This window comes from Sceloporus occidentalis, unplaced genomic scaffold (genome assembly GCF_023333645.1).
Source record: "Sceloporus occidentalis isolate IW3139 unplaced genomic scaffold, rSceOcc1.0.p SCAF_4, whole genome shotgun sequence".
Taxonomy (NCBI): Eukaryota; Metazoa; Chordata; class Lepidosauria; order Squamata; family Phrynosomatidae; genus Sceloporus; species Sceloporus occidentalis.
This window is the reverse complement of record NW_028316984.1, coordinates 133,557,630-133,700,625: the sequence shown is the minus strand read 5'-3', so window position 1 is coordinate 133,700,625 and position 142,996 is coordinate 133,557,630. Positions and strand designations below refer to the sequence as shown.

Below are 142,996 nucleotides of genomic sequence, written 5' to 3'. Positions count from 1 at the left end.
AATGTAGCCTGCTTCGCAGTTTCCCTCAGCTGTCCTCATTCCTTTTGTGTGATGACAGCCAAAATCTGTAATAAAGAACATCAGAGAAGAGCAAGGCCATGACTGCATTTACTTGGCCCCATTTAATTCTGTGAGACTTACTTCCAGGGGTGACTTTACCAGTAGGCAGAGCAAGGCACCAAAGTGCTGAAAAAGTTTAGTCATTTAACTTAATATTATTGCCATTTTAATGCTAGACAGAAAGAATAGTGCCCGAAGAATTTCTGTCTCCTTGGTCATAATAACTTGACTGGCTTTGGGTACTTTTCATCTTGAGGCAGAAGGGTAGAATTTGCTCATGATCTGCTGTAGCAAAATGTCTATGTTTCTCCCTGCTTATTTTTGAGAAAATATATATAGGGTGAGGTTGCATATAAAATAAAAGGAGTTAAAAATCATTGAGTTTGAACTAGACAGTGTAGCACAATGAAATGATCAAACAGATTGTAATAGTTCAGACTATAGATAAGGGATGTGTTTGTTGAATACTCCCTCAGAGAAAGGATTTCTTCTTCGGTCAAGAGCCCTGCTTAAAAAGTGAAGTGGAAGCTGCAATAAGAGAAACTGGAAAGAATAAATTACCAGGAACAGACAATATACCAATTGAACTGCTACAATTCACACAGACAGAATCCATCCAAGCATTAACTAAAATATGGCAACAAATATGGAAAACAAAACAGTGTCCAGTAGATTGGAAACCATCAATCTACATCCCTATCCACAAACAAGACATAAAAGACTACAACAACTGTAGGACCATAGTGTTAATTTCCCATGCAAGCAAAAGTGTGATCAAAGTCATGCAGAATAGACTCTGGTCATAGATGGAGAGAGAAATCCCAGAGGTGCAAGTGGGGTTCAGAAAAGGAAGACGCATGAAGGATCATATTGCAAATATACCATGGATAATGGAATGAGCCAAAGAATCCCAAAAGAAAATCAGCATGTGCTTTATAGATTATAGCAAAACCTTTGGCTGTATCAAGAAATCAAAAGAAGAGTAGGAATGGGAAGGACAGCTATGAAAGAACTAGACAAAATCCTAAACAGTAAAGATATACAACTGACTACCAAAATAAGAATTGTTCAAGCCACTGTATTCCCCATCATTATGTAGGGATGTGAGAGCTGGGCAGTGTCGAAAACAGATGGGAAGAAAATTAACTTATTTGAGAAGTGATGCTGGAGAAAAGTGCTGAGGATAACATGGACAGGCAAAAAGACAATCAAGTCAGTTCTAGAACAAATCAAGCCCGAACTCTCCTTGGAAGCCAAGATGATTAAACTGAGGTTGTCATATTTTGGCCACATCATGGGAAGGCACAACTCAGTAGAAAAGACAGCTGGGAAAGGTAGAGGGTAGTAGAAGCAGAGGAAGACGTCATGCCAGAAGGCTAGATTGGGAAGTCATAGGTATGAACTTGCAGTACTGAGAATATGGGGTCATGGAGATGTTTTACTCACAGGGTCGCCATGAATTGAAGTCGACTTGAAGGCAGCTGATGACAACAGGCACCTTGCATTAGGAAGAAAGGTGGTAGCCCAACCCACTCCTTGAAAGATGTCCTTTCTCCCACTGCCAAATGTGAAGAATATTCAAAAATCCTATCCTCCTCCCTTTCACCTCTGTAGTTGAGGAGATGAGCAATGTGTAATAAATTCCAGTTTGTCCATGGTGCCAGCTTATCCTTCTCTGATTTGTGTTAGTCTGTTACTACTTACTTGTTGTGACACATTAATAAGAAAGTAGACTGTATGGAGAATCACTCAATTTCAGCTTCACCACACTCTAAATATTTGGAGGTATTTTTTCTTTTCCACTAATTGGGGGGGGGGGGGGGTAGCAGTTAAACCAATAGTTTATGCAAAGGTTTGATACTCCACTCAGCCATGAGGCTTATTGGGCAACCTTGATGTGTTCATTATTGCTCAGCTTAACCTACATCACAAAGTTGTTAGGAATATCAAAGTGTATGTATAGTAGAAGGGGGCACTTTAGGCACACCTAAGGCATTTTCCTGCCTAAAGCAAAGAACAAGATGGCACTTCTTCAGTTCTAAAGTGTCCAGTAGATTGGAAACCATCAATCTACCCATTCCACTGGCAGTTGACTCTCACCCTCAACACTGGAAATGGGACACCATTCTCTGTTGTAGCTGATAACAGCAGCCAGGGTTTTGAGGGCCCACACAGTTTGTTCATCTTGCACCGCCCAGCCTCTGCTCCTCACTCTGCTTAATGGTAGGGCTAGACTTGCTAGTACACTGCTGCGAGATCCTTGGAGGAAGGATAAGATCAGGCATCCACAAACTGCTGAAAAGAATCTGTAGGCTTAGCAAAAGTCATCAGGACAATACTGTTATATATCTGGCCAATGTAATGTAATGTTTGTTGTTGTTGTTGCTGTTGTTGTTGTGTGCCCTTAAGTCCTTTCCAACTTAGGGTGACCCTGTCATGGAATTTTCTTAGCAAGATTTGTTCAGAGGAAGTTTACCAATACCTCTTCCTCTGAGGCTGAGTTCATGTGACATGCCCAAGGTCACTCAGTGAGTTTCATGGCTGAGTGGGTAATCAAACCCTGGTCTCCAGAATCCTAGTCCAACACCCAAACCACTATACCACATTTGCTCTCAATGTAATGTAATGATAATATAATATAATATAATATAATATAATATAATATAATATACAATGCCACCATGCCACAATGCCTAAACACCCATATCCCACTGCAATTTAGTTTGTGATGGGAGAAAACACCCTGTATTCCTAGTCTCCTAAGGAGGCAGTCCCTGAAATGGTAACCACATTTGGTTGCTAAAGGTGAGTGCAGTAATAAAAACCATACCCCCTCTGGAGGTCAGATGTTCCAGTTTCCAAGGGGACACAGCTTCCTCTAACTCTGTTGCCGACTGATGTCACACAGTGATAGAGAGGGATCCCCTCTGCTTAAACTTTTCAGTGTGGTGTGAAGGATTCTTCTCATACCAGTTGTGGTTATTACATCTATGAGGACAAAGTGTATCTGGGAATAAGAGTCAGTTAATGCCTAGCTTCCTCGGTCACAGTGTCTTTATAAGATTTTATCAAGGGAAATTATTGAGTTTGTTGAGCACAACTTCCTCCTTATAAATCTCATCATGATGGTTTCTTCTGGCTCCATTATTCTCCATTCTGTCTCTCTGCTTGTCAACACATGCTTGTGCTAAGTTACAGCATGGAACTGCAAAGCTACAACCTTTATGTCCTGAGTTTCAGTGTTATAAATTGTAGGGGGTCTCTTGATAAAAGGAACCCTCTTCCCCCCACAACCACTGAACTGAATGAAAAACATGATGTCCCCATATATTCTTCTGCCTGAGGCAAAGAACAAAATGCTATCCATTCCATTCAATGCAGAAAAGCCAACTGAATTTCTTCAACATGGATGTTGGGAAAACCTCATTCATCACATCTGAAAGCAGCAAGCTAAGTTGGGTGGAAGGAGAGACCAGACTGTTTCTGTGTGTTCTTTTGCAGAAGAGAAGATTGAGGGGTGACATGATAGCCATCTTTAAATATCTGAAGGGATTCACATAGAAGAATAAGTAAAAAGAGTAAGCTTGTTTTCTGCTGCTACAGAGAACAGGACATGATCCAGTGGGTTCAAATTATAAGAAAATCTAAACATTATGAGGAATCTTGTTTGCTGTTGTTGTTTAACTATTTGATAATGGAATTTATTGCCTTGGAAGCATAGAATCATAGAGTTGGAAGAGACAACAATGGCCATCCACTGCAACCCCCTGCCATGCAGGAACTCACAATCAAAGCATACCCAATAGATGGCCATTCAGCCTCTGTTTAAAGACCGCCAAAGAAGGAGACTCCACCACTCTCCGAAGGAGTGTGTCTCACTATCAAGCATCTTTTACTGTCAGGAAGTTCCTCCTAATGTTGAGCTGGAGTCTCTTTTCCTGTAGTTTGCATCCATTGTTCCATGTCCTATTCTCTGGAGCAGCAGAAAACAAACCTGCTCCATCCTCAATATGAGATCCCTTCAAATATTTAAATAGGGCAATCATATCACCTCTTAACCATCTCTTCCCCAGGCTAAACACACCCAGCTCCCCAGATCTCTCCTCATAGGACATGGTTTCCAGACCCTTCACCTCCTTTGGACATGCTCCAGCTTGTCCACAAACCTTTTCAATTGTGGTGTCCAGAACTAAACACAGTATTCCAGGTGAGCCCTGACCAAAACAGAATACAGTGGCACTATTACTTCTCTTGATCTAGATACTATATGATGATTGTTGGAGCCTAGAATTGCATTGGCCTTTTTAGCTGCCGCATCACACCATTAACTCACTTTCAGCTTGTGGTCTACTAGGACTCCTAGATCCCTTTCACACGTAGTCTCGTTAAGCCAGGTGTCTCCCATCCTATATCTATGCATTTCATTTTTCCATCCTAAGTGCAGTATCTTACATTTCTCTGTGTTGAAGTTCATTTTGTTAGTTTTGGTCCAGCTTTCTAAACTATTAAGGTAATTTTTAATTTTGATCCTGTCCTCTGGGATATTAGCTACTCTGCAAATCTGACAACCCAGCCCCCTATTATTTCATCCAGCTCATTGATAAAGATGTTGAATACCACTGGACCTAGGACAGAACCCTGTGGCATCCCACTAGTCACTTCTCTCCAGGATGAAGAGGAGCCTTTGCTGAACACCCAGTGGGTTTGACTGGTGGACTCTCCTTTTTTGGAGATATTTAAAGAAAATTGGATAGACATCTTTGGTTGTGTACAATGAATGCTTGGTCTACATTGGGGTTTGGTTCCAGGATCCCTTCCAATTCATACCAAACCCTAGGATGCTCAAGTCCCTTTATATACTATGCTACAATGCCATAGTAAAATGATATCCCTTATCTAAAGTAGCAAAATCAAGGTTTGTCTTTGGAAATTTGTGTGTGTGTGAATATTTTTGAACTGTGGTTGGTTGAACCTGTGGATGCAGAATCTGTGGATATGGCTAACTGTATTCTTGTGTGGCAGAGGGTTAGATTCTTTTGCAGCCCCTTCCAACTCTATGGAGTTTATCACACATGATTCTATGAATTTCCATTACTTTGTTGCATCTCTCTCTTGAGACAACTGCTCATTCTGTTTAACTTGGTAGGACTGGTCTTGTTTGTGCTTACAGCTTACTGCAGAAGGGTGAAGAGTGAGAAGACAGAATTTCAGGTCCATCTAGTGAAACCAATTCTGTGTTCAGTTCCAAGAATTTCTGAGACAACTCAGTGAGGATCCCTGCACCTTTAATAACCATATGAAAGAGTGTTTTTTTCCTCAGACCAGAAGCATTCTGACATAGCAAGATGCACTAGCTGTGATCCTCTTTCTATACAAATTTTCTATAAAAGTTCAGTTCATTATTTCAGTACTTTATTGGCGAGAATTTGCATTTCTTTATACCAATCTGGAAGAGCCAGACATTTGGAAGGCCATATATTGCCCATCCCATACTCTACAGGGAAATACGAGGATTGACTATATCCAGAGCTTGGAAAGATGGGTTTAATCTGCACTGCAGAAATAATGCAGCTTGACACTGCTTTAACTGCCATGGTTCAATACTATGGAATTCTGGGATTTGTAATTTTGTGAGATATTTAGCCTTCTCTGTTAGAAAGCTCTGGTGTCACAGAGAGATCCAGGAGGACCAACAGGGACTCACTCTGCCTGTCCAACACTTAGGTCATCCACCAAGGTGACCAAGATTGTTTCTGTCCCATAACCAGGCCTGAACTCAGATTGGAATGGGTCCAGGTAATCTATTTCATCTACGAAAGCCTGGAGTTGTGTTGCCACCACTCAGTATAGGACTATAGGGTAGAAAAATGGATCCTGCCCCCTGAAGTGCCAGTCAGTCGCAACTGGAGGTGCTGTAGGGTGCATGGCAGAAAACATGTCACCTCCTGCGAACTCAGGGCAGCTCCAGCCTCTTCATTTCTTGGCAGGAGGTGCTATAGAAAGCTCCAGAGTTATCTGCTTACTGATGCATGGCATTATTTCATTAGTGCCTTTTATGCTGTGACATTTCCTCTGACACCTGTGAGACACCCCCAGGGCTAATTAGCAGCACACCCAACGGAGAACCTGGGGGTGTGATTTCCAGTCAGTTGGAGATGACATTTCCACCCTTGATGCTGTTGCTGAAGTCCCACAGGCACATATTGAACTCAAAGCAATGGCTCTTGGAAATGCTGCCAAGATCCCTAGGAGTAATGTGGCTGCTATCTTGTTTTGAGGGGCTGGAAATTGAGATTGTGGATAACTGATTCCTCCCCCTTTTGCAGCTTTCAGGTTGCAACTTTAGCTTCAGAAATATAGAGAGTTAGTAGAAAACCTGGTCAAAGTAACTAAATCCAGATGAACTGAAAGAAAAGTCAACATCCAGTGTTAGAGATTAGAACATGACAGGAGCCCTAATAGATCAGAACAAAGATGAATGAAATCCAGCATCTCCTTTCCCACGAGGCCAGTGTGATAATGGCTCCTGGGAAAGCTCCCAAACAAGAGCTGGGGCCCAGACTTTGCTCCTGTTGCTGCTCACTTGCACATGGTATTCTGTGCATTAGGCAAAGTGCAGCTAGCCTAGGCAACATATGCTGGGAGACTGCAGTAAAATGTCACACAAAAAGTTGTGTGTCTTATATGTCTCCATAAGAAAGAAAACAGCCTGGATGTTCTCATCTCCGGTGGAGGATGCTGGGTCTCATTCACTGTCAATGTTGAAGAGAGATTCAAATGCCAGTCCCATGGGCTTTTGTATACAGTTGTCCCTCCATATTCGCTAGGGGAACAAGACCCCCGTGAATATGGAAAACGGCAAATAACCGTTTTATATTATATATCCAGAGCTTGGAAAGTTGGGTTTAATCTGCACTGCAGAAATAATGCAGCTTGACACTGCTTTAACTGCCATGGTTCAATGTTATGGAATTCTGGGATTTGTAGTTTTTACCTGAGAGGTAAACACTGTTTTTACCTGAGAGGATACCTCTCTAGGACTGTCTAGGTCCTCCAGTGCAACTCTGTGGTCAATGTCCAACATACACTGACCACAGAATGGCACTGGAGTAGCTACAAATGGTCTTTCAGTGCAACTTTTAGTTAAAGTTGACCACAGAGTTGCACTGGAGGACCTAGACAGTCCTAGAGAGAACATATTAATGAAATCCATGAATAATCAAATCCACAAATATCAAAGCCGCAAATATGGAGGGATGACTGTGTATAAAAAGGAGGGGTTCCACTTTTCAGGCAGCAAAAATACCTTGGATCAGCTGTGACCCTGGGCAGGGACAGGGTCAGCATGTGGCATTTGGCAGCTGCCAGGCCCCAACACTCTGATATAGGCCAACACAGCAATCCTTAGGGGATTCCTGCTGGTGTTACAAGAGCTTCCTTTGATTTCAGCTTCCCAAAATGCCCCACAATGACTGTGAAAAACTGAAATGTCTGTTCCAAGCTGGCTAGTGGTACCGCTATCCACCATTGCCAGGCAAGCATGAGGCCTGCTGACATAGAAATGGGAAGGTACTTTGGGATGGACTCCCTTGTAGACTAACCCTGAGAATACCCTAAAGCCAAATGTTACAGTTTTACTGCTGAAACCAGGCAAATTTGACAATGTAAACTGTCTAGATAGGTGACCATGGAAGAATGGAATAAAAGCTGCCTGAGTTTCTCGGGTAGATGGGCAGTTGATAAGTATTATAAATAGAACTAAACAACATCAGCCTTGGTGTAGGTTAAGACAGAATTGACAAGATAGATTTCTCTTCTGCCCTGCCTTCAACACCACCATCCAGCTCCAGGCCAAACTGGGAGGCTGCCTGTGCCTTTTTCCACCAAGGCAACAGCTGAGGCGAAAGACTTGGACAGGGGGTGGGACTAAGGCTCTTTTGCCCTGCCTTCAACGCCACCATCCAGCTCTAAGCCAAACTTTGCTTTTTATTGTTAGTGTGATTTGCCATGTTATTTGATTCTTATTGTTATTTGCTATGTATTTTTTACATATTGTATTATTATAAGTTGTTATTTTATAATTTTTGCTGCTTTTGATTTTAGATTGTATGCTGTAGGCAGGTTTTATCTGTATCTTGGTTGATGACTATGTAAAGTGCTGTGTAAACTTATGGTGCTATATAAATAAAAATAATAATAATAATAGTAATAATAATAATAAATTCCCAGGAATACATAATAATGCTCAGGTCAGTATGAAAAAAAAAAACCCAGAAGTTTCTAGGTTCAGTAAAACTACTGTTTTGGAGCTCTCACAGAACCTTGAAAACAGGTATTTTGTCTAGTGAGTAAGAAATGAGCAAAATTACACTGGGGCCCTTTCAGGCAGCAAGGTTATAGCACTGTGATTGTACTTTAACTGTCCTGGTTCCATCGTACGTAATCCTTGGATTTCCAGCATTTGGGGATTGGGATTGGGATGGGGTAGGGGGTGGGGAATATTTAGAATTTTCATCCAGAGGGCTCCAGTGCCTCTGTTCAAACTACAAACTCGAGATTTCCATAGGATGCAGCCATGAAAGTTAAAGTAGGATCGTACTGTTACAACTGTGTAGCCTGAAAGGTTGTCTAAAGGAAGAGAAACCAGTTAGTTCAAAGATGTTACATGTAACTTACACTGCTGCCACACTGCAGAAATAATGCAGTTTGAAATCACTTTAATGTAGTTTGTTGTGGCACCATGGCTCTCTGACAGGGAAGGCTACCTATCTTATAAAACTACTAATCACAGCATTTCATAGCATTGAGTTATGGCAGTTAAAGTGGTGTCAAACTGCTCTGTTTCTGCAATGTGGAAACTATTAACCTGATAACTTGTTACTCTCAAGCTCAGCCATCTACTTATAGCAGCAAGCTGTTCTTTCTGGATCATTTCTCAGGGGCTGAATCCTGCCAGTTCAGTATTCTTTCTGTCACATGTGATAGTCTTCAGTTCAAAGTCAATTTCTCTTTTCTCCTCTCTGGCTCTGATCCTGGTGCATTTAATAAACATGGTTAAGCTGCTTGGCAACAACAGCCACACAGCACCATTTCAATGGGCATGTAGGCAACTGAGAAATTTCTCCAATAATATAACTACGCCACTTTTCAAAAGAGACAGTTTAAAAAAAAATAGAGGATTAGTCAAAAAGTATCTGAAAAGATGTAGTTTGGAGCATCAGCTCCTTCAAGTAGTTTGGAAGCTATTTAACAATGCTATCACAATGATTCATATTTATGTACTTTAAACAGACTGGCATTCTGTTCAGTAGTTATACAAGATGGGACTTATGATCTAGGAAGCAGCATTTGCAGCACACTCCTGGACATGGGATGCATTGAGTCAAGCAGTTGTGTTTGGACCCTGAGGAGGTTGTTCTCCAGCTGCATCTTCTCCATGTACCCCGTGGCTGCGAGAGCACTGCACACATCATTTCCCTGAGCCCAAATCTGCAGCACCTTGGAAACCCTTCAGTTGGGGTGCTACTAGGCTAAAAAGAGGTTTTCAGGGAAATGGCATTGTCAAATGAAGCTACAATGACAGAGCTTCATTTACATTTATTTACATCTGACAATACGGAATCTCAGCCATCGAAAAGATCCTGCTTTGTGGAAAAATGAAACTATTACTTGCAAACAGAAGGAGCTTGTAAAAGTTCACTTCTTGGAAGTTCATAGTGGCTGAGGAGTTTGAGGAATTAAAGAACAAAAAAGTAACTTCTCTAAGCTCTGGAAATGAAGGTGGAGGAATGTAGTCAACTCTTTTGTAACTAAAGAAGACAAATAGTGGAACCATTGACAGGAGTTAGAGAATAGCTTGTCACAATCTTATTGTGCTAGCAACACTGTGCAAGCGTAGGTGTGTGTGGGATAGGTGTTCAAAACCTTTAACTGTGGGTTTCACTGTCAATTACCCAGAGTTAAAGGCAGTCAGAGTGTTTATTTGAGGAATTCTAAAACAAAGTCACACTGAGCTGAAGCCCTGGATGAAAGCAACCGAACTAAGCCCATTTCAGATGTCAAGGAATTTCTTGACAGTCAGAGTGAACCTACTGCATAGATAGGTGGTGGGGTCTCCTTCTCTGGATGTCTTCAAAAAGAGGCTGGACAGCTACCTGCTGGGGAGGTTTTGCTGAAGATCCTGCACTGAGTAGGCAGTTGGACCATGAGGCCCCTTTCAACTCTATGCTTCTGTGATTCTGAGCCTTATCACATGACAAAACTGAGCTGACATGAAGTGAGAGAAAAGGTTTCTCCTTACTTTTTTGCAGTAATGTTGTAGTACTTCCATTCTCCTTTCAGAGGGAGACAGTCATAACGTAAGAGCATGCCTTTTGCCAAACAGATTTTTCTAGTGTGGCAAAAGACATGCTTTTATGACCATCTCCCTGAGGAAGAGAATGGACATGCTTCAGTGGCATGCAGAGAGGTAAGGAGAAAGCCACTTCTCTCTTGCTTTGTGTCAGCTTACTTTTGTCATGCAGTTAGGCTGTTTATGATTCTATAATTCCTCACAATCTACACTATCACCTGAGAGGGAATAAATAATCACCATCATGGTCATCATAACCAGGTTTCTGTTGCTATCCATTTCTTTTACTGTGGTTGCCTTCCAGTACCTTCACAGTATCTTGTCCTGGTTGCATAGCAAATGATACTGAGTTCTGCAGCTCCCTTTTCATCTGATGTCCATGAACTCTGATATCTGACATGCTCCTCATTGATCCAGGTGACAACTCATCCAGTATTGGATTTGTTTTTGGTTTCTGTAGCACATTTAACAAAAAACATTGAACAAAAATAATGACCACGGAAGATATCCATAAATTCAACCCAGACAACGAGGAAATAGAAATAGTAAAATAGTTCCTGTCTCTTGGATCAAACATTGATCAGAATGGGGACTGCAGACAAGAAATCACAAGAAGACTAAGGAGGGCAGCTTTGAAAGACTAAGGAGGGTAGCTTTTAAAGAACTAGAAAAGGTCCTCAAGAACAAAGACATACAACTAAGCACAAAAGTCAAAATCATACAAGCAATTGTGTTCCCCATTGCCATGTTATGGATGCAAGAGTTGGACAATTAAAAAAAATGGATAAAAAGAAAATAAATTAATCCAAGATGTGGTGCTGGAGAAGGGTGCTGAGGATGTCATGGACAACCAAAAAAGACAAACAAATGGGTCATAGAACAGATTAGGCCTGAGAGCTCCCTGGAAGCTAAAATAACTAAATTGAGACTGGCATACTTTGGCCATGTCATGAGAAGACATGGCTCATTAGAAAAGACTGTAATGGTAGGAAAGGTGGAAAGAAAGAGAAAGAGAGGAAGACCACACGCTAGATGGATGAACTCCATCAGGGAGGCCATGAGCATGAATCTGCAAGAACTGAGGACAGTGGTGAAGGACAAGGGAGTACTTGAGATTCTCATCCAAAGAATTGAGATCAACTCAAGGATAGTTAAACAACAAAGCACATTTAACAGGGTTTTGGCACTTTTCATCTGACCTCTCAGCAAAAGCCTGTCTGACTTGGGAGACCCATACCAGTAACACTGCTATCATCAGCACAGGCTCCTGTCTCATGGAAACATGCAATCCCACCATCACAGAAAGGTAGTCCCAATGGGTGTGCATTTACTTTACTTTTTCAGAAAATAAGCCTGGAAAGAGTGTCTAAAATATTGATGTACAAGTCTTATGGAACTTCAAGAGTCAAACTGACAAACTATTACAATATACTATGCAAGACATAACTAAGGCTGAGAAAAAGAAAGCCTGGATTATATATGTGGCAATCCTGGGAGACAGAAAAATTGAAGACAGAGAAAAGATTATGAAATATCAAGATATACAAAATGAGATTCAGCACCTCTGGGAATAGTGGTGGTGACAGGTGCACTCTGGGAACAATTCCAAACAGACTGAAAAACCTCCAAATGAAATCACCATAGATAAACTCACAACAGCACAATTACAAAAAGTGCCACTTCTTGGAACATGCCATATTGTCCAGTGATACCTCTCTGATTCCTAGATTCTTGGACAGAATCCAAATCACCGATGGTCCAAAACACCAGTCAGTAATATCTGGTAGACTGTGAAAGTGAGATAATAGTTATTATTATTGATGTTGTTGTTGTTAATAACATATAGCTTGCTTTTTATCCCCAAGACTTAAATCAGGAAGTTGAGCTGCATCCATTAGCCCCTCTCCTGATGTTTCCCCAGTAAGCAGCAAATTGCCATCAATATTGGAAGTAATATAAGCATCATGACCAGCAGCCACTGATGCCTAATTCGATTTTAAAGCCATTCAAGATAGTAGCCACCAGTGCATCTTGTTTAGCAAATCCCCCAGTGAAACTGTTTAGCAGATTTCCCAGTGTGCAAAGAAATATTTCCTTCGGTCTGGAATCTCCCATCAGGGAGTCAGGGGATGACTTCAAGTTATAGTGCTGTGAGCAAGGAGGAAAAAAAAGAATTCTTCCTATCCATTTTCTCCACATCATTCATAAAACTGTAAACACTTATATCATGCCCCCCCCCTTTTTTTTTACCCCTTTTCTAAGCTAAACAGCTCAAAATGTAACTTTTCTTCATAGGGATGTTGCTTCTTGATTTGTACCTTGACCATTATGGTTGCCCTTTTCTACACAGTTACCAAAAGTCTTTTTGAGGTGCAAAAAAAAAGAGTGGGGGAAGGGAGAAGGAATCTAGCAGTGCCTCTAAGACTGACTTATTTTAGCATGAGCTTTTGTGGATTTGCATCCTCTTCCTCAGATGCACAGATGGAGCAATAATATCAGTACTGAAGACACAGGTATAATAGCATGATTGTTGGGGTGGGTTGCATGTTTAATAGGGTACATGAAGATGTAAACTGTGACCTTGTTTGTAAGTCTTTTAACAGTTGCATAATATGATACAGAGCTGAATCCAGCTGGTCTGCTGGCACTGAGGTGTCAAAGCAATAAATGTGTGTTTGTGTGTGTAGGTGCCTTCAAGTTCCCTATTAACCCCATGGGTTTCAGAGGGTTGTCTTGGGCAAGGAATCCTCAGGGGTGGTTTTGCCAGTTCCTTCCTCTGAAACATAGCCTGCAGCATCTGATATTCATTGGTGATTTCCTATCCAAGTATCAGATGGGATCTGGTACCATGTTTACCCAACAGTTAATCCATTTGAATTAAGAAACCTCTTTGGGAAGAATTATTTTGTTATGTGTGCAGTTGTGATGACGACTGGTATTTTAATATATGCAGCACACTGAGAAACCATTATTATTGTCCATGGGCTAATGGGCTGGAATTTGTGAATATATCCCAATTCAGCTATTTTTCTTCCCAGTTTTTTGTTCCAGAATTGCTACTTAAGAACAGTGATTACTTGAAGTATGGGAAGATTAAAATGTTCTTTCACTAGTTTAGGGTATTGCCATTTCTAATTAAGAATTTGTGTTTATTTATCTCCTGTATAAAGAGATATACTGTCCTGTGTATCCAGTATAACTGACAGAGGTTGAGCATGTATCATATTGAAGGATGAGTATGTAAATGTACCTCTGATGTTGTGTGTGTTATGATCTGTAATGCTGATGTCAGGGTAAATTTGGAGACAGAGTTAGCACCTAATTTGTAGCAGGGCCTTGTCCCTGTATTCCCATTCATTTTATGTATCCTGTTGCAGACAAGTAGCTACTTAAGGTTGGGAAGCTTTCTGTAAGCCAATAAAGGCAAGCCACCCAAGGCAGTATTGTACTGTCTGGAACTGACTGTTGTTTGTTGATGATTTATAAAGTGATTCTAGCTGAAAGGTGTAGGTGACAACTAATGGTGTTCTGGTTTTTTTACCAGTCTTGGCCTGTAATTTATTTGCATTGTTAAACCTTATTGAATTGGTATTGTAGTTGGAAGAATGCCAGCTGCAATCCATGAGTTTTGAGTACCTGTTTTGTAGGTAGATGTAATTGTATTGGAGGGCGTGACACATAGCTATGGCATTGTGATCTGGGTGCAAGCTGGAGGTATGTTAAATATGTGTAGGGCTCAATGGGCTTTCAATATAGCATGGTGATTAGATGCCCATTCTATAATTGTACATTGGTGCCAAGACAGTGAACTTGTGTGCATTCTTCCAGGCTCAGTTTGATGGTGGGGTGGAAGCTATTGAATTTCTTGTAGAACTTCTTAAATTAGTCTTTTCTCTAAGTTCAAATAAAGAAAATGTTATCAGTGTATCTCATTGTAGTGGGTTGATTTCTGAATGAAAGAGCTGCAGAAACATTTGTGGGATACAGACCTCCCCTTTCCCTGACAGATTGGGGCCTCAGCTGCCACAGCAGCAGCCCTGAGGCCCCGATCCACTGCTTTTCCAGGCTGCGGGGAAGCAGCAAAAGGCCGCTTCCCCGTGGCCTGGAAAGGGGTGTCCTTGGGGCTTCAAGCCCCAAGGACACCCCAACAGCAGCGGGGAAAGGGAGAAAGGGGCTGCTTGGCCCCTTTCTCTTTGTGTCACTAGCTCGCCCGTTTAAAGGCTGCACTAGCAATATGCATGGTCAAAGGAGCTCCGAAATGGAGCTCCTTCTGGTGCCGCTGAAAGGGCGCCAAGACGTCACGTCCGTGCCGCCCCATTTGGAGGCAGCACAGCCGTGACATCGTAATGGCGGCGCCCATGTAGAAAGGGTGCTGCCATTACAACACCGCAGCAACGTACTAGGGTTGCGGGGTGTCTGGAAAGGACGCCCCGAGGCAACCCTAGTACATGTGCAGGCCGGCGTTTTGTGCCAGCTGTACAGCACCATTGTTCCAGGTCACCCATGAAGATGTCTACATGCGGTGGTGCCATGTGAGTGTCCAAAGCAGTACCAGTAATTGGAAGATATGCACTATTCCCAAATGCAAAGTCATTATAAGCGAGTCCAAACTGACAGAGTTTGGTAGCTAAGTGTGCTAGTGCTAGTGATGAACCAGTGTGGTATAATTGTTTAAGGGTTGGATTATGACTCTGGAGGCCAAGATTCGATTCCCTACTCAGCCATGGAAACCCACTGGGTGTCCTTGGATGAGTCACATGTTCTCAGCCTTAGAAGAAAGTAATGGCAAACCTCCTCTGCACAAATCTTGCCAAGAAAACTCCATGATAGGGTTACCATAAGTCAGAAAGGACTTGAAGGCACACAGCAACAACAGTAACAAGTCCTGTGTGGCTTGAATATTGTACCCCGTTAAAGCATCTGATAATGTAGATTGAAATCTACCAAAGTTTATGCTTAAATAAATCAATTAGTTTTAAAAGTGCTGCTAGTTGCTCCCCCCCCCCCACTTTCCTTTTTATTCTGAAACAGATCAGCCTGTCTGTTTACCTATGGAAAATGTGGGGAGGGGAAATGCCCACCACATTCAACGAGGGAATTCCATGAGATCCATACCATCGGGAAACATGGTGCTTGGAACGCAAACAGGAGGGTGGCTGGGTGACACCCCCTGGCCAGCCCCTCTTTCAATTGACCATCCTCTCCAAAATGAATTGGGTCAGACCCCAGCTATTGTTCCCACTACTATAACGCAAATCAGAGTCATTTTCTTGAAAAAGAAGTGCCAGAAAAGTAGTGTCAGGAAAAACTGTTTTTTGTAGTTTTGATCCAGTTTATCACACAAGGATTCAATCAATTTCAAGTGGGAATGACAGCCATATAGTCCAAATTCAGAACTGCTTTAAATAGTAGCAGGAATGAGACCTTTGAAAATTTTTGTCACGTTGTGCGCAGAACTGTACATAGCATCCCAAGTGTGATTGTACCACATAGATGTATAAAGGTATAGTAATAATGATAGTGTTGTTTTTAAATTGCTTTTCTAATGATCTCTTGTTTCTGCGTCTCTCTGTCTGAGTGTGTATAACAACATTACCTTTCTTTGTAATAAGGATCTATCTTTGAGCAAACTACTTCCCAAGAGGACTACGCCAAATTCAGTTGCAGTGGTACAAGGGGACTGTGAACATTGCTGTAATCTGCCTTGGGTCCTTGTTCTCATGACAAAAATGTTCTCAAGTAACTAGAGCAATTACTTTAAATAGAAGTCATCATTCTACTTTCACATCATGTCTGTGCAGCACAGAAATAATCACCAATTCGTTTTTCCTTTGACAAAGACATCATTGCTCAGTACAGATTGCCAGCCCACAGGTTTCTTGCAAGGTATGTGAGGGAAGAATGACGCATCCACATGGAGGCCATTTCTGCCAAGGGGTAAATGGTACAGAGCTCAGAGGGGAAATGTAAGCCTTGCCATACCAGAGCACAGTGGGGCTCCCACCCCTCCACTCCATTTGTTAACAGTATCTGGATGATGTCCTCCCAAATTTGTACCTGTTGTGATAGCATTCTTGCCAATTAGATAGACATTTGATAAAGAAGCTAATGAAGGCCAGTGTGGAATTATGGAACACCTTTTGGGGGACTCTGGAAAACTTACTGCTGTGTAAAGGAATGCTGAGTGGTGGGGTCCAAAAATGAAACTTTTCCAAGTTCCTCCAATTTAGTCTTATTCTCCTAGAGAAAAGATTACCTGTACCCTTTTCAGCCTGTAATAAATTGACTTGATTCAAAGAATAATCCCTATCAGCTCAGAACATTTTGCATTAACTGGGGATGCATCTGCAAAAAACACCTCCATGCAAGCCAGCAGCTGCACTGAATATAAATTTGCCACATTTTAGGACTGAAGACAGAAAGGGGAAAAAAAAGGATCCCTGCTTGATCAGACCTGTGTAGCCCAACATCCTGTTTTATTTTCAACAGCTGGCCAGCTGCATCCTATAAGCCTGAAGGCAAGAGCTTTTCTTTGCTGTTTTGTCTGTGGCATCTGTTAGTTGGAGATGTATTGCCTCTGTAAATAAAAGTTTAATTTAGTGATCCTGATTAATAGTAATTAATAGATTGTGGGGTCTCAGGCTTTCATGGCCACCATCCATAGTTTTTTGTGGGGTTTTTGGGCTATGTGGCCATATTCTAGAAGAGTTTCTTCCTGATGTTTTGCCAGCATCTGTGGCTGGCATCTTCAGAGAAAGATGCCAGCCACAGATGCTGACGAAATGTCAGGAAGAAACTCTTCTAGAACACAGCCACATAGCCCGAAAACCCCACAAAAACAATTAATAGATTGATCTTATATTACAAGTTTCTACACACCCATTCCACATTTCTGGTAGCTACAATCAGGAAAACTGAGACCACAGTTTGGAAATGTTCTTGTTTTGAACTCCCTCAGTGGTGATCCTGGCTGAGGGATTCTGGGAGTTGTCATCCAAAAAATGTAAAAGAATTTCCAGGATCTGGTTGATGGCATGACGACAGCCATGGTATAGGCATTATTAGCCATTCTAAAGGTTACAGTTGGCAGTAGAACAATTACTGTATTTATTATATTTTAAATCCACTATATTTGCAAGGAACTTAGAAAAACATGCATAGAATTTTAATTTTATCTTCAAAGTAAGTCAGCAATATTAGTTTAATATCAGCATCAATTAGTGTCCAAAAATTACCCAATGAATATCATTGCACCTAATACTCACTATGGCGGGCTACAGACGGGCAGGGGAAGACGTCTTGGAGGTGTATTCTGCTGAATACGGAGCCTCCAGACCGCCCGCCCCGGGGACGTGCTTCAGGTGTCGGGGCTTCCACACGGGGGGCAGTGAAGACGCCTCACCTGGGTCCGTTTCGGACCCGTAGCTTCTATACCGCCGCCTCGGAGGACGCCGCAAAGAAAGGGGCAGCTTCCGCATGGGCAGCCCAAACCGTGGCTTTTTTTTTTTCCTTTGCCGGCTGGCGGATGCGCAGCTGCGCAGCTGCAGCGCTAAGCAGCGGCGGCAGAAAGCCTATGGGCACATTTAAAGCGCCCAAGCCCCTTTAAAACTTTTTTCCCCGCTCTGCCCAAGAACAATGGTGGTCTCCTGCCAGCTGGTGATCAGCTGGTGTTGGCATCCTTGTCCGCTTGCACTTTGCCAGTGTCACCAGCATCATAGATGCCTCCTCTCCTTTGGTCCCCGCGCTCCTGCTGAATCTGCAATGCACAGCCACAGCTGTCGCCGCTGCCACCGCTGTCCCCCTGCCATCCCCCTTCACCTCCCTTGTACATATGTAAATATTTACAGTTTTAGGGGTTTTTTATTGTTAGGTGAAAATGGCACAGGAATGTGTGTAGGGGTGCACTTTAAAGTCCAAACTTTCCAAGCAGCGCATGCGTACATGTTGCTCTAGGGTTAGGGTTAGGGTTAGGGTTAGGGTTAGGGTTACGAGTCTTAAAATGCGCTGCAGCTGTGCTGCAGCTTCCACACCTGCATGGCAGCTGACGCTGCAATTAAAGCCTGACTGCAAACTGCGCATGTTCCAAGACCCCAACTCATTATGCGACGCAGCAGACACGGAGCTTTTAAATGGGCAACTTAAATTAGCGGCGTAGCAATTCTGGTGTACCGGTGCAGCAGCTCTCATGGCTTCTTCCACTTCTCGATATGTGTCAGCATTCAGGTAGGACTGCTCCAATTTTTGCAGAATGTTTGGCTGGGACCATATAGCTATAAGGTCAGCCGTCTCCGCATGAGACCAAGACGTCTCCCTGCCTTTTTTCGGGGTGCTGGTGGATGGCTGTGCCATCCTGCCTGGTGGCAAAGGGGAGCCGCTGCACAGCTGTGCCAGGAGCAGCCGAACTGTGCCCGTTCCCAGGTGAAAATGGCGCAGGAATGTGTGTAGGGGGTCACTTTAAATTCCAAACGTTCCCTTATCACTTTCTACAACCAAAACATCCGCCGGCAAAACTTACAACTTCCCGCGATTCTAGCAACGCATGCGCACAAGTGGCTCTAGGGTTAGGGTTACGAGCCTTAAAATGCGCCGCAGCTGTGCCGCAGCTTCCACAGCTGCATGGCAGCGGACGCTGCAATTAAAGCCCGACTGCAAACCACGCATGTCCCGGACCCCGACCCAATATGCGACGCAGCAGACACGGAGCTTTTAAACGGGCAACTTATATTTGCGGCGTAGCAATTCAGACGTACCGGTGCAGCAGCTTACATACGGAGCTGCGCACGTACGCCGCAAATCAAAAAGAAGCGGAAAAAAGCAGCACCTTTTTAATGCCGCTTCTTCCTGCTTGGGGTGTGCGGGGGGCGTGTTCATGACGGCATTCAGGTAAGGGCCGTCTGAAGGCTCTACCTTCATGACGTCATGAATACACCCCTTTTTGCCCGTCTGTATCCCGCCTATGTGATTTCATCTATCTAGAACATTCAGCTTAACATTTTGCTTCCACAATATTTCTGAAATTAATCAAAGTTGCACATCAAGACAACAGATGCAGATAATAGGAGGTTCTGCTGGATCTAGAGTGTCCTATGTCAGATAGGCTGAGATCCATGATATCAAAGAAAGAACCTTTTTGTGTTGCTAATGGAATTTAAATTTAATTTCCTGGTCTTTAAAATGCTTTGTCTTTAAGCAGTGGTATCATTAGGAGGTGCAGGGGCTGTGGGATGCACCAGGTGACACTCTAAGGGGGGATGACACCACTGCTCCTCAAACACCTGCATTTTGGTAGAAACTGGCTGTGGATTTCACCTGTATCTCTTTAAAATGCTGTAAGAGATGGTGTGAGTGGGGAGAGGCTCAGTGAGAGGAGAAAGGAGAGGCCCCAGATTCTTAAAAATATTTTTCCTTTAAAAATATCCAATTTCACCAAATTTTCACTTCAACCACATGAAACTTTGTATATGTAAACACATTTATTCTCTGTGTATGATGTAATTTAAAAGTATAATTTCAATTTTGGTAGTTGTTTATGTCAGAACTATTACTATTACATTCAGTGATACATGGGAATTATGATTTATGAATCACATTAGTACAAAAGCATTACTAAGGATTCTGTATGGTGTGGTAAGGGAGGAGGTCAACGGGCAGGTGACACCCTGAGTTACTGCACCAATTGACACCAACCCTAGTGACGCCACTGTCTCCCAGTACCACATGACCAGAACAATGAGTAGCCTGCCTACATAGATATACCTCCATTACCATTTTAACTCAGAACACCACCAACTGATGACATCTTGACAAAATGCAGGCCTAAGACTAACATCATCAATTTTTTTCTCTCATGTGATTTTTAACACCTTTCCTGATGAAGAAGCCAGTGAAGCTTCAAAAGTTTGTGACATGTATTTTGTGCAAGTATATTTTTAAAACTGTTGCACAGAGGGCCTGCCATTCTTTGCACAGAATAAGGGGGGGGGGGGAGCTTATTTTGTCCTCATTGCAAATGGGAGATAAGCCCTTTTCCCAGCCCAGCTGCAGAAAGGAGACTCTCTTAGCATAGTGACAGAAAAAAGGAGTTGCCCACAATAACCCATTTTTCAATTCTGGTGCTAATGTTGGAGAAAGGTATAGCGTCCCAGCCAGGGGGCTGATCCTGTGAAAGTTGGGGGTCAGATGATGAACCTCTATGGTCCTTATCAGGTCTGTAGTTAGGAAGTTCCCAAGTCTCAAAAAAGAATTGAGTAGCTGTAATCTGTACGAGGGAAAATTTGTTGAAAGGCAGCCCATCCTACTAGGATGTAAACATGTAAAAACCTGCATCCTGTAATTTTCTGCAAGTAAACCCACTGACATGCATCTTCAACTCTCTTGTCATTAAAATTTTTTCTTTTGATGCTATGAACCCTGCTGATGCAGGAGATAAAATTGGAGACAGCCATTTCAAAACTGAATACCCATTCCATGTATCATAATTTTATTTAACTGAGCTGGAAATGCAGGAAACAAAAATTTCAAGGCTCAACTATAATGCTACTTGTATAAGGAATCTACGGATTTACTTGAGGTGTAACAATTTTGATCACATTTTATGGTGGGAAATGCTATGGTAATTTCCCAAGACTATGATATTTTTAGATAAGTGGGTGGGTGTAATGTTGGAAGAGTATTTGAATATTTTGAAGTAGGATCAGCAAGTCCTTACTTGTAGCTAGGTATTTTCAGTTTAACATTCCTATAACTGTCTGGGAATTTTATCTTCATAGAAGGGCTTTTCAGAGTTCACACAATTGTTAGCACCGTTATATGTTAGCTCTATAGAGTTCTTGCACACCCTTAATTCCTTGAATTTTATTTTATTGTATTAAATATAATTAATGTACCATTAAGGTATAAAGCTTCTGCTTCAGGGCTGACACTAATGCAATGACAGACTTGTGAGAGAACCTACTGCTATAACAACACAAATAAAGCTGGTAGAGAAGCACTCTTTTTTTTTTTTTTTTTTTTTGCTTGAAGGTCTCTCTCTGTTCATGATAGGAGAGAGCAGTTATTCAGTGGATGATGGCAGGCCTGCATTTAACCAAACAATTGCTAAATTAATAGCTCATCAATATAAATATAATGAAATATCCAAACAACAGAGATGATGCTGCATCTTTTTTTTTAATTTTGCTGCTTGAAAGCAATTGCAGAGCTAGTAACAGGAGGAAAACAGTGATATATTAAAAACAGAACAAAGCAAACACCGGCTGGTAGACTAAGAGGAAACAGGAGCCTGCAAAGAGAGGAAGTTCACAGAGGCCAAGCCCGCAATAATTCTTAATAAAATACAATACAGAAAATAGGATCTGAGAGTCTCCAAAATACAATATCTTAAGGGATTGGCAATAATACAAAATAAGGTTCATTATGTACAAACAATTTCTGCTTTTGGTCTCTGTACAATGGTATGACTTGGAGGCACGCATGGACTATGTCCAGTAAAATTTCTGAATAGACAAAAAGATTGTGCACTAACTGACCAGTGGTTCTTTGTGCTAGCTTTGGGCTGGGAAAAGTGGAGTGTAGGGAGCTGCAGTGATGTATGTTGGCCCTGGTAAACCTGATTGAAGAATGGCTCTGAAGGGTCACTCAACTCCTATAAGAACTTAAAAGATTATGCGAATGTACTGGACAAGCTGACTGGGGAATTGTAGGAGTCACAGTACCAAAGAACAACTTTCCAAGCTCTGATCTCTGCGTATCTAAAAATGGAAATTTAGCTGAAGGCTGCTGATCTTTACATCTGTCCCAAATGGCACCAGGAAAAGAATACAAGAATGGAGTTGTCCAGCAAACATGTGTACATCTCTACAATCTCTACTGAAATGTCTGCATAAGAAACATTTGTGGATGTGGTTAGGGCTGACCTGTCTCCATAAGGTGATATGGAGACCTATCCACTTGTAATTTGATATTATAAGAAGGGCACTACAATAGCAAAGGAGAACTTAATTAAATCTGAATATCTGAACAAAACAGAATCAAAAGGCTCCTTGGAAGAAGGGTAAAGGAACTGAAAAGGTGATGTACTATAGTGATTCCTAATCCCATATGTGAGCTCCTCCATGACATTTATGTAAAAGTTTCAGGCACTGAACTGTGCATGATGTGTTCATCTTAGAAAAGATATGCATTTTTTCCACATTGATACATTCTTGTGAAAAACAAATGGAACTCAAATCATAACCTAAAAAGAAAAGACTCAGGATTTGGGCAAGAGGATGTGACACACTACTTTTGTAGCATATTACACACTCTTAGAAGCAAATACCATTAACACCAATGAGATTGATTTTCATTAAAGTGTGAAGCCACAATGATAATACATGGACTGATGTTATGAATTTTGATTTGTGAACTTTGTTTGATGGGGCAAGTTAAAACTTCCTTTGCAGACTATTCTGAATCTTATCTGGACATTTAATCATTATATTTTCCTTATCTTTCTGCCTTCATTTTCTTACAGCTTCTTGTTTTTTAATGTAACTTTGTTATACAAAAATTGAGACAATACAGAACACTATCTGACAAGGTAGAAATGACTTTTCCCCCTTGACACTGAGACAGATGTGACTGTAGAAAGTTTACACAGTACATCATAGGAATTGTATGGTTAGAAGTGGAGCACTTCTGGTGATGCTTTACAGAAAGAGGAAGGGATATGGCCATATTGATCAAGAGCTGGGGAGAAAACCAGAAGCCTGAGGCTATGTCTATGTTGCCAGGTACTATCTATGTGCATAACTGTGAATTTCAACAGAAAGAACAGCTTTGGCACTGGGGAACAAAGGAGAGAGTAGACAAGAGCCTGAACTCAAGGCCAATTAGAAGATGGAGCATCCTCTCCCACTTACAGTGCAATTCTATGCATATTCACACAGAAGTAAATCCCATTTGTCTAAATTTTTAGAAAGAATGTTTATGATTACAGCCCCAATCCCCCTACAGTGTAATCCCTCCTGTGCAGGTGGACTCAAGAGAAAGTCCCTCTGAGTTCAATGAGACTTACTCCCAGGTAAGTGTGCAGAGGATTGCTGCCTTTAATCATGCAGCTGGGAAAGGATCCTGCAATCAGACAGAAGAGGCCCTGAGGGCTGGCAGCTGCTACAAATATTCAGCTGCATCACTGGAGTTCCTCTCTCTGTAGAAAAATAAAAGAAAAGAACACAAACGTACAAGTCAATCATTTTGTTTCATGCAGTCTTCTCCCCACATCAAATTCAAATCTCTGATGGCTGCTCTCCCCACTATTTTTGGTTTGCTGTTCCAGGATGGTTGCTCAAATTTCTTTGAGGGTCCTTTTACTCCGAACTACAGGGGAAAATGGTTTTTGCTGTCATAGTTTCCACCAAGAATTGGGAGAGCTAGGGTGTCTTATAGTTTGGCCTGCAGCTCAGTGATAGAGCATGTGTTTTGGATGCAAAAGTCCCAAGTTCAGCCTCTTGCATTTTTAGTCAAAAGGGACATAAGGAGATAATGAGAGAAAAGTCTTCTGTTTGAGATGGTGGAGAATTGCTGCTTTAGCAGACAAGACTGTAGTAGAGGGACAAATAATATATCCTAGTATAAGACAAATTCTTAGCAATCCTCAGCAAAGAAGTTGCATGATCCTCTCAAAAGTATAATTGTCCAAGCTCAGTGGGAGAGTGTGGTCAATCCCAGCTGTTTAGGTCACAGTGCCTACATATTCCCTCTGTCCGATAAATCAACATATTCTTAACAATAAGAGGGCACATTACAACTATAAGCGTCAGGGGCACTAACTAGATTCGGGAGCAAATCAGATACTTTACACTTAGCATCCCAATATGAAAACAAAACAATCAGCTAGAAAAGACCTATTGAATCTGTGGGATATATATAAATGTTGACTTACTGAGCAATTGATTCAAGTGCCTAATCTAGTTTGGAATAGCAGTTGGATTTAAGATTAATCAATTTATTATGGCACAGGTTTGCATTTATGCCATATTCAATCTATTAGTGACCAAGGTATCATTAGGTTGTTGTTTTTGCTACAACAGCCTAATATGGCCTCAGGAAAGTGGGGAGGACGGGGGGACAGTGGTCACCAGCTTCCATGTCAATAGGCTACCCTGGATTTTAGCCCCCACAAAAAAAAAAAAAACTGAATGGGAGAAGAAACAATGTGACCAGTGGCTTACATGCCAGTAAAATGTTACAGGTTTTAAACTGAACTTCAAAGGACATATCCAAGCGGCCAAGCTCCATCCTCAAAATAGGTCCAGCACCTTGAACAGTTCATTTAAAGCTAATGCTAACATGAAGTTGAAGGCTTTCATGGCTATGTGGCCATGTTCTAGAACATGGCCACACATAGCCTGAAAAACCCACAAAAAAACTAAAGCTAATACTCAGAGCAGATTCACCAACCATCAACACTGAAGCCACTATATGCATGTCATTGGTGGGGGGAATTAGCTGAACTGCTTTTGTGTCTTTAACAGTAGCTTGATTGAAAGAAATCAGCAGTGAAGGCTTTGAATCCAGGGAAATAAACATTCTCAGCAGCTGGTGTGTATTAGATTAGTTAAAAACTCAGAAATGGGGGTACAGTGTTAAAAAAAAACTTGATGACCCTATTGAGAATCTGTACTGAGATGGAATATTTGGTAAATATTGGGAAGTGAGCCTGCTTACCTCTTACGGATCTGGTCCTTCAGATGAGAGAGAGTGGAGCTGGTCTCGTTCTGCTTTGGCCCCTCCTGGTAAGATTTATGCAGATATTTGGCTGTTTCATGGGCCACAACCAAGGGGCTGTGGCCAAGCACTGGAGATTGGTGCTCTTCCTCCTCATTTTTTTCAGCTTCCCACTTTTCAGGATGCTCCACAGAGATAAAGGAGCTGTAGCCCTCTTCTAAGGAGCCCCTATGCTCATCATAGAACAGAAGGCTTCGGGACTGAACTGCAAAAAGGACAGGTCTATTAGGTGCTAAGAATAAGATTTTGTAATGGCAATGGGTTGTTCTAGCTGCCTACCATTTATTTAATATTCTACTCATCAGATACATTTGTACACTTCCTTTCCTCCAATGAATTCAAGGCAGCATTTACGGCTCTCTTTTTCTCCACTTTGTTTTTGCAACAACTCTATGAGATAGTTCAACCTGAAAGAGAGTGACTGGCTCAGGGTCAACCAGGGACATTCATGGATCACTGAGGATGAGAAGCTGAATCTCCCCAAGTCCTAATCCAGCCCTCTAAACATTATACCATTTTGCCAAGTGCTAGAACACATGAACATATGCACCCACAGTATACTCAAACATCCTGTCCATCTGCTATAATTATATTGCAAGGTTCTAAGTTAGCCTCCCCCACAACGCCATGCCTTTTAAGAGCTCCATAGCAAACAGCAATTCATTGAACATAACACTTCCCTGCTGCATCTCTACCTCAGCAAAAGCTATACATATTCAATTTCTGCCTGTCATGCAATTATTAGAGCTAGGATAGAAAAAAAAGTGGCAACTAAAATATATATAATACTCTGGAACTACTTCAATGAATTCATAGGGTAGGTTAAGAGAACAACCCTAAACAAAAGCAGTACCCTCTCCTTTGCAGACTTCCTGAAGCATCCAGATCTGTTTCTGGACAAAGTGCATTGGAAAATGTTCTTGATCTTTCCCAGGAGTATAATGCATTTTCATACGTGATGTTAGAAGTGTGTTTTGGTTTTCCTTTCCCATAGGATTTTTTTTTTTGGCACTACTCCTCTGTCACAACACTCTGACAGTGAACTGACATTTTTCTGAAGCTCACTTTGATGATTTATCTTACAGACACCTCCTGCTTATTTGTTCACCTCTCCTCAGAGTGGAAGAAATGGGGATGGAGCACAGAGCTGAGAAAAGGAAGAAGGGATCTTTGGGAAGACAAATAGGCCTGGCTGGCATGAAAATAATAAACAATAGCCAACAGCTCTGGAGGGAAATGAAAGAGCAATGCACCACTGTAATGGAATGAAGAATTTTTATAAATATAATAAAATGAATGGAAGTTGGTCCAAAGCTTGGAAACATTTTTTGGACTACAACTCCCAGAACCTCTCAATCAGGATAGCCAAAAAAGTAATTTTTCCAAGCTCTGGACTTCTTGTAGCTCTAGCTCTTCCAGAGGGTAATAAGAACAACATCAGCCTCAAATTTTACTCACTTTTACTGCTTGTGTAAATGTCTGGCACTGGAGCTGTTTTTACTGTCTGTGACTTTGCAGAGAATTCTGGGAGACAAGGCACCAGGGAGCCCAGCACTAGGACAAAGCACAAAACTAGTACCTGTGAATGAGACATGGGAGAAATAGCCAATGTAGACAGTTAAGAGAAATGTTCTGTACACCTGCATTCATACAGGGCATCCAAAGAAGAAAGTGTATGGGGTGGGCATTTCAAATTATCACCATACTTTTGTGTGGTGGAGGAGGGCAGAGGCAGCATGATTCAGTTACTGAATACAGATTTACTTGAGTATTTACTGATATGTGTGTCATCATTACATGAGAATTTTGATGTTACAGTTGCAGTCAAGCCAAATTCTCTGTCATCTAGGTTTTAGTGCTAACAGTATGCATGGCATTACAATACTTCTTTATGGTGTTTTATCCTGCCAGTCTTCCAAGGAGCACATAGCAACATAACTCATTCCAGCTATTCTGTGTGGTAGGTTAGGCTAGAGATCATGGCTGGCTCAAGGTCATCCAATGAACTTTTTGGCTTTGTGAGACTTGAACCTGGAACTCCCATGTCTTAGGACTCTTTCATACACTAGAACTATGGTACTATGATTCCACTTTACCATTGCAACATCCTACAGAAGCCTGTGATCTGCAGTTTAGGGAGAAGCATTTAGTCTCAGCTAGAGTTTTTTTCTAGTACCTCACCAAGTTCCAAACCCCTGGATTCCATAGGATGCAGCCATTACATCCCATTTGTACTACTGTAGCAACTGCTACAATCCTATTGTGTGAAAGGGTCCCTAGTCTTGATATTCTAAACATGATATCCTCAGAAACAGTATTTAGACACCACTAAAATTTAGGAGGTTTATTTCTTATTTATATATAGTTGGTACCATTTTCCCTAGCTGGGTTCCTCTGTTTAACAGCTGTATGGTGGACAAAAGGACAAGTGATAGTGAAAACATTCTTTCCTACATTTCTGTCTGTGGCAAAAAAGTTAATGTTAAGAACATCTACCAGAAAAGAAAAAAGGCTCCCTAGGTTCACAATTTAGTTCATTAATTAAAACCACTTCATTCACAATAACATAATAGTAAAAAGGTTCTATATAGAGTATGATGTTCAGCAGCAAAAAAACATGGCATTCTTCATCAAATAATATACAGTCACTGTGAGGGGGGAAGTTGTTGGAAAAAAGGGAATGTTTATATCTCCTTGCTGCTTAGGCAAAGCAGTGTATCAGGAGGTTTAATGAGGGCAGAAAAAGTTAATAATAGGAGTGGGAGTGGGGAGGAGATGCAGCATTGAAGAACCATTTGCATATTTCCTTCCAGCTTTTAACTATTAAAATGCCAATTGCTTTCAGAAGTGGGGTAAATAAATGCCCATCTGCCCGTCCTCTGACAAAATGCATGCCATACGAATAATTTGATGTCCACATGTTCAATAATGTGCGTCCTTCCATATACTACAATAAATGAAATGTGATAGCTCTTTTGTTGGATTTTGAAGACTTTTTTGTTGTCCCGCCCCAAAAAAGGATTGCTATTTGTTAGGAGATCAACAGTAGCATAAACTCCTGACATTTATATACCTGGAGTCAAAAGTCAAATTAACGTAAAATAAAAGACTACCTGGCCTCTTTCTAAAAAAAAACCCCAAAAAAACTACAGATAGAGGTGAATCAGGAAAATGGTACTGCCTGTAACCAGTGTGTGTGTGTGTGTGTGTGTCAAACACTTTTTCTGTGTCAGTTCACAGTATGTCTAGCCCTGCTTAGTGGGAGGTTAGAATTATATATTAATGGATAGCAAGAACAACCCAAGTTACATTAGTGGGGATTAAAAGGCAATAAGAATACAAATCCTCTTGATAGTAGGGATGGAAAATGTTATTCTCTCTCTCTCTCTCTCTGAGTGCAGAGAAGGTGCAGAGTAGGAGGGACATTACTCTAAACAAAGCCATTCAAAGTAATTCAGCCCTACTATTTTTGCACTGTAGGAAACAACACTACAGTTGTGGTGTGGGGGTTTCAGTGTGGGTAGGCAGGGCCAAAGCAAAATCAAACAATTTTTGTCTGTTTTGGGATCCAAAACCAGCACAGAGATTTAATAAATAATAATAATAATAATAATAATAATAATAATAATAATATCCTGCCTCTTTCGTTTTGGGGATCAAGGCAGGTAACAACAAAGTTTGTAAAATACACAACAATAAAAACAACAAACCCCACAAGAACCCGGCCCAACCCTCCCACCCAAGTATAATATTAAACAATAAAACATCTTTAAAATATACATAACGATACATCAAAATTAATAAACAATCCACAAATGAGAAAAATAATAAGAGGTTCTGGACATTATCAATCGGGGAAGGCCTGCCAGAAGAGAAAGGTTTTTGTCGCCTTTTTGAAAGCCTCGAGTGAGGATAATTGGCGAATCTCTTTCGCCAGGTCATTCCAAGTTTTTGGAGCGGTGGCAGAGAAGGACCTCTGAGAGGTCACTGCCAATCTGGTCTTTCTAGGTTGTAAGAGTTTTTTCCTGGAGGATCGGAATGTACGGGAAGGATTGTATGGGAAGAGGAGTTCCTTCAAGTAGACTGGATCCAGGCCACGTAGGGCTTTATAGATGATAACCAACACCTTGTACTGTGCCCGGAAGCTAATAGGCTGGGGAGTCTGAGGTCTATAGAGAATATCCACTTCTGCAATGACCAAAAAGAAAAGAAAAAGAAAAGACTTGCACAGACTTAAATTTGACTTATGCCTGTCTAAGTCACAGGATGCCAGCCAGAATTTGCAGTGAGGACCACCTTTGCTGGTTATAAATATATATATACTACAGTTCTAACATGTCCTAGGAAGGTAATGAGATGTGTGTACACAAAGAAATACAGCTCAGTTCTATGAAAATAAGGAATGGATAACATGCAGACTTTACCATCAGGCAGGTCCCTGTCTGTGTGGAAGCCATTTTGTATGGCCTTGAAACCTTCCCTGTTACCAAAGTTTGTAGCTTCTGTAACTGTTGGAGGAGAGTCCTAGGAAAGAACAATTTCTTTTTTAACATTACAAGAACATACTTTTTTAAAACTAAGGAAATTACAAAATTCTGTAACCACAACAAAAAAATATAAATAAAACCAAGGAAATTATATGAAACCAGACCCAGACCAAAAACATTACAAATTCAGAAAACAATATTATGTCCCCCAGTACAGGAATACTAAATGCAACTTAAGTTATGAAGTATAAATGTTAATTAAACATTATTTTTGAAGATGCAAGAGCTCAGTAAAATCATATATAAACAAAACATGAAAGAGGATGCTTCCCTAGCACTAGTACCAGTTTTGTATAGACCATTTAAATTTAATATGGAAGGTATCCTGGGAACTGTCCTGCCATGATGACAGGATTCATGTATTGTGAGCAACAAATAAATGCAAATTATTGTAATTGTTAGTGCTAGTTTAATATTTTGAGGCTTTATTGCTGGATATTCCCATACTGAGTGCTCTCTTTAAAAATAAATGGTGACTACCATTGTAGGATGTGATATAATTGCTCCTCCTCACATTGAACCATAAATTTAAAGCAGGACTGAAATATGTAGAATTGGAAGTGGTTTTACAATGGTTGCTTTGAGGCATGCAAACAGTATTACCAGGAAGGATGGGAACATGAAGGAGAAGTATCTAGTATCAACCAAAAATATGAAGAAATTACACATTTTGTGAAGAGGTACACACACAAATCCACATGCTGTCCAGCAGATGGCAGGCATCAACCATTCTCACAGCTACTCAGTATGTTACTGAAAAACATTCAACTGCTAGAAAAATAAAAACAGAGAATATGCTTGACACTTCCTGCATCTCTAGGGAGCATCCTCTAACCAAAAAGGTAGAAGGAGGCCCTGCTGTTAGGCAATCAGAGGCAATGAGTGTGACAAAGAACCTTTGAATGAGGGCAGAGAGTGCACCAAAGGCCCTGAAAAGCTCAAGTGCAAGGTCAAGTGTGCTGATAAGATTAAATACGAGGACAGGTTCTGGATAAAAGGGTCATTGATTATACTTTTCCCTATATGACTGAAGCCTCACACATTAAAGAAATCTCTGCATCCAATTGGAAGAGCTTGAGAAGGGAGCATCTCAGGCTGTGACTGTGAAGGCACAAGAAGAGGAATTGAATAGTACTGAATGCTTCTTAGGAGGTTAATGCTTCATTCCTGTAGAAAGGAAACAGGTTCTTTGGGCTGAGGGGGCTACCAGATGGGACCATGCTGTTTTCTATCATGGCTACATGAAATGGATATTTGTCTTCTCTCGAAGCATAAAAGGGAACAAATCCTTTGGGAAGAGAGACTGTTGCCTGGGAATGTGGGGGTCCCATGGACTTTGCAGGTGACTGCCCAGCTTATGGCAAGAACTCCCCCTCACTTAGCTAATTCCAGAGAGGCAGCTAAAGGCACAGGAGGGTGGAGGAAGAAGAGGAACAGACACATGCCTGTTCCTACTCTTCCCCTGCCCTCCTGCCTCTCCATGTGCCCTCAGAAATGGCTTTGATGTGTGCCATAGGCTGAATCACCACCATGGTCTTAGGTTGCTCATGCCTTTAGGAGGCACTCTTATTTCTTCAAAAAACTTGGGGAAAGGACCTGTAGAGAGTAGGATTTCACTCATTGTTCCTTTCTCCATGCAAGGATCTCATAGGGTCCAAATAACTTCAAATTCAACTGGTTATATTCAGTCTTTACATATAGTGCTTCCAGTGATGCTATCACAGAGCAAACCCTTGGCCAGGAATAAGAGCCTTTCTCTACACAATGCAGGGAGGAGGGCAAACCCAACAGGGGTGAGTCATCCCATGTGAAATAAGAGAAGTAAAACATCACCACCTCAAGAGTTCCTTTCCCTAAAACTATTAAACCTAGAGTCTCAAATTGCTTAATATGCCAATAAACTCTTCCAAGAGTTCAGCTTCTGCCTGTGATATTTCTGGTGTCATGTATATGGTTAATCAGGATCACCATGGCTTCCTCCATTCAATGTCTCTCCTTTCTTCTCTTCTTTGCCTTCAACTCCAGACCTGACACTGATGATCAGCCTCACACTAGAAGACATTCCTAGGTAGATTTCAGCTGAGCTGGCAGACAGGTAGGGCCAAGGCCAAGGGGAATACTGAGAACATGAAGAAACTATCAAGTAGAGATGTGGAGGCACGTTCAGTAGCAAAGTTTGAATAACAGAGTTGAGAATGGAATCCACTAAAGTGGGAGGGACAGAGAGAAGAAGACTGTCTGCTTCTCCCAAGCTTTGTTGAAAAGTTTCATCCTGAATGTGTCAACACAAACATTCTTCACTTACTAACAATATGCAGCTGACTTGCTGTTGATATTGAAGAACAAGGAGGGTGGGGGGAACGAAGAATTGAAAAAAGGCCAAAATCTGCCAAGAAGAAAGTTTATCTTCCCCTTCTCTGTTTGTTCACAACATTCCCCTGACATCTCTGCTTGGCAGCACCTTTCAGCCAACCCGCAAATTTAATTCCACTCACCTATTGGCATTTTCTAACGTCTCTACTTTTTTCCACAATTCATTATTCTCAGATGTGTATGATTCAACCCTGCAAAAATAAAAATGAACCCTTGTTACAAAAAATATCCTCCAAACTGAGGACACCGTTCCCCAGAATCTACTTCGTAAGGACTAGACATGAGAATTAATGGGCACATATTTGTTCAGGAAATAGCAGCTGGGAAGAAATTCAAACAGCTTGCGGGAGGTGGGGGAGTAAATCTTTCTCCTTCTCCATCATCATTTGAAAAATGGATTATCTGATGCTTCTGTCTGAATTTCAAAGGCAACCTGTAAGTGCAGCTTTCATCAATCTGGTGCCCATCATGGGTATTGTACTACAGTTTCTAGCCATCTATGCTGATTGAGGGTTATGGGTATCCTAGTCCAGAGCATATAGAGAACACCTCAGGATAGAGAAGGCTGCTGTCTTGGTTATGTTGTCATGCACACGCAAGCTCTCACACATGTGCACACACCAGTCTTTTCCCTAAAATGCATTTAATGTTTTTTTTTAAAAAAAAAAATATGTCCCATCTTTCTCTCAATATGGGACCTAATGTTGCTCCCAATGAGTTAAACTAAAAAACATTTAAAACAATAATTATAATACAAAAAGTTAAGCAAACAACTATATTAAAAACATCAATCTAAAACAATTTGAAAAGGCCTTAAATCGATAAAAAAAATTCAATACATCTCAATTAAAAGACCTTCTGTGTCACACAGTTAACATTCAGACACCTAAGTATACAGAAAGATCTTCAACTGTCAGTGGGAAGAGAGCAGATTGCTATTTAACACTACAATTTACTAAGAAACCCTGGCGCAGAAGCCTGAAATCTGAAGGGAAAAAAACTCAAATGTAACTGAATGAGGAATAGTCCTGGATTATTGTCCCATTTAAGCCCAAGACAGTTCTGGTCCCCAGGACATAATACAGGCCCAAGAAATTGTGCTGCAAAAATGAAAATACTTCTATCAGACCACTCGCATTGCCTACTCATGCTGGTCTTTTGAGCTGGCCCCTTAAAGAGACAAATCTTGTTTGTCCCTTTGTCTTCATTGGCACCCATTCATGCCAATGTGTGCCTCTTAGAGACACAAACAGAAGTGTGCACTTCATGCACTGCCCCCCTGATCTCCACTGGGGGAGGCATTAGATGTGTTTGAAGGGGATGGCTGAAACTACAGGTTTGGAAGGTGACAAGTACCTTTGTCTCAATAGAGGGAGTTTTATAGTACCTACCCTTGCTCCACAATCTTTTAAGGATTAAAGTTACAGGAGCCCTGTCTCATATCTCACTTGTCAACTCTGTTTGCTATAGACCTCTGAAATATGCTAGGCGAAACTAAGAAGATTGTCACTGGCCCCAAACCATCTAGCTTGAAGAAGTCTGACGCACCCTTTCCCAAAGTAAGATGAATGAGACAGTAGAGAACCCACAAAGAATAGCATATTTGATAGAAAACTCAATGCCACTGACATCTCACCCTTTAGCAAATTCTATTGACGGAAACAGGGTTTAAGGAATTTGTATGCTGTAACATCTCTGGCTTCTCTTCCATCTTTATTCAGCAATTTATAGTGGTTGGGAAACCACACTGTAAACTCAGGGATTTTAAAAGTGGCCTACAGAGAATAACATTTCTCCTCTCATATTCGTGTTTCATTTACATAACAGGAATATGGTTTGATTTTAAGTTATATTATAAAACACATAACATTTCACAAATTTATTTATTCAATTTGGATTCCACTCTCTGGGAAACTGGTCGACTTCACAAAGCATGAGTAATGAAGAACCTTGTACAGTGTTAACAGACAGTGGCACTAACAATTATTATTATTATTATTATTATTAACCTTTATCCAGCCTTCCCAAACCCACTTTCTTTCTGATAAATTGGATAACAACTGCCATCACTAATAACCCATAAGGGCTGAGGTCACTGTGGATGATAGGAATTGTGTTTCAAAACATCTCCAGGGCATCAGCTTGAAGAAGCCTGACATAAGCTTTCACAGACTAGAGTCCACTTCATCAGAGCCATGAAGTGTTATTCAGAGCTGTGGGTGTGTATTATCTATTATCTGTCAATAAATATATTTAATACATTGATTTTTAAAAAAATAATTTTTAATTTTCTATAAGTACAAATCAAAGTCCAACTCATATACAAACTTTCATTCTTACTTCCCTTGCCCCCCCACTCCCACTCCTCCCTTAAACAGTCATTCTGCATTCTCTCTTGACTTCCTAATAATACAATACAGTGGTTATTTCTTTTTCTTTTTTTTAATCTTATACCAGTTTGAGCAGTTTCTTTTAGTTCATTCCCATAACCTTCAGTTTGGAAGGGTTTCACTTCTGTCCTCTTTTAACCAGCATTATCCCTCCCTTGTTTGTTCTAAATTCATTGTTATATTCCTATTGATGATTTCTGTACCTCGCATAGTTTCATTATTTCCCCCCATTTTTTTCATATTGTTGACTTGTTTTTCCATTAATATACATTGTTAGCCACTGCAAGACCCATTTTGGAGAGAAAGACAGAATATAAATTTAAGAAATAAATAAATAGGATATTAGGGTAACAAGTGAACCCTAAAGAAAGAGAGATTTGTGTGGGATGTCACATAAAAGAATGTGTGCTTTTCGAAAAGGTTTGCCATCTTGCAGATCCAGTAATATTCAGGATTCAGTCAAGTGCATGAGAAATCAGTGCCCTTGCTAGTTTAAAATTAAAGAGACTGCTCAGAAAGCAGAACCAACTTACTTTTTCTCCAGACACTCCACATATTCTTTCTTCTTTCTCCGACTCTCTTGAGCAGAAATCTGAAGAATGATGGTGGAAATATTAGTGAAGATCAAACTAAACCTGATGCAGAAATTTGTGACCCATATGTGTTTTTATTAATTTGAAAACAGTTGCAGCAGTTTGGATCAGAAACATTGCCCTTCAAGAAGTCAACTGTGCCCACCCCGATGAAGTTATTTGTGTTGCTGGGGGATATTGGCAGGTAGCTGTATGGTTTTCCTGGGTTCAAATATCAGTTTCAGAGGGAGGGAAAGCCATGGAAGGAAAGAGTTAAAGGCTCCTCTCATAGCCCATTAGCCCCAATCTAACATGGATTCCTTGCTGCTCTTTTAAATTAAATAAGTAGAGATCATTGGAGTTCCTGTTCTTGGATTTGTTTATATTACACCAAGTTTGTCCTTAAGATAGGCCTTTTGACACATCTACGGTGACAATATGAAAAAGAGGATAGTGTTTCTGTATCCATTAAAGTTGTGGAGAAGAAGAAATTTCTATAGGTGTTCTCTTTTTAACATGGTCACACCTAGTCATGAACATTCTCTCACAGTCCTTTTGTTGAGACAGAAAGTGCATGGTAGTTAAGATCTGCTTTTTGTACTTCACTCGTGCATCACCCACATGAGAAGATGCTAATAACAGCAGCAGGAATGTTTTTATACCACACTCTGCTACTTCTATATCCAAAATGTCTTACTACAGCCTGCATGTATATACCTAAACTGTGGATCAATTAAGTTCATGTCTAAGTAAAAAACTACTACCCTGTTATGTTCATCAGCCAGACCACAATTCGAAGGGACACATACACAAGGTTCTACACTCAAGAGACTCAGTTCAAAAAAGAAAGATCTCTGCTTGAAGCATAGAAAGTTATCTCTAGTCAGGTCAAACAAAACTAACCCAGATGGAATAGTGGTAACAGAGGATAAGTATATTTATGCCAGATGGAGATCTTGGCTGGGAAACCATTTCTGAGTCACAGTTAGTTTGAGGCCCTAGTGCATAATGTGGCTTTGTAATACAGGAACTCACATTTTTTACTGATGCACAATTAGTATTAATATTGATTTGCTAAGAACTGGTTGCTCATTCCCTTAGCTGGGAAAAAAATCCTCCTCAATAGTTATCTGATGATACCAACCATTCTTGTTGTCTGTTATGAATAACTATTTGTAAGAGAGTAAGTGATACACTGAAACATGTCTTGGTGAAGTGATTCATTTATATCTACTGTACCTTTAATGATAATGTAATTTTATCTGGTTTTGTAAATTCTGCAGTTGGACAGCCCAAATGTTGTTATGAAAAAATAGAAATGATGATAAATGCCCCTGATTCATTTCAAGAACATATTACAGGAACAGATACAATAGTTGCATATTGTATATTGTTGCACTGATGGGGACTGAAGTGATTGTGAGAAAAGGATGAATGAAGTATAGTGCAAAGGATATGCATGCATGAGACCGGATGGAAAAAGAGATTTAGGTCTCCTCCAGACAGGGCAAATGTTGATGGAGGTTGAGGTATTTGTAGTGATAGTTTTTGGCAGGAAAGGGGTGTATGTTAAATAACCAGACACTATTTCTGTTGCCCCTGTTGGCTCTCTTCTATGTCCTGCTTGAGGTGCAGTAACAAAAACAAAAAGCAAAAAACAAAAACAAACAAACAACCCCCACCACCACCAGAGATGCTAATTTACAGCACTGTCTGAGGTAAAACCTCCCAACAATAGCTAGCAGTAGCAGAGTACAGAAACACCAATTCAGTTTCAGTATTGGCAATGCACTGACCACACTTGAGTAACTCACAGACACTTGATATCTTTCAAGCCTTTGGATGTTCATTATCTCATTGCAATATATACAGATATGTACAAACACTCCTGAGAACTTAAACTTATTCCATTTCCAATCCAACTCCAACCCACTCTCTTCATCAACCCACACATGCACTTTTTTCTTCTTCAAAAAAATCACCTTTTGTTCCAGATCTTCCCAAAAGATCCAGAGCCCTCTGGAGTGACTCCAGGCAACAAATGTTTAGATTTTTTTAAAAAATTAATTTTTTTACAATGCATCCCATTGTCCTGCCTGTTGCCGTAAATCACTCAATCTGAGGTCAGAACAATGTGCCGTATGTGGTTGATGCTGGACACCTTGTTTTCGGCCTCAGAGAGAGCAACTTGCACTGGCAGGGGTGAGTAGCAGAGCAGGACATGTTGTAACCAGCTGCCTGGCTCTGGAGTGCCCAGGTAACTGCAAGATTTTGAGGCAGCCCTTAAGGCAAGAATACCCTGAGCTGCTCCTGGAGTATTCTGGCCCATGCAAACACAGCCAAGTTCTCACAGCATCCAATGAGAGCCTTTTTTGAATTTCTTATGGGAAAGAGATAAAAATATAATACTGGTAGGTTTCAAGAACTAATAGTTTTTTTGGTTTCAAAATATAAGTAGAAATAAATATTATCTTGTGATTTGCTAGAAGGAAGAATTATTTAATTTGTCATGTAATGCCAATGAGAAGAAATTGGGAAATAATTTTTAATTATCTTTATATGTATATATGTGCAATAAGTTTATAAAATGTTTCTATGCTTTCTTTCTTATCTGTGTATGCATGGATTTTTTTATCAATGTAATAAAGATTATGGTGGAAACATCCAGAATAAATCCAACAGGTATGGCAATGAACAAAGACACTGAAGAGGTGTGAATGATGAGTAACCTAGTTGCCTATGATGTCATACAGCTTTTTCCATACTTCTCTTCCCACTGCCCACCGCCACTGCCTTTTACAGGGGTTTTTAAAAAACTAAACCAGAGGCTGCAAGTGAACACAGAACAAGTACCAAATGGCATTTCCCTGCATCAAATAAGCAACTGTTTTGTAAAGCTGTTACTTCTTTGCACCTGTGTGGAGGATCCCTGAAATACTATGTATAGGAAACAAGTGGGTACCACCAAACATAGGGCTGGCAGGAGCTGCACAACACTTGGAGACCATGATCTTGGGGAAGGCTGTTTTGTACACTGGGATTACATACCTTGTTCTTGATCTTCCGCCGAACTCTTTTCAGTGCTTTCTCCTCTGCTTTGCTGAGAGGAAGCTTGGTTGGGATGGGATAGCCCTCAGCAACTAGAGTACGTTTCTCCTCCTCAGTTAGCAGCAGAGGTCCTGAAGTCCCTTGTAACTTCTGGAAGTGAGAAGAAAGCAGAACCACCTTTTCAGAATATAGATCAACAAATACTTCACTATGGGGGGAAATGAAAACCCTTACCAAAATTTTAACCAAAACACTGGGGGAAAGGGAGTGAGTAAACAGGAGAAATGGAAGGCAATTTCAAGTGACAAATTAGACCAGTGCCTTCACTCTGAGATTAACTGCACCTTCAAACCACAGTTATCTCAGCATTACAGTACAGCTTGAAATCTCAAAGTGTTATATGCTTGGGGGAAGAAAAGTACTTCTCAGCTACAGGCCTGCTGGAGCATTGTGAACTAGAGGACAGAGCATTTTTGTTTGTCTCCTGGGATGTTGTAGCTCTCCATTCGCACAGATAAGACTCCTGTGACACCTTAAAGATTTAACAGGTTTACTGCAGCAGAAGCTTTAATGTATCAGAGGTCTGCTTCATCAGACCTCAGTTAGTGGGAAGAGGAAGAGAGAAATGTAAACAATGAATGCAGAAGATACTATCTGGGATATTTCTAGCTGAATTAACTATTCAGAATTGCAGTAATTGGCCAAAATGTAATCTTCCTAGGTTGCTATGCTACAAAAACAGCTGAAGTGAGAGAGAGAAGCCATAGTTCTCAAGAGCTGAAACTTGATTTTTGGGATAACATGTAGTTGCTGAAATAGAATTTAGGACTTTTAAGATGCCACATGACACTGATAATGCAGCTACCTCTAGTTACTATATTAAGCATGCTCTCTGCTAAAAAACAGATTACATGCCCACAGTCTAGGCAAGGGAACAATGACTGTTGAGTTGAAATGAAAGGAGAAATCCAAAATGGAATTGCTGAGTCTGCAACTCCCTCTTGGGGACTGTTTCACCCCATGCATATATTCACATTTTACTAAGTTTAAACAGATAGCTAGAGAAAATGTTTACTTATTATTATTTATTGGATGTGTGTACATATTTTAACCCTGATATATGTGTGTATGTATATGTGTCTGTGTGAAAAAGTGTGTATTCTTTTTTCAATCACCCAAAGCAGCTAGTATCAATCTCTCAAAATATTTCCTGTCTTTTTATGAATTTTAAATTATTCTGATACTATGGATTAATTGCATTTTGAGAGAGAGAGAGATCATATGTATAACCACAGAGAGAGAGAGAGAGAGACAGGTAAATCTTTTTAATGTGATTTAATTGGAATTGGTTTTAATATTTTGTAAGCCATTTTTAGTTCCAGTATTGAGGAAAAGGTGGGATGTAAATAAATAAAACAAGAGCAGCAGAAGCAGCAAGAACAATGGTTAGCAACCTAAGATAAATGCATGGAAAGAACTTAGTAGAAGAAAAGTTTCTCATCTTAGACAGGGCACAGGTGGCTGGAACTGCCAAAGAGGAGTTAACTGACCCATATTAGATGCATCACCTGCCTTCTCTTGGGTGACTTCAACCCCTCTTGCAAGAGCACCTTGTGCTACATTTCACATTGTTCAGGCAGCCCAGCCCCCCTCCCCCAAAAAAACCTTTGGCAGGGGCATAAGTATCCCCGACAGATGGCCATCCAGCCTCCGTTTGAAGACCTCCAAGGAGAGAGACTCCACTACACTCCTAGGAAGTGTGTTCCACTGTCGAACAGCCCTTACTGTCAGGAAATTCCTCCTAATGTTGAGGTGGAATCTCTTTTCTTGCAGCTTGCATCCATTGCTCCGGGTCCTAGTCTCTGGAGCAGCAGAAAACAAGCTTGCTCCCTCCTCAATATGACATCCCTTCAAATATTTAAACAGGGCTATCATATCACCTCTTAACCTTCTGTTCTCCAGGCTAATCATACCCAGCTCCCTAAGGCGTTCCTCATAGGGCATGGTTTCCAGACCTTTCACCATTTTAGTCACCCTCCTTTGGACACACTCCAGTTTCTCAATGTCCTTTTTGAATTGTGGCGCCCAGAACTGGACACAATATTTCAGGTGGGGCCTGACCAGAGCAGAATATAGTGGCACTATTACTTCCCTTGATCTAGACACTATACTTTTTTTGATGCAGCCTAAAATCGCATTGGCCTTGTTAGCTGCCGCATCGCACTGTTGACTCATGTTCAACTTGTGGTCTACTTGGACTCCTAGATCCTTTTCACATGTTGTCTCCTTAAGCCAGGTGTCCCCCATCCTATATGTGTGCATTTCATTTTTTCACCCTAAGTGCAGTACCTTACATTTCTCCCTGTTGAAGTTCATTCTGTTAGCTGTGGCCCAGCTTTCTAGTCTATTCAGGTCATTTTCAATTTTGATCCTGTCCTCTGGAGTATTAGCTATTCCTCCTAATTTGGTGTCATCTGCAAATTTGATAAGTATTCCCCCAATTTTTTCCTCCAAGTCATTGATAAAGATGTTGAACAGTACTGGGCCCAGGACAGAGCCCTGTGGGACTCCACTGGTCACTTCTCTCCAGGATGAAAAGGAGCCATTGTTGAGCACCCTTTGGGTTCGGCCGGTCAAACAGTTACAAATCCACTTAACAGTTGCCTTGTCTAGCCCACATTTTACAAGCTTGTTTGCAAGAGTGTCATGGGGAACTTTGTCAAAGGCCTTACTGAAATCAAGATATACTATATCCACAGCATTTCCTTCATCTACCAAGCTGGTAATTTTATCAAAGAAAGAGATTAGATTTGTCTGGCATGACTTGTTTCTCTGAAACCCATGTTGACTTTTTGTGATTATGGCATTGCCTTCTCGATATTCACAGATTCTCTGTTTAATGATCTGCTCTAGAATCTTTCCTGGTATTGATGTTAGACTAATTGGACGATAATTGTTGGGATCCTCTTTTTTCCCCTTTTTGAAGATGGGGACAACGTTTGCCCTCCTCCAGTCTGCTGGGACTTTTCCTGTTCTCCAGGAGTTTTCAAAGATTATTGCCAATGGCTCCGATATTACATTTGCCAGTTCTTTTAATTCCCTTGGATGTAACTCATCTGGTCCTGGAGACTTAAATTCATTTAGATTAACAAGGTGTTCCTCTACTATCTCTTTACTTATTCTGTGCTGAAATTCCCCTATTCTGTCCTCTGCTCCTTTATCCTCACCCTTTGCCTTTTCTGAGAAGACTGAGGCAAAGAAAGTGTTGAGCAATTCTGCCTTTTCTCTGTCTTCTGTTAGCATTTTGGCATCTTCTCCACGCAGTGGTCCTACCGTTTCCTTCTTCTTCCTTTTGCTGCAGACATATCCAAAAAAGCCCTTTTTGTTGTTCTTAACTTCTCTAGCAAGCCTGAGTTCATTCTGTGCTTTAGCTTTTCTGACCTTATCTCTACACTTTGCTAGCTATTTCTTTGAATTCCTCTTTGGTGATTTCCCCATTTTTCCATTTCTTATACATGTTCCTTTTAAAATTTAGCTGAGCTGAAAGTTCCTTTGTCATCCATCCTGGGTTCTTGCGACACCTCCCATTTTTCTTTCTCACTGGAACTGTTTTAATTTGTGCCTTCAGTATCTCCCTTTTGAGAAACTCCCATCCATCTTGAACTCCCTTCTCTTTTAGTATTCCTGACCATGGGATCGCCCCCAGTATTTCTCTAAGTTTACTGAAATCCGCTCTCCTGAAGTCTAGAATGCGTGTCTGACTATGCCTGGCTTCTCCTTTCCACTGTATAACAAACTCCAGGAGAACATGGTCACTTCCACCTAAGGCTCCCACCACTTGCACTTCATTAACCAAGTCATCCTTGTTGGTTAGGATCAGATCTAAAATAGCTGATCCCCTTGTTGCCTCTTCCACCTTTTGGACCATGAAATTGTCTCCAAGGCAAGTGAGGAATTTACTAGACCTTGAGGATCTGGCTGAGTTTGACTTCCAACAAATATCAGGGTAGTTGAAGTCACCCATCACTACTACATCTCTCCTTTCTGAGTGTGTGGTCATCTGTTCTAGAAAGGCATCATCCAATTCCTCCGTCTGACTTGGGGGTCTGTAGTAGACTCCCACCATAACATCCTTGTTGTTTCCCTGCCCTTTAATTTTTAATCCACCTGGCTTCCAGGATTGATGTCCTGGATCTCTTCACTGGTGTAAATGTCCCTGACATACAGGGCTATTCCCCCTCCTTTCCTGTTTGGCCTGTTTTTCTTGAAAAGGTTATACCCCCCTATTTCCACATTCCAATCATGAGACTCATCCCACCAGGTTTCAGTGATGCCTATTATATCATATTTGCTTTGTTGTACTAGGAGTTGAAGTTCATCGTGCTTATTTCCCATGCTCTGTGCATTAGTGTAGAGGCATCTAAGACCATGTGTTCCCTTTACTTGCTGCCTGTGCAAGTTCTGTTGCCTCCCACTGTTCCCACTCTGGGAACAGGAAATATTCCGTCCAGTCCTTCATCTTAGTGTCCAAGCCAATTGATTTTTTAAAAAGATAAGTTAAAAGGATAGAAAGTATTAGAGCAAATTGGTAATAAAAATGAGGAAAACTAGGTATCAAGAAGTACAGTTGTCAAAAGAAAGACCTGCTGGAATAAGGTTTTTATAAGGCATCAAAATGCTGCCACCCCAAAAAGAAAATGCCACCAAAGGGGGAAAGATGGAACCCATGGGGCAGGGAGTTCCAAAGTTTAGGCACCACAATCAGAGGGAGCCCTATTATTATAAATGCCCATTAGCAATTACTCCAAAAGTGGCATTCTGTACAGAAAGATTTCCCTTGGGTAATTTAAGTTGATGTTAATGTACATGAAACATCATGGAGGCAAGGATGTCCCATTATCTGGTGTCCGAGCTATAAGATTCTTTAAAGTTAATAACCAGTAGTCTAACTGAGCTATGAACCAGAAACTGTTCAAGCCAGTATAACAGTGGAGTCACACAATTCATAATTCAGCCTCCAGTCAGAACATTAGCCTTTACATTTCATACTTGCTGAGTTTTGAGAATGTTTTTTCATAGGCTGGAAAGTATCTTGCAGCAATTCAATCTCAGCTTAGCTCGTCTGAAGGTAACTCTGTCCTGGTCCACTCTCTCTTCAGAAACAGGCATGGTTGTTATTTGTCATTGTTAACTCAACTCATGGCAACACAGCAAATGAGATACCTCCAAGAGCCCCTGTCCTCTACTTTGCTTAAGTCTTCCTCAGCACTCTTCTCCAGCACCACATCTCAGATGAGTTCCTTTTTATCTGCTTTTTTCACTGTCCAGTTCTCATATCCATATATAGTGATGTGGAATACCATGATTTGGATTATTCTAGCTTTAGTGCTCAATTGTAATCTCTGCTCTTTAATATCATGTCTAACTCTTCCATCATTGTCCTTCCCATTCCTAGTCTTCTTCTTATCTCTTGACTATACTAGCCAAATAAGGCCAAAAATGATAAGAATTTTAACTTTTAAGAACTGGTGCCTTGTTTTTTCTCATCTCCCTCTTCATCTCTTTCTTTGTATCTGTCACATCTGTAAGCATGAGGGTAGGGACTTTCTACTGGTACTTTAAAGCTACTCTGGACCTTACCACACAGGGCACAGAAGTAGGGTCAGTTCGCATTGGTCGATGCGTATTTGCGTTATAACGCATCATTCATTCACACGCGCGCTCTCTGAATACGCTTTGATGATTCGTATTCGCGTCATATCGCATTGTTCTTCCACACCTGGGCGGCCTTCCGAATCAAGGTTTTGCAAATCGGCCAATGCGTATTCAGGCAAAGCGAGGCAAGTGCAGATTGGATTACCACACCAGCCCAATACAATGTGTATTGGCCGATGCACATCGGCAGCCTTGCGCATGCTCTGTGGAGCTCTGAACGGGGCGCAACATTTTTAACTTCTGGGGTGAAGAATGAGGTCACTGTTTAGCGCGTAATATCGCGAGAATTGCTGCCTTTAGCCACTTACGAAAGGGGTATGCACCATCTGTATGTGTGTGTGTGTGTGTGTGTATGCACACACATAAATACATACATATTTATATATATACATACATACTTATATATATACACATAGTGGTACAGCCAAAAGTGAGATGCCTTTTTTATGTGTACACACATATTTGTCTGTATGAGTGTTTATACACATACACACACACACACACACAGAGATATACACACATATACACATAGTGGTACAGCCAAAAGTGTGATGCCTTTTTTATGTGTACACACACATTTGTCTGTATGAGTGTTAATATATATATATATATATATATATACACACACATACACAAACACACACACATATACATATATATATATACAAAAACACACTGTGCCACAGCCAAAAGTATGATGCCGTATTTATATGTGTACACACACATCTGTCTGCTTGAGTGTTTGTATATATATGTATATGTGTGTGTGTGTATACACACACACACACACACATAGATATACACACATATACACATAGTGATTCTGCCAAAAGTGTGAAGCCGTATTTATATGTGTACACACACAGCTGTGTGTGTGTGTGTGTATGTGTGTACATACATATACATACATATACATATGTATATATAAATATAAAAAAAATACACACACACACACACACACACACACACAAACAAACTGTGGAGGAGCCAAAAGTGTAATGCTGCATGTATATGCTTACACACACATTTGTGTGTGTGTGTGTGTGTGTGTGTGTGTGTGTGTGTGTGTATATATACACATACATACATATACATATATACACACATATACATATACACACACACACACACAAACTGTGGAGCAGCCGAAAGTGTAATGCTGCATGCATATGCTTACACACACATCTTTGTGTGTGTGTGTGTGTATATATATATATATACATATATATACATATATACACACATATACATATACATTTCCCCCCCCCCCCCCGACACAAAAGGTTTCCGCTTTATCTCAGTCAGTGGAAAAATCGCTCCCCAGCCCCAGCCGTTGTCCTGAAAGGGGAAAGGGCCAACGGAAGGAGATGGGGGAAATTCCAGTGCAGCATCATGGGAAATTTGTAACCCGGTGGTCTTCAGGAGAACCAGCGGATTGGATGTACACACCAACCAAAGCAGCAGAGGTTTCGCACTGGCCATCAATACGGATCCCGTGAATCCACTATTTTTGCGGACTCACAAAACAGAGGAGCCGGCTGCCTTCAGTTCGGAACCCAGCTGTGAATACGCATTGGCCAAAGCGTATTCACGTTATATCGCATTGGTCAATACGTATTCTGAGCTCACAGGTGTGGAACACCAATGTGATATAACGTGAATACGCATCGACCAATGCGAACTGACCCTACTTCTGTGCCCTGTGTGGAAAGGTCCTCTGAGAGCCTTTCTTGGCTAAAGATTGGTGTTAAAATGCTCTAAACATTGAACAAATAAAAGCACTGATGAGTACAGCTGCTACCTGGGAATTCAGGGGCAAATCCAAGTCCATTCTCCCTAATTGCAGTTCACTATTTCAAGAAGCAGGCAACCCCACCCAGAATAGTCTGAATTACTATTGCAGCATCAGTAGCCGATTGACTACTTCTAAAAAACCTTCAAGTTTTTAGCCCATTTCCTGTCCATTACTGATTGCATTCTGAATCTACACAGCCTTTTTGGATTGAGATGAAAGGCAGACACAGAGCGAAGTGTCAGGAACATACTGAGATTGGCATCTAGTGACTTCTGTCTGTGTCTGTGGGTTAATTAATTTGCTTCAGATTTAAAAGGAACTGAATAAGGTATGGGACCCTATTCCTCTCTCCCACCAGCCTTCTATCTTTCCCACCATTCTCAGAAGTACATTTGGTAGGAATATAGGATGCTGTATTGTTTATATTTACTGTTTTTGTTTTAGTCATGTCTGAATGGTTTTGAATTCTACTGTTAGTTTACTTCTATTTTTAACTTTTGTATGGTGCATTTTCTTTAGCTGTATCTGCTTTAACTTTTGTAAAACACCTTAAGTCCCAGACTAGGGAAAAAGTGGGATATTACCAAAACAATATCCCCCAAAATAGGTTCTGTACCTTGGATGGCTAATTTAAAATTCAGACTAAAACCTGGAATGGATTCACTGCCCCGTTGACATGGAAGCCACCAATCTCCACTGTACATTGGTGACATCAAGCACCCAGACAAACTTTGCTTTTAAACCATAAAAGAAACAAGGTTGTTAGAACTTTGTACATCTCAGAATGGCACCCTGCATATCAGGCCTCCCTAACCCAGTGCTTTCCAGATGTGTTAGATTGCAGCTTTGCATCATCTCTTGTCAGGCCACTGACAAGGATGGGGGATTTCAATTTAACACACCTGGAGAAATTCAGGATGGAGAAGGCTGCTGTATACAAACCTGCTGCCAATTATTTAAGTACAGTACAATCTCCATGTCTGTAGGGAATACATGGACTTAGCATGGAAAAATAAAACTGCAGAACATGCAAACCCTATTGAAATGAATGACTTCCAGAGGAAGTCTTCCAGTGTGACACTATGGTCAGCTTTTGCTAGAGGCATACCATGGGAGCATGATGGAGAACCTAGAAAATACCTAGAGAGAACATTTTTTGTCCATGGGTAAATGAAACCATGAGTACTGGTTCCGTGTATACAGGGTTCATACTATATCATCCTTTTTTGAAGTGCTGCAAGCCATGGGTTATATATCGGTACAGGGAGTTCCAAACTGTAAACAATACAAACCAATTTAATCTTTTCACTGTATTCAGAATGTGCCTACAAAGAGCCACATGGAACCTCCATGCTATGGGCAAGGAAGTGCTTTCTTTTTTTCTTACATTACTGTCTTCTGTTTGCTTACATGTGGTGCTGTGAGGAGAGGAGAAGAAGAGATTGCTGTGGAAGAGCGAGCAGTAGGGCGGGTTGGGCTGGAGGGCGGCAAGGACCTTGGGCTCTGAGATCCATCACTGTCACTGCCATGGCTGCTGGGAGGAGTAGGAGGCATCTGCACCAGATCATCTACTGGGGAGATACAGGGAAGAGATTAATAGTAGCAACATTCATGCTCACAAAGAAAGTCTACTGAATGAGAAAATAGTGTGTGGTAGTTGGGGTGAACATACCCAGATGAAATTTAAACATGGAAGATGGGAGATGGGTTGGTAATCAACTCAGTCACATAGCAGCAACATACTTTACATCAGACATTGGCAACAGACTGCCTCCAGGTTGCATATGCTCCCCATTCATGTTTAATCACATTGCTTCAAGCTTCCAGGAAGCAGAAATCTCATTTAAAGTGAAGTGTGCAACCTTGTTTTGTGAAAAGTATGTGGTTTGGTATTTTGTGTTTGTTTTTAAATGTAAGGGAATTTCCAATACTTTTGGTTTTAAAAGGGTAGTGGTGGGAACTCTTCCCAAAATGTGGGCAGGTCCCAAGTCCATCAAAATTGTCCTCTGCTTTATATTTGCAAAAATCAGGAAGGGTTACATGAGGATACCCGCACTGAAAATTACATTTTGCCTTCTAGACCCCAAAAGCAATCAGTTTGAATTAGTAGTGCTCTTTTGAAAAATGGAAATGGTTTGAGCTAACATTCCATAGCTGAGTGGCACACACATATAGAATGGCAGAGTACATCCTTTGTGATCACTATGTTTCAGGTTCAGTTTTGGTATTACCAGCTTAATTTAAAAAAACAAAACAAAAAAACCTAGACCTTGGAGAACTGCTGCCAGTAAAAGCAGATGTTCCACATAGATGGGCTAAGCTAATGATATGACTCAGTATAAGGCAGTTCCTTGAAGTGGAGTAACATAGGCATTTTGTTTGGTGTAAATAAAATGATGGGCACAATTGGAACTGGGAAACAATTGTTCCAGATATGCTGGCACCATAAAGAAGAGAACCTGTTGTGTTCTGACTCAGAACTTTCTCAGGCGGGATACAGACGGGCAAAAAGGGGTGTATTCATGACGTCATGAAGGTAGAGCCTTCAGACGGGCCTTACCTGAATGCCGCCATGAACACGCCCCCCGCACGCCCCAAGCGGGAAGAAGCGGCATTAAAAAGGTGCTGCTTTTCTCCGCTTCTTTTCCGTTTGATGCGCAGCTGCGCAGCTCCGTCTGTAAGATGCTGCACTGGTACGCCAGAATTGCTATGCTGCTAATTTAAGTTGCCCATTTAAAAGCTCCGTGTCTGCTGCGTCGCATAATGAGTCGGGGTCCTGGAACATGTGCAGTGTGCAGTCAGGCTTTAATTGCAGCGTCAGCTGCCATGCAGGTGTGGCAGCTGCAGCACAGCTGCAGCGCATTTTAAGACTCGTAACCCTAACCCTAACCCTAACCCTAACCCTAGAGCAACATGTACGCATGTGCTGCTTGGAAAGTTTGGAATTTAAAGTGAACCCCTACACACATTCCTGTGCCATTTTCACCTAACAATAAAAACTGCTAAAACTGTAAATATTTACATATATACAAGGTAGGTGATGGGGGATGGCAGGGGGACAGCGGTGGCAGCGGCGACAGCTGTGGCTGTGCATTGCAGATTCAGCAGGAGTGCGGGGACCAAAGGAGAGGAGGCATCCATGATGCTGGTGACACTGGCAAAGTGCAAGTGGACAAGAATGCCAACACCAGCTGATCACCAGCTGGCAGGAGACCACCATTGTTCTTGGGCAGAGTGGGGGAAAAAGTTTTAAAGGGGCTTGGGCACTTTAAATGTGCCCATAGGCTTTCTGCCGCCGCTGCTTAGCGCTGCAGCTGCGCAGCTGCGCATCCGCCAGCCGGCAAAGGAAAAAAAAAAGCCCCGTTTTTGGCCGCCCGTGCAGAAGCTGCCTCTCTCTTTGCAGCGTCCTCCGAGGCGGCGGTTTGGAAACTGCGGGTCAGAAACGGCCCCAGGTGAGGCGTCTTCACTGCCCCCCATGTGGAAGCCCCATCTCCTGAGCCACACCCCCGGGGCGGGCGGTCTGGAGGCTCCGTATTCAGCAGAATACACCTCCAAGACGTCTTCCCCTGCCCATCTGTATCCCGCCTCAGAACCTCTGAGAAAACATGCTGTTTGGTTCATTTGCTTGATTCATCTGGAACTATTGACTACAAGCTATTAAACACAGTTGTCCTCCAGTGCCTATCAGGACATTTGAAGTCCACTATTCATGCTAATTCTTGTTTCCATGCATTTCAGACACATTTCCATGAATTTCAGACTCATTTTTTGGTATAGTGGCCTGTAATGGATTCTGGCCACTATGTTCTTTTTACAATTACATTTTTTTTAACAAACACCTTTTAAAAATAAAGCCTTTATTTTATCAAATGCCTCTGAAGGCATCCTGATTCTTGATATATAATCCTTTCCCTCTGTTCTTTTTGAACAAGCTACATAAAAGTAAATGCTCCATTCCAGAGCTATTTTGCACTACACAGTTAGAACACTGTGATTCCACTTTAACTGCCATGGCAACTTCTTCTGGAATCCTAGTATTTTAAGTTTAGGGAAGGACATTTAGAAATTTCATCCAAAGGCTCCTCTACATTATCTCCAAAATATAAATGCCATTTTTGTGACATGGGGAGGGCAGGAAAGAGGAGGAACCTTCCCAGCCTTCGAGGGCCTTCAGCTGCCTCCAGAGAGGCAGCTGAAGGCCTGGGAGAGTGTGGGGGGAGGAGGAGGAACAGGTATGCACCTGTTCCTCTTCTTGCCCCTGAACCCCCAGCTGGCTCTGGAGAAGCAGCTGAAGGCCCAGGAGGACATGGGGAAGTCCCTCCATGGAAGACCCATCCCATCCTCACCGGGAGTCCTGTTCCTGACACAGGGTAACTAACACCCAGTGCCAGAAGGCCTTTTAGTTTGGGCACTCAGTCCTTAAAAAGTTCACGATCACTGGCCATGCCAGTTAAACTGAAATTATAGTTGTATAATTGTGTATTGTGAAAGGTCTCTAGTCATGACAGTTATTCTTCCAGTCCTTTTGGAATCTCCTTTCTTATAGCATCTGCCAGAACCTGGATTTACTTAAGTGCCAGCTCTTCAGTTTAATTTCCCCATTTTCTGAACTGTTGACGGAACATGATAGGCTTGCTAATGGCTACATTACAATGAAAGCCTGTTTTGATGAGATAAATAAAGAGATGAGCATTTAAGACAGCCTAATATTTTACATAAAATATTGTTTGTCCACTTCCAAATGAGTAGCCTGTACCTAAGGGAGATGTAACATTTTTAAAGTAAATAAATAAATGTGCTCACTTGTACCTGACAAAACTCACTGTTGTGTGCTATTACTGCTAAGCTATGTTTTTGATGTCATTATTCTTCTGGAGCATATCTGAAATCCTTTACATAAAATATTTTATATTATATATAAATTTTATATTATATATAAAAATGGCACCATATACTAATATTCTTCCAATGAACTGCTTCAAAACAACTACCCCCCCAAAATCCCAAAATAAATAATAATAATAATAATAATAATAATAATAATAAATAAATAAATAAATGGTGCTGGCAATGACCAGACTTTTACAGATGTCACCAAGAGCTCTTCCATCTTCAGGATTTAAGCACACTGCTATGGAGCTTTCCAGGGTATCATAAAAAGGATGGGTGGTGCAAGGACCTTTTGGGAGCAGGGATCTCAAAATCTAATAACCTCCTGCCAAATTTGTCTACTTAAATATGCCTTCCAGCTTGCAGACAGGCAAATGCATACATGCACACACAAAATCCAAGGTGAGTGTAAGAGCCAGCTCTGTGTGAAGTGGGCAGATCGACCTCAGCCTCCTCCCCTAACTTGCCTCTTAAAAATGATATTGTAGCTGTATTAGCAGTGTGGCTCTTTCTGAGAGTGGGGGACCTGCACTCCCTTTTCCCAATGCAGCAGTACTAGTGTTGACATTAACTTTAAGGTAATTTCAAAGTTCACATTAACTGTAAATAGTATTTGCTATTATTATTGCCAGACGACAGTTGGTTTTAACATTTTCCAGATTAAGCTTCTACCAGCCAGTAAGAATAGGAACTCTGAGCCCTGTGCCTTCTCAGCAATAAGTCCAATTTTATTCATGGTGGTTACCACAACATAAATACAGTATGCCTGTGAGTGTGGTTCTGTATTTGAGTTCATAAGCTGGGTAATATCCTGGGAATAACTCTCTGCAATGTGTTAAAAAAATTCAGTATTTCTCTGAGATCCCTCTTCACTATCATGACTTAACATAAGGAAGAAACATATCACTGCTCTTTACACATCCAAAAACCCCTATGATGTACAACGTTTTCATAAAGTTTGCCTCCCAAGATGCAGTGCAGCAGAGTGTGTGAAATCTTCCCCCTTTCAAGACTCGCCTTGCTCAAATATTCTCCTTCTCAACTTTGTGAAATTTGGCAGGCTTTATTTTCAGTTTTCAGAAGAAACAATCATGTCTGAATTTCATTCGTTTTTAAAATGAAATATTTTGGTGCCCTGTTATAAACAGCACTCAGCCTTGAAAATACCAACACAACTACTTCATTTTAAAATTTAGATACGTTGAGGCTAACAAGTAACAGATATGTATGTAAACGCTATGTATAAAAGCACTTAGCTTGGTCTGCATGTTAACTTTCTTCATCTGCATGCATGCACATATTGCAGAAAAGAAATGAGTGATTTAACCCTATATAGCCTCTTCTTTACAATGTCCTTCATACATCAGTAACCAGTAGGTATGAAGCTACTGGTTTGGATGCTTGTTCAAATAGAATTCTTCTACAATGCATTAATAATGACAGATGTGATACAGAGGGGAAGCTAGTTGAATCTATTTTCTTACCTGTTGGCACATTTAGAAACTGGGTGACCTCTCTTGGTTCAGCTTTGATTACAGGTTGGGGTGTCATCTCTACGGGAGCCTGTGAATGAATACAGATACAGAATACTGTAGTTCGATTTTTCAAATGCAATTCTTGTATGACTTTGGACTCTCCTCCCCTGTTATTTGGACCATGCAGAGTAGGCTTACATCCTTCACAAGCTACTAAAGCACAGTGATGCATTTGCTTCTTGTTATGTTTGGGTCACAGTATATATACATACAGGTTCATACAAAGATAGTATGGTTCTTGTTTTATTCTGTCACATTTCCAGGCCCCACATAGATCTACACTTCTTTTTTACTAGTGAAATTATGTGCCATCAATAGACACAAATAACAGTGGGTTTATTTTTCTTTCCCATGCATGTCATCATTTTTTTAAAAAAGTTCAGTGTTGAGCCTCTAGCCCCATACATGGCTAGAAGCATTAGAAAAATTAATCTAAAAAGAGAGTGAAGGGAAAGCTAGCAGCATTTTAGGGCATTCCTAAAAAAAAAAAATACTCCTGTACTACTTGATATCACATGCCAATTTACACAAATAAAAAGAGGAAACTACCAAATAAGGCCTGGGAAGGAGCTATTCCGTGACTAGTACTTGGGGGAAGAGGGGGAAATTCCTCACCTCCAGCCAGAAATATTGATGCACTTCTGACCAGCACCACACCAACAGCCACATGCCTGGTAGCCTCACCCAATGCCAAATGTTGGTGGGAGAGGATTTTTGTTTAAAGCTGGTTGGAAGCATTCAGGATGCTTATGACCAGCATTATGGAACAGATAGAAGAGGAATGATGGAAGACTGAAGGTTGGAGGCATGGTGTTGGTGGTACAGGACCAAGGGAAGGTGGGTATGGCTAAGGAGGATTGACTCATGATAGATGAGAAGAGACCATGGATCTGGAATCTGGCCCATCCCTGCACCACGTTCACCATACCTTCACTAGGTGATGGAATAGGTAGTACTTGGATATAATGTGGACTACAGCACTACATCACAACCTAAAATTGATGTTGAGGTAGACAGCTTTTGGCCTTCCAGATGTGTTAGCTTTAAACTCTCAGAGGCCTAATGGGCAGGGGATTGTGGGAGTTGAAGTCCAAAATATCTGAAGATCCATTTGGATCCTCTACTCCTGCTCTGTACAGACTGATCTCTTTTAGTAGTCCAGTGGGCCTAATAGCTTCCAAGAGGAATAGATAGGAAAGCCAACCCAACACACCAAAAGAGAGACAAAGGCTGGACACATTTGTGGGATGTGTCTCCATCTCATGCTAATCTCAAATCTTTCAATTATGCTCTGGATTTATCATGGCTGAAGAAGCTCCTGTCAAATGACACCAGCAGAAAGGCTTTGCATTTTGGAGAAACAAGGAAGAAGGATCAGCTAAATGGGGAAAAAATAATTTTCTGAAGCAGAATAACTAGTGAAATTATACGATGTTTAGTAGGTAGTATGCAGTTTGTGCATCCTTTTGGAATGGGGGTAAACCTGTAATTATTAAGTTCACTCCCCTGTAGAATGGAAGTTTACAATTCATAATCCAAAGGGCACTTACTCTCCCCAGTGTGACTGATTTAATGGGGGACAGCACTAAACTTAAAAACAAAAGGGTCAATGAAGCTCATGGGAGGCGTTCCAACATGTTTAGGAGTTGTGCTGTACAAATTTGATTTTGAACAATACTTTGCCATTTACTTTGACCATACAAATTCTGTTTATTATTTGAATTAGCATCAATCAGTAAGATGATCCAGGTGGCATGCAAATTTTAAGCACAGGTTTGCAGAATTGATGTTTTGGACTCAGTTCTCAATCAGAGACATTCTTTAAATGTTTGTTAGGGTTTTTTTCCCCTTGAAGATGTCTCAGATAAGGCTGATTTGGTTTTACCTTTCATCTTCCACTTGGAATGGCTTTTTCACTTAGTGCCAAGACTTACCCCCCACCCCAGGCCCCACCCTGGCCTGAATTTGGCTTTTACGAATTTTAATTTAAATAAACTGCTATCCTCCATTTTTTAGTCTTGCCTCTGGCCTCACTAGACTTCCTAGATCTCAGAGTCTGGACCTACTTCTCTAGTCCTCGGGACAAAGGGGACAAATCGCAGGCCAAGAGGATAAATCTGAAGTGTGTGTTTTGTATGTGTGTGTTTGTGTTGCTCATTTGTTACGACTTGGTCTATTTTATTAGAATGGCATACTCTGCGCAACTGAGGTTGATATTCAATATATCATGATTAATGATGTCATAGGAGGCTACTGTTGTAATGTAATGATGCACCCTGTTCTCTTGATCCAATTCCTACTCATCTTTTAATTTCCATAGCTCCCTCTTTTCTGCCCTCGCTTCTCCATATCTTCAGTCTCTCTCTCTCTCCAGGCTCCTTCCCGTCGGACTTCAAACATGCTCTCATTTCCCCAATTCTGAAAAAACCCGATTTCTCTTCTTCCCTTTCTTTCTAAAGTTTTGGAACGGGTTGTTTATTCTCGCTGTCTTGAGTTTCTTGAAGCCAACTCCATCCTCGATCCCTTTCAGTCTGGTTTCCGCCCAAGGCATCCTACAAAGACAGCTCTCATTAAGATCTCGAATGACCTTTTACAGGACAAAGCTAATGGCCTTTACTCTGTTCTCATCCTTCTGGATTTGTCTGCAGCCTTTGACACCGTTGATCACTGTCTCCTAGTTGACATACTCTCTGACCTTGGGTTCTCAGACTCCGTTCTCGACTGGTTTAGATCTTATTTGTCAGATCTTTTGCAGTGGTTGCTTCATCTCCTATTCCCTTATCAGTTGGAGTTCCCCAGGGCTCTGTTCTGGGTCCTCTTCTGTTTTCTCTCTACACACTGTCCATAGGTAAACTCATTAGCTCTTTTGGTTTTTCCTACCATCTGTATGCCGATGACACCCAGTTGTATCTTTCCACCCCCGACCTTTCTCCAAGGCTTGAACAGCAAGTTTCGTCTTGTCTCACAGCTGTCTCGCAGTGGATGCGCCATTGGCGTTTGAAGCTCAACATGTCCAAGACGGAGCTTCTTGTCTTTCCTCCTAAGTCCACCCTTCAACACTCCTTTTCTGTCTCTGTGGACAACATTTCTATTCAACCAGTTCAGCAAGCCCGCAGTCTTGGTTTTATCTTTGATTCTTCTCTGTCGTGTATCCCTCAGATCCAGACCACAGCCAAGGCTTGTAGATTCTTTTTATACAATATTGCCAAAATCCGACCTTATCTCTCCGCCTCCACTGCCAAGATCCTGGTCCATGCCCTAGTGGTCTCATGACTTGATTACTGTCCTCCTGGCTGGGCTTCCTCTTTCTCACTTCCGTCCTTTAATTTCTGTCCAGCATTCAGCTGCACGCATTATCACATCTGCCCACCGCTGTGACCATATCTCTCCTGTGTTGGCATCCCTTCACTGGCTCCCCCTCCCTTTCCGCATTCAGTATAAGCTCCTGATGTCGACATTTAAAGCCCTCCATGGGCTGGCCCCTCCTTACTTATCAGACCTTCTTTCTCCTCACCTTCCCACTAGGGCCCTCCGTTCTGGTAGTCAAGGTCTGCTGTCCCAGCCCATCCTCTGCCCCATCTCGGATTCACCCCTTTTCACTTGCTGCCCCTCACTCCTGGAACCTTCTTCCCCCGCAAACAAGAGCCATCACTTCTTTAACCAGCTTCAAAACGGAGTTGAAGACCATCCTGTTCAGAGAAGCGTTCCCAGACATTGCATAATTGTCACTTGCTATTTGATGTTCTTTTGTTGTCTGTTTTATTGAATCATTGCTATGTATTGCTATATATTGTATATGTATTATCCTACTGGAGAGGCTCCTTCCCCACCACCACTCCCTTTGTGTTGTGTCTTTTTAGATTGTAAGCCTGAGGTCAGGGAACTGTCCAATTAAAAAGATTGTATGTACAGTGCTGTGTAAATTTACAGCGCTTTATAAATAAAGGTTAATAATAATAATAATAATAATAATAATAATAATCCTTGTAAAATCAGCAGCCGCTTCAGGACATCACAGGAGTTCATCTCTAACCCTCAAGTTTTGGTCTTGAAATCTCAGGGCCTTGGATAGCTCTGACGTTGCAATCTTAGGCCCACCCACCACTGGAATGTGGTTTTGAGAACTTTTCTGAAATTAATTCTGGACCTTGGGTTGAAAGAGGTTTCCTAGCCTTGATTTTGACTGAAGGATGTGAAAAAACCATAGGTAGTACCAAAATCTGAACTTTCGATGTTTTGGCGTAGACTCACCTCTTCAGGGACTGGCAACCTTTGCATTGGATTGAGGTTCAGCATAGGAACCACATTAGCTGAAGTCTGGGTCTCAGCGAATTCTGGTGCCATGTTCTGCTCTTGCTTCACCATGATGGAACAAAGCTTGTGCTGGAGGGACCACATACCATTTTCCAGCTCTAAGAAAAGAACCACATCAAAATCGAGTTACACTCAGCTATACAGAAGAGATGTAATGCAAGATGTGCCACCGCCCACTCTACTAAATGCTTTCTAATATAGAAGAAAAGCTACAGTAATGGGAATCTTAATAATTTTTTATTTATTAAGTTCTGTATTCCATTCAACTTCAAAACAACTCATTATCTTTCTCCTAAAGAATAGAACCATGGTTAACATTTAATTCCTCACACAAATAAAACAAACATCTTTGAACTGGGTATGTCCTTTCATGGCAGAAATGGCGTTCCCCATATAATTTCTCTCTTCTAGTTTTCTAAGGAAGGAAGTTCCAAGGTAATGTCGTCTTGCTTTGAGAAGCAACCAAGCTCAATGAAAATTAAAAGAGACTGGTATTTGATGGATTGAGGAAGTCTGTCAATGAAGGTGAACTGGCATATATAGTTAATGTGCCAATCTTACTCAGAAATGACTTTCTGTAAAATTAGTGAAGATTCTCAAGGTTAAAGGCTAGAACATACATCAAGGATAGGCAACTAAATGGGGACCACGGGACCATTTTCTTTCCTTGGGGGAGTCACACTTCCCTCAGCAAGCCCAAATACCTCCATTTTCTCCTACAGTTTCTCTCAGAATGGTGACAGAAGTGACATTGTGTCACCTCCTGTTGTCATTTGCAGAGGAGCTGCAGAGGAAAATCAAAGTATTTGGGGTTAGTATAGGGTTCTGGGGTGCATGTGGTGGTAGGGTATTTTCTGCGTTTTAATATATTTAGGTGATTTTCTATGAGACTTTGGGACAAATATTGCCCCAAAAGTACATCATTAAAAATGAGGGCAGGAAGTTTGAGGTCTTCGGAGTTCAGAGACCACAAAAGTTTGTTCCAAGGGCCACAAAGAGGAATAGAATCATAAAGTTGAAATGGGTCTTGTGGGCCATCCAGTCTAACTCCCGTGGGCCACACTGTGCCCACACCTGACTCCCTTGGAGTGTGGTGGAGCCTCCTTCTTTGGATGTTTTTTAACAGATGCTGGATGACCGTCCATTGAGGGTGCTTTGATTGTGAATTCCTGCATGGCAGGGGGGTGGACTGGATGGCCCTTGGGATCTCTTCCAACTCTATAGAGATTATCAGACAGGGAGCATTTCATACACGTCATGCTTATCCTGTCATTATCGTGTCATTGAAGTGGAATTGTATCAGTGCAAATTCACATTAATACAAAATGACAGGACAGTTGCCAGTTCACTGACAGGACACTGACAAGTGTGATGTCATATGAAAATCTTTTCATGATCATGTGATAAGGATGGGACAAGGGCATCCTTTCCCCCCATCTGATAATCTCCTATGATTCTATGTATTATGGCCTAGGTTTTTATAGGCACTTGATGAATTATGGACTTCCCTTAGGGCTGGTCCTATATTTTGTGCTATCTGAGACAAACAACAAACTGGAGCCTTTTCCCATGCAGAAGGCCTTTTTCCATATCTTACTTCAGGACTGGTGATGGTTAAGTGTGTTGCTTTGTCCACTGTATATAACTCCGAGGGAAAAATTGTTAAGAAGGTTAGTGGAAATGAATATCTCTTTAATTGGGTTAACAGTGGAATTTCTATTAGAAGATTGAAACCAATATATAACCAGGCTAATGGCCAATTTTCTAATGGAAGCAACAAGACTAGGGCTCAAATTCGAACAACGACCCTGAGGTTTCTGTAAATTTTATTGTAAATTTTTATTGTAAATTTTATTGTAATTTATTGTAAACATATGTTTTTTCTATGCCTAATAAAGGTTGACTGACTGACTGGTTAAGTGTCCTCCAAGATAGCTAAACCAGCAGGATGGTTGGGGGGCCCAGGACAAAGTGTCTAGCATGTGAAACTGTCTTCCAACAGAGGAGAGGAGTATTAAAAAGGAATACTCCCCACCAGCTTCTGTCTGAGGTTGCCTCATTCTAATGACAGGGAAGCCCCAAGTTGCCCTCCAGTCTTATTTCTCAAATTAATGTCTGCTTTTAACAGTTTATGGGATTTTTGTTCTCATCTGTCTTACACGAGTTAATATGACTTTCCTGGAATTGGGAAGATAAATGTTTTTCTTTGTGGTGGCTACAGACTGATTCTCTCTCTCACACATACACATCCTCAACACCAATGCTTGGCAGGTGGAATATCTGGTACATGTGAAAACACTGCTGATTCCCCTATAAGTTCACTATCAGCTATATCATTTTAGAGTCAGATGTCTGGCTTCTACTTGAAAACAACAGAATACTGATGAAATGAATACCAAAATGTTTGAAAAGTGAACTCCTCATGCTATTTCCATGTTCATCTTTAATGAAAATTTCATGTTTAAAAAGTGAACTTGTACTATTTTCCTTTTTATCTCTGTCCAAGTTATGTCAAAGCAGGAGCTTTGAGCATAGACTTGACAAGTTCCTTCCTCACCAGCTGCTCTCTTTCCAACAGATGCTGGATTCCCCAACAGATGTTACTTGCTAGGACAGACAGGTAACAGAGGGTGCTGCTATTTCCAGGCAGCAGCGAACCACACCATTGCATACAAGCTGAAGGGAAACTTTTCATGGCTAATCATGAGCATGAGAAAGAACCAAAATATAACCTGAGGAATTCCTTCTAGGACCCTACATCTATATGCTAACATAGGAGAGAGTATGGGAGTCAAGCAGACTGCCACTTCAGACCGAAATTTAGGATTTCAGAACTGAATTTTCTTTTGGTTGGACTGAACAGCCTTTGTGGTCTCTTCCAACTCTATGAGACTTATCACACTAGCTGAATCCCACTCAGAAATGGGATTTTAAAAGTAGAAAAACCCCACAAATGTGGGAAGATTTTCAGATGCATTTCTTCAAAATAGCAACCATCCATGTCTTGAAAATATAATTTAATTTTAATTTTGCCACTTTATGTAAGGAACACAATTCTGCTACACCATTTAATGGGACTTTAGCATCCACAGATTTTGGTATCCACAGGGGTCCTAGAACCAAACCGCAGCAGATACCATGGGTCCACTATAAAAGTTCCCTACAAATAGGAAACTAGTAGGCCAAAGAAAGAGGTTCTGTCCCAGAGCATCAATTGTGCTAATTTTCTGTTTGTAGGGAGTCTGTAAAGCATCCAAAATATAGTCAGCCCACCTTAAGACCAAAGTGGTACATAGCATTCTGCCACCTTGGCCCTCCACATGTGTTGATAAGGCCTCAGTGTTCCTATCTGGGTAGTAGAATCAATGTTCTTCTAGTTCTACCCATTAATCAAGTTATTTGATTAACTTGCAGAAACTCATCTTTCCATATACTTATTATTATTATTATTATTATTATTATTATACTTTATTTATATAGCTCTGTAGATTTACACAGTGCTGTACATACAAACAATAAAATTGATAAATATGAAACCTGCCAATGGCGTACATTCTATAAAATACATATAAAACAATACTTCACCTTTACACTTAGAAAGATGCTCATGGTCTTCATGGATAGCATTACATTACTACCATGTGCTTCTTCAGAATTATTTTTTATTTATTTAATTCATATCTCATCATTCAACTAGCACAGGATCTAAGGAAGCGTATAATGAGAAGTATGTGGACACTGCCAAACATTTTAAAGGACATCTTCCAATATCTCTTTTCCAGAGGAAAACTAGCAACAAATGACAGTTATTTATCACTGAGTAAAGGTTGTATCTGGTAATGGGGAAGAAGTGGAGAGATCAAAACCAGGATGCAATTGTGGTCTATAACCTACATATTAATTACAAACTACTTCTCTGTGTATAATTGTTTTTTTTATATCAAGCTTAGAAGTACAATTTTACAGATAATGTTACAGAGGCTGAGTGGGATAATGAGGTTGTAACAAAGTTACAAAGTAGTTCTCAAAAAGAACTAATATAATCAATGCAGAGAAATAGAATAACAAAAAAGAAAGAAGAGACCTAGAATCATAGAGTTGGAAGAGACCACAAGGGTCATCCAGTCCAATCCCCTGTCATGCAGGAACTCCCAATCAACACATCCCTGACAGAGGGCCATCCAGTCTCTGCTTAAAAACCTCCAAAGGAGACTCCAGCACTCTCTGGGGGAGTATATTCCACTGTCAAAAAGCTCTTACTGTCTCTTCCATAAGATTCAGGAACTAAAAGAGAAGTTCAAACAAAGGACCAGGATGCTTTATGACAATAAAAAGAACATACTACAAGATCAAGAAGGAATAAAAAGATGTCAGGTGCAATATGCAGAAGAGTTATATTAAAAATATGAAAAAATTGAATGACACGTGGAATGAAGGATCATATGAAGTTGAACCTCAAATTCTAGAAAGCAAGGTGGAAGCTGCTATAAGAGAAATTGGGAAGAATAAATCGCCAGGAAGAGATGATATTCCAATTGAACTGCTACAATTTACACAGACAGAATGAAATCTAGTGTTAAATAATATATCCCAACAAATATGGAAAACACAATGATGGCCAACAGACTGGAAATGATCAATATACATCCTCATCCACAAAAAGGGAGATACAAAAGACTGCAGCAACTATAAGATCATAGCATTAATTTCTCATGCAAGTAAAATGATGCTCTAAATTCTGCATCATAGACTCCAATCATATATGGAAGGAGAAATCTCTGAGGTCAAGTGGAATTTGATAGGGACCACATTGCAAACATATAATGACTAATGGAGTCCACCAAGGAATTCCAGAAAAAAATCAGTATTATAGACTATAGTGATGCCTTTGATTGCATAGATCATTAAAAGCTATGGATGGTTCTTGAAGATAGTCCTGATGAGAAATCTGTACTTAGGATAAGAGGCTACAGTTAGAACATAATATGGAAAAACAATGGCGGGATATAGACCGCCGCAAAGCGGCGGTCTCCCGCCAGCGCCATTTGCTCCGCGAGGGAGCCGCAGCAGCCAAACCGCGCGGCTCCCGCATGGAGCAAAAAAGAAGCTCCATTTCGGAGCTTCTTTTTGCGGCGCCTTTATGACGTCGCGAGGTGCCGCTGGTGCATTCGCGACGTCATAGGCGCCGTGACACGTCTGGACGCTATGCGTCCAGTACGTAAACATGGCGGCCCCCATGTGGAAGGGGCGCCGCCATGTTGTACGTATTCTATACGTACTAGGGTTAGGGGGGTGCGGAAGCACCGCCCCTTCCTAACCCTAGTACGTATAGAAGACGTACTATATGGCGGTTTGTATCCCGCCAATGGTTCTCAATTAATAACTTGTACAGCATGGTCTAGTGGTTTGAGTGTTGGACTACAACTTTGGACACCAGGTTCAATTCCCAGCTCTGCCATGAAACCCACTGGGGGACCTTTGGCAAGTCACAATCTAAAGATCTTTTTCCTTTTCCAAATTAAAAGAAAGTAATGCTCAGCACAAATAATGCAATGAGGTAACTGTTCCCATCAATGCAATGAGGGCTGCTTTTTAAACACTGTAACAAGTAATAGAACAAATTACTTTTGAAAAGCAACCATCCAAGCTCTGGTTCTTTTGTAGCCATAATGGCACTATTGACTAATAATAATAATAATAATAATAATAATAATAATAATAATAATAACAACTTTATTTCTAGCCCGCCTTTCCAAAGATCAAGGCGGGTTACAGCACTTAGACCATCCAACAGTACAATCCAGAAAATACAATAAAAACATCAATCAATATTAACATCAGTTAAAACATACTACAATAGAAATAACTGTCCAAGCTAGCACAATAGTGCAACAGTGAGGGGAGAGAAGGGGTTATCTCGGGGGTATTAGAGGTATGCATGCTGGAAAAGGTGTGTTTTGAGCCCCTTTTTAAATTGGTCCAGAGAGGCGGCCGAGCAGAGCTCGCCGGGAAGCAAGTTCCAGAGCTTGGGGACCGAGGTGGGAAAGGCCCTCTATGTGGTGGTAGAATATCTTGCTTCTGGAACTCTTAGCAATTGCTTCCCGGCCGATCTGAGTGTGCGGGGCAGATTGTATGGAGAAAGGCAGTCCTCCAAGTACCCTGGGCCCAAGCCATTTAGGGCTTTATAGGTAATAACCAACACCTTGTATTGCGCCCAGAAGCAAATGGGCAGCCAATGGAGGTCTTTAAGGATAGCTGTTATATGACTGGCCCTGGAAGATCCAGTGACCAGTCTTGCTGCCATATTCTGAACCAGCTGAAGCTTCCGAGTATGGTACAAGGGTTGCCCCATGTAGAGCGCATTACAGAAATCCAATTGAGAGGTTACCAGTGCATGTACCACCATTTCAAGGTCCCCCCGGCCCAGGTAGGGTCACAGCTGGCGTATCAGCCAAAGCTGATAACAGGTGCTCCTGACCGTCGCATCCACCTGAGATGTAAGGTGGAGCGACGAGTCCAGGAGCACCCCCAGATTGCGAACTGAGTCCTTCACAGGAAGTGTCATCCCGTTCAGGACAGGTGGACAAATATCCATCCCCGGGCCCGGGGAACCTATCACGAGCACTTGAGCCAGTAGGGTACAATGGTTTGAGTGCTGGATTAGGACTCTGGGGGCCCAAGGTTTGAATGAACTCAGCCATGGAAACCCCTTGGGTAATTTTGGGCAAGTCATACTCTCTCAGCCTAAGACAAAGACAATGGCAAACCCTCTGAATAGGTCTTGCCAAGCAACCTTAGGATAGTGTCATCATAATAACAACAAAATCATTGGCATATTGGGTAACAACCAATAGGACAGTGGGAAGTACAATAAATCGTTTGGGGAAATACATAAGTGTGCATGGGAGTGCTCCTTCAAAACAGTCTAATTAAGAATGAGAATGCTTTCTTTCTTTCTTTCTTTCTTTCTTTCTGTAGGGCAAGATATTAAAAATATATGAAGGAAATGAAAATGAGATCAAATATTCTAGCAGATGGAATGGCTGGCTGGCTAGCTGTAATCCTGAAAAGGAGCCCTCCATGCTGAAGGATTTCGTTGAAGAACCTACTTATAAATAATTGTGTTATAGGTGCAACTGTCATCATACAAGTGTCTTTAAATAATCCTCAGCCACCCAGGGAAGGTGTTTCTTGGTAATGCAATCCCAGGATGCTCCTGTTTTCTGCCTCTATATATCAAGACACAAAAAGCTTGTGACATTCAGTGTTAGAGGAGTAAGCTAATTTATGGGCAGCTTACATAAATTAGAACACTGCCAAGAACATGCAGAATCTAGAGCACATATAATGCCAGAGGGTTGAAAGTCATCTTTCTCTTTTTCACTTGCACTAATAAGCTTGGCATGCACTATTATCTGTCATGGGCTGAGCCCCCAAATAATATGATTAAAAGCTGATGATAATTTTAAGAGACAATAGACCCAGTCTATTTTATAAAACCATTGGTGGCGCAGTGGTTAAATGCCTGTACTGCAGCCATTCACTCAAAACCACAAGGTTGCGAGTTCAAGACCAGCAAAAGGGCCCAAGCTCAACTCAGGCTTGCATCCTTCCGAGGTCGCTAAAAGGAGTACCCAGACTGTTGGGGGCAAATTAGCTTACTTGCTAATTAGCTTACTTGCTGTTCACCGCTATGATCTTTGGAATAGCGGTATATAAATAAAACAAATTATTATTATTATTATTATTATTATTATGATGATGTAGTGATACAACAATCCCCCCAGACACACATTTTGTTTGAGGATTGAAAATCAACCTAGGCATATTCTATTCCCCTAACCACTTATGAGATGAGGGAGTGAATGTGAACTAAGCCCAAAGAGTGGAAATTTTGTTTTTTGGCCTACAACTGCCAGACTGCCCCCCATCCTGACAGCATGGCCAGTAGCCACATTAGATGAAGCATTCTGTGAATTATAATCCAAAAAAGTAATTGAGTCTGTCATGAAGTTCAGTTTCTATCAGCCAGGTCCCAAGAGGATTCAGCTTGGAGAAAAAATGACTATGGCGAGGGACTACGTGAACCATGGGGAAGACTGAGAACCCCCTCATTTGGACAATGCCCTCTTTACCCTGTAAAGTGGATTCTTCTTCATCTCTGCTTTATGCATGAGTAGAAAAGGCTTTTTTTTTTAAAGGATCTGTTGTCATTGTGCCTCATTTGGGTCCCACAGCTTTGTTTTTGAGAGGGCTACAGGGGCTCAACACCACTGGGAAGTAATCTTTCACTTGGAGAGCCAGCATGCCATGATGGTTAAGAGTATTGGACTTGGCCTGGGGAAATATTAGTGTTACTCCTCACTAATCCATGAAAGTGACTGGGTGGCTCTCAGTCACTAACCTACCCCATTGTGAGAATAAAGAAAATGTGGGAGAGAAAGAATTTATTTATTATTTAGAGTATTTATACCCTGCTCTTCAGCCAAAAGGCTCCCAGTGGCCTTCAAATTGTTAATTTGACATTTCCTTGTCCTCAGGTTTACATCCGAAAAAGATAGGAAACAAGAGAGTTTGTGTGTGGAGTAGTGGCTTGAACATTGCACTAGGATTCTGGAGACCAGGGTTTGATTCCGGCTTGGCCATGAAATCCACTGGGTGACCATGGGCAAATCAATGCTCTCAGCCTCAGGGGAAAGCAATGGGAAACGTTCTTTGAACAAATCTTGCAAAGAAAACCTTATATAGTGTTGCCTTAAAAGTTGCCACACACCCCACACACATACACACACACAGAGAGAGGGGGGGATGAAAAACAAATGGGTCCTTGACCAGATCAAGCCTGAACCTTTTCTAGAACCCAAGATAATGAAACTGAGGCTGTCATACTTTGGCCACATTATAAGAAGGCATGACACATTAGAAAAAACAATAATACTAGAAAAGGTAGAAAGTATAGAATGGAAGGAAGACTATACACCAGATGGCTAGACTCAATCAGAAAGGATTTAAGCATAGCAATGGAGGATAGGGCATCTTGGAGATGTCTCATCCACAGGGTTGCCATGAGTTGGGGTTGAGAGGGCTTTTCCTCATTTGCTGGAGTCAAGGCACAATGGTGCTGTGCCTGTCTGCTGTTCTCTCCCTCAACCATCTCCCCCAACTTCTAAGTTCCTCAGAAGAAAAGAGGGACATAAGTGTAATAAACTAATTATCTAAATTTCTCAGTGCATGAAGTCTGGTTATGGCTCATCACCAGAGACCAGGCTTGCCAGTTGGCTCTGTTCCTGTCATCAGCTGCTTCACATGCCAATTTTTTTTTTCTAATGACTGAAAAAAATCTACCCATTAGTGTTATTCTTGGAAGATTATGTACTCACTTTCTCCAGTCCTGTAATGCACATCTGTCACCAATATGGATCCTCTAATTACAAACCATCAGGGGCATTTTTGTGTGTGTTGACACCCAAGTTGTGAGCAAAGAAGTAACAGGGCTCCCACACAGATGGATCACTTCACCAGCTCATTGACCATTTGCTTGGAATGCCACAGGCACAAGAACAGAAGAAGAGCCACATTGGAGCAGATCTAAAACATACCTGTTCTGTTCACTGTGGCTGTTCAAGCAGGTCATTGAGTAAGAAGGAAGTCCAAGTGCCTCCTTCATCTCACACTCCTTAGCAACTAGCAACTGATACAGACAGGCCTGCTGTGCCTAGTAGATTACTTAATGTAATACCTTGACCAGTGGCCACTGATTGAACCATTCCCAAGAATTTATCTAAATTCCCTTTAAAGTCTTCCTAGTTGGCAGCTAGAACTACATCTTGTGAAAGTGTGATGTATCAGGTCTGCAGGGAATTTGTATTTGAGAGAAGGGTCCCAGTGTGTGGTATAGCATACCTGCCACCATGTCACACATGAAACCATTTCACATGTGACCAAGCAACACCAGAATGGATCAAGATGGCAGAATGTATTAATAAGGAAAAACACACAAGCTAGGAGATGCTGCAGTGGTTTGCTTTTGCCTGAGTGTACAGGACAGGACAAGATTCCATCCCTTCCTCTCCTCTCTTCCCACTGAGTTAACTGAATGCAAACTACTTTTACACTTTAAACTCAGTGTGCAGTAAGTGAAGTAAGATGAAGAGGACATAAGTAGAAAGTAGAAAGAGAATGGAACTGGGACATTTTCCTATCCCAGAGGATTTCCCATTGCTGATATTTACAAAATAAAACCAATAATCCACAGCACAGACAAGTTAGTTGCATTAATTCAATCAATGTCATGTCTAGTTGGGCTCTCAATCCATAAATCTCTGTGTTCAAAAAAGGATCCTTTTGGTATCTGAAATAGAGTCTTTGTCAAGTGGGAGTATATATATTTAGAAATATAAAATAATCTGAATGGAATCACAGCACCCTACACATGCAGAAATCCAACATTTTAAAAAGCTAAAGCCTAATCTAGGAAATACCCTGTAGGTGTTAGCACACTGCTAATAAAATAAACACATTAGCATGCAGTTTGCTGCTACTGCTACTGACAAATTATGCTCCAGACACGCAAAAGTTAGACCATGATTCTGTGTCAGGAGATCTCATTAAAACAAAAGAACCTCCTGCTGTCTCCCCCAGTCTAGATGTAAATAGCTCACCAAGGTTTTGTATATTAGCTTGCATGACATGTAAAAGCACCCTCAAGTTTCCTTTGTCTGGACAAAGTGAGGGGCTAAAGACCTGTCATACATAAATGCATATAATTGAGCTCTTTATTTTTATATGAGAAAAGATTTGTCATTTGGGATAGAGATTTATACCATAGAAGCAATAAGGAAAGGGGAGACCCTTAATCCTCTTAACCACCCACCCACCCACCCACCCACCTTTATTTATTTATTTCAAGGATTTATATCCCATCTTTCTCCCACAATGGGGTTCTGTGAAAAGGCAGACATTTGGGAAGCAGTGGTATCAACTCCCCTTAGAGTGTGATCTGGTGCGACCCAACTCCCTGCAGCCCTCTAGTGATGCCCTTGGGCCCATTCATACTACACTTTAACCCAGTTCAGGATTTGATTCTTCCACATGAAGTTCATATTGGGCCCGATTCTGTCATAATCTGATTTGAGGCACACACGAGGAAATGCCCCTTAGTGCTGAGTATCCAGAATCGGGGTAAAATCTGTCTTTTTTCCAAAAAAAACCCGAGTTATGCTGAATATGAACTTTTGTCCCCGATCATGATCGGGGCAAGTTCAGGGAGGGATTTAGGTCAGAGGCGGGCAAAGGGCAGAGCATTCCCTCCCCTTCATCGGAGAAGGAGGAGGAGGAGAAGGAAGGAGCCGGAGGAAGGATGCAAAAAAAAGGGAATCTGACAGGAGGCAAAAAGGGGGTGACTGACGAGGTCAATTCAGGGCAGGTCAGGGAGCCAGAGCAAGCCAAGCCTCTGCTCTACAGCAGGGACCTTTTCCCTTTGGTTTTTTTTTTTTTTTAATTATTTTTCTCTGTCTATGTGCATATTTTTTGCAATGGGTAGATTTATATTTAGATCTGGCTTCCTCACTGAAAGGCGCCCTTTGCAAAAAGAGTATTTTGCAAAATGCGAATGAATGCTACAATTCGAATGTTAATGTTTCTCTTTCCAATTAGGCAAATTGGCAAATTGATACAGCTTTTGCTACTATCTCAAGGATTTCAGGGGTAGCCTAGGGAAAGCAAAAAAATAAAATAAAATGCACCCTTTTCTGGCATTCTGAGGTGAATTAATTTTATTGTTGTTGTTGTTGTTGTTGTTATTGTTGTTGTTATTATTATTATTATTATTATTATTATTATTATTATTACCTGTGTATGAGGCATTCTGGGGTGGCAAGGGAGTGGGATACAGGATACAGAGATGGCACTAGCTTGCATTTTGGGGTTGAAAATGGGGCCAAGGGCAGATCATAACCTGCACTGACCCAAATGCCCACAACACACGCACACACACACACCAGAGATTTTTAATTTGACAGAATCTGTGCATTCTGGTGTCTGGCTCTAAAAAAAAGGAGCGGGGAAGCACACTTTCGATGCCCCAATGAGTGCTGCAAATATCACCTCCTGGAACTTAAGAGCCATTATTTTTATTATTATTTTTATTATTATTATTAGTGTTATAGGCAGATGCTACAGTCAGAATGCCTGTGCTGCATTTCCCTTTTATTTCCAATTGATTCCATGGGTCTACTTTAGTTGGAACTGACAGGTCACTCTCTCTCAGCCTCAGTGGAAGGCAATGGCAAACCTCCTCTGAAGAGAATGTAAGCAGGAGGAAAAGGGTCAGTTCAGTTCAGGTCAGAGGCAGGGCATGAATGGAGCTCGCATCAGGCACCTTCTCCCCCCCCCCCCCCTTTTTAATTTTTTTAAAAATTATTTTTGACAAAAAATGTGCATGATTTTTTGCTTGAGGTAGATATATAGATAGATAGAACGTGGCTAGCTGCTTGTTCCCTTTCCCTTTAATTTCCTGGCTTCTAGCAAAGGGGAAATGTTTTTTGCAAAAAAAACCTTTTTTTCCTTTGCTAATGAATGCAACAATGCAAATGTTACAATATGTTTCTCTTTCCAATTTGGCAAATTGATACACAGAATGCTTTTGCTACTGTCTCTAAAGAATTCAGGGATAGCCTAGGGAAAGCAACAACAAAAAAGCATTCTTTTCTGGCATTCCGAGGTGAGGAATTAATTTATTATTATTATTATTATTATTATTATTATTATTATTATCATCATTGCATGTGTATGAGGCATTCTGGGGTGGCAAGGGGGGGATACAGGATACAGAGATGGCACTAGCTTGCATTTTGGGGTTGAAAATGGGACCAAGGGCAGATCATAACCTGCACTGACCCAAATGCCCACAACACACACACACACACACACCAGAGGTTTTTAAATATGACAAGTGGTGCCAGGTCCGTTAAAAAAAAGGAGGGGTGGAAAGCATACTTCTGATGCCCAATGAATGCTGCAAACGTCACCTATGACCATAGTGGAACTAAATTTGATTGACAGCCAGGCACCTTCACCTTAAACCCGACTTCTCCCAAGAGGACATTCGGGTTAAAATGCCCCTGATTGGTAGTCAGCACTTGCTTCTGGAGGGATTCGGGGAGGGAGAAACCGAAGCTTCCCAGTTCCCTCCAGCGCAAAAGTGCCAGTGAGAATAGGGCCCTTGTATGTTGGATTTATAAGACTGTAATCATATATACCAGTAACAATTTCAATTCTTCAACTGTTAGTACATATATATATATAAGATGGCACCACCAACATATACAGATGTACATATCAGTAGGATTTTGGAGAGGAGAGGCTTCATGGTTTGCAGACATTTTTCCCCCTTTGGAAATATCTTTGGCAAGGACCAAAACAAACCCAGGAGAACTGAGGTTGTCCAGGGACCATAGAATACTGACTGACTGCAGAATGGAATGAAGCATAGTGGAAGAAGCCAAATTACAACCAGTCATGAAGAGCAGCAGTTCACCCTGCAACATTTTGTTGCAGATCCTACTTGTTATATTCGAATATGCAACTCATGTATTGTTTGTGTGAGGAGGTTGTCTTTGGAGAGCACCTTGTCTTCAGCCAGAGCATGGAAAACTTGCATACTTGGACTGTTCCACTCCAAATCCCCTAAGCAACATATCCTAGGATATGCTACTGGAGGATTGTGGGAATGATAATCAAAAAATATATTTTTCTGAGCTACCTTTGCTCACAGCTGCTGTCGTAGTGTAGTCTGGTAAAAAATACCACGTGACAAACTCCAGTTAAAATAATTCTAAGCTACAGTGGACCCTTTATAGCTATGCAGATTCAATTCTGCTCCCCCACCCTGCCACAAAAAATGTGGATGATTGCACCCCATATTATTAAATGGCAGCAATGTGAACATGGACATGCTGAAGCATGTGCATTCATGTCATTGCTATTTCATAATATGGGGTGTGATGATCTGTTGGCAGTGGAAATTGTGGGTCTGGAACCTGTGGTTCTTGAGGGCCCACTATATTTTAACCAGTTTTACCTTGTCTTTTCAGCTTGCTAAATATGTTGTTAGCCTTTAAAAATGCATTTTATTTGTATGCTATTGAAAATAGTCACATAGTTTTATAGCACACTGCCCTGAGATCTTTAGATAAAGGTAGGATATAAATATGTAAACAAGCAAATAAAAGTGCTTTCTTTCAAGTAGTCCTACAAGGAAATGTCAGAAACCTATGAAAGCAATTTGCCTCCTTGCCTTCACATTTCTGTATATGCAGCCTGGACAATCAAAGACCACATCAGGGAAAACTTATTGTTTGCTTTTGCTAAAAGGAAGTTCCTTTTTTTTTTTTTTTGGGGTTTCTTGTATATACTGAATCTCTGCCATTCCCTTTTCAGGCTGACTGTTGTCTTTCAACCACTGGGACACCCACATGGTCCCACAAATTACAGGATCCATTGCTGGGATTGCTCTAAAAATATCTTGTCATCATTAATTATCCCAAAATGAATTGTTTTAAAAATAGGCTTTGAAATGACTGTTCCTCTCCGTCTCCTGTGGAGAAGGCCACTGGTAAGAAAGAAAGACACTTAGTCTTCCACAAGCCCCAGTGTGTACTAGCAGCAGGCAGCAGCTTTCACTCTGTCCACACCCAAGCCCAAAGTGCCAGGGAAGGCTCAGAGTTCTAGGCATCCACACCCAATAACCTCAGAATCCCTCTTGACTGCCTCTATGGATTGCCAGAAGAGGGAGGGAAGAGGGTAAGTTGACACCTTTTACTAGGCCTCCTTCTTGGAGTGGAAATGTGTGAGTTCTGCAGGATTTTTCCAGCCAGGTAACAGAAGGCTAAGCTTTAATGCATGGAGAGCAGCTTTGATTACTGGAGCAGACTTGTTTTCCAAAAAGCAAGACCTGAACCAATGCATCGGAATTGGAGAGAAGCAGCGCTTTATGATAAATGCTAGGAGAAACAGTAGAACAATAAGAGCTGTTTGGCAATAGAACAGTCCGCCTTGGCAGGTGGCCTGCTTGTCTCTTTGTTAGGTATTTATGGAGAGGCTGAAAGGCAATCTGTCAGGGATGCTTTTGTTGCATCTTGAACTACTGATCTTGCATAGAATTGGGGCAGGATTGAATGACTTCCAAGATCCCTTCCATTTACATTTTTATGATTCTACTGCTACCTGAAGCAGGAACCTGAGCTCAGGAACTGTGTAAATACTTTAATCCAGTGATATTTTTTTTTATTAACAAATTTTACAACACAACATATCAATCTTTTAACATACACAACTACTACTAACTATACTTACATCTTATTCTTCCTATTTGTTTTTTTACCCCTTATTTCCTTCTCCATTACGAATGCTATACTTATTCAATAGATATTCAAATATTTCAAACTCTGGCCTTCCAGATGTTTTGGACTTCAGCTCCCAGAATCCCAGACCATTGGCCAATATGGTTGAGGCTTCTGGGAGCTGAAGTCCAAGATATCTGGAGGACCAGAGTTTGGAAATCACTGTTATAATCCCACACAAGCACAAAGTATGGTCTACATTTGTTCCAAAGGTTTTTGACTTAAACTTATTTTTTTCTCTTTTTTTCCCAATTAAAGCAAGTTATACAATTTTAATTGCAAAGATGTGCTTCAGTAGAAGCCAGAAAGGTTTCCAAATGCTGAAAGCAGGGTTGCAGCTCCCTGCATCACTCCTGATCTCTTTCCAGGATAAGTAGAGGAAGAATGAATTGCGCAAAGAAAAAGAAAATTATGCAAATACGCTGCATTGGCATGATATATAAAGAAGCACAGAATTCCACTTTTCTTTGTATAGAATATGGGAGAGGGAGGAGTGTCACACAGAGAACAAACATTTAGTTCCAAGACCAACATGCCATCTACAATGTTCCTAAGGCCTGAATGGAGCAAACCTTTTCTGTAGAAAACAAGCTTCTTTCCAATTTTGAAGGGAACTTCATTGAGCATGCAGTGAGACTTCTGTATAGGCTAGGCAAACTCTGCCAACCTGTATCAGACTGGCTCAGAAATATGCCAAGCTGTTCCCCAAAATGCCAGAAATAGTTCACCCTATTTCCTAAACCAGCCATTATTAGAATGTGTGTGTGTGACCCTTGCGCCCCCCCCCCGCCTCCCATTATAATACCCCATGAAAAAAATGGAGATCCCTTTAGCCTTTCCTCCTACAATGATAACACACTGCAAGACTGGGAAGGTAAGAGAAGGAAGAATCCTCATTCTCACCTTTCATATCTTCTCCATAGACAGAGCACTCCTTACCTTAGCTGCTGTTTGCTGGCAATGGGATTTAAAGGAAAGGGCAGTGCTGGGAAAAGTTACTCTTTTGAACAATACTTGTTCAGGAGTTCATTTAATTTGTGTAAGATGAAGGTCAGAATCTGCCAGGCAGTCATTGACCATGTACTCTGAACATCTGAACACCTGCTGCTTAATCCAAGACCAGTCCAGAGCATTATGCCCTGGACTGGCTTTGGACCTACCATGATGACAACCACACACACTGGGCCAACTCTGGTGTGATATCACATTGTTGTGTACACAGGCCTGCCAGGCTGACCCCACATCAGCCCTACTGGCCCATCCCCTGTATTATGAGCCGTTACTGCAGCTTCCTTGTGAGCAGAAGCTGTGTGTAATGCCTGGCACATAACCACTTCTAATGTTAGCATGCCCTGCATACCCCATGCTGTTTTTCTGGGCTCCTCTACTTCATATCTCATATCTGGAGACAGAATATTTTTGACAGATTGACCTGAATACACTAGAAAGCTGGGTCAAAGCCAACAAAATGAAACTCAACAGGGAGCAATGTAAGGTACTGCACTTAGGGAAGAAAAATGAAATGCACAGATATAGGATGGGGGACATTGGCTGAATGAAACTACTGTATATACTCATGTATAAGTCTAGAAATTTAGGTCAAAAATTGACCAAAAAAAAAACTGACTTGACTTATCCATGGGTCAATGTAAACACTGTATCTTAACTCTTATTTAAAAGAAGGAACCATCTCCTGATGAAAAGCAAGAGTATAATGTGTGAAGCACTGACCCCCTCTACTCTCTCATCTATCCAGTCTTAAGAGTAAGCACATAGAGTTCATTTTATAAGTTCTTTGACATTGTTTTGCTTTCCTTCATCCTTTAGATCCTTTGCTATGTGCCTCTAAGTTTTACCTTCAACTTATCCACGGGTCATAGCAAAATGCATAATTTTGGCCCCAAAACTTGCCCTCGACTTATACATGAAATCAACTTATAGTCGAGTATATACATGTGAATGGGATCTAGGAGTCCAAGTAGACCACAAGTTGAACATGAGTCAACAGTGCGATGTGGCAGCTGAAAAGGCCAATGCCATTTTAGGCTGCATCAATAAAAGTATAGTGTCTAGATCAAGGGAAGTAATAGTGCCACTATATTCTGCTCTGGTCAGGCCCCACCTGGAATATTGTGTCCAGTTCTGGTCACCACAATTCAAAAAGCATGTTGAGAAACTGGAGCATGTACAAAGGAAAGTGACTGAAATGGTGAAGGGTCTGGAAACCATGTCCTATGAGGAATGACTTAGGGAGCTGGGGATGTTTATCCTGGGGAAGAGAAGGTTAAGAGGTGATATGATAGCCTTGTTTAAATATTTTAATGGATGTCATATTGAGGAGGGAGCAAGCTTGGACCCAGAACAATGGATGCAAGCTGCAGGAAAAGAGATTCCACCTCAACATTAGGATGAACTTCCTGACAGTAAGGGCTGTTCGACAGTAGAACACACTCCCTCGGAGAGTGGTGGAGTCTCCCTCCTTGTATGTCTTTAAGTAGATGCTGGATGGCTATCTGTTGGAGATGCTTTGATTGTGATTTCCTGCATGGCAGGGGGTTAGACTGGATGGCCCTTGTGGTCTCTTCCAACGCTATGATTCTATGATATCACTTATCAGTGAACTAGCACTCCCTAAGCAGTTTACCCCAAATAAGCTGGGTACTCATTTTACCAACCTAGGAATGGATGGAAGGCTGAGTGGACCTTGGAGCCCTCTTGGATCAAACGTACAACTTTGTGGTTGTAGTACTGCATTTAACCACTGTTCCCCCAGGGCTCTTTATCCACCACGGCTTCTAGGAACACTTCAAGGAGAAAAGGACTGTGTCCTGAGGCATATGTGCATCCTGGTAATGGGATAATCAAAATTTAGATGGGTGTAACAATTGCTCCTTCCTTTCCCCAAATCATCTGCATTTCCTCTTGTATCTTGAGACAAAGGATCTCCTCACACCCAAAGCAGTCTCCCTGCCTACCCCCTGATGTGTACCCAATAAAACTTCGCTGTCCTTTCATCCTGGAGATATCCAGATTCAATCACTGTTTTTGTCACACTAACGTTAAAGCCATCAACCAGTCTGGAATTCCATTGTTGATTCCTGGGAAAGGATATCTATCTGACATGATAGCCCATTGCTTGGGGCTAGATTTTAGGCATATGTATGGTTTCAAAACCTAACTTCTGCATGCACAGCCAGCATACACCTCTGAGCTCTGTGTATGCTCTTTATCACCTTCAAACCTCCTAGTCTGAGCCACTCCAGCTTCCCGTGGTCTATTGGACAAGTAATTATACCTGCAAACCCCTCAAATCTCACTATTTATCTTTGTTAGCTCTAAGTGCTGTGTCTGTGTGAATTGTTATTGCGTGTGTGATTGAATTCTGCATATTTTCTAAATAAAATCCTCTTAATTCACCCTGAAAATCTGGCATTTTCCCCAGTTATTACTGGTATAAACAGGTATAAACAGGTGCAAACGGTCCTAAGATTACCCAGCCTCATGCAAAGCTAATTTCTCCAACATTTAAAGTAAGCCCAATAATTGGTGGAGACCTCCCAGTCCCACCACCACCACCACCTGCTGAGGATGAAAATGGGCACCCCAACATGTGATCAACAAGGAATCTGAGCACATGTTTCTGCCCTCGCGCTGCTCAGCGCAGGGATAGGAGAGGGTGCAATAGCAACAGCAATAGCAAGTACATTTCTATACCACTTATCAGTGCAGTTAAGCACTCCCTAAGCAGTTTACAAAGTATAAGCTAATTGCCCCCAACAATCTGTGTACTAATTTTAGTAACCTTGGCAGGATGCAAGCCTGAGTCGAGCTTGAGCCCTTTTGCTGGTATTGAACTCACAACCTTATGGTTTGTGAGTGAGTGGCTGCAGTACAGGCATTTAACCACTGAGCCACCAGGGCTCCTAGGGAGCTCTTGGCATGTGATCCCAATCCAGCTGTCCAGATTCCAACAGAATCCGAGGTCACTCTGGGATTTCCAGGAAGCACTGGGGTTTCCCCTAACTTTGCTCATTTCAGAGTAAAGTTATGTTAAGGGGTAAAATACCACCAAATCCTCCCTAGAAGTAGCCATACATTATCAGGACTGCCAGCTCCACGGAGTGAGCATGGCATTTTTCACAGTGTAGCCAAGCCCTGCATTTAACTGTAGCCTAGTCTCTTTGGTGTTTCCTCAAGGATAACTAAAATTGCTTATGTTTTAGACTAGATATTCTAATAATGGTCCCCCCCCCAAAAAAAATTGCTGGGCACCATTATTTTCCCCCAGAATGTGATTGGTCACTTTTTAAAAAAATCCAGACAAAGGCAAACTGTAAAAGGCCCCATTGTCTGACAAAAACTACAGTTATTGGGCCCTAGGTCTCGGAGAAAAGTGGAACATAAATAAAATAAAATAACATATTTTCCTCCTGCATTAGCCTCCATTTTTGTTCATATCCATGTCAGACACAGCAAATAAAGATCTGTCCAAGGCTAGGCTGGATAGAGATGCAGACAGAATGAACTGGAAACAAACCAATATGTTTTTTTTTAAAGCTTACTTATTCACTTTGGCTCAGAAGACAGCAAGCTTTAAAATATGGACAAATCTCTAACAACATTGAGTGAATAACATGAATGAGAGGTCAGTTCACTGGACAAGATACAGGTTGGAAATTGCCAGTTTCTCACATTAAATGACTATGAGACAATAAATGTTTTCTCCTCTGAAAACAGTGGGTGAATGACACTGCTGTGAGTCATTAAGCCAAAACCCCTGTTTAGTCTGCCACTGTAGTAGACTGATAGTGAAATGGAGGTCAATGTTAAGTCTAATCTGTTTTATACCATATATCAAAGCTTTGTTTTTATTAGAAATGGTACTTGTTATTGATGCTCTGAACAAAAGAAAACACTAAAGAAGACAAACCAGAATTATTTTTATTTAGCTAAAATTTCCTCCATAATTTTATGCATTTTGTTGTTGTTGTCGTATGACTTCAAGTTCTTCCCAACATATGGCAACCCTAAAGTGATCCTCTAAGGCAAGAGAGTGTGACTCACCCATGATTATACAGTGGGCTTCTATGGCTGAATGGAGATTTGAACCCTGGTGTCCGAGAGTCCTAGTCCAACACTTGAATCACTACATCACATGGGCTCCTATAGATGATTACTTACATATAAACCATAGTGTGTTCAGTTAGGGAAGGGATAAGAATAATGTAGCCCTCCAATTGTTCCTGGACTATGAGTCCCAGGTAACCCAACGAGCACAGCCAGTGGTGAGGAATGTTAGGAACTGCAGTTCAACAATACCTGGAGGGCCACGTGATTATCACCTCTGAAACAGAGCTTACACTCCTAGGTAACATCCTGTTAGTGACATATAGCAGCAAAAGGTCAATGTACACCTGCATCTATATTTTTTTTGTTAGTGCAGAGTCTCTTCCACCCTTCAGAGTGATGCAATCTCCACTAAGATTCACCAGTTTGCTGTGACAGCCTCTCCACTCCAAAGTGACTGGTAGGGCAGTCAGAAATCCATCTGGTTAGCCCTCCATATCCAGATGCAAAATGATTACATCATCTGCTCAGATCTAGAGAGGTCCCCAGCAGTGGCATAACCAGGAAGGTGCAGGAGGTGCAGAAGGGATCAGGTGACACCCCAGAAGGGGTGCCATCCAGTGAAACAGTACACCCAGAGGCAAGCAAGAAAAGCACTTTCCCAGTTGCCCAGCAGCTGCACAGAACGCTAAATGGTCCCTCTAGAGTCCACAGTGCCACCTGCCCCAATAGTGGTGGCACAGCTGTACCCACACTAGACCCTGAAGCCCTGAGACTGTATTACTGCCTGTGAAATTTTCATTCTATGCTCTGCAATACAGATTTTTCACCTATGTGTGTTTAGGACTGCAGCCATATATACTATATTCCCCTACCAATGGGTGCAATACAAGGTGTTGGTCATTAACTTTAAAGCCCTACATGGCTTGGGTGTGAGTTACTTGCAGGAACGCCTCTCCCTACATAATCCACCTCGCACTCTCAGAACAACTGGGAAGAATCTATTAGAACATCAAGCAACCAAATTTGTAATGTCATCCCAAAGAGCTTTCACTGTGGCTGCTCCGAAATTATGGAATAGTCTTCCAGAAGATATCCGTCTTATTGCCTCCTTGGATGCCTTCAAGAGGGCACTTACGATGGATCTCTTCCAGCAAGCTTACCCCCCTGACCTCGTGTACGAAATACTGTTCTACTTTCTGATCACTGTATAATTGTATTGTATTGCTGTATGACGATGAGCTAGTTTTAAAGTAATTATTTTTATTGTATTTTATTGATGTGTTTTTTAATGTATTTTATAGGTTGTAATCCCACCTCGATCCATTCGGGAGAGGCAGAAAAATATTATTATTATTATTATTATTATTATTATTATTATTATTATTATTTTCCCTTTCTTGGGCTGTTCTTTACCTTGTTATAGAGCTTATAGAATATTACTGAAAAACATATTGTTTATAGGAAGAAATTGGGCTTGATGGTAACAACACCACAAAAGAGGCATGGTAGAAAATTCAGGTTATGAGCACATTTTCAGTTCAGTTTTATTTTTTATTTCATATCTACAAGGGAAAACACCAGCACCATTATTATGAGATGGATGCAACCAATTCAGACTAGATCAAATTAATTGCCAAGGGCCAAATCTAACTCTAGTCCCCCAAGGACATGTGTGACTCCTTTCCCCTAGTTAGAGAACATCTGTTTTCAAAGGGAATGTCCTTTGTGTGTCTAACTTGGAATTTTCTTGATTCTGAGAGTTTTCATTAAAAAAACCCCACAACTTTTTCAAGTATTTAGTACATGCCCATACTGAACTTATCAGTGTCACTTCTGCTCTTTTCTTAACAGCTGTATGGGGCTTTGTGACATAAAGGCATATGGATTTTTTAAACCCAGCAAGGATGATCCTCACACTCACCACTAGCATTCTCTTCTGTCTTGACAGGCATGAGGGGACTCTGTGGAGCAGAATCTCCACTCAGGGAGTAGCTGTGCTCTGCCTGGATGCCAGGAGTAGGGGGGTCCAGATCCATGTCCAGTAGAGGGTTCTTTTCAGCCAGTATGGGGTCATCAAAGAAGCTGTTGAATAGTTCATTTGAAAAGTCCTCCATATTCTCTGAGAAGTGGTCGAAGCTCTCTGAGAAATGCTGAAAAAGGGACAAGTGAAAAAAAGTTGGCATCACCTCTATGAAAGACTAGAATGAACTAAGAAAGGGAAAATACTTCAAAGAGATTTTCTCTACACAAAGATAATTTTATAGCACCTTATAGTAGGAACAAAGGGACATCTAGTCAAAGCCCCTACTATGCAAGAATCTTCAACTGAAGCACTCCTGAAATATGACCATCCAAACAAGATTTTCAAAGAAGGGTAGTTCACCACCCTCCAAAGCAGTCTCTTCTACTATTGAACAGTTCTTACAGTAACGTTCTTTCCATTGTTTAGGTAGAATCTTTCTAATGTTAGCTAGACTTGTACTGTAATTTGAATCAGCTGGTTTGTGTTCTAGTTTCTAGAGTAGCAGAAAACTAATTTGCTCCATCTCTTACATGGCATCCTTTCAGATATGTAACTTGGCTATTATATTACATCTCAGTCTTCTCTTCTCAAAGTAATCATATCCAGCCCCCTAAGTTGTTCTTCATAAGGCTTGGTTTCCAGATATTTAATCATTTTGGTCACTCTTCTCTGGACACATTCCAGCTTGTCAACATCCTTCTTGAGTTGTTGCATTCAGAAATGGACAAAATATTCCAGCTGAGGTCAGACCAAAGTATAATAGAACAGCACTGCTGCTTCCCTTGAGCTGGACACTATGCTCCTGTTGATGCAACATAGACTTGCACTGGCTTTTTTGGCTGCCACATCTCCATGTAAAGCATTCACATACCTCCTCTTCGTCCTCCTTTACCTGTTTCTTCAGTCTAATTCTTATTGTTAGTCTCAACTAGAGTAGACCTATTGAATCAATGGAATAACTACTTATCAAATGCCCATTGATTCAATAGGTTTATTCTGACTGCAAATAGCAACCTGATTTAGGCCTTTGTGGGTTAGTTTGGTTGGTTTAGTGGCCCTCCAGATGTTCTTGGATTCTTACTTCCATCATCCACAGCTATCATGGCCAAGAGAAAAGGAACTATAGGATCTGTACAGGAGCTTTTAGAGAGCTACCACTTTCTCAACCTGATAAATCCAAAGTGGGAATTCTGCAGCCCTCCAGATGTTGTTTAAGTGTTCCAGAAACTCCAGTCAATGGTGAGGAATGCTAGGAGGTGCAGTTCAACATCACAAGTAGCACACAGGTCCAACCACTGCAATAGATGATTGAGCAACTCTCTGGTCTGCTGACAATCCTTGCTGTTGACAAAGAAGATGTAGCATCTTCAATGTCAGACTCATGCCAGATGCAGCTCCTGGACAGTGATGTTGCTGAGTTTGGTGTCACCCAGTGAAGGAGGGTGCCTCCCTCCCTGCTGGCCAGCTAGCTGCACACACGTTCAGACTGCTGCTGGGGGGGGGGGGTGCTGCAGCCTCCAGAGTGCTCATTCAGGGTCCAGCATGACTGCTGTCTGAACAACCACACCAGACCCTGAAGGCTTGCCCCCACATTACCCCAGAAAGGCCTTCAGAGTCTGGCACAGCTTCTTGGAGAGCAGCCAAGCCAAACCCTGAAGGTAGGGTTGCCATACCTCCGGACCTCGAAACCGGGAAAAATGTAGGACAAAAGTTTCAAATGTAGGACACACAAAAATGTGTCCTACGTTTGAAAATTTTGTCCTACATTTTCCCTCACCGCTTGGGCTCCGCCCCCCGCTGCGATCGCAGCGAGGCCCGGGGCCCAGGCGGGGAGGGAAAGCCTCCCTGAGTGAAGGATTCCCTCCCCGCCTGGGCCCCGGGCCTCGCCGCGATCGCGGCGGGGAGCGGAGGCCAAGCGGCGAGGCAAAGCCTCCCTCAGCTTGCCACATCCTGCCCGGGGGCAGGGGCAAACCAGGGCGGGACCGTGCAGACCCGCCCCAAATCGGGAAAGTCCCACCCCCAGGCGGGATATGGCAAGCCTACCTGAAGGCACCCGCCCCCAGCAGCTGCTACTGAGGAAGGCAGTGCTGAAGCCTCCGGAGGGTATGTTTCGGGTCCAATGTGGCTGCTGGGTGATCGGGAAAGGGAGGCTATGGCCCTTCTGGCTTGCCCAGTAGCCATGACAGTCTCTTCAGGTGTACTACCCCACTGGGTGACACCTCCCCTTGGGGTGTCACCTGCTGTGATCCACACTTCTTACAACCCCCTACTTTCTCCTATCAGAGGTGACTCTTAAGGGCCAAATGAACCAGATAGGTCTGAATCATATCCTCCAACATTTCACAGATGAAAACCAGAACAGTTTTGGTCAAGCAGAGTCACAGTATGTCAAGATGGCAAATATTATTAATGAGGAAGAATATATTTATTTATATATTTAATTAATTAATTAATTTGTATGCCAGCTTTCTCCCAGAAAGGGACCCAAGGCGGTTCATAAGATATGCTTCCCAGAAAGGCCGTCAGAGTCTGGTGTGGCTTCTCAGAGAACAGCTGTGCTAGACCCTGAAGGCACCTCTCATATAAGTGAGGAAAGGCTATATCAGTTTGCTTTTTATTGAGCCTTCTGGGAAGTTCAAGACCAGCAAAAGGGCCCAAGCTCAACTCAGGCTTGCATTCTTCCGAGGTCGCTAAAATGAGTACCCAGACTGTTGGGGGCAAATTAGCTTACTTGCTAATTAGCTTACTTGCTGTTCACCGCTATAATCTTTGGAATAGCGGTATATAAATAAAAAAAACAAAGGCAGGATTCTACTCCCTCCTCTCTTCTTCCCCCTGCTGATTTAGGTGAGTACAAACTACCTTTGCACTTTGAACTCAGTTTGCAGCAACTGAAGTGAGCTGAGAACAAAGGGGAAAGTGGGAAGAGAAGAAAGAAACCAAGACATTTTAAAACCAACTGAGTAAGTGTAATAACAGAGGTTTAATTAACTGAGACTGTCCCTACAAAATCAGGACGGTTGGAAGATATGATGAAGAGTGTTTGGCAGGATGTATGTTACCTATATGTCTAAACATCACCGGTGGAAAGTGAACAGCTGGAATAAAGTATTAACTTTTTCCTGGAAGCATGATTCTCCTTTAGAGAAAGCATGCACGTTGTTTTTGAAGACAACAACACTTCTTTAAAAAAGATCGCAGAATGCTTTTTTTAAAATGGTATTTTATGTTTTGGGAGGGAAAGGCATTATAAGGCATGGTGTATGTGCTGTATGGAAAGTGTGGTGTGGATTGGCCCTTAGATGTGCTAAAGTTGTCTAGGATGAGATCGTAACTTGAGGAACAATAAATGGCATCATGCCTAAAACCAACCAACATTCACAATACAATGTTGGTTTTAAGTTACACTGAACTCTTCTTCAAGCTCAGGAAAGCCACAATTTTTAAATTGTTTTTACATTTGCTGGCTTTGCAGTTTGACACATAAATAAATGAAGGAATTTGGAAAAGGCAAAAAGATAGGTTGTAAGAAAGCTTTCACCTGCAAAAGGATGCAGTTCTAATAAAGCCTGAAGGCCTGGCATAAGCCTAATAGAATTTAGTTCTAATGAAACATATATAGGATCAGAGATCACACTTCACATGGCAAAAAGCTGTCAAGACGGATCTCTTCTGGCAGGCCTTTCCTGAATAAAAGTGCCCGGCCACAGAATGACTGCCCCCCACATCATGTATTAGCCCACTGCTCTGTCCTCGTTGTATTTTTTATTGTGTTTTTAATAGATATTTTAATTGTAACATGTTTAATCCTGTTTTAAGGGGGGGGGAGGAATTTGGAACATAATTTTGTAAATGTGGATTTTAATGTGTTGTGAGCCGCTTTGATTGTCCCATCACAGAAAAGCGGGATACAAATAAAAGTTTTATTTATTTATTTATTTATTTATTTATTATTAACCTGTTGGCACAGAAACAGGAGTAACAGTGCAAAAAATAGCAATTCTTTTTAGTGTTAATGTTTTTAAAAATGTGGTTGTTTTGCAATTCTTTGCACAGCATTAATTTATTGTTGAAAAGTAGCATGGTGAGAAGGTGTGTGTGTGTGTGTGTGTGTGTGTGCTGGTGAATTAACAAACAGAACTCCCAAAGTATTGTAGCTCACTTTTAATTTGAGCAACTGAGGAAGGCAGAAGCCAAACATATTGCTAACAGATAAAGTTCTGTTTGTTAAATAATCCAATAAACAAATATTTTAAGTGATTAATTGCATCCTTCTGGCATCCAGAATAAACTTGTCAGAAGTGCTGTTTGTTTGCTTTTAAATCACTTTTATATAAGAAAGGATTTATTGTAGAGTGTCAGCTGCTTACTTTAAAAATTCCATTCCACTTGACATGGCTTGCTTTTCCCCCATCCAGATTGGGAAGGGGAAACAATCACTTTCTTCAGGTGGGGTGACAAGATACCTTGAAGTGGCCCTGCCAATAGCATAACTGAGAGAGGAGCTGACCTGGATACCCCGGATACTACCAAGTGTAAGTTCCTGTTCAAATAGAAAGGTATGTTTGTTTTGCTCTGCCTGCTACAGTCCAGAACAATATCATTGTGTAAATAGAAGCCAGCAGGCAATGAGAAGGCTACAGAAGGTGAAGAATCAGTCCCAGCTTTGTTCTAAAAAGAACTGAGAGTACTGGAGCAAAGTGCAGGATGATTTGATATAAATGGCTTCTCTCAAGGACTCAATTTTAATTATATCAATCACAGGCCTACCTATAATGGAGTTTTCTGAGGATGTGAGTGGGTGACTTGTCCAAAGTCACCCAATGGGTTTCCATAGCTGAGTGAGGATTCAAACCCTGGTCTTCAGAGTCATAGCCCAATGTTCAAACCATTGTGTCATACTAATGCTGCTACTTAAAAGAATAAACGTTGGCCATCTAGCAGCACGTGGAGCTTGTTTCTTTTCTATTTTCTGTTGAATGTAAGATATGAAACACTGAGAATCAGTAGACTACGTGCCTGATGGGGTTTCTTCCAGTACTGTCATCTTCTATAATGATTTTTCAGTGCTATGATGGCTATAATTTTTCTTCTGTGGACCTTTCTGATTCTTTCCTGGACATGACATAATGCCTTCACTCTCCTAAAACTGCTTCTTCAACCATGTCAGTCCCTTTTATCTTTGGACATATACTCATTTCAAGATAAATACCAACAACCAAATAATATCTTACAATAATGTTCCCCCATATTAAAATACATTCTGTATTTAAGGTAGTTATATTCTGAGATTACAGATGATTATGGTTATTACCAAAGACTGCACGAGGAACACATACCCTTAAAGAAGAAAGCACTCCTAGAATATTCTAGGGTTAGAATTTAAGTGCAAGCAGGACAAGATGTAAAAGGGGTGAATCATAGTTCATACATTCAGGGAGTGAATCAAGGGATGAAGAGTGCTGAAAGACAGATTTTCCTTTCTTGTTACCTCTGACGAATAGACCTTGCAGTTCTACACAAAAACACAGTGACCTGTCAGTGACACAAAGAAATCTGCAAGAGTGTGAGTCCAAAGCAGCCTTCCCCAGTCTGGTGCTTTTCAGACCTGTTTGACAAAAAACTACCAACATGGCCAAAGTAATTAAATTAGAGCTCTATGTTATGCAGTTTCACAGTTTTGACTGGCAGAAAATTAAGACAGACAAAAGAAAATGCATATTTTTTTACAGATGTTAAGTATGTCCTATTAATATCCCACTTTAAAGCAGCTAATAATAACCAAATAAATACAAACATAATTAAAACTTTAAAACACATAAAGTAAAAAGAAACAAATCATTTCTATAACTCAGTAAAGATGCTGGAGACTGAAAAGAAAAGTCACTGCTTGTTGTTAGATAGCAGAGGAAGAGACACTGCTTAGCCTCATTTGGCAAACAGCTCCAGAGTTTGGGAGAAAGCCTTTGGTGACTATTAGGCACAAACAAGAGGATGATGATGATGATGATGATGATGATGATGATGATGATGATGATGATGATGATGATGATATGAAAAAGTCATAGTGCTCACAGTCAGTATAGCACCAGTTACTTGGCTGTGAAAAGCTTTCTTGAGAGCTTCCTGGAGGCATCTGTCACTCCCTCCCTGAACCCAAAGAAGATGTAGACCTTTGGCCTAATCCAGCAGGGTTCTTCTTATGTTCTTTTGGGCTGCATCCGCACTGCAGAAATAATCCAGTTTGCCACCATTTTAACTGCCATGGCTCCATGCTATGGAATCCTGGGGATTGTAGTTTTGTGAAATATTTAGTCTTCTCTGTCAGAAACCTCTGGTGCCACAACAAACTAGAGTTTCCAGAATTCCATAGCGTAGAGCTATGGCAGTTAAAATGATGTCAAACTGGATTATTTATGCAATGCAGATGCAGCCATAGTCATGGCCCCATATCATTCAGTCTTTTAAAAATATAGCCAACCAGAAAACATAATTTCAAATTAAATGAACTCTTTGCTAGCTGATAGCATTTAATGGTATTTAATCAAAACATACCATTCAGTTTGAAAATGATATAAGCTGAAAGATTCTGAGCTTTTAAGTTAAATGATATGGGGTAGGTTCAGATTCTTTCAATATCTTTTTAAATATGAGCATGACAGATGTGTTTGATTAATAAATGCTATGTTCTTGGGATTCCACTATAGTTACTTTTCAGCTGCATTAAAAAAAAGTCATGCTGGTCCATGAGAGGTGAGAAAAGCCAAAATCCACAAGTGAGCAATACATCTATTACATCCAACCAAAACAAAGGTACTGTCCAGCCATGGATTTTACTTCTCAGACAAGTTTCGTAAGACTAAATTCACAGAGATTCCTCTTCTTATGTAACCTACAACTAGGTTCCTGGTTTCATAAAATAAAGATTGATGATGTTTAGGGGGTGCTATAGAATATTAAGTAAATGTTGACAGGAGCCCAGTATTTCAGAATGGAGAACTTTGTGGGCTAATTAAAAGGTGTTAAGAGTTTCACTAGTTCATTTATGAACTGTGGTAAACTTCTGATGGATCTTTATGAATGTCTTAGTGATAATGTTTTCCCTCCTAAGCCCACCCTTCACTACTCCTTTTCTATTTCTGTCAATAACATCTCTATCCAGCCGGTCCAGGAAGCCCACAGTCTTGGTTTCATCTTTGACTCCTCTTTGTCATTTATCCATCAGATCCAGACTACAGCCAAAGTCTGCAGATTTTTTCTCTATAATATCGCCAAAATCCGTCCATATCTCTCAGCTTCTACCGCAAAGACACTGGTCCATGCCCTAGTGGTCTCATGACTAGACTACTGTAACCTCCTCTCGGCAGGGCTTCCCCTCTCTCATCTCCACCCATTAATTTCTGTTCAGCAATCAGCTGCACGCATTATTTCACTCGCTCGCCGTTATGATCATGTCTCCCCTCTGTTGTCCTCCCTTCACTGGCTCCCTTTTCCTTTCCGCATCAGGTACAAACTTTTGCTACTCACCTTTAAAGCCCTGCATGGGCTGGCCCCTCTTTATTTAACCGATCTTCTCTCTCCCTACATCCCTACTTGCACTCTCTGCTCTGGTAGCCAAAGTCTCCTCTTTCAACCCAGGATCTCCTCTGCCCCATCCCGGATCCGTCCCTTCTCTCTAGCTGCCCCTCATTCCTGGAACCTTCTTCCTCTGCATGCACGGCTCATCACTTCCCTAACCAGCTTTAAAGCTGAGCTGAAAACCATATTGTTTAGGGAAGCGTTCTCAGGGAATTTGTGATTGTCATCTGGCTGTCTGACAATATTTGATGTGATGTGATTTGTTTGATATTTGATGTTTTTAATTTGTTTTTTTTTTCTATATGGTAATTTTATCTATTCCTCTTTTAATTGTTATTATTTTAGAATGTACGCCTTGGGCAGGCTTTTATATTCTCTTTAATTTTACTGACTTTGGACAGCGCTGTGTATAATTACAGCACTTTAGAAATAAAGTTTAATAATAATAATAATAATAATAATAATAATAATAATAATGTGTGTGTGGGGGCCTTTTAGGTTGCCTGCTGACTTATGGCAGCCCCATGAATTTCATACGGCTTTCTTAGACAATGAATACTCAGAGGTGGTTTTGCCAGTTCCTTCCTTTAAAATAGAGAGGTTAATGAAAAGAAACAAGGGCCCATTCCAGACGGGCATTAAGTATGCGTTCCGCGTGTACTAGGGTTAGGAAGGGGCGTCACTTCCTGATGCCCCTAAACCTAATATGCGTGGAGCGCATAGAAAATGGTGGCGCCCTATACACACGGGCACTGCCATGACTATGTCACGACCGCGCCACCTCCAAGCAAGGTGGCGCATAAGTGACGTAGTGGGGCCGTGCAAGGGTGCCTGGGGCGCCCTGTCTGCGGCCCCGGAAGGAGCTCCATTTCGGAGCTCCTTCTACGATTTGCATCACTGGTGCAGCCTCTACATGGCTGCACCAGCGACGCAAATGAGAAAGGGTCCGAGCGGCCCCTTTCTCCGCGTCCCTGCCACCGCCGGGTGTCCTTGGGGCATGAAGCCCCAAGGACACCCCTTTCCAGGCCGTGGGGAAGCGGCCTTTTGCCGCTTCCCCGCAGCCTGGAAAGCGGCAGATCGGGACCTCAGAGGCTGCCGCTGTGGCAGCTGAGGCCCCAATCCGGCGGGGAAAGGGCCAGTTACAGGCCACCCCAAACGGGCGGTCTGTAACGCACCATTAACACCTAAGATACCCAGACAACACCATACTACTAGTGAAAAACAACAAAAACCTGGAACAAGAAAGTCAAAGAAAAAAGTGCTAAGGTAGGCTTAATGCTGAATATTAAGAAAACAAAAACAATGACCATGGAAGAACTCCATGAATTCATCCTAGATAATGGTAAAATAGAAATAGTCAAAGGATTCCCATATCTTGGATCAAACAATGATCAGAATGGAGACTGCAGTCAAGAAAGCAGAAGAAGAAGAGTTTATCGCACAGGCCCCTGGAATGGGTCTTGTGCATTACAAAAGGGGCCAGGATGGGGCCGGAACGAGTGGGGGACACATTTTACCGAACACAAAAGTCCCCATTCCGTTCCGTTCCCTTCCCTTCCATTTCCCAGCCGTCCCACAGGAGGCGATTGTTGAGAACTGTTCAGTAACCGTTCTCATTCCCGATCCCTTTTGTTCCGTTCCCAATCCATCCCAGTGCGATAAATTCCTAGGACTGGGAACAGCAGTGATGAAAGAACTAGACAAGATCATATAGTGCAAAGACATAACACTGAATACTAAAGTTAGGATAATCTAAGCCACTGTATTTCCCATTACTATGTACAGATGTGATAGCTGGACAGTAAAGAAAGTAGATAAGAAAAAAATCAGTTTATTTGAGATATGATCATAGAATCATAGAATAACAGAGCTGGAAGAGACCGTGTGGATGGTCAAAAAGACAAACAAATAGCTCCTAGAACAGATAACGCCTAAACTCTCCTTGGAAGCCAAGATGTCTAAATTGAAGTTGTACTTTGGACACACCATGAAAAGAAAAGGCTCATTAGAAAAGGCAATAATGCTAGGAAAAGTGGAAGGTGCCAGCAGGGACTTAGCCGGGGGGGGGGGGGGGTCTGTGGGGTCTGGACCCCCCCTTCTGTTAGATACAATGAATGGTGTGCGCCGCTGCAGCGCCGCACCCAAGCCCCATTATAATGGTGGCACAACCCAAAATCCTGGCTACGTCCCTGGCACCAGAAACAGAGGAAAGACTGCAAGACAAATGGTTAGACTCAATCAAGGAGACCATGGGCCTGGGCTTGCAGGAACTGAGCAGAGTGGTTGGGAACAGGGATTTTTGGAGATGTCCCATTCACAGGATCCCCATAAGTCAACGTCAATTTGAGGGCAGCTAACAATAACAACAACAAACTAAAAGCATACCGTGGGAGCAGCACTGCCTCCTCTAGTGTGTTTTCAGAATGACACCAACACCCATGGATCTGCTCATATGATGAGAATTAAGCTGTTGGATTTGCAGCAAGCCTCATGGAGCAAGGACTCTGTTGTTATCTGCGTGCATTTGCTTACAGATAAATGCAGTGACAGCTGCTGGCTTGCATGCATGGCATTTATATGGTTTACCTGCTCTGGGTTTTATTCTGCTGCACTCTGCAACTTAGGTTCAGAACTTTGACTAGAATCATGGAATCATAGAGACCACAAGGGACTAGCTCCATGTTGGCAAACGTGTGGCACGCGTGTCATTTGTGGCACACGAAGCCACTTGAATGGGCATGCAGCTGGCGGCCACAGCAAAGAGGGGTGGGGAGGTGCGGCTGGCCAGCCCAGCTCCTTGTTGTGGCCCAGTTCTCCCAAGGAAAACCGAGCCGCAACAAGGAGGGGTGGTGCAAGGGAGTTCCAGCCAGAAGCCCCATCCCTTCTGGGCAGATGCCCTGCCCCTGCCATGAGGCACAGCCCCATGGGAGACACCATTACTTTCTCCTCCTTCCTCCCAGACTTGGGAGGGGGGGGGTGTTGTGTGCTTTCATGTCTTTTCTGGTGACCCAAAGGCAAACCTATCATGGGGTTTTCTTGGCAAGTTTTGTAGAGGTGTTTTTGTCACTGCCGTCTTCTGAGGCTGAGAGAGTGTGTCCCGCCCAAGGTTCCCCCGCAGTGGGTTTCTTAGCCCAGCAGGGACTACATTTCTGCATTGGGTGTGAATTCAGAGAACCAGCCCTGTTAGTCTGGAATATCAGTATGCACAGGGTGTTCTATGGAGGACATTTGAGGAAACGTAGAGAGTGATCAAATAAATGCTAAAAAAACCCACATTTCTATAAATTTATGCTTAGTCAAGCTAAAAATGGAGGATATTCAAGGAAAATAGAGGGCCTGACCAAACAAAAGCTAAAAACACTCTTTGAAATGTCAATTCATGCTTCATAGCCATGCTCAAAATGGGGGACATTACAAAATAAATGCTAAAAACATTCTATAAATATAAAACTGTGCATCTTACCCATGGTCAAAATGGAGAGCATTCAAGAAACGCTCAAGACATGACAAAATAAAAGCTAAGAACATCCATATATAAATGTAAGTTCATGCTTCTTAGCCATGCTCAAAATGGGGGGACGTTAAAGAAAAATGGAGGACATGACAACATAAAAGCTAAAAACAGTCAGAAATCTAAATTCAGTTCAACGAGTTTATTTACATCTATATTACATATTGTTGTTGTGCCTTCAAGTTTTCAAGAATTATTCAGAGGGGATTTTTGCCACTGCCATCATTGCAGACAGAGAGAGTGTGACTTGCTCAGTGGGTTTCCATGGCCGAACTGGGATTTGAGCCCTGGTCTCCAGAGTCGCACACTCAAATTACTACACCACACTGGCTGGCTGTGTGGTGGGGTAAGGTAATAGGGGGGCTTCCCACCTCTTTCTGTCCTGGAAGGCATCAAGAAGGTCTTCCATTTTGAGCAGGATTGTGTTTTTTCCTGACTTATTGCAACCCTCTCACCAGGTTTTCTTGACAAGGTTTCTTCAGATGTTTTGTTTTGTTTTTGTTTTTTGCCATGGCCATCCTCTGAAGCTGAGAGTGTGTGACTTGCCCAAGGTCTTCCAGTGGGTTTCATGGCTGAGCTGAGATTCAAGCCATCGTCTCCAGAGTCACACACTCAAACCGCTGGCTCTCTCTGTTCAAGTTATTGTGCTGTGCCTTCTGTTTGTTATGCATTTCCAACTTCTGGGCCGAGAGCACCCTCCCTCCCTTCCAAGCGCTGGTTCCTGACAACCCTAACTTGCCTATCAAGAGGCAAGTTTCATCAGAGGTGATTTACATTGCCATCCTCTGAGGCTGAGAAAGCGTGACTTGGTGTGCGGTGCCTTCAAGTCGTTTCTGACTTATGGTGACCCTAAGGTGAAACTATCCTGGAGCTTTCTTGGCAAGTATCGTCAGAGGGGGAGTTTGCTATTGCTAGCCTGAGGCTGAGGGAGTGTGCCTTGGGTTCCCCCCAGAAGTCCTGCCCAGTATGTCCCAGCCCTCAAAATCCCACCTCAAATCCCACCCCCAGCACCCAGTGACACCCGGTGCAGGAATGCCACTGAATTTGGGCACTCGGTCTCTAAAAGATTTGCCATCACTGGACTAGCTCCTTTAAAAATTCACACTAAAACTCAGACTGGATTCATCACTCTACTGACATGGGTGTCATTCTTGGTTAAATGATTTCTAGTTTTGGGAAAATATGGCCAATATCCTTTCTCAGAGAAAGCTGTTTCTAGATGGGCTAAAAGCACAGATTCCACAGTATTCCCTTCTGTTATCTCCTTCTCATTTTCATAGAATCATAGAATCGTAGAGTTAGAAGAGACCACAAGGACCATCCAGTCTAACTCCCTGCCATGCAGGATCTCTCAATCAAAGCATCCCTGACAGATGGCCATCAAACCTCGGTTTAAAGACCTCCAGGGAAGGAGACTCCACTACACTCCGAGGGAGTGTGTTCCACTGTCGAACAGCCCTTACTGTCAGGAAGTTCCTTCTAATGTTGAGGTGGAATCTCTTTTCCTGCAGTTTGCATCCATTGTTCCAGATCCTGTTCTCTGGAGCTACCTCCTCAATATGACATCCCTTCAAATATTTAAACAGGGTTATCATATCACCTCTTAACCTTCTCTTCTCCAGGCTAAACATCCCCAGCTCCCTAAGTCATTCCTCATTTTCACCCCATGTGTTTGCTTTCTTTCTCTCCCTGTCCTCTTGTGCTCCCACCCCTCATATCTCACAGCCACAAAATAGCACAAGATGTGTTTCCAAAGCTGTACAACCAATGAGCTGCCAGGATGGGGGCAGCCAAAGTTCACCAGTCCCATTATGGGGCCATTCTCCCCCCCCCCCCCCCACCATGCAAACTAGTATGTCTTCCTGCTCCTTCTCCTGAATTCTTTCCCATACTTTAGGAGATAAGAGAGGGGTACCTCTTGATAGTATATGCTGACATCTTCCTCTGAGGCAATGTTTCAACTCCACAGGAAAAATCTGCTCATGTTTAAGCTGTCTCATTCCTGGGGGAAGCATGTGGGCTGCCAAGTCATTGGCTGTGGCACCCGCACACCCCTGGTGACAGATGCATGATTGACTCGGTCGTCCAAACATATTTCTACCACATGTTACGTTCTCACCCTCACAACCTCGCAATCAAAGCTGCCTGAGTCACACCATCAAAACCTTTGTGAACCTCTGCAGAAAGTCTATGAAGCTCTGCATGCATAATCTCAGAGGTGAAGCATGCTGAAAATACACAAATTATGATTCCCCCCCCCCCCCCGCCCCGGTCTTTCCCTGAAGGCTGTTCTTGAAAACTCCGAACCCTTTCTTCCTTTTGATCCCAGTTGTGGATCCTCTATCCATTTTTGTATTTCAGGAAAGTTGCCCCCATCATAGTCAAACAAGCCCCCCCCCCCCAATCCTGACATTCTTGCACTGAAACAGGCTCCAAAAAGAAACCAGCGCACGGCCAATACTACTGGATGGAAGCCCAAGGCCTGCAGAGTAAAGCCACTCACAAGTCAGAGGTTTTCCTCATGCTGGCCAACTGTGCCAAATCGGGAGGGGATTCTTATAAGTTTTCTCTTTTACTTTTTTAAAAAATATTTTCCTTCTCTGCCTGCCAAGACAAAGCTCCAGTTCCAGCTGTGACATCTGCATTTCCCTTCTTTTCTTTCAATAAGGAATGAAAACCACCCTCTCCCCCCACAGCTGCACTCCAACTTCACAGCTGAGGTTTCCTTTACACTCCAAAAGAGAAGAAACCCCATCCTTCCACCCAGTCTTTGTACCCTCTTAAAACACACATGGTATGGTGAATTTTAGTACTCATGAAACTGTCAGTGCTAACAAAAGACAGGCAGTGTATGGATGACATCTAAGCATAATTTGGTCTCACAACCTGGTTAATGCACCTCAGATCTCATCCTCACTATGATTGTTATCTTGTTCCCAGATTCCTCTCCTCTCTCTCCTAAGGTCTAACTCTTTCTTCTTAGCACATAGTCAGGGCTGAACAAAAGATGTGGGAACCAATACAAATTACTAGGGCCAAGTTGTTTGGAAGGGACCCATGGGCCCAGCTATGTTGCACATGTTTTTGACTTTCTTGGTAGTATCATTATTTATTGATCATTTAACGCCAATTATAAATTCAGTGAATTTTAAAGAAAATAATAATATACAAAATTCAGGCAGTTATAAGCCAAGGTAGATGCTAGTCAACCTAAGAACTACTAATTACATATTTAGAACAGAATATAATTAAATGTTAATTGTACGTCTTAACAATGTTTGCTGCTGTGTGCCTTCAGGTCCTTTCTGACTTATGGCGACCCTAAGGTGACCCTATCATGGGGTTTTCTTTGCAAGAGTCTTCAGAGGGGATTTGCAATTGCCATTCTCTGAGATTGAAAGAGAGTGATTTGTCCAAGGGTTTACATGGCCAAGCTGGATTTGAACTCTGGTCTCTAGGGTCATAGTCCAACACTCCAACCACTACATCACACTGGCTCTCTTCAATATATATGTGCATGTACAGTGCATATACAGTTCTGAATAACAGCTTGCAAACCTGTGTCATGAAATGAGCCTTTCTGAGTAAAGATTTTTAGCCATTCCACCCTCCCCAAAAAATTCAGCAGGGTCTAAATTCACGCTCGGCCAGCCTGCCCATAGTCCACAATTATTTTGCTCTTGAGCCTTCCTGGCTCGCACCGTCCTGATGGACACTTCACACCACACTGTGGAAACAATATTCTTGGGACTACAGCTCCCAGAATCCCCCAGGCAGAATGGCCACTATAGTAAAAACAAAGCTAACTTTCCTGACCTCTGCTTCACACATTGCATTTTTTGCATGCACATGTACCAACAAACAAGGATGTAATGATAAACACATAAATATCACACCCTGCAATGTTTCACAGATGAAAACCAGAATGCTTATGCCCAAACAAGATCAGTGTGGTCAAGATGGCAAGGCTTATTTATGAAGAACATAAAACCTGGCCTAAATATGCTACAGGTGTCAGATTTCATCTGATCATGGATGCTAAGCTAAGCAAAGTTAGCAATGGTTAGAACTTGGATGGGATACTGCCAACCAATACCAGGTGCTGTGGCCTATATTTTAGAGGAACTGAAAAAATATATTTGACTATTCCTGGTCTAAGAAAACTTATGAAATTAATGGGGCCACCATAACTCAACAGGCAAACTGAAGACACACACACGGGAATTCTGTGGATAGCTTGGTGCAAGGTACTTTAATGCCAACCAACAAACTGGAGAACTCATAAGATGAATTTGTTCCTCAAATGATGTGATCAACAGTTCACTTTTAGCAGGAGAAAACCTGTGGCTGTGTACCTCACGGGTCAGCGGCACTTACTGTAGATAATGCAATAATATACTATGGAATAACATATTGATATACCAGTGCATAACACCGAACATTTCACAGATGAAAACTGGGGCATTTGAGGTCAAGCAATGTCAGAGTATGGTCAGGATGGCAAAAGCTATTAATAACAAAAAACAAAATAGACAAGCTAAAAAAGGCTACAGCAATTTGTTTTTGCCTGAGTATACTGGGAAGGGCAAGATTCTGCCCCATTTTTTCCTCTACCCTTGTTGAGTTTTGTTGTTATTATTTTTTTTTTTTTGTTGTTGTGTGCCTTTAAGTCTTTTCCTCCTATCATGGAGTCTTCTTGGCCTGTTTGTTCTCAGAGGGTTTGCCATTGCCATCTTCTGAGATTCAGACAATGTGACTTGCTCAAGGTTACCCAGTGGATTTCCTATGGTTGAGGGGGTATTCGAACCCTGGTTTCCAGAATCCTAGTCCAACTGTCAGACCACTACACCATGCTGGCTCTCACTCCCTTCTGAGTTAACTAAGTGCAAACTACTTTTAAACTTTGAACTCAGTTTGCTATAATTAAAGAAAGCTTAGGACAGTTAAAGGGGTATGTAACAACTATACTTAGAGAAGGTGGATGCTATCACAGATTTGTATTACACAATTTTAAAAATTTAATATAAAATTAAAATTTTAAAAATCTTAAATTTTAGAATTTCCCATATTTCCCCCCTTTTTCAACCTTCCCACAACATTTAAATGTATGGAAGGACATGGAACAGTCCTCATTTATACCCAGTGGAATCTGCATCAGGAACAATGTTTTTTTTTTTTTTTTCATTTTATAACCAAAATACGAATCATATACCATAAAAAGACAAATACACCCATCTGTTTAACATTAAAAGGTTTACATGGGACTCACACAGTCAAAACTTAAATTAGCTGCACTTTCTATACAAAATTATTTTCTTTTAAAAATCTAAAATTTCCTTTAATATAGGGCATGCCTATGAAGTGATGGGAAGATATTCTAACCAGTCAGGCAGAATTCACACACATTAGGAGCAAATTATAATAAGTCCCCCTCTTTTCAATTTACACAAAAGCAGTAAACAAATTTTAAGTAAATAAACAGGATGGGTCAGATAAAGATTATCCTTCCCTGCAGAAAAGTATTCTACTGAACTACATCTCCCAGTATGCTCCAACAGCACAGTTATGCAGGTTGAAGGAGGGTACAAGAGTGAGGAGGAAAACTTGGGGAAATTGCTTTTTTGCACTACAATTTCCAAATTCCTAGCCAGCACAGGTAGTGGCTATACTGGCTGGGGAACTGTGGGGATTGTAGTCCACAACAGTACATTTTCAAAGTTCTAACTAGGAGGGAATGGATAAAACAGTAATATAAGTCTTCCTTGAATTTATGCCAGGCAGGGCGCAATCCTATATTTGTGTTTCACATGAAATTCTTATCTGCAAAATAAGTGAATTTCAGTAATGGGCACTAAGAAGGAGAAGACCATTAATCTTGTGAAATAAACATAGCTGGAAATTATGGACCACAGTGACTTTGACCCAGACAGTTTAGTCCTTACTAGTATTTTATAGTCATCAAGCTTCCTTCCAGTGTGTGTGTATGTGCCTTCAAATTGTCAATTTATGGCAACCCCATGGATTCCATAGGTTTTTCATAGGCAAGAAATACACAACAGTGGTTTTGCCAGTCTCTTCCTCTGAAATATACCCTACAGCACCAAGTATTTGTTGGTGGGCTCCCATCCAATCCAATGAAGACTGTACTGGCTGAAATCTTTGTGTGTGTGTGTGTGTAAGAAGAAAGTAGATTAAAACAGGTAAGATGCTAGGCAACTGGAAGAACCTCTTCAATTATCACAAACAGCTGGGTTACAAAATGACAGCATAAGCTATCATACCTTCCAGCCTTTGACAGGCTGCATCTACACTGCAAAATTAATACAATTTGACACCAGTTTAACTGCCATGGCCCAATGCTATGGAATTCTGGGAGTTGTAGTTTTGTGAGATAGTTAGTCTTCTCTGTCACAGAGCTCTGTTGCCACAACAAATTACAGAATTTCATGGGAAAGAGCCATGACAGTTAAAGCAGTATCAAAATGCATTAATTCTTCAGCATGGTAGCAGCCCAGGTGGAAATCCTAACTCAACAGCCAACTTGAAGGCACACACACACATGCCCATGTACACACACACATGGGAATTCTGTGGCTAGCTTAGTGCAAGGTATCTTAATGCCAACCAATGTGAACAAACCGGAGAGGCTATAGATCAGTTTGTTCTTCAAATGATGTGATTACCAATTCACTTTTAGCAGGAGAAACCCTGTGGCTGTGCCTCTCCTTTCCTGACCCCCACAAGTGAATTAATGGAGTGCAAATTTCTTCTGAATTTTGAATTCAATTTGAAGCAATTGAAGGAAATCTAGGACAAAGGGCAAAAGTGGAAAGAGAGAAGAGAAAGTAGAACATTTTAAAAGCAGCTGGAACAGTGTGACAACACTGGGTTAACCAGGACTATCCTCAACAAATTAAACCCATTTGATTTGTCAAATGTGACCTTTGACAGATGAAAAGGATCCTCACGGTTATGGGTTACAGCTTTAATGATGGGTTGCTCTCATCAGGAGGCTCCTGTTGTGGCTTACTCAAAGAGTTACTGCTGTCTTGTCATTATTTCAAATCACACACATATGAATGTTATGGAGTCATAATGTCTCTGTTAATCTAACTACAGATCTAGCTGAGAGGTAGCACATAGGAAGCACCTATGTCCTTTTTCTTAAATATCAGTTTTTTTCTACAGGACACATGTTTTACAAATAGAAAAAAAAAGGAAAACATCCTGTCCAGCTCCTAGATTTCCAAAATTCTTGAGAAACCAAAAAAGACTCCTGGTTGATATTCCTGTTTTTTTCTGCCAGTAACCAAAATAGAAGGTGGGGGGGGGGGGGCCTGAATTTATATAATCTGAAACAACTGAGAGAGAGAAATATTCTCACAGTGGTGAGAAATATTTTCTTGCTATGTATTAAGATTTTTGAGTCCCATAAGTGGAAGGTGATGTGTAAAATATACTTTGTCATTGGCTGTAGTCCTCTACCGTTTAAGGAATCCACAATAAAAGCTCATATTCATTTTAGTGTGAGCCTTCTTTCATAAAATATCTGTACCCAAGACAGTACAGGTAAAGCAGGGCTGAGCAAAATGCAGTATGTTGGCCTCAATCTTTTTCATAACACCCTAATCCCCTAGGACACTCCCATTTAAAAAAAAAAACATTTTCAAGTTTAAAAAAAAACACCCCAAAAGCACTCCAAAACATCCATGTTTGGGTGATTTTCTTGGTTGGTTTGTAAATCATTTGGAGGTTGTGTTTCCTCACCAGTTTCCCTATTCTGTCTGTGACCCCTTTGATGCATAGTAAAAATACCTTCCCTTTGGGTGGTTGTTTGTCTTCACTCCTATGAGTTTTTCTGGGTCTGGCAGCCCTTCTGGTATCTGAGCTGGAGTAACCTTTAGAGTCCACAGAATCATAGAATCATAGAGATGGAAGAGACCAGTCTAAGTGCTTCAATTAATCTTCCAGGACATTTTACCATACATCAAAGGAGTCACAGACAGAATAGGAAAAGTGGTGAGGAAACATAATATCCAAATGGTCTACAAACCGACCAAGAAAATTCAGTAAATGCTGTGCTCAGCAAAGGACAGGAGAGACCCTCTCACTGTTGCAGGAGTTTACCGCATACAATGCAGCTGCAGACAAGTCTACATAGGGACCACCAAACGCAGTGTTCAAACACGAATCAAGGAACATGAAAGACACTGCAGACTGGGTCAGCAGTAGCAGAACACATTGCAAACCATCCTGAGCACTGAAATACTGGACCACGCCAACAACTATCAAGTCAGAATGCACAGGGAAACCACTGAAATCCACAAATACCTAGACAACTTCAACAGGAAAGAAGAAATCCCAAAAGTAAACAAAGTTTGGCTACCAGTCCTGAAAAACACCAAAACCAAGACCTAGCAAGAGCAAATGAAAACCATCCAGAGTGAGGGGGCTTTCCAGCAGACAATGGATCACTAATTAAATAGATACCCTGTAGGCCTTGGTATTCAACAACAGATCAGCACACAGATTAACATGTAAATCATTTCCTCTCAACCAAGAGTTGATATATACTCCACTCACTTTCATGCCAGAATTCTCTGAAGATGCCAGCCACAGATGCTGGTGAAACTTCAGGAATAAACTCTTCCAGAACACGGCCAGATAGCCTGAAAACCCCACAACAAACTATGGATGCCGGCCATGAAAGCCTTCAGTTCTGTTGTTGTGGTGGTGTGCCTTCAAGTCATTTCTGACTCACAACAACCCTAAGGAGAATCTATCATGGTGTTTTCTTGGCAAAATCTGTTCAGAGGAGGTTTGCCATTGTTTTCTTCCCCATTATATCATTTGGTTCCATGAAAAAGGCTAGGTTGTTGCATAATAAAAGGTCCACCCCATCTGAAAAATCATCTAGGTCAGTGTTTCTTAGGCTATCCAATGTGTGGTACTGGCAATTATGGTTTTCCAATGTTCCAGGTAGCACCACCCAATTAATGCTCATTGGGTATAATTGGCTATTTCTTTCTTGGAGACTTCCCAGGAGCGAGCAACCACAGGTGAGCCACTATTTTGAGTAGCACTGATCTAGGGGAGTGTACAGCCCAGCCCGAACGGGGCAGGTCTGTGCCCCCCTGGAAGCACAGGTTTGGGGCCACAGTAACCACATGCGCAGCCCTGTGGCCCCAATCTGGCATTTTTCTGGGCCAAAGAGAAGCGGCAAAATTCAGCCCGGAAAAGTGTGCTCTTGCATGCCCGCCAGCACCCCAACCCCAAAGAGGAGAACAGTGCAACCCCTTTCTCCTCTTCATCATTGGCACGGCCGTGTGGTTGCCACGCCAGCAATGCACATGCAGAAAGGAGCTGCGAAATGCAGCTCCTTTCCGCACTGCTGGTAAGGTGCCATAAGCGCCCTCCAGCGGCACGGTAACATGTCCTCTGCACAGGACACGTCGTGGATGTGGGCCCATGTGGGTGGGGCCACGCAATCATGGCAGCACCCACATGTACAAGGGTTAGGGAGCACGTGGTTACTGCACGCTCCCTAACCCTAGTATCAGCAGCAACATGGCGCTTTTGGCCCGTCTGTCTAAACTAGAACCAAGAGCCAGTGTAGCATAGTGGTTTGAGTGTTGAACTACAACACTGGGTCCAGGCTTCAATTTCCAGCTTCGCCACAAAACCCACTGGGTGACTTTCGGCAAGTCATACGCTCTCAGCCTCAAGAGGATGCAATAGCAAACCTCCTCTGAACAAATATCGGAAATGACTTGAAGGCATCTGACACACACACACACACACACACACACACACACACACACAGTAAAACCTGAGCATGATTCTGAGAATCCCCTCTACATCTGAATGAGGATGGGGTAAAACAGAAACCCCTCGTGCCTGAAGCCTTGATGTGTTGGGGAAACATGAATTTGATTTTCAGACCCAAAATCAGAAAAGAGCTTTTGTTAGCATTTCACTGTGGACTTGAGAAGAAATAATAATAATAATAATAATAATAATAATAATAATAATAAAGTTTTGCTCTGCCTAGGGTCTGTGAATATGTTGAGGAAGGGGTCTGCTTTGATTTCATCCATGTCTAGATGGAATTTGGGATGAAGGCTTCTTGTGAGGTTCCAAAGGAAACAGTGCAAACTGGAGGAAAAGGAGGAGAAATGAAAATGAGGCGTGCTGGGGAAGGGAAGGGCAAGAGAGCTGAGGAAAGCAAGGGGAGTGAAATCCCTTCCATCCCAGGCAATCTGGACGATTCCAAAGGGTTAACTTGCTCCCCCCAAGAGGTTTTCTAAAGAAACAATAAGAAAGCGATCAGCCTATTGGACAGCTCCTGGAGGCCCAGTGCCAAGAGGAAGGGCCTACTGCCAGCTGAAAAGGAGCCTTTTTGGTAAGCAGATCAAGAGGAGTGCAGGGTTAGAATGGAGCAGCCGCTCCCTCTGCCTTTGACAGGCTCAGGAGGAAGTGGTCCCAGTCCCAGGCTGGGAAGGAAATGCAGATAGCCAGATGCAAAGGCGGCAGATCACAGAAATCCATATCAATTCAACCTAGAGACTGAGGAAATCCAAAGGCAGTCAGCCCTCCATATCCACAGTTTTTTTATCCACACATTCAAGCATCCATGGCATGGAAATGTTTTTTAAATATATAAATTCCAAAAAGAAAACCTTGATTTTGCTATTTTATGCTATTTTACTATGTAATAGCTTTTAATGGAACTTGAACATCCACAGATTTTGGTCTTCGAACCAAACCCCAGCAGATACCAAGGGCCCAGTGTACTTAAAGGTTCCCCATACATTAGATCAAACATCAGTCAGAAAGGGGACTGCAGTCAAGAAATCAGAAGAAAATTAGGAATGGGAAAGACAGACATGAAAGAGCTAGACACTAAAGTAAGAATCATCCAAGCCACTGTATTTCCCATTACCATGTACAAATGTGATAGTTGGAGAATGAAAAAAGAGATAGGAAGAAATGTGGTGTTGAAGAAGAGTGGTGAGGACACCATGGATGGCAAAAAAGACAAACAACTGGGTCCTAGAACAAATCAGGCCTGAACTCTCTCTGGAAGCAAAGACTAAGAAGACTAACTTGAGGCTGTCATGGCCACATCATGAGAAGGCATGACTGATTAAAAAAAACAATGACGCAAGGAAAGGTAGGAGAAGGTAGTAGAAAGAGAGGAAGACAATATGCCAGATGGTTAGACTCAATCAGGGAGACTATGGGCCTGAGAATATAGACCTGAGCAGAGAGATAGAAGATAGGGGGATTTGGATACATCTCATTCACAGGGTCACCATGAGGCCAGGTCAACTTGAAGGTAGCTAATAACAGCAACTCAATTAATTGAGCACAGCCTGGAAGAGAGGCAGACTTTAGTTCTGCCTGTGCTGCTCTTATCATGAGAAGCTGTTGCTTCTACAAAAATATATCCAGGGGTAATCATGTTGGCCATATAGCAAAGTATAATAACAATCCAAAATCCACAAAGCAGTGACACGTTTATGGGGCCAACTGGAATGTACAATATACATGGTGCAAGCTGTCAAAAGCTCCAAAGGTGTCTTCCTCAGGCAAAGGTGTTTAAGGCCTGGTAGAGATTAGGAGAAAGGGGCGACCAGATGCTGTCCCTTTCTCCACCGGATCATTGCCGCGGCAACTGCATGGCCGCAACAAGGATCCACTGGGAAAAGGAGCTCCAAAATGGATCTCCTTTCCCGCGACGCCACCAAGGAGCCATTTGTGCCCTGGGGTGTCATGGTGATGTGTCTTGTGCGACACACCATTTGGACACGTCGCACCAGACACATCATGGATGTGCATGCTGTATGGATGGCGCTGTGTCAAGATGGTGCCGCCATATGTACTAGGGTTCAGGAATGTGCGGTTGCTGCGTGCTCCCGAACTAGTATCGGCGGTGCCACACCGCTTTTGGCCCATGTGTACCGGGCCTAAGAGTAGTAGTCTACCTGCACTGATATCCTTCCATACCATCTCTTTCAGCTCAGAACATCTTGACAAAATACAGGTCTGTGACTAATATAGTAAAAAAAAAAAAAAAAAAAAATTCTCCTATATGATTTTTAACACTTTCACCTGATGAAAAAGCCAGTGGAGCTTCAAAAGCTTGCAACATGTATTTTGTGCATTTTGCTAGGGCCCATAAAGTTATCACTGCTTATAGTTATTGCTATTGTTTCTACAGAGACTGTCAGCCTAAGGGCTCAAAAATGCAGCTGATGGAATTTCTGTGATGGAGTGGGGGGGGAGCTTGCTTTGTTTTTTCCAACTTCAGCTTGCAGGGTGTATTCATACTGCAAAATTAAAGCAGTTTGACACCACTTTAACTGCCATGACCTTATCCTACAGAATCCTAGGATTTGTAGTTTGGCAAGTTATTCGCCTTAGTCTGTCAGAGAGCTCTGGTGCCTCACCAAACTACAAATTCCAGGATACTATAGGATAGAGTCCATGGCAGTTAAAGTGGTGTCAGACTACTTGAGTTCTGCAGTATGGATACACCCTGAGTGGCCAAAGCTAGCCAGGAAATTCATGGATTTGTAGACCCTGTGCTGACCAGCCATTAAGGCCAGTCCGGGGGCGGAGTCAGGGCATGGCATCCATATGATGCATGCCCTGACTCTGCCCCCAGGGCACCATGATGCCGCGCGCCACTCCACATAGCATCACGGCATCCCTCTGGCACTGCATCCATACGAAGGTGCACCAAAGGAGCACCTTAAAGCTGCGGCTATTGCACACTAGAAAGGCTGGATCAGGGCCACAGTGTGCGGTTGCTGCAGCCCCAATCCGGCACAGCTGAAGGTGGCTGCAGGCTGCCCCTGGGGTGGTGGTGGTCTGCACAGCCTTGTAGTCTCCCAAAATTATGTTTCCATGCTTTGTAGTGAGTCTCCCTGATAAATAATGATGATGATAATAATAATATATTTATATTTCCCCGACTCTCCCTTACAAACCTGATAAAACCACATATAATTACAACCAATAAACGCAATAAATCTAATACAATACATCACTAAGGACCTCTTGCCATATGCATGTATAATACCCCATCCAGCAGAGATGCAATTGCTCTGAAGAGAAAAGCAGAAAATGACACTGAACTTTGAGGTCTCAAATGCTGTGTTTGAGCCTTCATATTCCACATTTTGTTCACTCATTTCTTTTGGTGCTAACATAACAGAAAATAGCACTGCCTTCAGAAAAGAAACCTGGTTAATTTGCTGCTAGATGGAAATTCTTCTTCATGTCTCCCATCCCCATGTGGTTCAGATTTAAATGGTATCCGAGTCATGCATTTTCCAGAAATATGAAAGAAATAAATCCAACAGGTTCTCACACACTGGATACAGGGCCAGCAACAACCTACTTACATCCTGGATTTGGGGACCTACGGGAAAGGTGTGGCTGGGTAAATCTGATTTATGCCAAAACTCTGAATGACTGGTTTTCATACTGGGTGAGGCCCTTGGCCTCCCCAAGGCCCACAAGACGGTCCCCTTTGAGTCACACACTCTGTGGGGGATTAGGAATTAAGCCATAAACCTAATATGGATCTTGTAGTCACCTACAAGATGCTGAATTTATCTCTCAAACAATATTTCATCTCAGTAGATTGTTCTACAAAGCCCAACACATTCCCAAGCCGCAAAGCACAGTTGAGCTCCATACAACAGCTTCCTGGGCTGAAAACCAAAGTACAGTTCCACACAATAGTTACCCAAGCTGCAAATCACACTTCAGTTTTCTGCATTAACACTAGGGTTGCACACTACAGCTGTTTCATGCAACAGCATCCCAAGTTGCAAACCTGAACTCTTTTCAAGGAATCAGCTCCCCAGACTACAAACCAGAGCTCTATTCCATGTGACAGTTTCATGGGCTACATATCCAGGGGTAGCTGTGTTGGTCATGTAGCAAAGTTCAATAGCATCCAAAATCCACCAAACAGTGATATCATTGTTGGGCCAGCCAAATGTGAAAATGCAGCACCCAAGTTGCACACTACATCACCCCAGCTGCAAACCAGAGCTCAGTTCAATGCAGTAGCACCCAGGCTGCATACAATTATTTCATACAACAGCATCCCAGGCTGCAAACTAGAACTCACTGAAATGATACCCAAATCTCATGTCTGCTTTGAAGGGCAATAATCCTGTGGCAGTGTTTGGAATCAGACAGATAGCCTACAAATATAACACCACTTTTAAATATGTATAGTGTGTGTGTATGTGTGTGTGTATATATATATGTGTGTGTGTGTGTGTTTAATATATATATATATGTATGTATGTATGTATGTATGTATGTATGTTGATGCAAGGAAGGTCAGTGGTTAAATGCCAGCACTGCAGCCAAAACACTGTGAGTGCAATACCAGAGGGCTCCAGATTGACTCAGCTTTCCATAGGTCAGTAAAATGAGTACCCAGCTTGGGTAAACTGCTTAGAGAGTTCTTGGTACTATAAAGCAGTATAGACATGTAAGTGCTATTTAGGCACCTGCCTGGATTAAAATCCAGGGAGGGGAAAACCCTCGTCTCCCTAAGGACTGAAGGTTTTGCCCCTTCCTGAACCAGGCAGGTGTCTCATTGGGCTTCCTTATACCAATATGATACCTACATATATGTTAAGCCCAGCTTGCTATATATAGGCTCTCTCACAGTGTGATCTAGACCTACTGGTGCCAGTTTCCAAGTCACTAGTTGCCAGTCCCTGGCAAGTTTCCAGGAAAGAAAGAAATAAGTAGAGCCAATGGGCACAAATTTAGTGTCAGGTCCTGGTCCATTGGAAAACAGTAACTGCTGTTTCCCTCACATCAGATAGTCTAAGAAGCACCAGTCTAGACCATTGCTGACACAACACTTTCCCTGGACACACTTTCCCTGCTTCTGGCTATCTGGTCTGTGAGACTCAACAGAATGGTTGTCATGGCCAGCCAAGATCAGCTCGAGGAGGAGGAGGATGAGGATGAGCCTCCTCCAAAGCAAGAGCTAATTGAGGCGACACCAGGTGGTAATCCTGCTCTGCCAGGTCCCAGCTGGGCTCTCCCAGCCCCAGAGGAGGAGGCCCAACCAGGTCCTAATGCTAGGGAGAGGCCTCCTGTGGTGCAACAGCCTAGTGGTGACTCTGGGGAGGAAGCTTGTCTGGAGGTGCCTACGTACAAAGAGAGAAGGGCTGAGAGTGCTTGCAGGCGCAGATCCAAGAGGATCGCAGAGAGGCAATTAGCCAACCAGCCTCAGGTGGCACAGGGGAGAGCTTCCCTTACTTAAGCGGGAGAGAGGCCTCCACTGTTTGCCAGAGTTTATTGCATGATCCCTTGGTGTGATTGCTGCTGGCACTGGCTTCTTGTATCTTGATTCCTTGTTGTTTTGACCTTAGACCGGACCCTTGTTATCTTCTGGCTACTTTGACCTCAGACTGCTTTGACCACGCTGACTCCCAGTATCCTGACTACAGCTTGGCTTTCGGATTGCTCTGTCTTCTGGTATCCTGACCTCGGCTTGACTTCTCGGACTGCTCTCACGCTTACTCCTTGCAAGGTCTGTGTTCTACTTCCTCTTGCTGGGCTAAGCCATTCTTATCGGTGTGTGTCTGTGAGTGCTGGCTGCAGTCCAGGACAACGGTGGAAACTGTCACACTAAAGTCAAGGACTAGCTCTGTGCATCTGGGATAATAAAATAATATGTGCAAACATGTCATATTTGGAGTAACATGCTACCCTTCCTTTGCCAAAAGATTCTGAATGTTTCTCAGTCTGTCCTGACTAGTCTCTGAGCTGACTACAAATCTCTTTGGATCAGGCATGGGTCAGCACCTAGAAGAACTTGTTGCTATAGCAAAGGAGCTCCAGCGAAGACTGGCTTGTTCCATTGGAAACACAGCTGGGTTCAGTTAACAGAGACTGATAAATCTGCCATAAACTAAAGATTGTTAGGGAACTCGCTGTTAATTTTCTCCAAGTTCTTCCTAATTAAAGAAATGTATTACATTTTAGATGTGTGTGACAATGCTATATATGCTATGTTTGGTGAGGCACCTGTATGATGATGACTCTCACAATAAAGAATAAAAATCCTCTTCTCCATTATCAACAGTTCTTGTACTGTACAAATGTGTCTAAATTAATCCACAAAGAGATGGACATAAAGGGATGAAATCAGATTTCTCTCTTGGTGCTGTAGCAAATATTTATCATTTACAGCCTCTTCCTTTGGAACAGATCTGTGGAATGTTGGTTCCTCCAGATGTTGTTGGACTTCAGTTCCAATCAGCTCTCACCAGCTTAGGTGGTGGCAAGAGCTGATAGAAGTTGCAGTGCAACAACATCTGGAGGGCCATATGTTCCCTGTCCTTAGTTTGGAATATGTAGGCCCTTGAAAATAGAGAAAGAGGGGAAAACTTGAACTTCATTCACTGACACATCCATTCCCTGGCACTTGATTCACTGGCACACCCATAAGCCTTCCTATCATGTCTTAGTGTATCCCACATAATGACAGTGATTTCCATTTGCCATCTGACTGTTGTAAGTTGGGACAAGAATGTTGAAGAGTCAGAATTATACTGAAGCCCAAAATATTGTCAAGAGGCCCAAGTTTGAATGTTTTCTTTAAATTAGGTTTCTCTAACAAGCCTGGCCATGCTGACAAAGCAGAGGGACAGGAGCTGTATTGTAACCCATCAGGGCACCTGCAAGTGTTTAACAGAGTGGGCCCTTGCCTTATGCAGGGGATCTGTTCCGGAACCACCACCACCCCCGAATAAGGGGAATTCTACGTATGCTCGAGCCCCATTAAAAATAATGGGGCTTGTGCACGTGGTGGAGCGCACACGCCATTACCCCAAGGCTTCTTTCAGTGCAGCTTTCAATGAAAGCTGCGTATATTGTGCCCACCTATGATGTGGGCGTAACGTAATAATATTAATAGCAATAGCACTTTTCATTGCTATACTGCTTCATAGTGAACTAAGCATTCTCTAAGCAATTTACAATGTGTTAGTCAATTGCCCCAAACAAGCTGGGTACTCATTACAGACTTACAAAAGGATGGAAGGCTGAATCAACCTGGAGCCCTCTGGGATCGGACTCACAATGTTGTGGGTGGAGTACCAGCATTTAATCACAGAGCCACTAGGGCTCCTCATTATACTCATACACATACACACACACTATAGAAAAGTATAAATAATAATAAGTATTGTTATTGTTGTTATTATACCTTTCCCCCAAAAAAGTGAGACTTTGAAAAGCTTATAATTTAAAACAATAGTCCAATTAAAAACATAGAAAAGTGAACATTAAAATATAATTAAACTATTACAAGCCCTATAAAATAGATCACATGTTAAAAGAATACAACACAATTATAAAAAGAAAAAAGATAAATGGGCACATGTGTCTGTATATGGATTCCCCAGGGTTTCACTATGGCCTGTTACAAACTGCCAAAATAAAGCTGCTTCGGGTCTCTTTGGAGGTATGCTGTTTAAATGATGCATGGGTCCTAAGAATCCGGAAGCTGCACCAAAGCTGCACTCTGGTGCTTAGGAATGGAGTGTGGCTTTAGCGCGACCTCCGGACTCTTAGGACCCATGCATCACTTAAATAGCATACCTCCAAAGAGACCCGAAGCAGCTTTATTTTGGCAGTCTGTAACAGGCCTATATTCATTCATTATGGTTAGGACTATCTTAGGACAAAATTTCACACTCTCTAACTGTCCCAATGTGGCAGAGAAAGTCCCTATTACTCCTCTATTCTGCCACTTTTTAAGCTACTTTTAAAATGACAAGTTTCTCTTTTCTCTTTCCACTTTCCCCTTTTGTCATACTTCAATTGCTACAGACTGAGTTCAGAGGGCAAGTGTAGTCTGCACTCAATTAACTCAGTGACAGGGGAAAGGGGAGAGGAGGAAGGGATGTTTCAGCTGTTCCAATAGGCTTAGACAAAAGCAAACTGCTGCAGCCTCTCTTGCTTGAGTGTTCTTTCTCACTGTGACATCTTGACTGCATTCTGATGTTGTTTGGCCATGCATGTCTCAGTTTGCATCTGTGAAATTCTTGAGGGGGGGTATGAAATCTGTTCTCCTTTCTTCATATAATCAGTTGAAAAACACATCCAGGAATAAGGATTCAGCCTATGTTAGATGGGGTTACACTTCCCCTGAAAATTCAGGTTCATAGTTTAGGGGTACTTCTGGATTCAGCACTGAGCCTGGAAGCCCAGGTATCGGCCATGACCAGCTAAACTTGTGCACCAACTGTACCCGTTCCTAGAGAAGCCAGACCTGGCCATGGTTCTATCCCATTTGAATTACTGTAATGTGCTCTACATGGGGCTGCCTTTGAAAAGTGCTCAGAAACTTCAGCTGGTTCAAAGAGCTGCAGCCAGGCTGTTAACTGGAACTAGCTACATGGAGCATACAACTCCCTTGTTGCAATAGCTCCACTGGCTGCCAGTCCATTTCCAGGCTGGTTTTGACCTTTAAAAAGCCCTATACGGCTTGGGTCCAGGCTATTTGAAGGACCGTATCTCCCTGTACAAGCCCCCCAGAATACTGAGATCATCTGGAGAGGCTCTTCTCTCTGCCCCACCACCCTCTCAGGTGCTTTTGGTGGGAACAAGAGAAAGGGCTTTTCCAGTGGCTGTTCCCAAGCTCTGGAACTCCCTCCCTAGGGAGGCCAGGATGGCTCCATCCCTGCTGTCCTTCTGGTGGCAGGTAAAGATGTTTCTATGCCACCAGGCTTTCACATGACAGGGATGCTGTTTTGTTTTTGTTTTAAAGAGTTTTTAAACTTTTAATAATGTAATATTTTTAATTGTTGGAATTGTTTGGTTTTAAACTTGTATTTTGCATGTTTTATAGTGTTTTAACTTGCACTGTTTTAGATTTGTAAGCCACCTTGAGTCCCTGTATTGGGAGGAAGGCGGGATATAAATAAACATTAACAATAATAATAATAATAATAATTTGGGATATTTTAATTAAAAAACACTATTTTATTAATGTGGTTGATTGCCTAACTTTTATTCCAAAGGGAGTTGTTGGACCTAGAGATTTTGTGGGCTGTTCTGAATGTCAAGGCCCAAACCCCATCTGAAATGCACACAACATTGCATCCCTTTGTTAGTTTCAAGAGCCACAAAAAAGAACAGAATAACAAAGTGTGCATGTGTGGGGGCAACATTTTATTGTCCATCACCTATCTGCTCAATCACCTCCCAAATTCACAGTTTGGAACAGGAAAGTGGTGGAGGACATGCTGCATGGGACCTTCTCCAAAGGCCCCTCACAAAGCAGTTTTCTAACTCATTTTTTTAAAAAATGTTAGAGACCTAGTTTAAACAATTTTCAATGTAGCATATAGTTTGACCCTTAGAAGCTGAGAAACAGCTCATTTGGGTTTCCCGGTTCTATCTGTGACAAACAGATGAGTCTGTGTCCATACTGGAAAAAAAGAGACATAATTCCTGATGATGTCAGGATCATACAGACACACAGTGCTGACCACATCAGAACTTTGTGGTCACATTAACCAAGTCATGAAAAACAGCACAAAAATACCATCTTAACCATTCACTGCAAAGGAATGTCAAGAGACCCCCAATATATAGATATATTTAAAACCTTTGTGTGTCTGTGGGTAGGAGGGTTGGGAGGGTTTTTTGTTGTTGTTTTTTTGTCTTTATTTTTAAAAAAGTATGCAAGAAAAGTGCATTACTCATCACCAGATGGGATTTTTCATCTTCTTACAGAGATTAAAAACCTTGCCTGTTGGTATAATCCTACAAAACTGCTGCCTTGTAGTTGGTCCCATGCAGCATATTTCCCTTCACTGCAGCTGGTCTCTTCCAAAGTCTGGAAGTGCTTTCAGAGCCAGCAAGAGATTACAGGGAAGAAGGGGAGGTCAAACCTCAAAGTACAGTCAGGCCCTGCTGGGGAGGACTGAATCACAATGTGAGAGAATCTGTAGAGGGACTTCATCATAACCAGGCCCCTGTCTGGAACCAGTAGTGGTTGAATGCTATGTAACTGTATGGTCTCTGAGGGCCAGACTAGAAGTGATATTCATTCTTTACCTAGACAAAGTCAGTCAACGTGCATGGTTTTTGCAACAACAATAGTAGCTGCAAGAGGTGAGCAGCAGCAGTGGAGCCTGTGTTTTTGGCTCCATGAACAAAATAACTAGCATTTCTAAAAGTGCTATATTGAAGATCTTAGCAACATATGAAGCTATCCAATATCATGTAAGACCATTGGTCCACCTGTTAGCATATTCAACACCCCCATGCTGTATATGGAGTTTCCATATTTTCATATCTGGAGCAAGGCATGTTCCCAAGAGGTCATAATGACTTTTGGAACACCAGGAACACCATGGGAAGGTCTTTGTTACACTGCAGGATTGCACCTAGCACCTCTCAAAGCTAGGATGTCATATATAAATATCAGCCCCAGCTCTAGCCTTGTGTGTGTACAGAGAGCCTCTTTCACTCACTGTGCCACCTTCAGATGCTGTCTGAGCCATATTCCACTTTCTGTCTCTTCAGGACAGGTACATCCTCTCTAAACCTCAGCTATCCAACTTCCATACCTCTGTTTTGCTTAGCTCTGTATGATGTTTCTGTTTGAATGACTATTATATTTGGTTGTAGTCTTAAACATTTCTAAATGAAAAGATCTTAATCATTACACTTGAAGTCCTCCTGTAGTCAGTACTGTATGCATAAGTGAAAACGATGTTTAAGACACCCAGCCTCTTACAAGTATCCTTCAGCTAAGCAATTCCCCCAACATTTAAGGAGATACTGACATGATTGATGGAGACCTCCAAGTCCTCCTTTTGGGTAATACACCTTGTAAAGAGCCTCCTCCCACTCCTACTCCCAAACAGGAGGAAGTATCCCTGAGGATTATCTAGCTAAACTAACTTCATCCACTAATTTAAAAAACAACAACCCTTAACCAGTAACTCAGTGGGAAGTTTCTGCGGAACTTGACTCGTGCTTTCCCCCCCTCAGACTCTGCAGAGACTTTCCCTTTCCCCTCCCTTGTAGGAGAGGAAAATTATATGGGCATAAGCACACACACACCAAGCAAAAGACATGTGAAAGTGTGGTATGAAAGGAGATCTTTAATGGAAGGCATTATGCTAAACGAGTGATCTACACAGCAAAAGTGTATCTTATTCTGAAGGCATAGTCCTTTAGGCAGTTACTTCAAGTTACAAAGTTACAACAGCCTAGTTCATATTCAGCCAACATGAAAAATAAACATTATTTCACTAACGCCTCCAACTACACATGTACTATTCTATCATAATATGCATGGAGTCTACTGAATGAATGTGAAGTAGCTCCAGTTTGACAGCAGTTAGTATAACCATTATGATTTTATTATAATCATTTTAATCATGGTTAGGTTGTAAGCGTAGGTAAGATACATTAGGTTATGATTGATTTATAGGACTTTTATGCTGTTTTAGATGGTAAATTTTTTTATATACTTGTTTATCTGGTGTATTGTTTGTTTATATTTGTTGTTTATTCTAAATAAAGATTATATATAGATTTAAAAAACCCTATGGATCCTGCATCCTGGAAGTTCTTGAGCCTAGTGCAAGTCTAGACCTGTATGGTCCAGCCAACAGCCATAGGTGCAGCAGGCACCTCAGTCTCAAGTTGCTCTTTGTTATTTTTCTCATGCCTCATGACACCCCAAGGTTTTATACTCCCACCCCCAGAGAATGATCTGAAAATGCTATGCTTCTACCCAAAGTCATCATCTCCTGGGCAGTCATCTCTCATTATCTCTGTGACTCTTCCATCATATTGACCCCCGATAAATATAATTTAACCCCAAAACACTTTTAACCATTTCTTTACTGGGGGAGGAGAATAAACACCTCAGCAATGTTGCCTAAACAATGGTAAAGCCCATTATTACACACCTAGCTCTCTATTTCTGACTGACAGAAGCTCTCCTAGTTTGTGAAGTTGAAAGGTTTCATAGCCAGCATCCACAGTTTTTTGTGGGTTTTTCGGGCTATGTGGCCATGTTCTAGAAGAGTTTATTCCTGACGTTTCACCAGCACCAGAACATGGCATCTTCAGAGAATCTTCTCTGAAGATGCCAGCCACAGATGTTGGCGAAACGTCAGGAATAAACTCTTCTAGAACATGGCCACATAGCCTGAAAAACCCACAAAAAAGCTCTCCTAGTTCTTAGGCAAGTTTTTTTTCCTGTCCCAACTGGCAGATGTCTGGTTTTCCCTGGTATTCTACTGCCCAAATACTAATCAGGATTGCCAAGTCTCTGAAATCAGACAAGATTCAGTATGTTCAGAGTTATACACCAACAGCTCCTCAAACAACCTAACTTCTCATAAGCCACCAGACTACATAAGCCAGTATTACTGGTGTTGACATGAAGAACAATCACCAACTCTTCCTCTGATATACTACCATCCTAAATAACAAGTCTTGTCCACTTTCATACTGGCAATCAAGCCATCATGCAGTCTGCCAGGAGCTGAACCTTTCAGCTTGCCTGCCATGGTTTGGAGTGTTGGACTCAAAGGCTATAGATTCACCTACTTGTTAATTGCTGGCATATAATACATTATATGTTATAGAATGTTGCTGTTAAATGATGGGACATGTAATGCTGTGCTAATAGCTAGAACTGTTGACTACATTCCTTTGTGGTTAACAAGCAGATGGAAGGGAGTTGAGGCTGTTTTGAGAAGATCCAAGATCAGTCTCTGGAGAATGCTGGAGCAGAAGAAAGAGTCTGAATCCCATAGGAAAATGGAAAGAAAATAATGTTTTGTTTTTGTAACGAATGAGATGGTAGCCCACTAAAAATTTGAAAATGTGTATTTGCAACAATGATGCTTTGCTAGCGCTTACTGATTAGTTCTGAGAACAAATGTCTATGGAGAACATCAGTAGTTTCCGAATAAAAGTTTTCTTCATTTTTACTACTGAAGCCTGGATTTCTGAACTGAGGGGTTCCTAGACATGACACAGTCAGAAACCCATCCCTTTCTTGGTTAGAGAGCTTTAGAGTGAAAAAAAGGTATGAGAGATCGGTGTGAACACCTACTTTATTTAAGTTATTTATATACACACTAATACAACAATGCAAACATCTTCCTCAACATTAACTTAGAAGAAACATGCATAACACTTTAAACATTTCCTCTCCAAAATAGCAATGCTGAACATTGATTCATAACTTTTTATTAAAACTTGTTTCCCTCGGCTCTTTTTTGCTTATTCTCTTTTCTAACAATAGCCTTCTCCTTCCAAATCTCTCAGCTCTGCTCTTGGTTGGGTTCTGTCATACCATCAGACTGATCAGGGAAATAAAATTTTCCTCTTCCTCAAAAATAAATGCCTTCATATACACCTTTTTGCACCCTCAGAAGGCCGGATTGGGGCTGTGGCATGAGATTGCCGTGGCCCCAATCTGGCTGAAGAAGGGGCGGCTGGAGGTTGTTTGTACAGCCCCTAACTCCTCAAGACAGAACACTGAGTGACATTATAGGATTTTCTTCAATAAGAAAAAGCAAAACTAGGATCAAAGTCTACACTGCCCAGAAATATGAAAAAGAAAACAAGAATGCAGTTACATATAGTATGCTGCAGTCTCCTAAATCGGCTGGCATGGTTGATAGTTACCTTTTGTAAAAGGCAATGGGATAGCAATGGTTCTCCAATATAAAGGAGACCTATGATCAAACAACTGTAAACCTGTACTTCATCAAAGTCTTCTTAAAGGCCAAATGGAAAAGTGTTCCAAGACTACACTTTCAGCAAGATGGTGATGTAATTAACAGACTGGACACAATCTCACCAGCTGCTAGACTGCTTATGCTTTTACTGATGTGATATGTCTAGGCACCATGGCATGCAAGGAGGTTATTTTGGAACCGGTTGGCAGGAGGTGCCTGTATATGTGTGCCTTCAGGCATACTTTTCCAAGAGGTTTTAGCTTATAAAATAGGATTCTAACCTGAAGCAGTAAAGCCTGTGGAAAGTCTGTGCCCTGTAACCAGAGAGATTACTATAAAGACTTGGAAAACCAGGATGAAGTGAAGGCTCTTCCCTGTTCCAGAGCAGGTTTCAATCTTGCAGGATAGATGGCTGTTCAACGTGAGCACAGGCTATCAACAAGGCTTAGCTGAAAAGGAGTTTAGCATGAACAATGTTTGAAGGCCCTTTGCTCTATGCAGTTATTCGAAGTTAGTCTATTATGACTACCTTTGCCACTGGGCAAAATCCTCAACCAAAAAAAGGCCTTAGAATCAAACTGAGACATTTGTTTTCCAAATTATATGTTACAGTTTAATTGTTTCTCAACAAGGTCACTGCAAGCAATAGTTTCATCAGGACACTAGACTCATGGTGCCACAGGTTCCTGCAGTAAATTATTATTATTTAGCTATTAATTCCTCTATTTTCCACACGGTCATTCTGTTTGAATATATGTGTATACCTATATGTATACACACACACACACACAAGCAAGAGAGAGTCCATTCTGAGGTTCAGCTATACCAGAGCAGAGCTGCATATTTCAATCAAAAACCATGTTGTACTGAAATATTTCCAGCAATTTACAAAATATGTCAATAAGTTTAAAATATTCAGAACCATGGCAAAGATGGGCTACCATGCATAAATTTATGATGACAGAGCTACATCATTAACATTATATGCAACCTGGGCTGCATTCACACTGCAGAAATAGTACAAGCTGACACCACTGAAGCCGCCAAGGCTCAATACTATGGAATTCTGAGAAGTGTAGTTTGCTGTGGCACCAGAGCTCTAATCAGAGAAGGCTAAATGTCTCACAAAACTACAGTTCCCAGAATTCCATAGCAATGAGCCATGGCAATTAAAGTGGTGTCAACGTGGATTATTTCTGCAGTACAGATGCAGCCCAAGTTAGAAAATTAGTTTGATTCCCAACAGTGATGTCCTGTTACACAGTGGGGGCTCCCACCACACAACAGTGCACTGCAAATGCGGACATATTTTTTCCTGGCTAGGAGCAGGGCACCCATGACTTTCCGCTGCTCTCTGTTCTGGATTACCAGTGCCCCATGGCTCTATTGCCAGTGCCTACATGGCTTGGGCCCGAGTTACTTGAGGGACCGCATCTCCCCATATAATCCGCCCCGCACACTCAGAACAACCGAGAAGAACTTGCTAGAAATTGCATCATCTAAATATGCTACTACATCCCAGAGGGCCTTCTCAGTAGTGGCCCCACAAATCTGGAATAGTCTTCCCAAGGAGCTCCATCTTATCACCCCCCTGGAAACATTTTTTTTTTTTTTTTGGCAAAGTACTGGCGTTCCTTCCATAGGAGGAACAGGAATCTATTTGCTCGCCAGATTGTTATACGGCTTGAGCTGGGTTTTTGTAATTTGGGGTAAATTTGGATTAGGCTGTGTTTCAGGAATGACATCTTCTGCTGTCTTCCTTTGTTATTGCGGGGGTTTTTTTTGTTATTATTAGATTTGGGGGTGGGAATGGGATATGGGAGGCCATCTGTGTTGGCGGATGAATATGTAATGGGAGCCCCGATTGAGATTGTGCGGGGCAAGGGGAGGTATGGCGGTAGGAATGTGGATAGGTGTTTAAATGGAAGGAGAGATTGATGTGTGATACCTATCTCTCCTTCCTTCCACTTTCCTAACCAAAGAGGCCTGAGGGTCAGCCCAGTCGTACCACAAACCCTGTTACTGCTCCTATGCAACGCCAGGTCTATAAAAAATAAGACCCACATTATGTATGATCTTCTTCAGGATAAAAGCTGTGACCTGGCGTGCATTACTGAGACCTGGCTGGGGCCTGAGAGAGAGGCAGTGTGGGCCCAGGCCCTTCCAGCCGGGTACTCAGTTAAGGACCAGATCAGGTTAGGTGGGCGGGGTGGTGGTGTTGCCTTGGTCCATAAAAACACCCTCTCCTTAACCAGGATCCCAGTCCGGAAAACAGATCACATCGAATGTATTTACCTGTCCCTGAAGGCCAGAGACAGTCTGGGGATTCTGTTGGTCTACCGGCCACCCCGTGCACTAACAGACTCCCTAGCCGAGCTGACACAGCTGGTCTCGGAACTGGTGTTGGAGTCCCCTAGGCTTATTGTCCTGGGGGACCTCAACATCCCTTTCGAGGCCAGTGATATTCCAACTGGTGCAGCTCGGGAGTTCATGACTACCATGACAGCCATGGGCCTGTCTCAATTAGTCTCAGGGCCAACACATTGTGCTGGTAATACTCTTGATGTGATCTTCAGTACGGACATGGAGGCTCCGTGGGTAGAGATTTCTAATGTCTCTCCCTTGTCATGGACGGATCATTTCCTGGTTGAGGCTAGAATCAAGGCTTCTACCATTAACCCTCCCGGGGGTGGCGGACCTATTAGGATGGTCCACCCTCGAAGGCTGATGGAACCCATAAGGTTCCAAGAAGCCCTAGAGGGGTATACGACTGGTTCTGATGGCGATTCCGTTGATGCCCTAACCGACACCTGGGATACTAATCTCTCTAGGGCTATACACAGTATCGCTCCCAAGTGTCCTTTCCGGCCTGCTTCCAATAAACAACCCTGGTATACGGAAGATCTCAGGGAAAGGAAGCGGGTCGCGCAACGACTAGAGCGTAAATGGCGAAGACATCAGCGCTTGTCTGACAGGACACTCCTTCGCTCTCATTTGAAAGCTTATGGAGTGGCAATAGGTGCAGCAAAGAATTCGTTCTATGCTGCACGTATTGCGTCCGCAGAGTCGCGTCCGGCAGAGCTGTTCAGGGTTGTGAGGGAGCTAACTCGGCTCCCTCCCACCCTGAGCCCTATTCTGGAGTCATCTAAAGCCTGCTGCGACAATTTTAACAACTTCTTTGCAGATAAAATCTCTCAGATAAGGGCTGATCTCAACGCCAGTATTTGTGCAGATCCTGCAGGAGAGGTGTCTGAAGCGTCCGTGGTCCCTGTTATACTGGATCACTTTGAGTTTGTTAGTACCGATGAAGTGGACAAGATCCTCCGAAGTGTTAGGAGGACGACTTGCTCCCTTGATCCCTGTCCCTCATGGCTGACAGCTCAGGGGGGAGATGTGGTGCGACTTATGTTGCATCGCATAATCAACACATCTCTAAGTGAGGGTCAGTTTCCATCTAAATTAAAATTAGCAGTGGTTAAACCCCTGCTAAAGAAGCCCTCCTTAGACCCCCTGTTTCATAATAATTATAGGCCCATCTCGCTGCTGCCTTTTTTGGGGAAGGTGATCGAGAGAGCAGTCGCTTTCCAGCTTCAGTCGATCTTGGATGACACCGATTTTCTGGACCCATTTCAAACCAGCTTCCGGGCGGGCTATGGAGTTGAGACTGCCATGGTCGCCTTAGTTGATGATCTCCGTCTGGGCATGGACAAGGGGAGCGTGTCCTTGTTAGTGCTCTTGGACATCTCAGCGGCCTTCGATACCATCGACCATGGTATCCTTCTGGGACGCCTGAGGGAGTTGGGAATTGGGGGCACTGCTTTGCAGTGGTTCCGTTCCTACCTCTCGGGCAGATCCCAGATGGTGGAGCTGGGGGACTGTCGCTCCGATAGGAGGGCCCTGACATCTGGTGTCCCTCAGGGAGCGATTTTGTCCCCTATGCTATTCAACATTTACATGAAGCCGCTGGGAGAGATCATCCGAAGACATAGGGCGCGGTGTTATCAGTACGCTGATGACACCCAGATAATTTTCTCTATGTCTCCGACTGACGCAGTAACTAAGGATGGCATCTCTCCTCTAGATGCCTGCTTGGCGTCGGTAATGGGCTGGATGAGGGAGAACAAACTCAGTGTGAATCCAGGGAAAACGGAAGTACTGGTGATAGGTTCCCCGGTTTCGGGTGGTGAGATCTGTCACCCGGTCCTGAATGGGGTCACGCTCCCCCTGAAGGACTCGGTGCGCAGCTTGGGAGTGCTCCTTGATTCGTCGCTCCAGTTAACTTCTTAGGTGGATGCGACGGTCAGGAGTGCTTGTTATCAGCTTCGGCTGATACGCCAGCTGCATCCCTACCTGGACCGAAAGGACCTTGAATCTGTTGTACATGCTTTGGTAACCTCTCGATTGGACTTCTGCAATGCGCTCTACATGGGGCAACCCTTGTACCAAACCCGGAAGCTGCAATTGGTGCAGAACATGGCAGCTAGATTGGTCGCTGGTAGTTCCAGGTCGGACCATATAACACCTATTTTAAAAGACCTTCACTGGCTGCCTATTCGCTTCCGAGCTCAATACAAGGTGTTGGTTTTGACCTATAAAGCCCTAAATGGCTTGGGCCCAGGGTACTTGGAGGACCGCCTCTCCCCATATAATCTGCCTCGCACACTCAGAACTTCCGGGACTAAATTGTTGGAGGTCCCTAGGTCTAACCTTGTACGGACCTCACAGAGGGCTTTTGCTATTGCTGCCCCTTCACTCTGGAATAAGCTCCCTGTAGAGCTTCGCTCCACCGCCTCATTAGCTGTTTTCAAGAAACAACTGAAAACGTATCTATTCCGGCTGGCCTTCCCACCTTAGATTGTTTGTTTATTTCCCTGCCCTCTTTCTTCCTTTTCGACCCCGGACCGATGTAAACTAATTTTCTTCTTTTCCTTGCCCTTGACATGTGTATTTTATTGTTTTCCTGTTCCTGTTTTTTGTAGTAATGTTTTTAACTGTTATATTGAATTTTTATCTTGTACTGAAATGTTTTAAAAATTTGTAAGCCGCCCTGATCATATTTATGGAAGGTTGGGGTAGAAATAAAATTTATTATTATTATTATTATTATTATTATTATTATTATTATTATTATTTAAAAAGAGGCTTAAAACCTTCCTCTTCTGTCAAGCCTTCCCCCCTGGAAAATGAAGTTGTGTACTCTGATTCCATTGATTCTCTACCTCACCCTATTGACTGATTGAATGATTGTTTTTAGATTTGTATATCGTATTTAGTGCTCTTGGTTTTATCTATTTTATGATGTGTTTTGTAATTGGTTTTAAACGCTATGTAAACCGCTTTGATCTTTTGGAAAAGTGGTATATAAATAAATTATTATTATTATTATTATTATTATTATTATTATTATTATTGACGGCTGTTGTCCCCCTCTTTTTGCACTGTAACTGCACAATGGCAACCTTTCCACAAAGTCCCTTACTGTTGTGTGTCATGGCCATTGTCCGGTGTCTATGCTTCTCTCTCTGTTTGTGCAATGGTCCTGTTGGTGCAACCATGACAGCTCTCACCTCCAGGAATACAATCATTGTGCACAATACTGCATAACTGGTAAATTGGTTTATGATAGCATACATTCCCAAATACATGCCACCCATGTATTTTCTGGGGGTTTGATTTGCTTATTTTTTTAAAAAAATCCAAGCCATAGGGAGCCTGTTGGCAGGAGGTGCCTGTATATGTGTGATTCTGCAAATTATTTTATTTTATTTTTTAAAATAACACTTTTAACAATCAACCAGAATATTTTTTTATTTTATTTCCCTTTAAAAAATCTTTCATCAGTGAAATGGTGGAGGATTTGTGTGTGTGTGTTTTTAAATTACCATTGTAAAAGAGAGACATACATTTAAACCCATTAACAACACATGAGAACAGCAATTCATAATTCAAATGGAGCAGAAGCCAAGGTATATGAGAGAAGTAGAACTGCCTTTGTAGACTGGGGTCCAAAACACACTGGAGAAATAATCCAGATTGGGACCGCTTTAACTGCCCAAGCTCAGTGCTAGGGAATCCTGGGAACTGTAGTTTGTTGTGACAGCAGACTCTGACATAGAAGGCTAAATGTTTCCCAGAATTCCCTAGCATTGAGCCAGGACAGTTAAAATCGTCTCAGAATGAATTATTTCTACAGTGTGTGTTGGACCCAAGGCACATTTTAGTAAGCAAAATTTCTTTCATTTTATATCTTCTGCTGTACCGTTTCCTTCCAATCGACAATGGAGGAAAATTTTAGTACAAACTAATTATATTCCTCAAAACATGCCAAGACATTATGCAGCTGGATTGACACTTGTATCTGATTTTAACAACATTTCTTTTGCCCTTTGTAAGCTGCTTTGAGTCCACAGTACTGGCTGGGGAAAAGGTGGGGAATGAATGAATAAATAAATGAACACGTAGCTCTGTCCTCCAGCACACTCCACTGATGCCTGCTTATTGCCCACACAAATGACCAATGCCAAACTGAAGCAGTAACACAAGCATGTGTCACATGGGCAAAAAGCAATATATGCACAATATATGCTAGAGTACATGCCCTCAGTTGCCTGTCTTTCTCTCTGCCTGCTACATTGGAAGAAGGCAACTAGACAATGCAACCAGTCAGACCAGAACAGCCACGAGCTTCACTACAGCCAAGATAGGAACTGTTGGAGAAGGGTATTTGGAGGACTGGCTGCAAGGACTGTTCCTGCCACCCACACCTAACAACATAACCTTAGGTCTCTGCCTTATTTATTTGTAACCTATCTTCCTCCCAAAACTGGGACTCAAGGCTCCTGCTAGTCGATCTGAGACTGCAACCTGTTTCCTCATTTCTGCATTATCTAAACCTCTCTATCTGATCTTTGGCCTTATAATTTCTCATGGACTATATCTGAAATACTATATAATTGCTGGATTTTGGCTTTTTATAAATCATATGAGGAAACAAGGCTCTACAAAGAATTAGCGATTGATTGTTTGAAAGTGGGATTTTACAAACTGGCCATATCAAAGAACTTTTTCTTTTAGTGTCAATGCATTAAATATTCCTAGAAATGTTATTATTACTAGCAAAAAATCTTTTTGTCATTAAAACAACTTAAAAACTATAGTTACCCAATGAAATACCCTGGTGGCGCAGTGGTTAAATGCCTGTACTGCAGCCATTCACTCAAAACCACAAGGTGGCGAGTTCAAGACCAGCAAAAGGGCCCAAGCTCAACTCAGGCTTGCATCCTTCCGAGGTCGCTAAAATGAGTACCCAGACTGTTGGGGGCAAATTAGCTTACTTGCTAATTAGCTTACTTGCTGTTCACCGCTATGATCTTTGGAATAGCGGTATATAAATAAAACAAATTATTATTATTATTATTATAAAAACCAGAGCAGCCTATGGGTATGTGTGAGTAACAGTCTATCACACCATCTACTAAAATAGTATTTTATTTTATTTACTTCTTAGGCTGCATCCACACTGCAGAAATAATCCAGTTTGCCACCATTTTAACTGCCATGGCTCAAGGCAATGGAATTCTGGGAGTGGTAGTTTGTTGTGGCAGATGAGAGATTATTTCTCCAGTGCAGATGCAGTCTTAGTATCATTACAAGGGTACTGCAGACATTCTTTGCTAAATGTATTGTGTATATAAAGAAAACAAATGTATTGTCAGATAGCTTTTCTTTGCAAGCAAAAGACTTCAGAAATCACTAGCTGAATTAAAATTTGCAAAAATGTGTCCTCACAAAGGGAAGTAGTCTCTGCTAAAGTAGGCAATCAGCAGCATATGGTGTCAGCACAGCTGTAAATACTCTATGTCATGTTGACAGAGAAACTTCAAAATGTAGACTGGTGAGCTGATGAATTTTGGAATCAATGGCTTTAGCAAATCACTTTCCGCACTTAAATCTGTCAGGTTCTTTTTAGCTAAAGCCAAGGAAAGTTCAACAGAACTATGCCCCACCTATTCTCAGTTTTTCACAACTATTTTTGGCAATGCTGAAAACCAGCTCTTTTTTACAAGGACGGGACACAGAACTCTTAGTGAAAATATTCACTTATTGATTTACAATGTCCTCAGAGATAGCAATGTGTAACAATTGGTACTTATCTACTTTGTCATTGCTGACTGAGTGGACTGAAGTATGCAACTAATTCAAGGTTGAGGAATAAAAAACAGGATTTATTATTATTATTATTATAAATAAGCAGCAGTCGGGGTAACAAGGATGCTGCATAACATTTTCAAAATATTAATATTTTTAAAAAATATTGTTCTCATTTTTAAGAACTTATTTTTGATTGAGATATAATAAATCCACTAAAAAATAAACATCAAACAGTTTTATTCTGTAATTTAACTCTCATATTCAACAGAATAATTTCATTTTCTATATTTTCATCCTTTGAAACTATCCTCTTGAAACTATTTTTTTTCTCCAGCTCTTTTTTCTCCAGTTATTTATTATTTACTGAAACTCTCCATTTCTTGGAGTTTTCATTGACTCCTGCTAAAAGTAGCAACATTTCAGCATCAAGTCTTAAACCACTTGTCTGATATTTAATTGGCCATCACAGGTCTCTACTGGAAAATAAAACAGTGTCCATAATATGTGCTTCAACTACATTCAGCTGTGCTCTAGAGGTGTCCAAAATAGCATCCAGAATAGCAGCAATCTATTGTTTATGATGTGACCATCTGCAGTAGCTGACAGTCACTTCAAATGTAAGAGAACATTTCAGTCTCCCAAGATACTCTGTTGCTGACCTTAAGGTGGCAATTCTTGAATAAAATAATTTCAAAGGGAAACTCCAAGGTGAAATGACTGAATTAAAAATAACTCAGAAGTGATGTGGGTTTTATTCCACTTTATTTGAAAATTAGTTTACCAATACCAGGAAGTTCTAACAATATTGCTTTGTGCATCATGAGCCTTGGCTCTAAATATTTTAAATACATCTACGCCACACATATATTATAGCTTGAATTTATTGTATTTCATTATCCTCTGATATCACTACAAAAATATCTCCCTGCACTTGGTTGTATGTATACCTGCCATGCAACTCTGATTCTGATGAAATGGAGTAATACAATCATATGCCACATTGAGACAGATTTAAGGTGGCTATCACTCTGGAAATTCTTCAAAGGGATTTGTTTCTGACATGGTACAGTCAGATTTGTTACTAACATGATACAGTCAGATAGTGGTAACAAAAACAGTGAATATCTCCAAACTGGGATCTTCCAGCCCACTACAAATCAGGAAGATATATAACCTTACTGCTAACATGTTAAAGCTTTTCCAGGTCAGGATTTTTTGCCATAGAGATGCTTCCACAGAACTAACATTTCATTATGGTTTAGAAAGGACTATGTCACAGCCAAAAAAACAAATGAGTCCTAAAACAGATCAAGTCAGAAATCTCCATAGAAACAAAAGTCCAAAATATACTGCAGAAATAATCCAGTTTGAGACCACTTTAACTGCCCTGGCTCAATGCTGGGGGATCCTGGGAATTGTAGTTTCTTGTGGCACTAAAGCTCTCTGGCAGAGTAGTCTAAATGTCTCAAAAAAACTACAGTTCCCAGAATTCCCTAGTATTAAGCCAGGGCTGTTAAAGTGGTCTCAAACTGAATTATTTTTGCATTGTGTTTTGGACCCAAAATGACAAAACTTAGGCTGTCATACTTCAGACACATCATGGGAAGGCATGACTTATTGGAAAAAAACAATAATGCTAGAAAAGGTGGAGGGAAGTAGAAAAAGAGGAAGGTCACATGCTAGATGGATGAACTCTATTAAGGAGGTTGCATTATGAGTTTAGAGGAACTAAGTGGAGGACAAGGAGTCTTAGAGATGTCTCATTCAGAAGATCACCATAGATCGATATCAACTTGAGGGCAGATAGCAACAACAAAAATGTCACATAAAACAGCAGGTGTGAATATGGTTTGACTGACATATCAGAGTTGCTTGAACATTACTTTTTAATCCTGGAGAAAGGTGATGGAGAAAAGTGCTGAGGATACAATGGACAGCCAAAAGGCAAACAAATGGATTCTAGAACAAATCAAGCCTGAACTCTCCATGGAACCCAAGGTAATTAAAGTGAGTTTGTCATATTTTGGCCACATCATAAGAAGGCATGATTCATTAGAAAAGACAATAATGCTGGGAAAGGTAGAGGGTAGTAGAAAGTGAGGAAGACTACATGCCAGATGGCTAGACTCAGTCAATGAGGTTGTGTATTTTATTATCTTTTACAGTAACCTGCCTTGATCTGCTTATTATTATTATTATTATTATTATTATTATTATTAGAGTCTGAATCTGCAGGACCTAAGCAGAGCAGTGAAAGACAGGGAAGCTTGGAGACATCTCATCCACAGGGTCACCATGAGAAGTTGGCTAAAGGGCAGTTAACAACAACAACAAAAGCAAAGCTACCACATGGTATTCCTGGCAAGATTTATTCAGTTGAGGTTTGCCTTTGCCTCTCTTGAGGCTGAGAGAAGAGTGTGACTTGCTTAAGCTCACAAAATGGATTTATATGACTAAATGGGCATTTGAACCCTCCAGGATCGTAATCCAGCATTCAAACCACAACGCCAAACTGGCTCTCCCCTTCCATTTTTACTCTAGACTAAATCCTTCCTCTTATTATGTCCATCAGAGGGCCTTTTCACATTACACAGTCATAGCATAATGACATCATACTCTCCAACTGTCCCAATTCCGCAGGGAGAGTCTATTAATCCTCTGTCATCCCACTTCTTCAGCTGCATTTCAAATGACCCAGTTTCCTCCTCTCACTTCCCCCTTTTTCCTTAGCTTGCCTCAGTTGCTACAAACTGAATTCAAAATAGTTTTTGTTTAATTAATTCAGATGGGGGCGGGGAGGGCATAGAAGCCAGTAGGTTCAGACAAAGGCAAACTGCTACTAACTTGCCTATTCTTCTGCATGAATAACGTTTGCCATTTAGATCACACTCTGATGTTATTGAGCCATATGTGTCCCAGTTTTCCTCTGTGAAATTTTGGTGTACCATGGCTGCATCCTATGGGGTCCTGGGGTTTGTAGTTTGGTAACTCTAAGCCCTCTGGCTTAGAATTCTTGATACCCTTCCTTAAACCCCCAAATCCCAGGATACCATAGGATGTTGTCATGCTGGTAATAATGGAACCATGGTGCTATATTGTATAGTATGCGAGGGTCCACAGTCTCTGACACAAACCAAATCCATCTCTGGCCACTTATAAAGACTTTCTATCCTTCGAGTACAGACACATTTTTAACAGGCTTATAATGCATACTGAAATACATCTGTTCAGAATACGAAGCAAGTTCCATCTTTGATAGGCCTTCCTCTCAAGTAACTGTCAAGTTGTCACCTTAAACCATCAGAGCCTATTGTTTCCCAGCTTTGAATTGTGTCTAGTCAGTTCTACTACATCTTTCCTTCCTTCTACGATCTGTGTGTACATTACCCTGCAGTCTTCAAATGTTATGGTTTAATTAATTGTACATCTTGGGTTAATTTTCTAGAGCTTTTGAATGACATTTTGGAAATGATCTGCCTTGGACAATAGGAGCAGTTGTTTTGATCTAGAACCAGATGGGAAAGTCTCTCCAATATGTCAGTGTTGTGGGCTTGGTTCTTGGTCTCACTGACACCAGCCCTTTATCTCCCCTTCAGATTTTCATTTTTATTCTTAATTTTACTCAGATTATACCTTTAGAGCCTTTGGACTGACTAATATTATCCCTACTATTTCTGGCTCTCTTATTGAGAGGTCATTCTTTTTCTTCTGTCTTCTTTCAGTCTTTCTCTTAGTTATGAAAGCACCAGGGCATATACCTACCTTTGTTAATACCAGCCAAATGTTGGCTGTTTTTAATTGTTCCCTGCTTATTTTAACCAATTCTATTTTATATTATTACCTATTGTTTTATACGTATTTTGCAGATTGTACGCCATTGGCAGGCTATATTTTTATTGATTTGATCATTTGTATGTACAGCGCTGTGTACATTTACAGCTCTATATGGCTCATGTTCAGCAGAACTGCTGTTTAAGCAGAAGAAGTTTAAAGAGGCCGCTTTAAGGGCCTATTGGCTTATATCTGATTATATACAGTATTCTAGGTTAACAAGTCTCAGTTGGATGGCCCTTCCCTTTCAAACATAGATGTAAAGAAACACAAAGAGGACCACATAACGTAGAGGCATGTCTCAGTTAACAAAGCTTCTAATAGCAAATCTTCTTTTTAGAAAAGTTTTTTTTGTAAAAAAAAAAAAAAAAATTCCCTTTCCTCCTCATTCTCTGTCTAACTGGAGGATTTTTAGCAGCATCAGCATTGGGAGGATGGTAAAGGAGGGCTGGAAAAAAACACAGGGCTTTCAGTGCTGGGTTGCAACAGCATGTCTGCAATAAACAATGCAATAAGCACAGTCTGAACTTAAAAACAATGAAATTCTGCTCTACCACTTCCTTCCATAGCCATATGTGTCTGATTACAACAGATAAAGTAAACAACTGCCTCCATACTGAGCATGTATGTACAGCAAAAAAAAAAAGAGAGAGAGAGAGAGAGAGAGAGAGAGAGAGAGAGAGAGAGAGAGAGAGAGAAAAGAGGACAACAGATTAGCCTGATTCACCAGTTCCCCCAGCATGTTAAAATAAAACATAAATCTATAAATTTGGCAACCAAGATGGAAATTATCAGAAAAGCAGAGGTTGCTCTGGGAAAATTCATCCCTGGATGCCTTGTGGAAGAAGCCCTCAAGTGGCCTCTAGAAGTTTCAGAGTTTAAAAAAAAAAACTTATGCAAGACTTATTTGACCAATTTGTTTCATTTTACATGTGCATATTGTTAGTTCTGAATTTTAAAAACTGCTGAAACAAGTTCATCTGTTTTGCTTTTTTGTGGTGTAGGAACCTATTCCTATTCTTACCATGTTATTTCTGCCTCTGATACCAAATGTTCCATTGAGGTAATGTCCAAGAACACATCTGTTTTATTAAGTAGATTTACCTGTACATTTTTCTTTCCTGAACAGCTCCCATACACCTGCCTGTAGAAAAGTGTCTTCTCCCACTACAATTTGATAGGCTTCCAGACCAGTGAAAAAATGTGAGTTATACCACCAAGAAGTATGTGCATATCTACCAAACCACAATTATAGGAAATTGAAGGAATATATATGTGTGTGAGCGTGCCTTCAAGTTGCCTATCAATTTATGGTGACCCCATGAATTTCACAGGGTTTTCTTGGACAAGGAATACTGAGATGTAGTCTTGCCAGTACTTTCCTTGAATATAGAAAGAGGTAATCTCTAATATAATAATGTACGGTAGTATCACTCATCTCTTCCAACAGGAGTTTGGTGAGAGTCAGCATATGTATATGTATAGGTATATACATAGATACTTTTAAGGATAGTGATGATTTCACAAAAAAACCTAGTTTGATTTCTGACAAAGTCTTGCCCAGCTGGTCTTTATTCTAGCTGAACAGTATTCAACTGGTGAAGCAACCCAAAACATCAGCAGCTTAAGAGGAGCAGCCAGGAAATCTCCATAGATATCAGAAGGAAAGCAAAACACCCGTTCCCAACATGTACCAGATGCAGAGCAATCCAAAGTGAGAAGAAGGTGGAAGGGATTCTGTACTGGACTGGACTGATGACATCATGCTAAGGATAAACCCATGAGCCTGTCCAGCTGAAGCAATGCCAGTAGATCCATATGACTCAGGAGTGTGCTGAATCCATCTGTAGTTTTTAACTCTTTCTTCACCAGTTGCTCTCTTTTAGATCCCCCCCCCCTTCATTGGGTCCGTACAGATAGGCCAGAATAAAGTTGCTTCGGATCACTTTGGAGATATGCTGTTTAAATGATGCATGCATCCTAAGAGTCCAGAAGCCACACCAAAGCCATGCTCCAGTCCTAAGGACTGGACCACAGCTTTGGCACAGTTTCTGACCTCTTAGAACGCATGCATCATTTAAACAGCATACTTCCAAAGTGACCTGAAGCAGCTTTATTTTGGCCTGTCTGTTCAGGCCCTTTAATTCCATATGCCCCTATCAGGAACACTTCTGAAAGAAAACCTCTCTCTGAGATGCACAGACTTGTTGCTGTAGTATGCCTTCAGGTCATTTCCAACTTATGGTGAACCTATCATTGGGTTTTCTTGGCAAGATTTGTTCAGATGAGGTTTGCCATTGCTTTTCCCTGAGGATGAGAGCATGTGACTTGGCCAAGATCACTCAGTGGGTTTCATGACACAGCGGGGAATCAAACCTTGGTCTTCAGACCTGTAGTCCAACACTCAAACTATTACATCATGCTGCCTCTAAAATACTGATCTAGGAATGGGACAGCCACTGTCCTGAGGACAAGTGTGTCTTCAATGACTATTCCTTATCTGCCATTATATCTGATGTCTGTCACACCACTGAAGTCAAGAGGAATTTGTGCTCCTTGTTAAGACTTTAGTAGAACTCTAATTTTCTTATATATGATACAGCTTTCCTATAGAATCCCTTCCCTTTCTTTGGTCAAATATAGTTTCTAATGAAAAGCCATGCTGGATTCAGGGAGGTGTAGGGGAAAAAAAGAGGGATCCCCCCCGCAAGGTTTGCTTCTACCACACTGAGAGCACATGTAGAAACTGATGTGGTTCCTGGCGACAGAGAAAGCAACATCAACCACAAACTGGAAAGCAGTTTCCCAGTTATAGTCAGGGATCTGGCCTGAGCACAGACTCTCCTGCCTATTAGATCTGCTTCCATGTATCACAATTCAATATTGTAAATCTTTCCTCCATGAAGTGATTCCTGTCACTGAACTCTGCACTGCCATGTGTTCAAGGATAAGTATCAAACTGCAAGACTGACTATTAAAAAGATGTTCCAAACAGCAGTCTGGGGCCCATTCATACTACACAGTTATTGCATCATTATTCCACTTTCACTGGTTCCATCCCCTGGAATTCTGGGGTTTGTAGTTAAATGTAGTTAGCTAAGAATTCAAAATACAGCTCCCTAAACAGCCAGTTCCAGGATTCCATAGGACGGAACTATGGCAGTTAAAGTGGAATAATAGCTCTATAATTGTGTATAGTGGGCCCTTCCCTTACGCGGGGGATCCGTTCCAGATCCCCCTGCATAAGGGGAATTCTGCATATGCTTACACCCCATTGAAGACAATGTTCACGGTGGCACGAGGCTTCAGCCACGTATAGCGCGCCCACAAATAGCGCACCCACTTATGTATGAACAAAGCCGTTTCTCACACTTAGTTCAGTGAAGTGGCTCAGATATGTTGTTACTGTGTGCCTTCAAGTCATTTCCGACTTATGGCAACCCTAAGATAAACCTTTCATGGGGTTTTCTTGGCAAAATTTGTTCAGAGAAGGTTGTTAGAAATTAATTCCTGACAAAACACTCTTCTTGTCCCAAAAAGTAAGTACAGTCATTTCTCCCTTTTCGCGACCTTGGAATCCATGACCTCGCTCTTTGTGCATGGCGAACAGGGAAGGAACAAAATGGCACATGCACCTGCAGGAGCACATGGCCATTGAAATGCATGGGACCCCAATACTGGCGAGTATTTGTGAGGTGGGGGGGGTCTAGAACGGATCCCCCCATGAAGGGACAACTGTAGTTGCAGGCAATTACACTGCTGGAAAATGACTGTTAAAAAAAGGAACTTGCCCAAGCTCTGGTGAAGTGATCAGGCATGGTTTATCTGCAACCAAAGCTAAGTGTTGCAAATGTTGAAGACTGCCAAGTGTTAAGGAGCCAAGATTGAAATTTCATGAGACATTTCCAGCGTTTCATTCCTCATTGATAAACTAGCTAGACTAGACTAACCAACCATAATTCAAAAGATGTTATGGATCAACTAACTGTTAGCAACTTATAAAATAGCAGAAATGGCATTTTGTATGTAGGCCACACAGTGCTGGGCTGGCATCCGTTCCGAAGACATCTGTGTACCTCTCACAGCAGCTGGGACAACTTCCCACTGAGCTTTGGAATCTAGCAGGACTAGAAATGGGGAAGAATTCCTGGCTAATCTTTCTGTTTCAGCTGGAGTTGGGAGAGTGCTCAAGCAGAATTAAATGCATATGGCTTTTCCCAATTAAATGAGTTTTTCATCCACAGTGAACATGATATTTGCTCTTTTTTAAAAGAAAACAAAAACAAACCCAGCAAAAACTATGCATGAAATTTGCCAAACCTATGTACAATTTATTACAACCCTTGAATGGTAAATTTAATATTCATACTGAATCTCCCTGTGTCAATTCGTTATTTTCTTTTTCTTTCCTTTTGATATATAATGTCACAATCTGCTGTGGTTTTACACCACCTCCGGACACACCTGGACTCCCAGAGGACCATTTAATTGCTTTGTTTTACCTTTTTGTAAGATATACAGTCTGTCCAGTCTGCAGAAGCTTTTCAGAGCATCTGTAGCCAGATTTGATTGCTTAAATGGAAAGAACTTTTGTGTATAAATACTGGTATATCAGGATCAGCTCTTTGTTTATTGTTAAATCTAGGCTACACATCCACCAAGCCAATCAGAATGCTAATGTTTTTAGACCAGCCAATGACCAGTACGGGTACACAATGAAGCCCACTTGGCCACTCAGGTGTTTTAGGTACTGTTGTTTAATTTTTCAGTCGTGCTTGTCTATTACGCTTGGGCTGTTGTATTTCTATCTGGGTTTTTATAAATTCCTCTGGAATCTGTACTGATGAAGAGAAGTATTCAAATCTACAAATACAGCCATTGACCACACCAATATCAGTCATTTTTAAATGCCATTTCCCATTCCCACTTGTTTACCTTACAAATAATAAGCACAGTATTTTCTTACCACCTGTTAAGGTCTTAGCAGTCTCCCTACTTTGAGTTTTCATTTGTGAAATCTGAAAAGCAGAAATGGTTGCTAGCACTGTTGAAGTTCTAGTGCCAATCATCCTTTAGGAAAGTAAGTAGGTCCTTTAAGCAGTGAATAAGTAATCTCTCTGGATCAAAACCATAGTGTATTTTAGCAAGATGCAAGTGAGTCCCAAAGTGGTGTAGTAGTTCGGGTGTTGGACTAGGACTCTGAGACACCAGGCTTTGAATCCATGTTCAGTCACAGAGCCACAGTAGGTGACCTTGGGCAAGTCACATTTTCTTGTGCTTTCTTGATGCTTTTGGGATCCCATAAGTCAAGAAAGACTTTAAGGCACACAATAACAACAAAATATAGTGAAGGACTGTGCTCTGTTTAATATTTTGTTTTACTTACAGAAAAAAACCAAGTGCATTTTAATTATCATGAAATTATATAGACTTCAGAGGAGATCTCTGTTATTCATCATCCATCAGTAACTGTCACACATAACCACATTTCATGCTGCCATGCTTGGCACACTGCTGGTGGTGTGTGTGTATGTATGGAAAATCTCATTCTACTCACTGCAAAATATTGCAGCTAGAATGGTGGGGAAATGCCATGTCTGCAACCGCAGCATTACTTTGTAGAAGGATGCCTGGATTTCTCACCAGTAACAACTGTGTATTTACTGCTCAAAAATATAACCTGGAAAAGCTCACGCTAATATGAATCCATAACTTCCATGCAGTGCCATGCCAGTTCCAGCAAAAGTCAACAAGACTCCCATATAACCTTAGAGAATTATTTTAGGAAATAGAGGACTTTGGATGTGTCTGGTTTGAAACACTTATTCCATCTTAGTTTAGTGGGCCCCAACTTAGCAGCTCCAAGTGCCTGACCATACTTTGCTTGGCTTTGTGTTCCATTCACTCTGTGCATTCTTACTTACAGGACTCTCCCCTGTTCATTCATTCATTGTAGCTTCTTCCTCCCTCAAGCATTTCCTTAGCCCTAGATGTTCCTTTTCTGGATCCAGAAACAGAAAAAGAACCACCTTGCTGAACACAATCTTCAAGTATCTTTTAGGCTGCCAGATGCTAATAACTCAAAGACATAGCTGTATTAGTCTGGAAAATCAGTATTGCAAAGGGATCTTGTGTACCACCTTTGAGACTAACTGAAAGAAAGAAGTTGGTAGCATGAGCTTTCGTAGACTTGAACCTACGTCCTTCCCCAAATGTGCATCTGAGGAAGTAGTCTAAAAAGCTCATGCTATCAACTTCTTTCTTTCAGTTAGTCTCAAAGGTGCTACAAGATCCCTTTGCATACAGATGCTAGTAATGAGCATGTAAAAAATGTCTATTTTCAGATCCAGAAACTCTAGCAGGAAAATGATAGAATACCATAATAGTGAAAAGATATTTTCAGAAGGCATTTATAGAATCACAGAGTTGGAAGAGACCACAAGGGCCATCGAGTCCAACCCCCTGCCATGCAGGAACTCCCAACCATAGCATCCCCGACAGATGGCCATCCAGCCTCTGTTTAAAGACCTCCAGGGAAGGAAACTCCACTACACTCTGAGGGAGTGTGTTCCACTGTCGAACAGCCCTTACTGTCAGGAAGTTCCTCCTAATGTTGAGGTGGAATCTCTTTTCCTGTAGCTTGCATCCATTGTTCCGGGTTCTGTTCTCTGGAGCAGCAGAAAACAAGCTCAATATGACATCCCTTCAAATATTTAAACACGGCTATCATTTCACCTCTTAACCTTCTCATCTCCAGGCTAACATCCCCAGCTCCCTAAGTCGTTCCTCATAGGGCATGGTTTCCAGACCCTTCGCCATTTTAGTCGCCCTCTTTTGGACACGCTCCAGTTTCTCCACAGCCTTTTTTCCCTTGATCTGGACACTATACTTCTGTTGATGCAGCCTAAAATTGCATTGCATTGGCCTTTGTAGCTGCTGCATCACACTGTTGACTCACGTTCAATTTGTTCGGCAATTCAGGGGCACCAACAGCCACTAGATTACCCTATTTATGTGGGGGAGGGGACACACACCAAAAATCAATAATCCCAGCACTCACTTAACAATGGGCAATGTCTCTAATTACCTTGCATTGTTCTTTTTGTAACCAATACTTGAAACTCTGACTCTTTCAAAAACTGCTCAGACCATTTTAATTAATAATATCATATTGTCATTCATATTATTCCCATGCTAAAAATGGGTTTAAAAATTCAGGAAGAGAAAAATTCCTTATATCTGTGGCATAAGGCCAGTCAAAGAGCTAGTGAGTGTGGGCTAAGAACAAACAAAAGCTAAAAAGGTAACTGTGTTTGAAGCAACACCTGAAATTTGTTTTAATAGTGGCAAAACAAATGAAAATAATGAATGAATAGGGGCATTCTGGCAAGATTAAAGAACATGGCCACAATCTAGTGCTCACAACAGAAAGGTCAACTCAGCAAGTACAATAATATGATGAGAAAGTTCACTGCAATCTGTAGGTAAACATAGAATGAGAGGAAGATTAACTTTGCTTATGAAGGCTCCTTTCATGTATAAAATTCAAGCACAGTTCTTCCAAGATCAAAACAGAGAACTCAGTGCCAGTCTGGAAAAGAAACTGCGTCTACTGAGAGGCCTGTTAGAAACAGGCTGGGAGATGAGCACCCCATTCAGGATCCCAGCTATGTCCTTTCTCCAAACAGTCCATTCTACCTCATCATCTCAGTGTCATGGGCCCCACAACAGATCAGTACTCTGTGCCTATGAACATATTAAATACTAAATGTTGTGCTTTGGAATCCCTTTCCTCTGCTTTAGGTTGTAGAGGTATTTTTGTAAATGAGAAATAAGGTGTTGATGAAAAGATGGTGTTAATATCTGTTTGCCACAAATTATGCAGTCGAGTTTCCCACATTTGGGTAAATCACAGGGGTCAGCACACCTGGAGTGCAATGAATGAGCCTCATCCTGGGAAAGCAGCTTTGTGATCATCTGGAAGACCAAAGGTTGGGAACTACTGCAAACAGATAATAACACCACATTTTCATCAACACATTTGGGTAATCACCATTCCAAGAGGAACAGTTATCCAGCGATTCTTAAGGTATCTGAGAGATTCTTCCACCTCACCCCATGGACAAGGGTGTGTATGTTTGTGCCTTCAGGCTACCTTTTATGGCAACCCCATGAATTTGGATTTATTAGGCAAGAAATACTCAGATGTGGTTTGCCACTGCTTGAATATAGGCTACAGCTTTTGATATTTCTTGGCAGTCTCCATCTGAGTACTAACTAGAATTGACCCTGCTAAGCTTCAGACAGGATCTGGTGCCTTCAAGGTGTTTAGCAGCATATGGGTGCCCACTGACTGCAACTGCTTCTTTCTTTCCTGGAAACTCACAGTTGTTCACGGATAAGCACTATGCCCCCACTTTGAGAAGCACTGCTATAATCTAAACCCAGAAAGAAGGGAAAACACATAGGGCAGCAAAAACTTTTTAACATTCACTGATAAACCCATTTTGTTTGCTCAAGAAAAAGCTCACATTCCACATGTGGGCTAGTCTGAGATTGTAACTGGAAGAAATGGCGAGATACCCACTCCCAGGCCTCCCCTGTTTTGTTTTTTAAAAGGGACAGGGGCTCTGCACAATCCATTCAGCTGTTGTTGGACTACAGTTCTTCCCATCACCCCTCACAACAGGCTAAGGACACTAAAGACATTGGCTGAAGTTGATAGCAGTTAAATCCAACAACTCTAGGGGTTAAAGCTGGGTTAAGACATATTGAGGTGCATAACTGGGGTGGGCAACTGTGGCTCTCCAGCTGCTTTTGCACTGCAATTACACTTGGGTAGTAAAAAGGAAATGCACAGATATAGGGTGGGTGATGCCTGGCTTGAAGGCAGTACATGCAAAAAGGATCTGGGAATTTTAGTGGACCACAGGGTGATCGTGAATCAGCAGTCATCATCATCATCATGTTTATGCCGCTTTCCCCCCAGAAAGCGACCCAAGGCGGCTCACAAATAAAAACATTTTAAAAACACATTACAATAAAAACAATTAAAACATCAGTTAAAAACAATATAAAATTACATACTTTAAAAACTACAGTACCCACCCCATATAATAAACACCTCATATAGATGCCATCCCATCATTATATATTAAAATCCATAGTTATATATTAAAAGAAATAAAAGTATTTCTAGGAAGATCAGGAGCAGTAGGCTGCATTTTAGATGTGATACAGCAGCTAAGAAAGCCAATGCAATTCTATAAGCTGAATCAATAGGAGTAGAGTGTCTCAATTGATAGTACCACTCTATTCTGCTTTGGTCAGACCTCAGCTGGAATATTGTGTCCACTTCTCCACATCACAATTCAAGAAAGATGTGGACAAGCTGGAGCATATCCAGAGGAAGGCAACCAAAACGATGAAAGGTCTGGAAACCATGCCCTTAGGGAGCTGGGGATGTTAACCCTGGAGAAGAGAAGATTTCAGGGGTGACATGATAGCCCTGTTTAAATATATGAAGGGATGTCATCTTGAGGATGGAGCAGGCTTGTTTTCTGCTGCTCCGGAGATTAGGACATGAAGCAAAGTGAAAGAGATTCCACTTAAACTTTTCCTAAGAGTAAAAACTGTTCAACAGGGCAATGCTGCCCTGGAGAGTGATAGAGCCACCTTCTTTGGAGGTTTACAAACTGAGGCTGGATGGCCATCTATCAGGGGTGCTTTGACTGTGTATTCCTGCATGGCAGGCGGTTGGGCTGGATGGCCCTTGTGGTCTCTTCCAACCAACTCTAGATGCCATAGATTCCACCTAGATTCCATCTAGATTCTGTGAGCCTACGAGGACAAAACGGGCAAAGGTTTCAACGTGATGTTGCCAATGTGAACAAAGTGGTATCTGTCTGAAACCCAAATTTGCTTTGAACCCACTTCCTTGCCTAAGGGGCTTCTCCTCCTCAGTGCTGCAACAGGCGCACTGCATGGCACTGATGCACTGCCAAAAAGAAGCTGCCTACAGCCACTTCTTTTTTGCAGCACCGTAAGCAGGAAAGGGTGCTGCCATGACGCCACTTCCTGTCTGCGATGTGTGGATGCTGTGCCATCATGGCGGCCCTTGTGGACTGGAGGCCACTATAATGGCGCTGCCATCGCGCTAGGGTTCAGGAGCTTGTGGTTGTTGCGCGCTCCTGAACCCTAGTTTTAGCCCGGTTACGGTACTTCCCACCTGTCTGTTCTGGGCCTAAGTCATGTAATAATAATAATAAATAACAAAATTTTATTTATATCCCACTTTTTGTTAACAAACAATCAAAGCGGCTGACATCTAAAATCCATCCAACATACAGTACAATGCACATATCTAGTATCCCCATTATCCCCCCAAAAAGAATTACAGTTTAAATTAATTTCATGTGCTTTTAACTCCTCATTGTGTTCTGTCTGTGCAATAACCATCCGTGAATTGGCTTGCTTTTTCTGGGATGCTAACACTTTCAACATTTTTGAGATGGAAGTGCCTACAGGTCCCCCGTATGAAAAAGTCCAGAGGATGGGAGGTAGAATCCTAGAATAGAATCGTACAGAATAGCTCTGTTCTGGGGGCAGAACAAACCACAATGCCCAGAGTAACACAGCGGTGAGGCGTGGCAGTTAAAGTGGTGTCAATGCGGATTATTTTCTGCAGTGTGGCTGCAGCCTTTGAAAAGGGAGGGGGAGGGGGGTTGGACCCAGGCTGCAGGGAAGGGTCAGAAAGGGAGGGGAAAGGGGGGGCTCCTTGAGGAGGACTAGCCCAGCGGCCTAAAATGGCCCCTACTGGGCACGTCTTCCTCCTCCTCCTCCTCCTCCTCTTCTTCCTCCTCCTCCTCCTCCTCCTCCTCCTCCTCCTCCTCCTCCAGGAGCCCCCCCCCCTTTTCCCTACCTTTCAGACCCTTCCCTCCAACCTGGGTCCAACCAGCCCCAAACATGTGCCTATAGGGCAACCCACCGACCCCAAACCCAGCCCCCAGCCCCCTTACCACATTGCTGAGGAAGTCGGCCTCATTGAGCTCGCCCAGGTCCAAGAAGCCAGGGGCTGCTGCGGTGGGGGTGGGGAAGGGCTCCAGGAGGCTGTCCATGGTGGGCGCCCAGGGCAAGGCAGCCTTCCTCCTCCTCCTCTTCTCCTTCTCCCTCCTCAGGGGCTCCTCACTCCCGCTCAGCCTCCTGCTCCCGGGGGGGCCCGGTCAGCCATGGGGCCCAGCAAGCAGGGGGCCTGGGGGCTGGACTGGCCAGGGAGGGAGGGAAGGGCTCTGGAAGCAGGGGCTTAGGACAGAAAGGCTGCCTGCCTGCCTTCTTGCTTGCTTGCCTGCCTGGGGTCTGAGCCCAGCTGTCACCGCCACACAGACCCCGCCTCGCCTCCTTTGCACGATAAATATTGAAAAGCCCAGCAGCCCTGAGAGGCAGCCGCCTGGGCCACTCAGAGCAGGCCGGCCACAAGTCCCGCCCCTCTGGCCCCGCCCCTCCAATGGGCCCCTCCTGCAAGGCCTGGCCCTTGCCCCCCCCCCCCCAGAGGAGTCCTCCTCGGGGCTCAGAGCCCTGGCCTCCCGCTCGGGAGCGTCGGCCTCAGAGAGGAGCCTGTGGAGCTCTCTAGACTTCAGTCTGCTTCCTCAGGGCGTTTAGTGGAGGGGAAAGCAGGGACAGACAGACAGACAGATGTGAGTGGGGCACCTCTGAGCCTCGCTGAAAGAAAGAAGTTGGCAGCAGGAGCTTTCCTAGGCTAAAGTCTGCTTCCTGAGATGCATTTAGTGGAGTGGAAACCAAGGACAGATATATATGCCTGTGTTTGTGTCTGTGTCTGTATATATCACCTTTGAGACTGGTTGAAATAAAGAAGATGGCAGCAGGAGCCTTCCCAGACTTCAGCCTGCCTCCTCGGGTGCATTTGGCAGGGAAAGAGACTCGCGGAAGGAAAGGACTTTGCCTTCTGTCACTTAGCCTCCAAGGTGCTGCAAGATCTCTTTCCATACTGGGCTCTGTCTCTAGGGAAGGTGTGGCACTTTCTGGGGCTCCTTGCCCACTCGGGGGTCTAGAGAAGGACTGGCCATTCTGGGGCTCCTTGCCCACACCAGGATCTAAGGAACCACTGGCCACTTTCTTGGTCTCCTTGCCAGCAAGGAAGGTCAGAGTGGCAGTGATAACAAAGGGGAATAAGTCTTGGCATTAAGAGCATGGATAGAACTGGGACATTGCTCTTGTGGGCCAGTGCAGCATCGTGCTTTGAGTGTTTGGTTAGGGTCCCGGGAGACCAGAGCTCATATACCTGTCCAGCCATGAAAACCCATTGGTTAAGTTACAATTTCTCAGCCGAGAAAGAAGCGATGACAGACTTCCTTTGAATAACAGTATGGAAAGGACTTTCTTGGCAAGATTTATTCAGATGAATGCAGAGACTTAGCTGTGTTAGCATGCAAAGGGATCTTGTAGACCTTTGAAACTGACTGAGGGAGAGAAGGTGTAGCATAAGCTTTCCTAGACTTCCTCAGATGCATAGAGTCTATGCATGGCTATGTGGAGGAAGTCTACAAAAGCTTATTTTACAGCATCTTTCTCACAGTCAGTCTCAAAGGTCTACAAGTTCCCTTGGCTACTGATAACAAGGCTATGTCTCTGGATTCCTCTGAATAAATGCCAAGAAAGCCTTACAATAGGGTCAGCCTAAGTCAGAGTCTGTTTGATGGCACATAACAACAAGCATTGGCCTTGGTCCACCATCTACCTCAGTCTCAAGGTGGGATGTACCATTTCATCCAGTGAGGCAGCAGCTGAATCCAGTGGCACAAAAATGGCAGGTTCCTGTTCCACTTACTATTCCTCATGAGCCCCTGCCTTCTACTTCCAGAATCCATAGAATGGGTAAGAATGGAAGTAGGGGCCTGAACAGACCACTTTGGAGGGATGCTGTTTAAATTCTGCATGCGTCCTAAGAGGCTGGAAGTCATGCCAAAGCCACGCTGCAATCCCAAGGACTGGAACGTAGCTTTGGTGCCACTTCTGGCCTCTTAAGATATGTGTGTCATTTAAACAGCATACCTCCAAAGTGACCTGAAGCACCCTTATTTTGGCCTGTCTGTTTGGGCCCTAAGACTGGCCAGCCTGCCTGTGGGTCCAATGCCCATGGAGCTAATGTACATGGAATTGGGAAAGGATTGGATGCTATCCTGTCCTTCACTTTCTTTGCCTGAGGCAGCAAAATGCCATGGCAGTTCTTAGTATTGCCTGCTACATCTGTTATAATTGGCCAGGTCCATGTGCTTAGGCCTGCAGCATTGGCCGGGACCATGTGAAGCAGTCTATACAACTTGGAGGCACTTATTTTAAGCAGCCTTTCCCCCATTTTGCCATGACTCTTGACAGCCAGCAGAAGAGAGCTGTTGCATGCTGTGCATCTTTCTGATAAAACCCAGATTTCTCCATCAGATTGCAGTGGAAACAAACAGCAATGCACCCTCCCCACTTGCAGTAAGTCACCAAAAATTAACATTTCTTCATCCATGTATAATTTTGCTTGATAAACTCCCAGAAGAAAATAGAATCATCGAGATGGAAAGGGCCTTATGGAGCTTTAGGTCCAATCTCCAGTGCTCAGTGCAGGATTTTCAGCTAGGGCATCCCTAGCAGGTAGCTGTACAGCCTCTAATAATAACAGAGAAGGCATTGTTACAGCAACAAAGACTGGTAGGCCATGCAAAACTGGATATTTCTGCTTAATTTTTAAATGTACCTATATATCAGAGAGGGCCTAAATACCCTAAAGGCACCAGTCTGCTCTTGGAACCTAAGAAGGATCAGTCCTGGTTAATACTTGGATGGGAGACTGCCAACGAATACCAGGTGCTGTAAGCTATATTTCAGAGATGAGAACTGGCAAAACTACTGTACCTCTGAATATTCCATGCCCAAGAAGACCCTATGAAATTCATGGGGTTGCCAAAAATTGACAAGGGACTTGAAGGTGTGCGTTTATACACACATACATATAAGAATAAGGTTATCTTGTGTGGAGTGCTATTTTTTAAAATAACCAATTGTTTTTATGTAGGGCTTGTGTGGCCATTTGTGGATAATGTACTACAAGCAGTAGTACATTAATGCTTAAAAAACACTGCTTGTCAGTTGTTTTCAGGCAGAAACCTTCTCTCGTTGGAGCTTTTAATTTCAGATGTCTCCTTTTAATTTCAGATGTCATAGACTGAACCTGAGATCTTCTGCATGCAAACTGCATGCTTTGCCTGTGTTCTTCTCTTACCCTAGTGTTCTTGCATTTTAAAAGCTGAGCTACTTCGTTAAAAAATAAACAGCATTTGTTATTGGAAGATTATTAACATTATTCTTTTCTGTGGTGTCTCAAGCAAGATTTTCTTTCTATCATGAGTAAACAAGGGTACTTAAGGGAGAAGAGATGAATAAATGAGTGTTTTTTAAACTGAATGCAGAGCAAAAAAGAAGATCTAGCTATTTTATAGTAACTTTGAGTTGACAGTATCAGTTGTGTTGTCAGTGCAGGTGGGCTTATTCTGCCTGCAGCCTGTCTAATAACTTTGTAATTAAAAACTGAAGGACTTTCTTTCTTTCTTTCTTTCTTTCTTTCTTTCTTTTCTTTTCTTTTCTTTTCTTTTTATATATTTTTTTAGTTTTAGGAAGATTACAGGGCTTCATAGGGGAGAAATTACAGATCCTTCGCCAAGATGAACCTCTTTCTGCTAGACATCCAGAGAAACCTTCTTTTGGAAGAAGCTGGGTTGTCTGTAGAACACAACAGGATTGGGTGCCTTGCAAAGCATTGCCTGCAGTAAACTTTTTCTCCCTTTCTTCATGCTGCAGGGTAGACATGCCTTGTACAGCAGCAGTCTTGCAGGTGGTTGAGGTGTTGTGAAGCCTAAACTCCAGTATTTTAAATTTAAAGTAATATCCATATTAGGATAAATGAATACATCTTTAATCTTATTAGCACCTACTTCCATTTCCCAAACTATTTTCATCAATCTGCTACTGCGCCAGAGAGTCAGCTGTGCCTAGAGCTTAGAAATAATTGGTTAAAAATTAATTCATTCCCCTAATTTGCTAAAGTTTTCAGCAATAATTTTTGTTTTTAAAAAAGTACTTTAATAGATAGAATGATGAGTGACACTGGTTTTTACAGTTTCTCATTATGTTCACTTGTTAAGATTACGTTTCAGCAATTACAAGTAGTATTTTGAAGTTTAGTGATTTAACAGATTAATGAACAAATTTACAAATTAACATTTTTAATATTGTAAGATCAATTAATTAGTTCTCATTACAAATTCAGCACTGATGTCTCAATGTTACAACTCATATTTTAGACTTCTCACTGGGCCTTCCTCCAAGGAGCCTTTCTCTAAGATTTTCCATTCCATTCCACTATTCCATTTCTCAATTCTGCCTTGCAATATTCAGGTGAAATATAAATACTACTAACCACCATCCACCCTCATTGGCCCATTTTTGTATGTCTCTTTCTTAATTTTTTTCTATTTTTTTTAATTTTGCAAATTTAGGGTTTCCCAATCCTATTTTTGGCACTTTTAGGAGATACTATTTTGCCTACAGCCAGGAACCTATCACATTATACTTATATAATGCTATTTTCCACTTTAACTGCCATGGCAAAAGCCTGTGGGACCCTGGAATTTTTAATTTAGGGAGGGGCATTTAGAATTTTCAGCTAGAGCATTCAGTTAAAATGAAATATAGTAGTGTGATAAAGTCACCAATGTGTTGTACTAATTTGAATGCTAGATTAGGATTCTGAGAGGCTAGGGTTGAATCCCCACTTGGTTATGGAGACTCATGGGTGATCCTGGGGAAATCAACATCTCTTTGAAGAGGAGGGCAATGGCAAATCTCCTCTGAACAAATCTTGCCAAAAAGTGCTGTGATAGGTATGCCTTAGGGGGTCACTGTAAATTGCAAATGACTTGAAGACACAGAACAACAATTTTTGGCCACATGGGTGAATGAGACTCACTAGGGTCAGTGGTTGATGCCAACCAATTAAGGTTGACATCATCCAGTACAGTAACTCATGATGTCACACACACACACCCTGACCACCTCTTATTACCACACCATATAGAACCCTTAGTGGTATTTTTGTACTAGTATCACTTATTAATCGTAAATCCTGCATATCACTAGATGCCATGGCAATTGTTGTGACATAAACAACTAGCAAAATTAAAAGTATACCTTTAAATTACAATATCATATGCACAGCCTCAGTGCATTTACATAGACATAGTTTCATGTGGTTTAAGTTAAAATTTGGTAAAAGTTGACATTTAAAAGAAAATTTCAAAAGAATAAAATCCCAGGAGAAGAAAAGTATCTCCCAAATCTGCCACACTTGCCCATGCCTGACTATATGTATTATGTTTTCATTTTTAAGCTGTTTTGCGTCCCTGTTATTTGAAGAAGGCAGGTCATGAATAAAGTTGTTTAACAAGAACAATGCTCATAGTACAGTCAAACAAAAGGCTTTTCTGCAGGAATCAAAGTTTCCAAAGATCTGTCTTGCTCTTGCTTTATAAAACTGATTTCATTGCATAAAGAAAAGTAGAAGTAATAACAGATTGGTTGCATCTGCATATTGATCCTGAAGAAAGATGGATGGTTGTGTATACACTGCTCATGGTTGACATGCATGCCTTTGGCCCATTACAGATGGGCCTTAAAGTACGCGACAAGCGCATACTAGGGTTAGGAAGGGGCGGTGCTTCCGCACCCCCTAACCTTAGTGCGCGCTCGTCACGCACAAAATGGTGGCAGCCGTTCCACATGGCCACTGCCATCGATACGTCACGACCGCGCCGCCTCTATATGGGGCGGCGCGGACGTGACGTCCTTGCTCTGCACCAGGGCGCTTAGTGCGCCCTTAGCACAGAGCAGGAAGGAGCTCTGTTTCAGAGCTCTGTTTAGTCCTCTGGGCGCAGCCTTCACACGGCTGCACCCAGCGGACCAAAGGAGAAAGGGCCAAACGACCCCTTTCTCCTCCTCCCTGCTGCCGCGGGGTGTCCTTGGGGCTTGAAGCCCCAAGGACACCCCTTTCCAGGCTGCGGGGAAGCGGCCTTTTGCCGCTTCCCCGCAGCCCGGAAAGCAGCGGATTGGGGCCTCAGTGGCTGCCAGTCTGGCAGCTGAGGCCCCGATACACCGGGGAAAGGGGTGGGTGCAGCCCGCCCCAAACGGGCAGTCTGTAACCCGCCATTGTCTCTTCTTAGTCCTCTGCATGTTTCT

General features: G+C 42.0%; 1 protein-coding gene and 1 long non-coding RNA gene across 4 annotated transcripts in view; one reads left to right on the top strand and one right to left on the bottom strand.

The window, feature by feature from the left end:
* Positions 1-1,708, top strand: part of LOC149314639 (uncharacterized) — a 7,382-nt gene extending 5,674 nt beyond the window's left edge. Inside the window, exon 3 of the long non-coding RNA XR_016281133.1 lies at positions 1,509-1,708. This is a non-coding gene — a long non-coding RNA (uncharacterized LOC149314639). The remainder of the gene's footprint in view (positions 1-1,508) is intronic.
* Positions 1,709-21,561: 19,853 nt separating this feature from the next.
* On the bottom strand, positions 21,562-136,855 carry CREB3L1 (cAMP responsive element binding protein 3 like 1). Of its 3 annotated transcripts, none has more exons than XM_089521527.1 (12): positions 136,723-136,855; positions 78,752-78,980; positions 56,297-56,457; positions 51,995-52,073; positions 47,031-47,191; positions 38,111-38,260; positions 35,024-35,082; positions 32,223-32,291; positions 29,605-29,704; positions 26,639-26,759; positions 25,121-25,385; positions 21,562-23,600 (listed from the first exon to the last, which is right to left on the bottom strand). In XM_089521527.1, the coding sequence occupies exons 1-12, from the start codon at positions 136,819-136,821 to the stop codon at positions 23,564-23,566; spliced, it is 1,530 nt and encodes a 509-aa protein (XP_089377653.1). In that variant the 5' UTR covers positions 136,822-136,855; the 3' UTR covers positions 21,562-23,563. The 3 variants fall into 3 exon arrangements, with proteins under 3 accessions (XP_089377653.1, XP_089377654.1, XP_089377655.1); XM_089521528.1 differs by having other exon boundaries at positions 47,031-47,188; XM_089521529.1 differs by lacking the exon at positions 32,223-32,291.
* Between the last annotated feature and the right edge of the window lie 6,141 nt (positions 136,856-142,996).

Excerpts from the sequence above, each read along its gene's own strand:
- CREB3L1 (XM_089521527.1), bottom strand. The coding sequence starts at position 136,821 with ATGGACAGCCTCCTGGAGCCCTTCCCCACCCCCACCGCAGCAGCCCCT. Across the intron at positions 78,981-136,722 it reads CCGACTTCCTCAGCAATGTG|CATTTCTCAGAGAGCTTCGA; the intron begins GTAAGGGGGCTG and ends TCCCTTTTTCAG. Across the intron at positions 56,458-78,751 it reads GACAGAAGAGAATGCTAGTG|AGCTGGAAAATGGTATGTGG; the intron begins GTGAGTGTGAGG and ends TTCTTTTCTTAG.